This window comes from Lepidochelys kempii, chromosome 5 (genome assembly GCF_965140285.1).
Source record: "Lepidochelys kempii isolate rLepKem1 chromosome 5, rLepKem1.hap1, whole genome shotgun sequence".
NCBI lineage: Eukaryota > Metazoa > Chordata > Testudines > Cheloniidae > Lepidochelys > Lepidochelys kempii.
The window spans coordinates 80,533,610-80,677,788 of record NC_136384.1 but is presented as its reverse complement, the minus strand read 5'-3'; the positions used below and the strand labels follow the sequence as shown (position 1 = coordinate 80,677,788).

General features: G+C 45.1%; 1 protein-coding gene across 7 annotated transcripts; it reads right to left on the bottom strand.

Moving 5' to 3' along the window:
- Positions 1-42,563: 42,563 nt before the first annotated feature.
- On the bottom strand, positions 42,564-118,279 carry GRAMD2B (GRAM domain containing 2B). 7 transcript variants are annotated; one of them, XM_073344843.2, is made up of 14 exons: positions 118,082-118,279; positions 73,111-73,233; positions 71,204-71,291; positions 69,590-69,656; positions 67,978-68,081; positions 58,656-58,751; positions 57,515-57,586; positions 57,299-57,379; positions 56,521-56,632; positions 52,623-52,745; positions 52,347-52,434; positions 51,626-51,730; positions 47,602-47,695; positions 42,564-43,885 (listed from the first exon to the last, which is right to left on the bottom strand). In XM_073344843.2, the coding sequence occupies exons 1-14, from the start codon at positions 118,204-118,206 to the stop codon at positions 43,844-43,846; spliced, it is 1,320 nt and encodes a 439-aa protein (XP_073200944.1). In that variant the 5' UTR covers positions 118,207-118,279; the 3' UTR covers positions 42,564-43,843. The 7 variants fall into 7 exon arrangements, with proteins under 7 accessions (XP_073200944.1, XP_073200943.1, XP_073200949.1 ...); XM_073344842.2 differs by lacking the exon at positions 118,082-118,279 and adding an exon at positions 94,283-94,628; XM_073344848.2 differs by lacking the exon at positions 118,082-118,279 and adding an exon at positions 80,512-81,269.
- Between the last annotated feature and the right edge of the window lie 25,900 nt (positions 118,280-144,179).

The window sequence follows — 144,179 nt, the reverse complement described above, 5'->3', positions numbered from 1 at the left end:
AACAACCTTGCAAGTTTTCGTGGTCATCTAGTACTAATACAACAGCAAATTCAGAATTGCCTACCTCACATATTATTACACCACTCTGCTCTTTCTGTGATATCCTTCTTACAAATCTGTGTTTTGCTGCTGAACATCATAGGGATTCAAAACCTTGGGGTTACCAGAACTCTAATTTGATGCCACTGTCTCTACTGTATGAGAAACCAATCAACTTGTATTGAAATCAGTGGAAGTCTTTGCATTAGTTTCAATGGAAGCTGTCCCTGAATCGATGATCATGCTGAAAAGCTCTTTGCTCAGCTTGTCTTGTGAAACATATGTCACGTTTTGTTGGATCATATTAAAGAAGTTCTGTATTAAAATCACAAATGAGTTTGATTTCCCATAGTTTAAATTCCAGGGTATTACTAATTAAGAGGTCTCTTGGTCTTTGGTACTGTTTCTCTCCCTCTATGTGTGAAACTTGCAAGCTGCTAATTGCATTAGTACATTCTAAGACAGAGTCGGTTCTCAAAGCAATTCTTTGTAATAACAACTACTCACACAGAGAGAGACTCAAAGCAGTACTCTGTAACAACAGAAACAGCACCCAGAGACTCCCCGCCCTTTTGTTGTATTCATCTTGCTTTGTTAACAATTGTGACTAAAATAGAGATAGAGGATGTATGTGGATGGATGCTTGGTGTGGATAATAACTGAATGATCAGGGAGGTGCCAGCCTAAGAATCCAGTGTCCATCGGCTGAAGAAGGCGTCAAGTGGAAATAACCAGAGGACCCCCCGAAGGGCAGACTGGAATCCACCCAACAGCCTCAAGACTGGCAGAACCAAAGAACATGATAACATCTGGCAGCACGGAGCCGTCAGGAATGTGCTATCTGCTGATTGATTCAGCAACAGCACGATGAAGCAATTCCCATAGACTGGTATAGGAAGAAATTCCTATAAAAATGGACTCTAGAAAGTGAGAACTTTGGGGGTCTGATTCTGCAAACCAACTTCCAGGAGCATCAGATGAGCATCTGACAAGGCCCTGCTCCCGCCTCATGTCCAGGTCACCTGGCCAGTGGCTTGGCATGAGCAACTCTAAGGCTGGTAACTATGATAACAACCTTGCAGAACCTGTGTGTGTGTGTTTGTATGAATGAATGTGTGAATAAATATGAGATTGAATGGAATGTTATAGCTATAACTACCTGCTTACTATGATTCTGTTTGTATTTACAATAAATGTGGTATTTTGCCTTTTCCCCTTTAATAAGATCCTGCTGGTTTTTATTTTATTGGTATAGCAATTTCTCCTGCATAATGTAGTTCACTAGATACTGTGACAGGGTCGGGCCAGATGGCTACAGGAGAGTAATTTTTTTTTTAAGCAAAAAAAGGTATTTTTTTATTTGCATAACACACTTACAAAACAACAGCATATGCAATGTGTAACACAGCAACCAATCACCATTATTTTCTCATTAGCTTCAGGGGAGGGAAGTGTTCAAGCTTGCCTGGGCCTAGAGCGGGGGGCTTCCTCGACTCTCAAGGTCTGCCACCCCCTCAAGTTACCTGGCGCCACGCCCGAGTGTCACCAACAATTCCCTCCTCTGAAAGTACCCAACAAAAGGGGCAGGCTGTGGGGTGGACAACCCGGGGGGAGGGGGAGCATGTGCAATCACTTGTGAAAGGATCCCTGTAAGGTGGTGGTGTCTGCAGCAGCAATGGCTGGGGCTGGGGTCCCTTACTCTCTCCCCCAATCAAAGGGTCAAAACAAAGAAAGCCGGACGGGGACACCGAGCAGAGAGCCTTGGACGGCACCCACCGCTCCTCAAAAGCATCAAGGGAGTTGGTGGACGCCACCCAGAGGAATTCCGCCCAGATACGTGAATGGACCGAGGATCAGAAAATGGCCCCACGGTCAGAGGAAACTCCATTGGCCAACCTCCTCACTCTGGTTTTATAGATGGCCATTTTAGCTAGGGCTAGGAGAAGGTTAACTAGGAGATCCTGCGACTTTGTGAGGCCATGATGGGGAATGCATAAATAAAAAGGTGAGGGGAAAAATGCAACCAAAAACGTAATAAAAGATTTGTGAGATGCCGGAACAGGGGCTGCAGCCTGGCACACTCCAAATATACATGCACCAGGGTTTCCCTCACACCGCAAAAGGGACAAGTATCTGGGATCAGGGTGAACCGCGCCAAGTACGTGCCCATGCTCACAGCTCTGTGAAGGAGCCGCCAACTGATGTCCCTGATGGGCCTCGGAACCAAGGTGGAATATGGGCTGGCCCACTAGGGCTGCTCTCCCTCCAAAGGTGGCAGAAAGTCTCGCCGCTTTGTGTCAGGGCGGGGCACTAGGGTGAGGGCGTGAAAGGTGTGGAGCACGAGCGTGTATAGATGTTTCCTTGGCGCAGTTTGGAAGCATACCGGCTGCAGTTTATGCAGCCAACTCACTGTAAAGGGGTGAGGGGGTCGATTGGGTCTATGGGGCAGGGGTCCAATTGAAATGTCCGGCGGGCCTGGGGTAGAGGGTGGGCAGGGCATGCCCTCGAGCAGGACCCGATTGAGGTAAGCTCTAGCAGCAGGTGGCAAAGCGGCCTTCACCTCCTGAAGTACGTGCCGGGGGGGTACGAGGTCTGGGGAGCCCCATGTGCTGAGCGATCCAGCCAGTCTCCCCGGTCATAGTCCAGGAGGTCTCCGACTCTCGTGACTTCTGCCAGAATCAAGCTCTGGTGCACCGAGCGGGACTCTGCCACCTGCACATGGAGCTGGGGGTTGTGTAGCAGGGGCTCCGCGAGGAGATCTACCCCCTCAGTGGCGCCACAGACCTGGTCGTTAAAAACAGTTTCCAAGTCCGGAGAAGGTCCTGGTAGAAGACTGGCAGCCCAGAGAGGTCTCACGGAAGACCTCCCGGACAGAGATAAAAGAGCTGCCGGTCATATTGGAGCCCTCAGATGCAGCGCAGGATGGCGTGCGCCAGTATGCTCCACGCCGAACTGCCTGCACCATAAAGGAGCCTCTGTAGGGCCTGGAGGCGGAAGACGCAGACCTGAGTGTGCAGATACTTCAGTCTGAAGCCCGGGTGGGAGGGAGCTCGCCTGCTGCCAGTCTCCTACCGCCAAGCCAGAGCTCTTGACCCAGGCGGAGGAGGCTGCCGAATAGATGGCCTGGCAAGCCTCCACCCATGCCAAGGAAGGGCTTGATCGCCAGAGCATACAGCTGGCCCAAAAGGGGGCACCCCTGTCGTACTCCTCGCCCGAAGTTGACCTGTTCAGTCAGGGTCCAGTTGAGCTTAACCAGACACTCTGCAGAAGCGTACAGCACCTGGAGAAAACCCACAAACTGGGGTCCGAAGCCAAACGCCCGCAGAGTGCTCAGGAGGTACCTGTAGTCCACCCTATCAAAAGCCTTCTCCTGATTTAGAGACAGGAGGGCAAATGACAGAACGTCTCTACGCCCGAGTTCCAAAAGGTCCCGAACCAGAAATAGGTTATCAAAGATACTGCGGTCTGGGATGGTGTAAGTCTGGTCTGGGTGGATCACGTCTGCCAGCACAGATCCTAGCTGCAGCGAGATTGCTTTCACTACGATTTTGTAGTCCGTGCTGAGGAGCGAGACGGGATGCCAATTTCGTAAATCGCGGAGGTCCCCCTTCTTCGGCAGTAAGGCGAGCACACCTGCTCGCCTGCACGAAAGAGAGAGGACACCGCTCTGCAGAGACTTGGCCCAGATGGTGACTAGGTCTGGGCCAAGGACGTCCCAAAACACGTGGTAGACTCCACAGTCAGCCCGTCCATGCCCGGAGACTTATTAGTGGGCATTCGATGGAGGGCTTCCGAGAACTCGGCCAGAGTGAGAGGCAACTCTAGCCGGCCTCGGTCGCTCGTGCTGACCGTAGGGAGCTCCTCCCAGAGCACTCTGCAAGTGCCAGGGTCCGTCGGATCCTGGGAGAAAAGACTTGCGTAGAAGGCTCGGGCCCTCCCGCACATCTCCACCGGTTCCATGAGGGGGGTGCCATCTTCTGTCAGGAGGCAGGTGACGTGTTTCTTGGCCCCCCTTGTTTTCTCCAGGGCATAGAAGAAGCGGGAGCCGTGATCCATGTCCCAAAGGAGGCAGATGCGGGATCGAACAAAGGTGCCCCGGGCCTGATGGTCCTCGAGGGCCCGGAGCTTCTCCCGGCATGCTCCGCAGAGGAGCGGGTCCTCGGGGTTGGCGGCCAGACACCTCTCCAGCTCTAAGACCTCCCGTTCCAACTGCTCTATCGCCGCATTTCTCCGTCGGCTGGTGCCCCGGGTGTAGTCACGGCAGAAAAGCCTGGTGCGCACCTTCCCCACGTCCCACTATTGCTGCGCCGAGGGAAAGGCACGCCGCTACCCTCGCCAGGCCAGCCAGAATTCCTGGAAGGACGTCACGAAGCCCTCATCCTCCAACAGGCTGTTGTTAAAATGCCAGTAGGCTGGCCCCGGCCTCTCTGCACAGAGGAAGGCTGTCCTGGTGGCTAGATGATGGTCAGAAAATGGGGCCAGCCGAATGCTGGAGGAGTGGGCTCGTGAGAGATGGAAGCGTGATAAATAAATGCGGTCCAACCGGGAGTGGCTCGACCGATGGGCTTCCACCCGGACAAAGGTGAACATGGAAGTGTCATCCGGGTGGTGGTTGCGCCGGATGTCCACTAGGGAGTGATGTTCGACTATCTCCCGGAGGGTGTCTGTGGCGGCCGGGCTCTGCTCGGTCCCCGGGCGGTCCTGTTCCTCGAGTGTGGTATTAAAGTCCCCTCCCTGGACCAGGCACTCGTGAGAATCTAAGGTGCCAAGGAAGGTGGACGCCCGCTCGTGGAATTGCAGCCGCTCCGGGCCCGATGTCGGGGCATAGATGTTAACGAGGTTAACCACGAGCCCCTCTATACGTACCCGGAGATGCAGCAGGCGACCCGGCACAGCCTCGGTGACCCCTAGCACCTCGGGCCGTAGGTTGGAGGAGAACAGGGTTGCCACTCCAGCCTGTCAAACCATGGCATGGCTAAAGTAGACCCTGTCCCCCCACTCCTGCCGTCAACTGTCTTCGGCAGTCGGGTCTGTATGGCTCTCCTGCAGGAAATACACAGAGTACCCTCCCTCCCGAAGGAAGGAGAGCACCTGGGACCTGCGGAGAGCCATCCTACAACCCCGGGTGTTCAACGTTGCGATGGTGAGAGGTGTCATGGGGAGGGTCGGGGGGGTCCTCCCTGGCAGTGAAGCTTGCATGTCCCAGCAGGCCGCGCAGCAGTCAGTGACCCACCCCATAGGTGAGTAATTGTTCACAGAAGACGCGGACCCGCCAGTCGGCCACGGCATCCTGCTTCCCCGTCCCTTTACCTTCCCCCATGAGGGCCCTTGTGGCCCGGAGGATTTGAGATAAGTCCCCCCATTGCTGGAGAGCAAGTTGTACCTTGTTGAGGGAGCCACGGACATCCTCTAAAAACTTCCGCAGCTCTCCTCGCAGCTCATGGGGGGGTGGGGTTACTGTTTCCCAGTTGTTCCCCGGCAGGGCCCTTGCTGTAGCCCTGTGGTCCACTAAAAAGGACAAGCAGGGTGCGGACGCCCGATGGGGTGCCTGATGGGCTGGAGCTTCTAGGCCCGCCTCAAGCTCTGGGGCGATGGGGGCGGTGGAGGGAAAATAGCAGCTCCTAATGGGTGGGGGCAGGAGAACACAAAGGCCGCTCCCTGGGGGTCATCAGTTGGGAAAGGGAAGAAGACAGCCCCGGGGGCGGCAATGACATTGCAGGAGGTAAATTGGATAGGGGTAGGGGCAGGGTCAGAGGCGAGATTCTGGGTTTCGGGAGGCAAGCAGCTGGATGGTGGCGCCTCCCAATCAGGCTCAAGAGTTAAGGGGGTGGGGAGGGAGCTCTCAGTGACACTGGGCGCGCACTCTGTGGTGGATTTAGCGGCCACAGCATGAGGAGGTGGATTATCTTCTGTAGGGCCCCTGCCCAGGAAGGAAGTCGATTGCTCCACACCAACGGGGGGTGCCCCGGCGACTTGTGTCCCGGCTGCGTGGCGCCGGCTGTCACCTGAGCAGGCTCGGTGGTAGTCAGCGGGGTGCCATCAGCGACTGGGTTGGTGGAGGAGTCCGGGGCTCCTCGGAGGTGGGAGCGGAATCAGCAGTTAAGGGGAGGGAGCATGGGGAAAAGAGGGGTGGAGTGAGGTCCCCCAGATAGAGATTTGCTGGCAAAAGGTCGTCCTCCCCCTGGGCGACCGGGGTCAGATCTAAGGCCTTGATCTCCTCAAACATGGAGGAGAGGACACTTTCCGCTGCCCCGGGGTTCTCCCCGCTGGCACCCGCCACGATGGTTGCCTCGGGGTTCATGGGGGCTTCGGGTAGCGTCAGGACAGAAGGGGCTTCCTCGAGGGTCTTGGAGGGGAGGGTCTCCCGTGGAGGGGAGACACTACTCTCCGGTGCTGCCATGTCTTTCCCGGCTGACACTGGTGGATGGGACGTACTCGTGGGCAAAGCGGAAAGTTCGGCATCTGTGCCCCCTTTCCTGGTCTTCTGGGGGGCCTCCGCCTCAGGTAGATGAGGTGGAGCTCAAGCCTTCCGCTTGCCTCGCTTCCTCTGGACTATTGCTCAGCCCTCCATGGCATCATCTGGGGGCTGGTTAGCAGGGGTTGTGTCAGAGGGTAAAGGCGATGGCTCAGGGACTTGCGGGGGGGAACGGTGGGGCAGCATAAGGGAGGGAGTATTCTCCCTGGGGCAGGCTCTCTCCCATGCCTGGTGATATCTCTGCCACACCCTCTTCCATAGGCCCTGCTAGATTGTCAGCAGCGAGGGCGGGGCTCTCCACTCATCTGGGCATTGTAGGGGAGGTGCCCCTTGGGCCTGAGCGGGAGTAGCAGTGGTCTGAAGAGTAGGGGGGGGCGGGTTTGGGAACAGGGCAGCCAGGGGCGTCGGCAATGACGGGGCCAATGTCCTGCCGGGTCTCGGGGATCCCAGGTACCCCTCCTTGCCGGGCTAAGGGGCAGTCTCTCCGGACATGCCCCGACGCCCGGCAGAGGTAGCACCGGGCTTCCCCCGTGGAAAAGTACACTCGGTAACGGGCCCCCTGGTGGGGGACTAGGAAGGATCCTTCGAGTGCCACTCCATCATGCGCTGCCGATGGCAGTAAAAGTTGCACTTGCCGGCGGAAGGAAAAAATGTGACGGAGGGTGGGGTCCTTGCAGCCCAACAGGAGAGGGCTGATAACAGAAACAGGTTTCCCCAGGGTGGAAAGGGTGGGTAGCAGGGCAGCATTGGGGAGAAAAGGAGGGACAGAGGTCAGGACCAGGCGGACGCCCAGGTCCTCTAGCGGCTCTAGGGGGACAAACACCCCCCCGCAACCACCAGGCCCCTCTCCACTGCTTCCTGGGCGGCAGCCTCCAATGCTAAGAAGAAAATGACCTTTCTGTACATTTTGGAGGCCACCACAATGGCTGAGGGCCACACCACCCTCACCAACACCCGCACGTAGGTCTCCACGTGGGGCGAGGTGGGCACCAGGAGGCATCGGACACCGTGCTTTCTTGTCATCGTGGGAAAGGGGCTCCGGCTGCTATTGATGGTGGTGGAGGCGGTGGGCTGGAGAGATGACGAGGCGGCAGGTGGGGGGCTGCCGCCGCCTGGGCATACATCCTAGGGGCTGAGGGAGGGACATCCGCAGAGCTGGTGGAGGGGGCAGCGTGGGACCACAGCAGTGGGGGTGGCCCGTGCCATGGAGGGCCCAGTGGTTTTAGTGGGGCCCTTCCCCTTCTTCTTGCCCTGGCCTTTCCCGCCGGCTGGGGGGGCTTCCCTAGAGTCTGGGGAGGCGATGGGCATGGCAGCGGCGGAGGTCACCCCGGTGCCCTCCATTGCCGATGCCCCAGCAGGGGCGGTGGCAGGTGACTGACAGGAGTTGGGGTCAGGTAGAAAGGGACAAGCTATGGGGTGGACAATTCAGGGGGGAGGGGCACATGAACCACTGTACGCTTGTCCAGAGAGTCCTGTTTGGTTGGCTGGTGCTTCTGGCCCACGCGGTGGAATCAGGGCAAGCAGCTGAGTCCAGAGGCAGATGTTAGACAGACAGCAAAGATGGTGGAGTGGGGGGGGTGAAGATCGTAGTGTGGGGGTTGGGAGAACACAGATGGATTGGGGGGCAGCTCCGTGCCACACCCCCTGTGTCCCTACAAACACAGTTAAGACACAGTCAAGGCCTCCCCCCACACGAGAGCACAGTTTGAAAGTTACTCAGTCTTAGGCCCCCTCCAAGGCAACTTGTAGATTCCCCGGGTGGTGTTCCTCTGGTGGACGGCTTTTTCTCTCTCTGTTCTGAGCTTTCTTTTTTGCAGCAACAGCAGTCCAGAAATGCCGGAGCAAGTGATAAGAGTCCTCTCGACCGGAGACGGGTCCGCAGACAAACAGCAAGCGGCTGGGTCTGGGAGCTGGGTCCTTCCACTCCCCCGCACTGGTGAAGTGTGCTGGCAGGCCTCCCCTCTCTCGGGGGGGCGGTTTTCAGCTGGAGCAGCAGCAGCGTCCGAGGGCAGGCGGGTGGGCGGGGGGGGCTAACAGCCGGCCGGCAGCTGGCCAGCAGCTGGCCAGCACTCTAGCAATAGCAGAGAAAGAAAAAAAAACAACAAAAAGAAAGGAAAAGGGGGAGAGCCAGTCGGGGGGGGGGGAGCTGAAAGCAGGGGCAAAAAGCAAGGAAAGCTCAGGCCAGAGGGCAGCAGCAGGAAAGCAGGCTAAGTAGGTCCCTTTTCCCTGGGTAAGGTAACAGGGAAGGTTTTTTTTTAAAACAGAAAAGAAGTTTATTTGTAACACTTACAAAGAATTACCAAAGGAAACAAAACAAACTATGCAACAAAACAACGCAAACAGAAGGTATAACACAGCAGCTTTCAGGAGGGAGAAGTGTTCAGGTTAGTCTGGGCCCAGAGCAGGGGGGCTTCCTCGACACTCGTGGTCTTCCACCCTCCTGAGTTACCTGGTGGCCTAGAGCGGGGGGGCTTCCTCGACACTCGTGGTCTTCCACCCCCTCGAGTTACCTAGTGCTGCGCCCAGTGTCACCGATTATCCCTCTCCTGAGAGTGCCCGGCAAGATGGGCATGGCTGCGGGGTGGGCGGTTTAGGGGTGAGGGGGTAGACACCCATGTATTATAGGACCCCTCCTAAATGACAGTAATGATGGTATCCAAAGCGGCGACGGCTGGGGCTGGCGTCTCTCGCTCTTCCCCTCAATCAAAGGGTCAGACGGAGGGAACCGGATGGGGTCACCGAGCAGAGAACCCCGGACAGCGCCCACCGCCCCTCGAAGGCGTCAAGGGAGTTGGTGGATGCCGCCCAGAGGAACTCCGCCCAGATACGTGAATGTACTGAGGATCGGAAAAAGGCCCTACAATCGCAGGACGCTTCATGGGCCAACCTCCCCTCTCTGGTTTTATAAATGGCTGTTTTAGCCAAGGCTAGGAGGAGGTTAACCAGGAGGTCTCGCGATTTTGTGGGGCCATGGATGGGGAGTGTATAGATAAAAAGGTGATGGGAGAAATGAAGCCAAAAGTGCAATAAAATATTTGTGAGGAGCCAGAAAAGGGGCTGCAATCTGGCACACTCTAAATATACGTGCGCCAGGGTTTCCCTCACATTGCAAAAAGGGCAAGTATCCGGGATGGGGGTAAACTGTCAGAAACACGCCCGTGCTCACGGCTCCGTGAAGGAGCCACCAACTGATGTCCCCGACGGGCCTCGGGACCAAGGTGGAATACAGGCTGGCCCACCGAGGTTGCTCACCCTCCAAGGGTGGCAGGAGGTCCCGCCACTTTGTATCGGGGCGGGACACCAGGGTGTGGGTGTGAAGGGTGTGAAGCATGAGTGTGTATAAAGAATTCCATGGTGCGATTTGAAAACTGACCGGCTGCAGTTCATGCAGCCGGCTTGCAGTGAAAGGGTGAGGGGTTTGTTGGGATCGGCACGGTAGGGGCCCAATGGAAAGGTCCGGCGGGCCTGGGGTAGAGGATGGGTGGGGTGCACCCTCGCGCAAGGCTCGGTTGACATAAGCCCGAGCAGTGGGGGTCAAGGTGGCCTTCACCTCCTGAAGTACGCGCCGCGGGGTACGAGGGCTGGAGAGCCCCATGTGCCGAGCGAGCATCAGGGGATCCATCCAGTCTCTCCGGTCGTAGTCCAGGAGGTCTCCGACCCTCGTGACTTCCACCAGGACCAATCTCTGGTGCACCGAACGGGACTCCGCCACCTGCACACAGAGCTGGGGGTTGTGTAGCAGGGGCTCCGTGAGGAGATCTGCTCCCACGGTGGCCGCCACAGACCTGGTCGTTAGAAACAGTTTCCAGGTCCAGAGGAGGTCCTGGTAGAAGACCGGCAGCCCGGAGAGGTCTCGCGGAAAACCTCTCGGACAAAGGTAAAAGAGCTGCTGGTCTTATCGGAGCCCTTGGAAGCGGCGCAGGAAGGCGTGCGCCAGTATGCTCCACGCCGAACTACTTGCACTATAAAAGAGCCTCTGCAAGGCCTGGAGGCAGAAAACGCGGACCTGAGTGTACAGACACTTCAGGCCCTGTCCTCCTTCCTTCAGGGGTAGATGAAGAACTCCAACAGGGGCCCAGTGCATTCCTGACCAAAAGAACTCTAGAATCAATCTCCGGAGGTGGGTCAGGAAACCCGGGGCCGGGGCCAGGGTGTTGAGCCGGTACCAGAGCGTGGACAGGACTAGTTGGTTAAGCACCAGTGCTCTCCCTCGGAGGGAGAGACATGGGAGTAGCCTCGTCCATCTCCGGATCCGCTCTATCACCCCGCCCTCTAAATTTTGCCAGTTCTCTGGCGGGGAAGGGTGCGTGGCGGAAAGGTAAACACCGAGATAGAGCAGTGGACCCGCACTCCACCGGATGGTCTGAAGTGCGGGTGGGAGGGAGCCCACCTGCCGCCAGTCCCCTACCGCCAAGCCAGAGCTCTTGACCCAGTTGACTCGGGTGGAGGAGGCTGCTGAATAGATGGCTTGGCATGCCTCCACTCGCGCCAAGTCGCCCGGGTCCTGGACCACGAGGAGTACGTCATCGGCGTACGCCAACAGGACCAGCCGCAGCTCCGCCTCCCGCAGCACCAACCCCGTCATCCTCCTGCAGAGGAGACAGAGGAAAGGCTCGATCGCCAGAGCGTACAACTGGCCCGAGAGGGGGCACCCCGCCGCACTCCTCGCCCGAAGCTGACCGGTTCAGTCAGGGTCCAGTTGAGCCTAACCAAACACTCCGCGGAGGCATACAGTACCCGGAGAAAACTCACAAACTGAGGTCCGAATCCAAACGCCTGCAGAGTGCTCAGGAGGTACCCATGGTCTACTCTATCGAACGCCTTCTCCTGATCAAGAGACAGGAGGGCGAACGATAGACCATCTCTCCGCCCGAGTTCCAAAAGGTCTCGGACTAGAAATAGGTTGTCAAAAATGCTGTGACCTGGGACAGTATAGGTCTGGTCTGGGTGGATCACGTCCGCCATCACAGACCCTAGCCGCAGCGAGATTGCTTTTGCTATGATTTTGTAATCTGTGCTAAGGAGTGAGACGGGACGCCAGTTTCGTAAATCGCGGAGGTCCCCCTTCTTTGGCAACAAGGCAAGCACCGCTTGCCTGAACGACAGAGGGAGGACCCTGCTCTGCAAGGACTCAGCCCAGACAGTGACTAGGTCTGGGCCGAGGATGTCCCAGAACACGCGGTAAAACTCCACGGTCAGCCCGTCTATGCCCGGAGATTTATTGGTGGGCATGCGACGGAGGGCTTCCGAGAACTCGGCCAGGGTGAGAGGCAACTCTAGTTGGTCTCGGTCGCCCACGCTGACCGTGGGGAGTTCCTCCCAGAGCACCCCGCAAGCGCCAGGATCGGTCGGATTCGGGGAGAAAAGGCTTGTGTAGAAGTCACGGGCCCTCCCACACATCTCCTCCGGGTCCGTGAGGGGGGTGCCGTATTCCGCTAGAAGGCAGGTGACATGTTTCTTGGCCCCCCTTGTTTTCTCCAGGGCATAGAAGAAGCGGGAGCCGCGGTCCATCTCCCGAAGGAGGCAGATGCGGGACCGAACAAAGGCACCTCGGGTCCGGTGATCCTCGAGAGCCCGGAGCTCCTCCCGCTTCTCCCGGCACGCTCTGCAGAGGGACGGGTCCTCGGGGTTGGCAGCCAGACGCCTCTCCATCTCTAAGATCTCCCGTTCCAACTGCTCTATTGCCGCATTTCTCCGTTGGCTGGTGCCTCCAGTGTAGTCACGGCAGAAGAGCTTGGCGTGCACCTTCCCGAGATCCCACCATCGCCGCACCGAGGGAAAGGCACGCCACTGCTCTCACCAGGCCAGCCAAAACTCCCGGAAGAACGTCACGAAGCTCTTGTCCTCCAACAGGCTGTTGTTAAAATGCCAATAGGCCGGCCCCGGCGTCTCTGCAAGGAGGGAGACCGTTATGGTGACTAAATGATGGTCAGAGAATGGGGCCGGCCGAATGGCGGAGGAGTGGGCCCGTGAAAGATGGAAACGGGATAAGTAAATACGGTCCAACCGAGAGTGGTGTGACCGATGGGCCTCCACCCAGACAAAGGTGAACGTGGAAGTGTCATCTGGGTGATGGTCACGCCAGCCATCCACTAGGGAGTGATGCTCAACTATTCCTCGGAGAATATTTGCGGCGGCCGGGCTCAGCTCGGCCCCTGTGCGGTCCCGTTCCTCGAGGGTGGTGTTAAAGTCCCCTCCCAGAACCAGGCACTCATGCGAATCTAGGGTGCCGAGAAAGTCGGACACCCGCTGATAGAATTGTGGCCGCTTTGAGCTCATTTGTGGGGCATAGATGTTAACAAGATTGACCACAAGCCCCTCCATACGGACTCGAAGGTGCAGCAGGTGGCCCGGCACGGCCTCAGTGACCCCTCGCACCTTGGGCCGTAGGTTGGGGGAGAACAGGGTTACCACTCCAGCTTGCCAAGTCGTGAAGTGGCTAAAGTATACCCCGTCCCCCGACTCCAGCCGCCACCTGTCCTCGGCGGTCGGGTCCGTATGGGTCTCCTGCAGGAAAACTACAGAGTACCCCCCTTCCCGAAGGTAAGAGAGCACCTGGGACCTGCGGAGAGCCATCCTACAGCCCCTGGTATTCAGGGTCGCAATAGTAAGAGGCGTTATGCGGAGGGCTGGGGGGGGTGGGGGTTTCTTGTTGGTGGGGATGTTCAGGGCCCCCGGTGGGTTGCGCAGCAACCTGTGACCCATCCCGTGGATGAGTAGATCGTTTTGGAAGCCGCGGGCTCGCTTGTAGGCCGCAGCACAGCGTCTTCCTTGCCCCCTGCCCTCCTGTATAAGGGCCCTTGTGGCCTGGAGGATTTGGTCAAAGTCCCCCCATAGCTGAAGAGCCAGCTGTACCCTATTGCGGGCGCCACGGGTGTGTTCTAGGAACTTCCGTCGTGCACGCCGCAGCTCATGGGGGGGTGGGGTTACGATTTCCGGGGTATTCCCTGGTGGGGCTCTTAATGCAGCCTCGTGGTCCGCAAAGGCAGGTAGACAGGGTGCGGACCACTGACGGGGCGTCTGACAGGCTGGGGTTATTAAATCCATTTCACGCCTTGGGGTGGAAGGGGATGGCAGGGAAAAAATTGCAACTCCTAATGGGTCGCGACTAGAAAGTGCAAAGACGGCTCCCTGGGGGGGAATCTGTGAAAGGCGGGAAGGAAATAACCCCAGGGGCGGCATTAGCATTGCAGGAGGAGGGGAATTGGGCAGGGACAGGGGTGGGGGCAGGGGCAGGGGTAAGGCTCTGGGGTTCGGGAGGCAAGCAGCTAAAGGAAAGTGCCTCCTGAGCAGAGTCAAGCGTTAAGGGGTAAGGGAGGGGGCTCCCAGTAATGCTAGGCGCTGGCTCCATAGTGGTCTTGGCGGCCATGGCATCAGGTGGTGGACCACCTTCCGCAGGGTGCTCGCCCTGGAAGGCAATTGGGGGAGGGAGCATGGGGAAAGGGGGCCTGGGGTGAGGTTGCTCAGCTCGAGGCCAGCCGGCAGTAGATCATCCTCTCCCTGGGTGACTGGGGTCAAATCTAGGGCCTCAATCTCCGCATACACGGAGGAGAGGCCAGCTCCTGCTACCCTGGGGGCCTCTCCTCTAGGGCCTGCCTCAACGGTCGTCTCAGGGTTCGCGGGGGGTTCGGGTGGTATCCGGGCAGAAGGGGCGTCCTCAAGAGTCTCGGAGGGGAGGGTCTCCCGTGGAGGGGGGATCCTGCACTCCAATGCCAGTCCGTCTTCCCCTCCCGACACCAGCGGATGGATCTCACTCGTGGCCGTAGCGGGAGGCTCAACATCAGTGCCTCCTTTCCTGGTCTTCCGGGGGGCTTCCGCATCGGATGGATGCAGCGGAGCTCGAGCCTTCCGCTTGCCTCGCTTCCCCTGGACTAGGGTCCAGCCCTCCATAGCGTCGTCTGGGGGTTGGTTAGCAGGGGACGTGTCGGTGGGCGGAGGCGATGGTTCAGGAGTTCGGGGGGGTAGTGGTGAGGCAGCATGAGGGGCGGGGGGTTCTCCTTGGGGCGGGCCCTCTCCTGTACCTGGTAATATCCTTGCCACACCCTCCTCCATAGGCTCTGCTGGATTGGTAATAGCAAGGGTGGAACTCCCTTGCTCGCCCGGGCGTTGTAGGGAAGGTATCTCTTGGGCCCGGACGGGAGCAGCGGTGGGTCGAGTAGGAGGAGGGTTGGTTTCAGGTGCCGGGCAGCCAGGGGCGTCGGCAACGACGGGGCCGATGTCCTGCCGGGTCTCGGGGGTCTCGGGTGCCCCTCCCCCCCGGGCCAAACGGCAGTCTCTGCGGACATGCCCCGCTGAGCGGCAGATGTAGCACCGGGCCTCTCCGGTGGAGTAAAAGACCCGATAGCGGGCTCCCTGGTAGGGGACAAGGAAGGACCCCTCGAGCGCCTCTCCGTCATGTGCCCCCGCCGGCGGTAGAAGCTGCACTTGCTGGCGGAACGAAAGGACGTGACGGAGGGTGGGGTCCTTGCAGCCCAGCAGGAGAGGGCTGATGACAGAGACAAGTTTCCCCAGGGTGGAGAGAGCGGGTAACAGGGCAGCACTGGGTAAAAAGGGAGGAACGGAGGTGAGGACGAGGCGAATGCCCAGGTCTCCTAGCGGCTCCAGGGGGACAAACACCCCCCACACCGCCAGGCCCCTCTCCACTGCCTCCTGGGCGGCAGCCTCCGAAGCCAAGAAAAAAACGACCTTCCCATACATCTTGGAGGCCCCCACAATAGCCGTGGGTCCTACCACCTTTGCCAACGCCTGCACGTATGTCTCCACGTGGGGCGAGGCGGGCACCAGGAGGCAACGGACACCATGCCTCCTGGTCAAGGCGGGGAAAGGGCCCCGGCCTCTGGTGATGGTAGCGGAGGCTGGGGGGGGGGTGAGATGACGAGGTGGCAGGCAGGGGGCAGCCTGCCACCGCCCAGGCATACGTCCTGGGGAGGGACGTTCGCAGAGCTGGTGGAGTGAAACGCAGGGAGGGGTGCCACGGTTGATGACGAGGCCACAGCGGTGGGGGCAGCCCCTGCCATGGAGAGCTTAGTGGTTTTAGCGGGGCCCTTTCCTTTCTTCCCACCCTGGCCTTTTCGGCCAACTGGCAGGGGGGTTCCTAGAATCTGGGGGGGCGGTGGACGTAGCAGTGGCAGTAATCGCCCCGGTGCCTCCTGCTGCCAGTGCCCCAGCGGGGGCGGTGGCAGGTGTTTTGACAATAGTGGTGGTGGGGGACCTTGGGGGTCGGGCGGGGGGTGGTGGTGGGGGAGGGACAACTGATTTTGTTAAAGGGGCCTCGCCCCTCTCATTCCCCGCCATTGTGAGCAGGGAGAGACGGGGAGACACCGGAAGGAGGAGGGGGGAGGGGGAAGCAGAGTAACCGCTCCTCCCCGCTGGGCTGCAGGTGGGGTGGGGGGGAATGCCGAGGGGGTTGGACTGGGAGGGGGCGGGAAACAAAATCGGGGTCTGGTAATAGGGGCAAGCTGTGGGATAAGCAATCCGGGGGTGGGGGGTGCAGACCCACACACGTTTGTCCAAAGAGTCTCGGTTGGTCGGCTGTTATGTCCGGTCCGAAAGGCAAAGTTCAAAGTGAACAGCTGGATCCGAAGGGAGATGGCAGGTTGCCAGCAGGGACGGACGGCGGGGGGGGGCAGTGACAGTTGTAGTAATGGTGGGGGAGTTAGGGGCACCGATGGATCGGGGGGGGGGCTCCACGCCACACCCCCTGTGCCGCCACAAACGCAAGTAAACCACAGTCAAACTCCCCCCCACGAGAGTATAATTCAGAAGGTTACTCAGTCTTACGGCCCCCTTCACGATGATTTGCAGCTTCCCTGGATTATTTCTCCCGTCTTCTGAAATCTTCTTCTCCAGCTGTGTTGGCTGTGTTCCAAGGCTTCCGGCCGGCCGAGAAAAATTACAAAAATAAGCTGACAGCAAAACAGCTGGGTCTGGGGGCTTCCACTCCCCTCTCCGGATAGCAGGTCGGCAATCTTCCCCCCCTCCTCCGGGGATTTCAGCTGAGGCAAATAGCTGCGCCCGGGAACAGGTGTGTGTGGGGGGTGCTGGTGGCAATTTGGCAGCTGACCAGCACTCAGCAGCAACAAAAAACGGCAGAAAAACGAAACGAAACAAAAAGCATCTGGCCCAGTTGGGGGGGGGGGGGAATCCAGGCCAGGGGGCTTTAGGAAAGAATAGAAAGCAGATAGCTGGGGAGCAAGCGAGGGACGTTCCGTTTCCCAACAGGGAAGGTTTTTTTTTTTTTTTTTTTTTTTATTTGAAACAGAAAGAAAATTTATTGGTAATGCTTACAGAATTACCAAAGGAAACAAAACAACTATGCAACAAAACAACGCAATCAGAAGGTATAACACAGCAGCTTTCAGGAGGGAGAAGTGTTCAGGCTAGCCTGGGCCCAGAGCGGGGGGGCTTCCTCGACACTCGTGGTCTTCCACCCTCCTGAGTTACCTGGTGGCCTAGAGCGGGGGGGCTTCCTCGACACTCGTGGTCTTCCACCCCCTCGAGTTACCCAGTGCCGCGCCCAGTGTCACCGATCCTCCCCCTCCTGAGAGTGCCCGGTAAGATGGGCACGGCTGCGGGGTGGGCAGGTTAGGGAGGGGGGGGGTAGACACCCATGTATTATAAGACCCCTCCTAGATGACAGGAATGATGGTATCCACAGCGGCAACGGCTGGGGCTGGCGTCTCTCGCTCTTCCCCTCAGTCAAAGGGTCAGGCGGAGGGAACCGGACGGGGTCACCGAGCAGAGAACCCCAGACAGCGCCCACCGCTCCTCGAAGGCTTCAAGGGAGTCGGTGGACGCCGCCCAGAGGAACTCCGCCCGGATACGTGAGTGTACTGAGGATCGAAAAACGGCCCCACAATCGCAGGACGCTTCATGGGCCAACCTCCTCTCTCTGGTTTTATAAATGGCTGTTTTAGCCAAAGCTAGGAGGAGGTTGACCAGAAGATCCCGCGACTTTGTGGGGCCACGAATGGGAAGTGTATAAATAAAAAGGTGGGGGGAAAAATGAAGCCAGAAGCGTAATAAAATATTTGTGAGGAGCCGAAAAAGGGGCTGCAATCTGGCACACTCTAAATACACGTGCGCCAGGGTTTCCCTCACATTACAAAAAGGACAAGTGTCCGGAATGGGGGTAAACCGTGTCAAAAACACGCCCGTGCTCACAGCTCCGTGAAGGAGCCGCCAACTGATGTCCCCGACGGGCCTTGGGACCAGGGTGGAATACAGGCTGGCCCACCGAGGTTGCTCACCCTCCAAAGGTGGCAGGAGATCCCGCCACTTTGTATCGGGGCGGGACACCAGGGTGTGGGCGTGAAGGGTGTGAAGCGTAAGTGTATATAAGTATTTCCGTGGAGCAATTTGAAAGCTAACCGGCTGCAGTTCGTGCAGCCGGCTTGCAGTGAAAGGGTGAGGGGTTTGTTGGGATCTACGGGGTGGGGGCCCGATGGAAAGGTCCGGCGGGCCCGGGGTAAGGGATGGGCGGGGTGCGCCCTCGCACAAGGCTCGGCTAACATAAGCCCGAGCAGCGGGGGTCAAGGCGGCCTTCACCTCCTGAAGCACGCGCCGGGGGGTACGAAGGCTGGAGAGCCCCATGCGCCGAGCGAGCATCAGGGGATCCAGCCAGTCTCTCCGGCCGTAGTTCAGGAGGTCTCCGACCCTCGTGACTTCCGCCAGAACCAACCTCTGGCGCACCGAGCGGGACTCCGCCACCTGCACACGGAGCTGGGGGTTGTGTAGCAGGGGCTCCGTGAGGAGATCTGCCCCCACGGTGGCCGCCACGGACCTGGTTGTTAGAAACAATTTCCAGGTCCGGAGGAGGTCCTGGTAGAAGACCGGCAGCCCGGAGAGGTCTCGCGGAAAACCCCTCGGAGAAAGATAAAAGAGCTGCCGGTCATATCGAAACCCTTGGAAACGGCGCAGGAAGGCGTGCGCCAGTATGCTCCACGCCGAACTACTTGCACTATAAAAGAGCCTCTGCAGGGCCTGGAGGCGGAAGACGCGGACCTGAGTGTACAGACACTTCAGGCCCTGCCCTCCTTCCTTCAGGGGTAGATGAAGAACTCCAACAGGGGCCCAGTGCATTCCTGACCAAAAGAACTCTAGAATCAATCTCCGGAGATGGGTCAGGAAACCCGGGGCCGGGGCCAGGGTGTTGAGCCGGTACCAGAGCGTGGACAGGACTAGTTGGTTAAGCACCAGTGCTCTCCCTCGGAGGGAGAGACATGGGAGTAGCCTCGTCCATCTCCGGATCCGCTCTATCACCCCGCCCTCTAAATTTTGCCAGTTCTCCGGCGGGGAAGGATGCGTGGCGGAAAGGTAAACGCCGAGATAGAGCAGTGGACCCGCACTCCACCGGATGGTCTGAAGTGCGGGTGGGAGGGAGCTCACCTGCCGCCAGTCCCCCACCGCCAAGCCAGAGCTCTTGACCCAGTTGACTCGGGCGGAGGAGGCTGCCGAATAGATGGCTTGGCATGCCTCCACTCGCGCCAAGTCGCCCGGGTCCTGGACCACGAGAAGTACGTCATCGGCGTACGCCGACAGGACCAGCCGCAGCTCCGGCTCCCGCAGCACCAACCCTGTCATCCTCCTGCGGAGGAGACAGAGGAAAGGCTCGATCGCCAGAGCATACAACTGGCCCGAGAGGGGGCACCCCTGCCGCACTCCTCGCCCGAAGCTGACCGGTTCAGTCAGGGTCCAGTTGAGCCTAACCAAACACTCCGCGGAGGCATACAGCACCCGGAGAAAACTCACAAACTGAGGTCCAAATCCAAACGCCTGCAAAGTGCTCAGGAGGTACCCATGGTCTACTCTATCAAACGCCTTCTCCTGATCAAGAGACAGGAGGGCGAACGATAGACCATCTCTCCGCCCGAGTTCCAAAAGGTCTCGGACGAGAAAGAGGTTGTCAAAAATGCTGCGACCCGGGACAGTATAGGTCTGGTCTGGGTGGACCACGTCCGCCATCACGGACCCTAGCCGCAGCGAGATTGCTTTCGCTACGATTTTGTAATCCGTGCTAAGGAGTGAGACGGGACGCCAATTTCGTAAATCGCGGAGGTCCCCCTTCTTCGGCAGCAAAGCGAGCACCGCTCGCCTGCATGACAGAGGGAGGACCCCGCTCTGCAAGGACTCAGCCCAGACGGTGACTAGGTCTGGGCCGAGAATGTCCCAGAACGCGCGGTAAAACTCCACGGTCAGCCCGTCCATGCCTGGAGATTTATTGGTGGGCATGCGACGGAGGGCTTCCGAGAACTCGGCCAGGGTGAGAGGCAGCTCTAGTCGGTCTCGGTCGCCCACGCTGACCGTGGGGAGTTCCTCCCAGAGCACCTCGCAAGCGTCAGGATCGGTCGGGTCCGGGGAGAAAAGGCTTGTGTAGAAGTCACGGGCCCTCCCACACATCTCCTCCGGACCCGTGAGGGGGGTGCCGTCTTCCGCAAGAAGGCAGGTGACATGTTTCTTGGCCCCCCTCGTTTTCTCCAGGGCATAGAAGAAGCGGGAGCCGCGGTCCATCTCCCGAAGGAGGCGGATGCGGGATCGAACGAAGGCACCTCGGGCCCGGTGGTCCTCAAGGGCCCGGAGCTCCTCCCGCTTCTCCCGGCACGCTCCGCAGAGGGACGGGTCCTCGGGATCGGCGGCCAGGTGCCTCTCCATCTCTAAGACCTCCCGTTCCAGCTGCTCTATCGCCGCATTTCGCCGTCGGCTGGTGCCCCGAGTGTAGTCACGGCAGAAGAGCTTGGCGCGCACCTTCCCGAGATCCCACCATTGCCGCACCGAGGGAAAGGCACGCCACTGCTCTCGCCAGGCCAACCAAAACTCCCGGAAGGACATCACAAAGCTCTCGTCCTCCAACAGGCTGTTATTAAAGTGCCAATAGGCCGGCCCCGGTCTCTCTGCACGGAGGGAAACCGTTACAGCGACTAAATGATGATCGGAGAATGGGGCCGGCCGAATGGCGGAGGAGTGGGCCTGTGAAAGATGGAAACGGGATAAGTAAATACGGTCCAACCGAGAGTGGTGTGACCGATGGGCCTCCACCCGGACGAAGGTAAACGTGGAGGTGTCATCTGGGTGATGGTCACGCCAGATGTCCACTAGGGAATGATGGTCAACTATCCCTTGGAGAATATTCGCAGCGGCCGGACTCGGTTCGGCCCCTGAGCGGTCCCGTTCCTCGAGGGTGGTGTTAAAGTCCCGTCCCAGGACCAGGCACTCGTGCGAATCCAGGGTGCCGAGAAAGTCGGACACCTGCTGATAAAATTGTGGCCGCCTGGAGCTCATTTGCGGGGCATAGATGTTAACAAAATTAACCACGAGTCCCTCCATACGGACTCGAAGGTGCAGCACGTGGCCCGGCACGGCCTCATTGACCCCTAGCACCTCAGGCCGTAGGTTGGGGGAGAATAGGGTTGCCACTCCAGCCTGCCAGGTCGCAAAGTGGCTAAAGTATACCCCGTCCCCCCACTCCAGCCGCCACCTGTCCTCGGCGGCCGGGTCTGTATGGGTCTCCTGCAGGAAAACTACAGAGTACCTCCCCTCCCGAAGGTAAGAGAGCACCTGGGACCTGCGGAGAGCCATCCTACAGCCCCTGGTATTCAGGGTCGCAATAATAAGAGGCGTCATACGGAGGGCTGGGGGGGTGGGGGTCTCGTATTGGCGGGGGGGTTCAGGGCCCCCGGCGGGTTGCACAGCAACCCATGACCCATCCCGTAGGTGAGTAGATCGCTGCGGAAGCTGCGGGCTCGCTCGTAGGCCGCAGCACCGCGCTTTCCTTGCCCCCTGCCCTCCTTTATAAGGGCCTTTGTGGCCTGGAGGAGTTGATCAAAGTCCCCCCATAGCCGAAGAGCCAGCTGTGCCCTATCGCGGGCGCCACGGGAGTGCTCTAGGAACTTCCGTAGCGCATGCCGCAGCTCATGGGGGGGTGGGGTTACAATTCCCAAGGTATTCCCTGATGGGCCTCTTAATACAGCCTCGTGGTCCGCTAAGGCAGGTAGACAGGGTGCGGACCACCGACGGGGCGTCTGACAGGCTGGGGTTATTAAATTCACTTCACGCCTTGGGGTGGAGGGGGATGGCAGGGGAAAAATTGCCACTCCTAACGGGTCGCGACTAGAAAGTGCAAAAACTGCTCCCTGGGGGGAGTCTGCAAAAGGCGGAAAGGAAATAACCCCAGGGGCGGCATTAACATTGCAGGAGGAGGGACCTTGGGCAGGGGCAGGGGTGGGGGCAGGGGCAGGGGTAAGGCTCTGGGGTGCAGGAGGCGAGCAGCTAAAGGAAAGTGCCTCCTGAGCAGAGTCAAGGGTTAAGGGGGAAGGGGAGGGGCTCCCAAGAATGCTCGGTGCTGGCTCCATGGTGGTTTTAGCGGTCACGGCATCAGGTGGTGGACTGCCTTCTGCAGGGTGCTCACCCGGAAAGGCAAAAAGGGGGAGGGAGCATGGGGAAAGGGAGGCTGGGGTAAGGCTGCCCAGCTCGAGGCCAGCCGGCAGCAAATCATCCCCTCCCTGGGTGACCGGGGTCAAATCCAGGGCCTCAATCTCCGCATACACGGAGGAGAGGCCAGCTCCTGCCACCCCGGGGGCTTCTCCTCCAGGGCCCGCCTCAACGGCCGCCTCGGGGTCCGCGGGGGGTTCGGGTAGCATCCAGGCAGAAGGGGTGTCCTCAGGAGTCTCGGAGGGGAGGGTTTCCCGTGGAGGGGGGATTCTGCCCTCCAATGCCGGTCCATCTTCCCCTCCCGACACCGGCGGATGGATCTCGCTCGCGGCCGTGGCGGGAGGCTCGATAGCAGTGCCTCCTTTCCTGGTCTTCTGGGGGGCTTCCGCGTCGGGTGGATGCAGCGGAGCTCGAGCCTTCCGCTTGCCTCGCTTCCCCTGGACTAGGGTCCAGCCCTCCATAGCATCATCTGGGGGTTGGTTAGCAGGGGTCGTGTCGGGGGGCGGAGGCGATGGTTTAGGGGTTCGGGGAGGTAGCGGTGGGGCAACAGGAGGGGCGGGGGCCTCTCCTTGGGGAGGGCCCTCTCCTATACCCGCTAATATCCTTGCCACACCCTCCTCCATGGGCTCTATTGGGGTGGTACTAGCAAGGGTAGAAACCCCTCGCTCGCCCGGGCATTGTAGGGAAGGTATCTCTTGGGCCCGGACGGGAGCAGCGATGGGTCGAGTAGGAGGAGGGTTGGTTTCTGGTACTGGGCAGCCAGGGGCGTCGGCAGCGACGGGGCCGATGTCCTGCCGGGTCTCGGGGGTTTCGGGTGCCCCTCCCCCCCCAGCCAAAGGGCAGTCTCTGCGGACGTGCCCCGCTGAGCGGCAGAGGTAGCACCGGGCCTCTCCGGTAGAATAAAAGACCCGATAGCGGGCTCCCTCGTAGGGGACTAGAAAGGACCCCTCAAGCGCCTCTCCGTCACGCGCCCCTGCCGGTGGCAGAAGCTGCACTTGCCGGTGGAACGAAAAAATATGACGGAGGGTGGGGTCCTTGCAGCCCAACGGGAGAGGGCTGATGACAGAAACAAGTTTCCCCAGGGTGGAAAGAGCGGGTAACAGGGCAGCATTGGGTAAGAAGGGAGGAACGGAGGTAAGGACGAGGCGAACGCCCAGGTCTTCTAACGGTTCTAGGGGGATAAACACCCCCCCTACCGTCAGGCCCCTCTCCACCGCCTCCTGGGCGGCATCCTCCGAGGCTAAGAAGAAAACGACCTTCCCATACATCTTGGAGGCCGCCACAATAGCCGTGGGTCCTACCACCTTCACCAACTCCTGCACGTATGTCTCCACGCGGGGCGAGGCGGGCACCAGGAGGCAACGGACGCCGTGCTTCCTGGTCAAGGCGGGGAAAGGGCCTCGGCCGCTGGTGATGGTGGCGGAGGCGGGGGGGGGCGAGATGACGAGGCGGCAGGCAGCGGGAAGCCCGCTGCCGCCCGGGCATACGTCCTGGGGGCCGAGGGAGGGACAATCGCAGAGCTGGTGGAGGGAAACGCTGGGAGGGGCGCCACGGTTGATGACGAGGCTGCAGCGGTGGGGGCAGCCCCTGCCATGGAGGGCTCAGTGGTTTTCGCGGGGCCCTTTCCCTTCCACCCGCCCTGGCCCTTCTTGCGAACCGGGGGGGGTTTCCTAGAATCTGGGGGGGTGGTGGGTGCAGCAGCAGCAGCAGCAATCACCCTGGTGCCTCCTGCTACCGGTGCCCCAGCAGGGGGGGTGGCAAGTACCTTAACAATAGTAGTAGGGGGGGGACCTTGGGGGTTGGGCAGGGGTGGTGGTGGGGAAGGGACAACTAATTTTATTAAAGCAGTCTCGCCCCTCTCGTTCCCCGCCATTGTGAGCAGGGAGAGACAGGGAGACACCGGAAGGAGAAGGGGGGAGGGGAGAAGGCAGAATAGCCCCTCCCTCCGCTGGCTGCGGACGGGAAGGGAAAAAATGCCGAGGGAGGGGGGCTGGGAGGAAGGAGGGAACAAAATCGGGGTCCAGTAAAAGGGGCAAATTGTAGGATAAGCAATCCGGGGGGGGTGCAGACCCACACACGTTTGTCCAAAGAGTCTCGGTTGGTCGGTTGTTAGGTCCGGTCCGGAAGGCAAAGTGCAAAGCAAACAGCTGGATCCGAAGGGAGATGGCAGATTGCCAGCAGGGACAGACTGCGGGGGGGCCGTGACAGTTGTAATAACGATGGGGGGGTAGGGGCACCGATGGATCGGGGGTGGGGGTCTCCACGCCACACCCCCTGTGCTGCCACAAAGGCAAGTAATCACAGTCAAACTCCCCCCTACGAGAGTATAATTCAGAAAGTTACTCAGTCTTACGGCCTCCGTCACGATGATTTATATTATTTCTTCTGTCCGATGGAATCTCCGTCTCCGGCTGTGTTGGCTGTGTTCCAAGTCCTCCGGTATGTTAAGAATGCTATAAGGTCCGAGCTACTGGCGAAACGGCTGGGTCTGGGGGTTTCCACTCCCCCCTCCGGACAGCAAAATCGGCAATCTTCCCCCCCCTCCTCCGGGGGCTCAGCTGAGGCAAATAGCTGCGCCCGAAAGCAGGCGTGGGGGGGTGGCTGGCGAAGGACGTAGACGAAAAAAAACACAAAAAATGAAAAGAAAAAACAAAAAAGCGTCTGGCCCGGTCGGGGGGGGACTAAGGCAGGTGCAAAAAGTAAGAAAAATCCGGGCCAGGGGGCTTTAGGAAAGAATAGAAAGCAGATAGCTGAGGAGCAAGCAAAAGACGTTCCGTTTCCCAACAGGGAAGGTTCCAGAACAATCAGGAACCTTCTGGAGACAATTAAGACAGGTTGATTAGAACACCTGCAGCCAATCAAGAAGCTGCTAGAATCAATTAAGGCAGGCTAATCAGGGCACCTGGGTTTTAAAAAGGAGCTCACTTCAGTTTGTGGTATGCGTGTGAGGTGTTGGGAGCAAGAGGCACTAGGAGCTGAGAGTGAGAACATGGACGGTTGGAGGACTGAGATGTACAAGCATTATTAGACACCAGGAGGAAGGTCCTATGGTGAGGATAAAGAAGGTGTTGGGAGGAGGCCATGGGGAAGTAGCCCAGGGAGTTGTAGCTGTCACACAGCTGTTCCAGGAGGCACTCTAGACAGCTGCATACCACACGGCCCTGGGCTGAAACCTGGAGTAGAGGACAGGCCCAGGTTCCCCCCCAAATCCTCCAAACTCCTGGTCAGACACAGGAGGAGTTGACCTGGACTGTGGGTTCAGAAAAACAGCCAAGCTGAGGGCTGCCGTGAAGCTCCAAGGCGAGCAAATCTGCCAATAAGTGCAAGACCCACCAAGGTAGAGCAGGAACTTTGTCACAATACACACTACATAAATGTATACTGCTAATGACAAAAATAGACTGCAGGGTGCAGGGGAAGGGGTGGAAGGGAGGTATGAATGATTAAAGATGTATATATTGCAAAGGATGTTGTTCAAGAGGTTATTTCTACACGGGGCAGGTGGGTTGCAAGTACCTTTGCAGTATCCTTTACATAGTTCTCAATGTGTAGTGAGGTCTGGTTGGCTAGTGTTCATGTATCAATGAAATCTTGCATAACGAAGCTGTAAAAGTGCAAATTCCTTTTCAATGTGAAAAGGAGACTACATCTCTTTATTGACCAACAAAATTGTGCTGAACTTTGCATGCACCTGGAAGTCGAAAAACTATCTATGAATAAATGAGTTAGTTTGCCAATCCCAGCTGCTGCTAATATATTTTTTCCAGTGTTAGGCATCTGGCCTTAATTTGGAAGTGATCAGTAATGGATACCCTGTATAAACAATTTACACAGAGTTGTCCATAGCATCATTTTTACATTAAATATTTTGTGGGGGTAGTAGTGGGAGGAAGAGAGTGAACTCACCCACCATTATGTAACATGGACAATTTCCAATCTCCTGGAGTAAGGAAAAACACTTGTACAGTGAGCTGTGTGGACTTAATCTTCACTTTGTTGTCCTCTAGGTGGCACTGTTGGTCAGAACAAGACCTATTAAATAGAAGCAGAGTGCATTTGGTTTTTAAGTTCTCCTTCTGAGTCGTGAGGTCACACTGTGGAACAGCCTTTGCATTCATTAGGCAGATGGATAAAAACACCAGCCTCTACTTTTATGAGTGTCTTTTACATTCTGCACAGCTGGGAACATTACTTCTTTAGCTGATAATTACAGCTACTTCACTCTGCTTAAGCCTCAGTTGATTAATACCATTCTTATATAAAACATTAGCTCAAAAAAAGTCAAAGATGAAAATACTATTTCAGTTTAATTGCAGTCAAGCACCCATCCTCCATGGAAAAGGGCAAACCAAATTAAATACCTTATTCCATGCTTTACTTCTATTTGTTTTGGGGATTTTTGTCCCCTTTTCAGTGCAAGAATCCCCCAAACTGGGTTGAGCGCTCTTCTGTGTGGAATAGAAACTGAGAAAATTCCACTTGTGTACCATAGAGGAAGAAATACTTTTCCAGGAATGAAAGTTTTATACCACCTATGTAAATTGGTAATAATAATTTACACTCCCAGAATATCTTCTGTCCAGGGATCTCAAAGCCCTTTGCGAACTATAATGAATTTAGCTTTGCCATTTCATTGAGGTAGGGAAGCATTATTATCCCAGTTTTACAGATGGTGAAATGAAGGCAAAAAGGTTAAGTAACTTGCCAAGATCACACTCAGAGACAGAAAGCCACGAATAAAGCTCTCTTGCCTCTACGGCCTATGTTTAATTCCCAAACCATTCTTGAGTTTTCAAGGTTTTCACCTTGAGGTTTAAAAAACAACCCCCCCCCCCAACCCCCTAATAGGCCTATGGTCAGCATGTGATTTAGACTAGGCTATAATGATACAATGTTCTGAGCACAATAGGTGTCAAATGGAAATGGAAAGTGTCTGAGGATATTGCTACATATCACTGCATTGTCTTGAACTTTAGTCCTAATTTAGAGCTGGCTTCCTCCTTACTGATGCAACACTTATTTTTCATGGACCATTGATGAAATATTGCAATCTTGATTCCAAAGAGTGAACATTTCTAGGTTCCCAGCACTATCTTTTATTATTAAACGATATTTACATGTAGTGTCATAAGTGTGCATAGCACTTAACCTAGGCCCAGATTGTGAACCCCTTGCTTACTCAAGTAATCCCATTGGAGCCCATGGGACTACTCATGGAACTACTTGCTAGCATGAAAAAAAGGTTCACGATGCCAACTCCGAGTGAGTAAACGCATGATCCCTCCTCCGAAACTGATCACAACACGGGAGGGCTCTAAGGCAGATAACAGGCAGTAGGATGGAAGAAGAAATATGTAGATTAAGGTTATGTGTTTCTTGGGCGGTACATTATACATCCTGCTACAGTACCCAGCACTCTTTTTTTGCCTAAGGGGAGTTTTCGGGGGGGGGGGGGGGTTGGCTTAAAAAGAATTTAGCAGATCATTGTGAAGAAGGAAGATGCATGGCATACAGGATCAGGGAGGCCATCCTAAGCATAGGAGGCAGCTTAAAAGAAGGCAGGAGAGAATTACGGGAGAAGCAGAAAAGGTGACATGGAGAGAGGTGGATTGGTAAAGTTTGGGGTCCGAACACAAGAGTGAAGAGATACAGGCAAGGGCAGAACCTTGAAAGTGAGGATGAGGAAACTGAAACTGATAGGGAGAGAATGATAAAAGGGAGGATGTGGTCATAGTGGTATACAAGACAGATGAGTTTGGCAGCAGTATTTTAGATAAATCTAAGGTTATGTTAGGAAGCTACAGTGGAGAAGGTTACAGTAGGGCAAGTGAGAGATTATCAAAATTTGGACATGGCAGCAGGAATGAAAGGGATGGGACTGATTTTGAGTCTGTTAAAAAGGAAGAAATGACAAGATTTAGCAAATGCTTGAAAATGATGGTACAGGACACAGAGGAATCAAGCATGACACGTAGGTTACAACTCTGGGGAGTGGGCAAAATTGTGAAACTATCTACCATGATGGTGAAAGAATGGGAGGACTTGGGACAGAGTGAATCATTCTGTTTTTAAGATGTATTCTGACCTTTACAAGAAAAATGACTGCAATATCTCTTAGCCCAGGGCTTGTGTAAGTTTGCTCTGTGGTTTTTGTCAACTCTGATGTAACAATCCATGTATTTCAAACCTGGCTACAGCTGTACATTTGCTAACCTTATATTAGCCAATATTTGCCTAAAATACTCCAGTTTGCATGCTGATTATGTTGTTTGCTATTCCAGTTGATTATCACCAGCTCCTTAAAGAAAAACAAATAGATTAAACTGGGGGCTTAGCTCTGTCTATTCGATATGGACTGTTCCAACAAAAGGACTAGTGCATGGGTTAGGTGTATTTGTTTTGCAAAAGTCTCTTCTTTTTTAAATTGCACAATTATCTGTTACCTATGGTGAAAAATTCATACTTAAATCTGAACATTAACTTATTTCTCCATTTTTTTTTTGTAGCTGGGTTATGAAATTGGCAAGTGGAGCCCTATTAATTTTGCAAATCTTAAGCAACTTGCCCATAAAGTATGAGTTGAACAGGAAATAGAACATATATTTCCTGCCTTCAAGCTGTATGATTTAACCACTAGAGAAGCTGCTGCTTTGTCATAACGTCCGGTTAAACCACAAAGATGTCACAGTACTACTTTTTATCCCTGATGACAACGGGCCTGAGGCAGCTTCTACTAGAGTTAAGGGGAATTCAGGCCTTGTCTACACCATGCGTTAGTTAGTTTTCAACACACTGGCAGGCACTGGGTGATTTGCACCCAGCTGGCGCATATTAAAAGTTCCCTAGCACACATCGATGTAGTCTCATTACAAAACTGCATTATATCAGTGCTTACTGGAGAGCTTCTAGTGTGTGCCAGTGTAACCCATGTACCTCCTGGGTGCGGTGTTCTGTCCCATCTAGTGGCACCGAGACCACTTAGAGAGAGAGATAAAATGAGTCTGCTCTACTGCCTTAGCTAACCGCCAGTTGACTTTTACCTCATGCAGTAGAGGTTCATGCACTAAGCTCCAGAGGCGCCACGTTCGATCCCATCCACTGACAACTGGGGCCTGTCGGCATCACACCAGCAGGGTCCATGAGTACAGTTAGTGCACAATACGCTTGTGTACACTATAATTTGCGCCCCAACTAGTGCACACTAGCACATCCTGTAGACAAGTCCTCCAGTCCATCAGCTCATTTTTTCAGAAGTCCTATAGTCTGAAATACCTTGTCAACAGCAACTATTACATGCCTACTTTTGTTTTAAGCGCTCATAGATTCCAAGGCACCAGAAGGGACCATTTTGATCATCTAGTCTGACCTCCTGTATAATGCGGACCATGCAATTCCCCCAAAATAATTCTTCGAGCACCTCTTTTAGAAAATCATCCAATCTTGATTTAAAAATTGTCAATGATAGAGAATCCACCATGACCTTTGCTAAATTGTTCCAATGGTTAATTACGCTTTCTTTTAAAAGTTTACACCTTCTTTCCATGCTGACTTTGTCTAGCTTCTACTTCCAGTCATTAGACTGTGTTTATACCTTTTGCTGCTAGACTGAAGTGCCCATTATCAAATGTTTGTGATTAGAACAGAGTGTTTGTTCACTCCAGTAAAGTGGTAAGTTGCTTATGTACTGTTTCTTGAAAGGGAACAGCAAACTTAACTTCTTTAGGTGTACCAGGAGAGGGCAGGACACTTCCAGGCAGATGGGTTTTGGGGACATTAGGATGGGGAGTGTGTTTGAGGTCACCTTGCATAAAATAAGTGGGTGACAGAGAGTAGAGTGGGACTGTTTGTGTTGTAGGCAGGTTGCTGGGGGTCAGAGTGCTGAACCCAGGCTGCACAACCCACACACAGGGGCTTTCGTGCTTGTCTGCTGACTGTTGGTATCCAGACTGAGCCACAGCAGCAGAGCATTTAAGGCACCCAGGATTATAGGGCGCGTGGTGACACAATCTTTCACTAATCTGGATTGCACCCCAGAACATCACACCATTGTGTGCTTTATCTGGTAGAACACTGATCCATAAACTTTCAAGATCATTTTCTTCTGAGTTAGCAGTGACTTGGAAACAGGTAATGCCTTTCTTGACACACAGTACCACTTCCCCTCCCTTTTTGCCCACTCCAGCCTTCTTAAATAGGTTATATAGCCATTGATTTTAACATTTCAGTCATGGGACTCATCCCACCAGGTTTCAGAAATACCAACTAGAGCAAATTTATGCTCAAACAAGAAGAATTAGAATTGTTCATTTGTGTCCGATCGCTGGCCATCTTGAAATCACCCATACAGCTGAACCTAGGAGAGCCTCTCTCACTCCCTCGGAAACTCCCCTGTTAGCTGTCTCAGTTCACAGCTCTCTAGTTTGCCTAGCAAATAACTTTTATATCAAATCTCCCTGCTTAGCTCAGCTCAATACCAGAGGGTGACTAGCCATTCAGACACTTCAAAGAGTGGGGTTGATCAAAACTCCAAGGATTAGAGCCTCACGTCCTTTACCAAGGGACCAACAAATGGATCTGTCTCAGCTGCTTACTCAGGGGCCTATGGCCTGGCTACACAACCTATACACAGAGAGCAAACAAACACCAGAAGCCATGGACACTTAGGACAGTGTAGCATTAATAGATATGAACATGTCTGGCAGCAAGTTTCCAGGCAAGTATTGCTCAGTTTAGGTGGTGTTATAAGACACAGGCAAGTGGCTTTAGCCATCTGAAAAGTGCAATGATCTCCAATAAATGTACTACTTGGTATGTCTTATTCCTACTAAATTCCTGGATCAGTCACTCTGTTCTCATTTACTAGCCCTTGAATTGCCCAATGTTATTCAGACTGTTGTGCAAAATGAAATGCTCTTGTTCTTTTCCTCTGAAATCACCTACACAATCATGAACGCTGACAGCGTTAGGAACATTAGTGCCCAGCAGCATTTAACCTTTCAATCAATGACCCTTGTAGAATTTGGCTGCAAAAGTATTAATTTCATTTTCCCCAAGGAATCGCCACATGCAGTGGGCCTGATTTCCTCGCTATGCCTTATCATGTGCAGTCACTTACACCTCTGCAAAGGGTCTATGTTCCTGAGCCAGAATTCTCCACTCACACCAACTCATGAAAGCATTTTACACCCACTTTGACCAGGTGTATGTGATTTTGTGGCACAGCCAGAGCTGTAACTAAGCATTTTAATGCCTGAGGTGAGCTATTATATTTGCACTGCTAGAAGTGATGCGATTTCTGCCTTCCATTTAGCACAGAGGTTTTCAAAGCGTGGAGTGTGCCTTCCTAGCGGGATGCACCCCACAGTTTGAAAACAGTCATCTCCTGCCAGGAGCTGGCAGACTGGAAGCTGGTGGGAGCCACCTGGTCCACTGGGGCCCCTGGCTCTCCACGCTGTGGGAGCTAGGGTGCTGGCTGGCTGCCCAGCAGCCCTCCCTGCCCTGCTTCCCAAGCCAGGCCACCTCTGCACAGCTGAATGCTCCCCAGGCACAGCAGGTGCCATAGCTCCAAGCTGTGCCCCTGACATGCTCTTGCCTGTGCCCCGAAGGAGCTCGGTGCTGGCCAGTGAGACCCCCTGGGAGCCAGCCCCTATCCATGGAGCCTGGCTGCCATGGGATAGTCCCAGAGGTGCTCCATGCAGTACTCCTCCCACCTGCCTCTCAGCAGCCTGGTCACACCCCTTAGCCTCCTGGGGACCTGCTATTGCAGCTGAGTTGCTGTCTCCACACTTGCTGTGTGCAGAGAGGAACCGCCCTTGCCTGCCCTGCCCCACCCCATGGCTTCCAGGCTCACAGTCACACAGCCCAAGCTCTGAGCTCGGCGCCGTGCCCAGCCCAGGACTTGCTCCTGCCAGCTCTGGAAACCAAGGCCGAGAGAATGGAGCAATCCCTAGGGTTACCATATTTATATTCCCAAATAGAGGACACTGCCAGGGGGAGAGGGAGGTGGAGGTGTGTTTGTGTACTGGGAGGGACATTTGTGGGGTGTTGGAATGGGTTTTTGGAGGGCACTGGAGGGGGTACCTACTGGAGGTGGACTGCCAGTGCTGCGAGGGGGGGATGGGCTGGTTTAATGGTTGCTGCTGAGGGAAAACTGCATGCAGGGTCCCCACTTCCCCACATTCCCGTATCTCCTTCGCTTTCCCATCCCATCCTCCTTCCCCACTGCCCCCCCTCCCTCTACCCACTCCCTTTCCTCTCCTCACTGTTCTCTGCTCCCTCCACTCCCCCAACTCCCACATCCCCCTCTCCTTGCCCCATCCTCCTATCCCCTTCTCTTCCCTTGCCCTATCCCATCCTTGTTCCTTCCCCCTTGCCCTGTCCCCTGCCCTCCCAGGCACTCACCTTTGAACAGAAAGCAGGATGAAGGCCATATAGGGCACTTAGCACATGTAGAAGGGGGAGACGAGCGGCACTAGGACCCAGGAGGTGGCGTCCAGCTGCAGAGGCATTGAGAAGCAGCTCTGGACCAGCCCCTCCACTCCTGGCCAGGGTCTCTGTTTGGGGGGGCAACGCCCCCCAAACTACATCCATGGACTCCAGCCCACGCTGCTGGGCCCAATCCTGTTGGGGGAGGGGTTGATGCTGCTGGGCTGGATCCTGCACGGCCCCATTTTTGCACCCCTTGCCCCGGCTGGCTCTGTGCCCTGGGCAGCTGCCTCTCTCACCCTGCCCTAGTTATGGCCCTGGGCACAAGATAGTGGGGAATCAGGGTCTTTGCAGTTGGAGACCTTTGGCACAGTAGGGTCTCTTGTCCTGTTCTGTATTTTTAACAATACTTTTCAGACATTTTGTCCTATAGAAGGCATGAAGTGAAGAGGCTTTCTTCTCCTCCATCACAGTACAGGAAGTCTGGTCTAGCTGAGCATGTCCAGGTCATAGTTTGGTTAGTGAATCCAGCTGGCTATTGTAACCCACACACCCCCTGGGTGTGGTGTTCTGTCCCATGTAGTAGTGGCATCAAGAGAGAGGGAGAGAGAGGGGGGGAGATATATATAATTAAATGAGTTTGCTCTACAGTATTAGCTAACAGACCATTGGACTTTAGCTCATGCTGTAGAGGCTCATGCAGTAAGCTGCAAAGGTCCCCAGTTCGATTCTGATGACTGGGGTCTGTTGACATTACACTTGTTTTTTTTTCTCCCATAGTGAGCTTTCTAATTGTTTTGTTGATCAGATTGTTCATTTGGACTGAACTGATCACAGCTGTGGCTACAGTGGACAAACACCATGGTTTTACTAGTAATTCACAAAGTTCCATTTTCTTTTCCCTCTCCCTCCCCACCAAAAGCACATTTTAATAGTTTTTGAACATGCCTATGCTTTTGCCTCACGCTTTACTAAGCACAAAAGGGTTTGAATCGCAGTATGATTGATAACCATAGTTAAACAGAACATTAGCCTAATGACATGTAACTCCAGCATGGTTGTTAACTTGTGTACAAGTTTATTCCTTAAAAGGGAACGGAAGTTGCCAGGCTTTAAGTTCAAATGAGTAAAAGACAGACAGGTCCCTCTTGTTCTCATGTGGCTTGTGGCTGTGGCTGTGGAAGCCCAAAGAGAAACATGTAATAGTGAGCTAGTCCTGGGGCATAAGCAGTGCAATTGAATCTGCAGAATAACATGCACATTTCACACCCTCCATGTGTCTGTCCATATGGAGGGTCAAGCAGGCACACGTATGAACCAGAACAAAATCCATATAAAGTGAAAAGGGTGTAATGTATAATTAAGTTGTTTTATTATAGGGGGAACTGTACTTTATATTCTGTGTTTTAACCTTTTTACATACAAAAAAGTACATTTCTGGATTTGGGGGGGATGGAAGCAAAACTCCTCTACTGCTAACAAAAAGACAAAAAAATTATACCAAGGAACCCAGAAACAAATCTGTCCTCCTCAACAAAGAAAATTCAGGATATGCTAATAGCTAATTCAAAAAATAGGAACTGAGTGATTAAGAACTAAAGGGGAAGAAAAAAAAACAGGTAAATAGAGGCAGTGAAATGATTGATTGAAGTACTGTGCTTAGTGTTAAATGAACAAATTAATAACTAGTCACTCACAATGACCAAAGCCATCAACTGGGGAGTGTTGAGAATGTGATCATGGTTTCATACGGGAGAACGCTATACTGCTCTAAACCTCACATATTCATAAAACTATGTTAATATTATACTTGTTATGGCAGACATTCTTCAGATTTAGATATTAAAGGGCTGTGGTCAGTGTTTTAATCTGGTTTCTGATGGTGAGAGGCAATATAACACAAGGTCTTGCCTCTTGTGGAAAAAAAAATTATACATTATCCTCAGCTTCACATCTTATGAGGGCCTGATTCCTGGACTATAAACAATAGAAGAGTAATGAGCAGAGCTGTGTCGGCAGCATGATTTTAGAGCTCAGTACCACCAGAAATCAGTCTGAAATGATTACATATCTCCATTTCTACGTGGAATGAAGTTCTATAATTAAATAGGGAATAAAAAAAGAATAATAGCAGAGCAGTTTTTAAAAAAATTTGCTATGCCAAAACTTTCCAAATCATTTCCACTTACTAGAGGCTGTGGTTGAGTAGTTCCACAGTTAATACAAATAACAGAGGATAGGAGAGAATAGTCTAATACAGCAGTTACTATAAGAGCATTTACTGTTGGTCTCTAAAAAGTGGCTGGCCAAATTATGCTGAATATCTTGTTTTCATTTATTGCATGACATTAAAAGATTGGAATGCATTTAATGTGTTTTTAAGCTAACATAACCATCCTCTGGGTCCCAAAGAGATGTTATGAAGTTGCAAATGGGAAAAGTAGTTTGTGTAATTGTGAAAGGGAGGAGAGCTGGCATAGACATACTTTTTATGAAGATGTAGTTCACATTTGTGAGCCTCCCCTATTTAATAGTATCTGTGTTCTACCACTTGAATGCTTAGAAAAGCTGAACATCTACAAATAAACTATACATCATGATTAAAGACTACTGAGAATTGTTTCTGAAGGGAAAAAAACAACACCACCACCTCTGAGGCGACACCAAAAGATTTGGTGAAAGCGAATGTAGGCTTGGTTTTCAATAGAAGACATGAGAGCAGTTCTGGCAATTACTTTCCCATAAGACTAACTTCCATTGCTACCAACATAATAGAACAAGTTTTGAGGAAAAGTTTGAAGAGTAATGCTGGTAGAAATGGGGACTTGAGTGGAGCTGGATTTGCTTACACCAATAGTGCATTTGGTATCACTTTTCTGAACTTTTAGGGTGAAATCCTGAGTACTGTTGAAGTCAATGACAAAACTCCCATTGACTGTAATAGGGCCATGATTTCAATCTGAGGCCTTTTCTTCACTGGGAAAAAGGTAGCGTGTGTATATGTGTGGAGGCTAACACCTGTTAGCTAACACAAAATAAAATCCTAGTGAAGGCAAGGCCAATGTAGTGTTCGCATGTTATCTCTTTGAGGTAAATCTGGGCTCTCCCCTACTGTGTACCTCAACTGACTAACACTCATGAAAATGACAAACTATATTGTCTACATGAAGATGTTACCAAATATAAGCTAATGTGGTAAAAGTGCTGCCATCCTTTTGGAGCGCTCAGAGAATAAGGGCTTATCTGCATGGGGAAGTTGACTGACAGCTATTTTCCCCATGCAGACACGCCTTAAAAGAACCACAGGTGTAAAGCAGCATGGCTTTATAAAGACCAAACCTCAGCCAGCTAACTGGATAGCTTTTTTGGTAGAATTAGCAAATTAGTTAATGAAGGGGAGACAGTAGATTTAATATTTTGATGTCAGTAAAGCATTTGATGAAATCCCACTTAAAGTAATTCAAATTGGATGGCATGGAAACACTGGGATGTAGATCAGTAAACTGGCTAAAGGGTGAACACAAGGGGTAATGATAAATGGTAAAGTATCTGTTGGGAAAGGTGTCTAGTGGAGTATTACAAGGATCAGCGGTAGGTTTAGTCTTAAAATGTGGGTAACTTGTCAGTACCATGCTCTGTTTCAAGTTGGATACCATGTAGTAATTGTTTTAGACGTAGTTGTTCACATGAGAATCATGAGCCAGTGTCACAAACTGCATTCCATGAGAAAAAGTCAACAGTTCATCACATACGTGTTTGGAATTAAACATTGGTACAAAGTGACTTCCCTGTACGGCTTGCCTCAGCTCCAGCTTTTGTACAGAACAAGAACACACTGGAGGATTAGCATAGTCCTTCAAAGTCATGGGCACTACCATGCTGGTGGAACAGTTCCAGAGCCGTGTTTTGCACCATACACCAGGAACCAGGTACAGCATGTGAGGCTGTAATGAACTGGTTAAGCCACCTGTTAACTCTTTACTTTGGAAAGAGCACTTAGTGCTATCTGCAGATGTATAGATAAGAGCTAGTTTTTAATTTTGCACTTGGCAGCACATCCAAATGATTGCTCTCTAATCTGCTACTAAGTACTGGTAAAGTGCCTTCTCAATGGAAAATTACCTCATCAGTATCATTATGTATGAAATGCAGTTGAAGGGCCCCTTCAATCTACAGTCCTATTTCCATGCTACCTACGTTGCCAAAGACCAGGAAACTTGTTTATAAACAACTAATGGAGTTTAATATGGACACTTCCATTTCGTCATGACTTGAGTAACTGAGGGACAGCCTTTTACTGGGCTTCCTGTATGACCAACAAGGGTGGGTTTTTAACTTCTCTGAAATAAATGAGTATGTGACTAGTAACCAGATCAATTCAACACAGTGGAAGACAAAGTGTCATGTACATAGGAAAAAGATAACTGCCATTAAACACAATACACAAGATGATTATGCACACTATAGTTTTTGTTTTGCTATTGTTACTTAAATAGGTACCTGAATATTAAGTGAAAGTTGCTCTGGGAAGGAGAGAGAGAATAGAAAAAGTGAGATGTATAGGTGGGAGAGATGTGCATAGCTACACCTTGGGAGGAGATACCTATAGGCTATATGACGTCTTGTAGTAGATCCTTGTTCTTTCCATGATATATAGGAATGCACTCTCCATGGCAGGGCAACCTCAATGGAAGGTAGTGGTGTCACGTCTTTAAAACCTCTTCTCTGGTGGTCTTCCTAAGCTAGAATTTGGAGTGTTTCAGGGCGCACCATGTATGATCTAGTTATTTAGTAAAGCTTTTACCTGTTTTTTAGTAACAGGAGGTTTGCAGGGATGGGGAGGGAGGTTGTTAGTAAGCAACCTACTAATAGGCTACCATCTATTCCCACAATTTTGTGAAACCCTGATTTTACCAAAGTTCGTTCTTCCCTGCATTATAAAATTTCTGCTACAGGTATAGCAGCCAGCAGGAATTTGGGAGGAGCTCACTGATTTCAAGCCACAAATTTGAGAGGCAATAAGTAAGATTAGCCGTTCTATGTATGCTAGCAAATTAAGAGTGTTAAATAAGGGTTCTGCTATTTCTCACCTGGCAAACTGCAATTAATGTGTAGCTGGTGAAATCCTTCCAAATAAAGAAGTCATTGTTATGTTTATAAAAAGCATATGACAGAGTGATAAAAGGCCCAGTTTGTTTGCTTCAGTTTCACTTATAATTAGCCGTCCTTCTTTCATTATCTTTATTGCAGGCTATTCCTCCTTAATAACTTCAAACTCTCAATGCTCTTAAGTGCAGCAGGTCACCAGTAACTGCAGCTGACACGTCAGGTGATAAACTAATAACTGTGCCGAACTAAAGGTTCATCTAGAGATGATCAGATGACTACAAAATCTATAGCTATAAAGGTATGTCTACACAGCAGGTGGAAAGTGTAATTCCAGGTCAAGTAGCCATAGACATGCCTAAAAATAATAACATACACAGCAGTACTGGCAGTGGCTTGGGCTAGTGGCTTGAGTACGTATTCAAAACAGTTGTTCTACAACCTGTCCCCTCTCAGATGTAGAAGGAATGTGATGAATATTCTCTCTCTCTCTCTCACACAGAGAGTCATTTCATGAGCAACTCTGATAGAGATGTAAGGCCCAAGGCAGGGGCAGAAGGGTCCCAACAGGTGGACAAAACCCAGATGGAACAGACAGGTGAAACTCAAGTATTCTGCCTTAACATACCTGGCAATAATCTCACATGTTTTACTGCAGCAGGGGATGATCTGATCTTTATTGACTAGACCAGGTTCAGAGCTGTGAGATAGAGGGCCTACGTGTTCTTACTAAATGAACCTTGCAGAGATTTTATGGGCCCTTTCCCAGCAGCTCTCTATTTCCCAGTCTGGGGAGGGCATTGCACCGTAATTGGCACTTACACAACACCTTTTGGCTCTAATCCCATAGTGCTATTGAAACATTTATAACACACTTGTGAAGTAATCCACCATTATTCCAGATTTACCAGAAACTGAGACACAAATGATTTGCTGAAGGCAGTGTGCAAGTGACACTCCCAGGATCAGAAGACAAGTATGAGTTCTGACCTTCACCCACAGCAGAGCAGTGCAGCACAGCACTTACTTCTCCTGCATTAGAAAGAAATTAGATTACTTGGATTCACCTTACCTTGAATTGTGCCATCTGGGTTAAAGAGACAAGAGCTACACAGAGATCCTCTTCACCCACCTTGTATCTCTCTAATACAGCCACAACAACATGTAGGTTAAAGGGCAGCTGGCAGCCTAAAGACCTATTAAAATAAATTTGGATTACTCCTTTACTGCTGCAACTGTTTGTTCTGGTCACTGTTATCTCATATATGTGCTTAGAGAACAGTATGGTTAGTGATAAATCTTTAGCTTACCTGCTCTCCTTCCCAGGCTTCTGTAAGACTTCATTCAGCATATTATAAATATCCCCACAAAGCTTTTTCATAGCAAAAACATGACATACTTGCAGTTATCAGGGAGTAATAGATCTGCTGTGTTCAGTGAGTGGCAACAGTTGCTAGGAAGTTCTCTTGATTTTATAGTACCCAATCGTCAGTTCTTAAAGGCACAGTACTTCTATTAACTGATACCTAAAACACTATTACTACCACTTCCGAGTAAACAGATCTGTCTGGTGGGCATAAGGGAGGTGTTGGGGGATATAGAGCCCATTTTCATGTTATGTCAAAACAACAAAACAAAGCAGAAACTGTTCCAGGCTGTTGTGGAACTAGCACAGGGGAGGGGAAAGAGAATCAGTCTTGCCCAATTACCCCATCAGTTCTGGAGATGAAAGCTATGGAAATTCTTTCAGTCCTAATGTACCTGAGGAGGGGATAGACACAGACCCTAGGAAAGTCCAATAGGCCAGTTTGCATTTATAACTAGAACTCCAGGAGAAGTGAGGGCTTGTGTATGCATGAGTGAGAGTTCTGGGAAGCTGCTCTGTGTTAGGCTGGTATAATGTGAGAGCAAAGGGTTATGGCTAGCTAGGCACTTATGTAAAATTAATATTGACAGCCCTGTGCTATGGACCAACCTATTCTTTACTTAAATAATTGATGTCATCTTACTTCTTAGCTATTGTTATATTAGCTTTGACTTTTTGTGAGTTTCCTACCCCAAGTACTGTAAATCGTTTGCAATTGTTACTTGCTTTAGGGTTATGCATCCTTTTCAAGGGGCACCATTTCCCCCACCTGCATGGGTGTGAAGTTGACACCACATTGAATCCTTATGGACCATCCTCAATCCTCATGCTGTACATTATTTCATCCCCAGGGTGAGGATAACAAGTCCTTGCTAGAAGAGTACAGTAGGCAGTCAAAATTTTTAAAAGTGGCTGATGGTTTTGGGAATGCAGCTTGTGACATCTTTAGGGGTGTCTGATTTTCATAGGAAGTTCAACACTTTCTGGAAAGCCCCTTTTAAAGGTGCTTCAAATTGGACACCTAAAATCACTAGTCACTTCTGAAAACTTGGGCTTCTCCATTACATTTTCCCCATGAAATTTGTAGGAAACAAAATTACTCTGTAGAGAATTCCAGCAAGTGCATTTTGTATCCATTTGTTTGGTAAGTAGCGTAGTCCTTCTTCCCTGTCCAACTAGTTTGATTTTAAAATCTAAAAGACACCATAAAAACCTCCTGATTAGCAGTTCCTCATCACTAAGTTCAGTAAAGATCTCTTCCAAAGTGGGTGTAATCAGAGCTTGCCTAGCATAAAACCCCTCCCCACTGCACTTGCTGCTAATAGGTAGAACTATTTGGTATGGTCTTCAAAATAAAATCAGTTGACCCTGTTTCTGAGACAACTTTTCTGTGCTTTGTAATTTCAAGAATTGCTTTTAATTGATACCCTCTGCAAATTCAAAGTCAGCTTTTCAGTTGGATGGAGTTACATAGGCAGCTCTGTATAGTCTCCACAAGGTTTAAAAGACACCAGGTTTAGGAATATTGTTCAGATGTATTTGAACACAGACTGTGATAGTCTTTTCTCCATCCTGGGCTCTGCTTAGAGGGCTCTCTTTGAATTAAATAGGAGGCATGTGGGCACATCCAAAGGCAACATTTGGCCCTTAGATCTAGATAATGAATTTTTTTTTTGGACAAATAGTTAATTGCCAAAACATGACTTGAAACTTTATGTGAATTTGACCCAATTAGTTCTCCCTGGAAAAAACTTATTGCAGGCCAGCAAAATAAGACCAAATGTATTTTTCCCATTTTAACTTTTAGCCCAGGGGTTAGGGTATTTGCATGAGATGTGGGAAACCCCAGCTTAAATTCCCCCCACAGAGCAAGGATTTGAACTCAGCACTGCCCCCTCCCAGGTGAGTGTCTCAAAATCATCACTCGGCTATAGAGTCATTCTCTTGTGCTGCCTCTCTTTGGCTCACTGAATGTGTAGGTAGGTCCACAAAGTGGACCAGCTTCAACAGGAGAGATTGAGAGCAATGCCTCCTAAAACAGGCTATAGCCTGGTCATTACAGTGCTAACCTGGGAGACAGCAAATCTGAGTGCTAGGCACAGCTCCAGAGGGGGGGATTTAAACCTGGTCTCCCACATCTCAGACAAGTGCAATAACCATGGCCCTAAAGGTTATAAAACAAACATATGCTCACTGTTATTTTGCTTGCCTGAAACAGACTTTTCTGATCTGCAGACAAATCCCAAACGTTTTCAGCACTAAACCAAAACACTGATTTTTTTTTTTTTGCCCAACTCTACTTAAAGTTGCCTCAAGAGGCAAAAAAATTTAGTACAATCTCTGTTTTGACATCTCTCCAAGTAACGTCATGGAGAAATCTATTACCAGCATTGGCACACAATTCATACTGCAAACTCTGAGGCCCAGGTCTACTGCTGGCCTACAGCTCTTGTAGACCAGGTGTTTCCAGGGGCTGTTGTGGGATGGACCAGGCTGTGTTAGGGTGAGAGGAGATCAGACTGGGGAGATCCAGTGTTTTGGCCATTCCTCACTACCATAATCCTCAGCAGCGGAATCACATTAGGACAGCTATCGGCAGTGTCCTAGCTTGCACTAGGGGCTGAGCCAGCCCCTGGATAAGGGAGTTGCCTCTCCTGTCCCTTGCATTAAATTCTCTGGTGGAAGTCAGCTACTGCCCTCCATTGCACCCATGCAACTCCACTGACCTCACAAGTGAGGGCAGAATTTGGCTCATGTTTGAGAATGTGAGGTGAAAAGTTGTGTGTGGAAATATCTTAAGATGTTTATCAGTTTGCTCAACTAGTAATATTTATACATCTAAGTAAATATGAAAGACCTTCCCAGAAACTTTACAGCCACAAAGAGTACATTCAGTGGAACTTCTGCCATCTGTGTTTCGGGTGGGATGGAAAGTGGCCACTTGAGTGTGGAACTCTAACTTCCAGCATGCTGAAGAGCCAAGCCTTGTGGTGCTCTCTTCACTGTGGTGTGTATTTGTGGGGAAACCACATCAACCTGAAATAGATCCACTGAATGGGAGAGGTGCCCATGTGCACCATATACTACTGTCCCCTGGCTCAGCTGTGCAGATCGCTGCACCTTGCCTACAGGCTGAGGGCGACAGAGGCTTCTGTCCCACATTCTTCAGGCACAGGTTTACCCAAGGTTCACAGCAACATGTTACAAATATTGGCCAGATCCTCACTGGTGCTAGAACTAGGGGTGCTGGTGGGGCTCCAACACTCCTGTGCTTGAAGTAGTAAGAACCACCACATGCATGGTTTCCATCAGCAGCATCCCCACTATAAAAATTGTTCCTGCAAATCCTCAGCTGGTGTAAATTGGCCCTGGTGTTACATGGATTTACAGCAGCTGAGGATCTTCTCCAGTGGCCGGAGATGAGGAAAAATGCATCCACACTGAGAATCTGAACGAAAGCCTTCAATGGAAAGACTCTCATGGCCTGCATTAGGCTTTTGATCAGGCCCTAGCTGCCTTGTGTAGTATGATGTATTAGAAGAAGGTTTGAAAACAGATTCTGGAGGCACAAAACAGATTCAGAGTAAGAGCAACATTTCAGATTGCAAAAACCGGTATCAGCTTTGTTTATGGTATAAAACTAACTGCCACATGTGGAATGTACAAGCAAAATTGTAAGCACCAAACTTTTTAAAAGTTTATTTTTTATTAAACAAAATAAGGTACATTTCACAGAAATTATAAAAATACATATATAAAATCTGTTTACTTACAGGCTCTATCTTATGCTACTCTAAATATTGCCTCATGAAAAACCAACCAACCAACTTGGTAAACCAAAGAGTTAAAATCAACAGTTCATCATTTAAGGCTCTGTGAAAACAGAACAATGTAACAAGAGGGACACCTATTTTTCTTCTGTTCACTCCAGTAGAATAGCTTCTGTCTTTGTATTTTCATTAACTTGACAGTTCCCATTGTGTAAGGGTGATAGACTCTGTGGGATCTTCCGTGACCAAATTAGCTATGGGACTCCCAGTAACTGGAATGGGAACTGCACAGCTAAGACCTCATGCAACCCTTTGAAAAGCTGACAGTGTGTTAGCACTGGAGGGCATCATGAGCAAACTGTGTTACAGTGGTAGATTTAAAATATACTGGAGATTTTAAACTGTGCTTAGGTGGCACCCTGGGCTGCTATCCTTATAAACAGTTTGCAGAAGCTACAGTTCATAGTGGGTGGGGTATTCTGTAAAAATTGTGAGTGGTTGCATAGGGCTTGATCTTGTCATCTACTGGGCGCTTAATTTGCATTGAAGTCAATGGGCCAGATCCTCAGCTGGAATTAAGCTGGTATAGCTCCAATGAAGTGAATGGAGTTGTGCTGATTTACACCAGCTGAGAATCTGGCACATAAGGAGAAGAGTGCACTCAGCACCTCAGAGAATCAGGCCCAGAGAGACCAGACATGAAGTTGTTTGACACATGCATAGATTTTGGGGACCTGGGGCAGAAGAGAAGAAACCTAAAAATGGAGTGTTTATTCATAACTACAGTAATATTAGAGAGACAGGTGTCTCTCTCCAAAAGACAACAAGCATTTGCACATGATGGTTCTGTAGCTGTACATCCAGGACCAAATTCTGCTCTGTCACATCCATGTAAATGGAAAAACAAATAGAGATAAAGGGAGTTACTCCAGATTTACACTGGAGTAACCAAGAACAGAATTTGGCCCCAAACTATAAAAATCACATTGTGTCTACTGATGTGTGACTAGCAATGGAAAGACATTATTGTCAGAATACACAGATATATTTTATTGCACAAGAATAAACCACTCTCCAGATTCTTGAGATAGAGGAGCTACTGCAGGAGTCTAAGTGTGGCTTTAGATTAAAAAAAAACGGAACACGAACTCCAGCCTGCAGAGTTCACTGCAGTGTTTGATGCTGCTTATCAGACACAGGAGAATGAGGTATGAAGTAGTCCAGAACATGAAGATTTCAATCACCATCTTCAAGTAGTCTTTGTAAGTTGTTTTGTATCTTAAAGAAGAACAGAAGGTTCAGATAAACTTACTTCTTATTCACACAGTTAGAAGGCATTCTTCAGTGCAAGTCTGAATGCACCAGTTAATTCTGGCACTGCTATTTATACCCTTTTAAAATGGTTGCTATACTGAAGTCAACCCAACATCCATGTGTATCAGCCAGGTACAGAGCTGTCTCTTGGGTACGGCAAATCGGAGCGACTGCCCTGGGTCTCATGCTTTGTGGGGTCCCCGCACTGCGATAAAATTGTGAGTTGGCAGGCGGGGAGGTGAGGCGGGAGGGTGAGGAAGCGGATGGGGAGGTGAGCGGCAGGCAGCTGGACAAGGAGGAGCCCCCCTACCAGAACCTTCCCCTTCCCCCAGCGGGCCCCGCCAATCAGCGTCTCCCCCTCCCTCTCAGTGCCTACTGCCTGCCGGGAATCAGATGTTTCATGGTGTGAGGAGGCACTAGGGGGTGGGGGGTGGGAAGGGAGAGGAGTGAGGGCACAGCTTGCTTGGGGGAGGGGGCAGAACTGGGCAGGGAAGAGAGAGGGTGGAGGTGGGAAAAGGTGGGGTGGAGGCAGGTCCTGGACGGAGCCAGGGGGAAGCACTCTCCCTCCCCCCGGCAGATTAGAAACTCTGCACCTTTGTCCCGGGCCCGCACCCTCCTAGGGATGGCCCTGGCCAGGTACAAACTCAGTTGGAAAGCTGGAACTGAGGTGGCAGGACTTAGGAGCACTTTAGGTAAATTCCATAGCTGCCTAAGTTTGAGTTAGTGAAAGAGCAGGGCTACTCCATGAAGAACAGTAAAGTTGGTAAAAAACAAACACCCCCCCCCCAAAAAAAAACAGTAATTAATTTCATTAAAGTTTTGAAGTGATTTATCAATATGTTGTAATTTTTCAGAATTTCATAATTGATCTTTTTTGATAATTGAAACATGGTGACCATCTTTATAGGTGGCCAAAATCTCAAGAAAACATCTACAGAACTTTTATCAAAAGCCTTTGGGTTATTCAAAGTGGGAAATTCAAAGTGTTTTGGCAAGCTCAAACAGGACAGGCTTCCCCCTCATCCTATGGACAGTAGGACACAATCTACAGATCATGAGGTAAAACATTCTATGCTCCAGAAATTAGCTTCATCCTTTAAGTAGAAGCAAGGTGGCAGCCAGCACCAGGGAGAAAACACTGGGCTCTATTCTCTGCCCCAGCTGCTTTGTGTTGTTGAAGGCAGTGCAAAGCAGCCAAAATGCTATCCAAGGGAACCATTGGATGTTGCAAAGCTGGCTTAGCCAGCCCTGTGTCTCCTGTTTCTCTCCCCACTTAGCATAAGGCATGTCAAGGTGTTCTGCCAGCGCCTCAGCTGCCGTAGCCACTGGCTACAGATGGTGTAATATGGCGCTGCCTTAAGGCTGCTCTAAAATTATGCCATGTCCAGTCCAGCCCCCAGTTGACCCAGGATCGGGGAAAGTTACCTTAAAGCCACATCATCATACCTCACTCCCCTCCCCCACACTTTCCTGAGGCTCACCAAACAAACACTTTAAGAAAAAAAAGTGGGGATGGGTTCACTGAGGGAAGGGAAGAAAAGAAAAAAATGAAGTTGGCTTCCAGGTTAATATATACAAATTCATCTAGTGCTTGCATTTTAATTTTATTCCCTTTTCAGAAGAGGTGGAGGAGTCAACGGGGATCCTGGGGCTCCTTTATGTGAGGCACACCAGTCCTTTTGGTTTTTAATTTCAAGCATTTGTCTGGTGCATACATCTGGTACGTTTGGCAATCATACTGTATGAAGCCCATCAAAAATAGTCTAGAAGTGCTAGATATTGTGGTACTAAGCCAATGGGAATTCAGTGGCGGACAAGTGTGGAAATCAATAGAGCTGGGAGAACCACAAGATTGCATTCAAAAGAGGTCACTGCAACAGGGTCAAATTCAGAACAGGCTTTTTGAGAGTAGGTTTAAGGCCAGACTTCGGCAAGTCTATGGGGAAGATGTAATGAGGAGAGGAAAGCATACATTAAGTACAGGTACCAGAACTAACTACTTTCCTCACTTAAAAAAAAAAATTGTAACATCAGAGCACAATGTCAATCCAGCAGTAAAATTTTCACAAACCACAAATAGCTCATTATTTCATAATATTAACTTAGGTACTTGCTAAGGTTTAGCAACTCATTACTGAAGAGTGCCAGTGCTCCTTTAGGAGAGGTGTGTTGGTATGCAACAACCTCTGCTCAGAGGACACGAGGACCATTGTGTTGTAAATTGGCAGCAATCCAAGTGTGAAAACAAGCATAGTTAAGGTATCTTTAGGGGTTCAATTCTTTTGGCCCCAGTTGAGCAAAGCATTTAACTTTAAGCATAGGCTCAAGTCCCACTGAAATCCATGAGACTTCAGAACATGCTCATGTGCTTTGCTGAACTGAAGCATTAGTCTTTATATGAGAAATCCCATTGTAATGATTTGGCCTGTGTACTTGGGTCAAGACTGCAGGAGCAGTCTCTGAATATATCTTACCATATAGTGAGTAATCTCCTCTCACTCACTAGTTTTAAACTAGTAAACATTGACACTGAAGTCAATGGAATGACTTCAGATTTACACTGAGGAAAGAATCAAGCCCCATTTCCTTGGTAGCAAAGTTGTTCTGAAACCTTTGACATATAGCTAGCACGGATATTAAGAAAAGTGGAAAATTAGTGGAAAATGTGAATGCATCCGATGAAGTGAGCTGTAGCTCACGAAAGCTTATGCTCAAATAAATCTGTTAGTCTGTAAGGTGCCACAAGTACTCCTTTTCTTTTTGTGGATACAGACTAACACGGCTACTACTCTGAAACCAGTGATATTAAATAATCTCAGTGACATGCAACCTGAAAAGTTTGCTCTTGAAAAACAAACTGTATTAAAGACCTTGGCAAGCTATCAACATTTTAGAAACAAACACTCATGTGATTTTAGTATGTAGGAATTCAAATAAAGGGTTATTACAGTAGAAATACAACTTACATGCTGTGTCAGTGGAAAAAAATGAAACACCTTAGTTTTAATTATCAGTTTACTGCACTTGAAATACAAATGTAACCAATTGAAAATATACCTTCCTGCCTACCCTTCTTTTGTTTGATTTTCCAGCTGGGGAAAGCAAATACATTTAGTTCTGCAATTAGTAAATGGAAGAGAGAAGAGGTCATCTGCAGGGAACAAATGGCTGGTGCATTCATGTTACCAAGCAGTAACAGGCTATTACTAAATACCCACTTTGTAGGTGAACACTGGCATTCCAGCAGCTTTTATTGTTTGGACAAAACAGGCTGAAGAAACAGATCACCTAAGAAAGGTAATATCAAAAATCTGTTGCCTTACCAGCCAAAAATGAAGGTCATTAACTGATCATAAACACAACAAATCACTGGAGGTTTCAGAGTAATTAAATGGCAATTGATCTCTCAACCTCTCATAAGGGAGCACTCACGTATACTGACACAGGTGCTCGGGCTTAACTATTAATTTATGCCATTGTCCAAGAACCATCTCACCTCAGGAAGGTGGTGCACACTCTTCCAGAGATGCTGTTCTGAGATCTACAAAAGCAAATCTTTCCCAAAAACTTTTGGGAAAGACAAACATCAGTGGTTTGACAAGGACCTGCTGTCCTCATCATGTATGCTGAGTATTGGGCATTTAAGTACTTGCCTTATTTTATTCATCTCAATAAATTACCTTTTCCAATTTTATGAGGTTAGCTGTTAGTTCACCACAGAGGGCATCAGCATTAATTTGCAGATGGGATCCCAGGCCTTGTTGCACTGGCTGGCTGTTAAACAAAAGAATGAGATGTGAAGGAGAAAAGCAAAGATGAGGACATGTAATAGAAATTTTATATAGAGAGCAATGAATGATTTGAATGGGAACATTGTTAGTGTGATACTTATTTAGCACAGTATTTCTGTAATGTAATTTGTGCCCCCAGACTACATTCTTTACCAGACTAATTCTACAGAAACCAAGATGGAAATTAAGCATTTTTATTAGTAAAACCCCTCTAAGTATGCTTGTGTCTTATGACATGGATCCAAACAAAGTGGGGAAAAAAAACTGTGGAAAGTGCACATTAGGATCACTCTATATCCTTTAAAAGTTTGGACCACATTGGAATGACTCTCCCTCCATTATCAAAGTGGTTTGAAGGGGCCATAACAGTCTCACACACTCTAAATAAGGGAAAAACCAGTGGATGAACAGCTTTCCAGGCATTCCAGTTAAGGATAAGGCATTTTTCCCTTCTTACTCCTTTAAATTAATAATCAAGAGCCTAACTCTGCCCTCTACTAGATACACACTACCCCCACTGTCAGTGGAACCTGCAGAAGTAACTGAGAGCAGAATTAGACCCTAAATGGTGCAATAGTTTCTCTAAATGGCCTGGAGTGTTTTTGTCATGGAATGTTTTATTCATGGAGGACTGCCTCAGGAAAATGGAGTTAGAAGTGTAACATAACTTGACCCAAGAGATTGGGCCCTTTCAATACTTTGCAGACAGGCCCACCCATTCTGGGTACGGCACTGCCTTGTGTTAAGTTTAGCTTTAGCTTTTTGTTGCTTTCTTTGGCTGCTTGCTTTTCAGGGCGTGCTTCGCCAGCGGGCAGACTGTGTCAACATTTCCGGGTACAACACCTGCTGCTGCAGTTTTGCATGCTGGTTTACTATTTGATTTTTAACTGTTTTTTGCATGCTAGATTAGGAAGGTTCACAGTCACATGGGGGAGAGAATATAGTCCACTCTTGAAAGTAATGCTAAATAAACTAGTCAGTTTCCCCTACTATATCCACCTGTGAACCCCACTAGCTATGGTTTTGGTGCAGCGACTAGGCGTTGCTATGTCTGGGTAGGATCTTAAGTTTCTGGGGCTTAGACCAGTGCTGGGTCAGGAGCCCTAGCTGAAGCAAGTTGTGCTCTGCCCTGCTGTGGAATAACTATTTCTTCTCTAATTGGCTCTCTTAAGGACAGCTATCTCCCTCCTGCTGGGTCCCATTCCTTCCCTGTGCTCGGGAATCATGTGCTTCCAGCAGACAGAATGTAGGAGGAGCCTGGGGAAAAATCTGTATTGTCAGACTTTCATAGAGCCCCCAGCTGCTCTGTGCTGAAGACTAGGTTGCCTCCCGACAACAGGTAGGTGCAGAATGAGGTTGGCAAAGGAAACGTTATTTGTTTTTTTGTTTATAAAAACAGCAAAGAAATGGGGCCTGGAGAGGGAACTATGATGTAACGAGGAGCAGGCCCTGTGTTTGCTTAGGTACCTCAGGAGGGTCAGTGAATTGCTTATAAATATACTATGTACCTCACTGCCTTTTACCCAGGATGATGAATGTTTATTTGGAGGGTCCGAAGGGTTAATCCAAAGTCTCCACACACTACTTACTTTTTATTGCCTTTTCCATTAACTGAGGCCATTGTTTTGGTGCATGGAAATCTATTTTAAACCACCTGAAAGTGCAGATGAGAGTTTATTGGTGTGGTATTGGGGATTGTGCCTTCAATGGCTGAGATTACCAGACAGAGTCTGGATGGGGCAGCGTGAAGCTCTTGTTAAGCACAGCCAACTGGAAGCAAACACAGAATAAACTTGATCTCCTGCAAGCACCTTAAGCACTGAATGATCCCTGAATACCACAATGGCTGTACTAGAAATAAATGCTTATTAGATCTGACGTCTTCTATGTTTTTAGTGCAATATAGTCCTATTCAGAGTACATAGTAGTCAGTAAGAATAAATATTCATGAGTTAGTGGATTAGGTTATTGATATTGACATTAACATTAACTGAATTACTTGTATTTTCCTAAAAAGAAAAGGCGTACTTGTGGCACCTTAGAGACTAACAAATTTATTTGAGCATAAGCTTTCGTGAACTACAGCTCACTTCATCGGATGCTGTAGCTCATGAAAGCTTATGCTCAAATAAATTTGTTAGTCTCTAAAGTGCCACCAGTACTCCTTTTCTTTTTGCGAATACAGACTAATATAGCTGCTACTCTGAAACCTTGTATTTTCCTAGCTGCTTCTCCCCTTTCCCCATTAATATATTTTACAGTTTAAGGCTAGGTCTGCACTTAAAAGTTTTGCTTGGAGAGCTATGTCAGTTAGGAGTATGGGGAAAAAAATCAAGCCCCCTACCAACATAGCTATGCTGACAAAGCCTTAGTGTAGGCACAGTTATAATGACAAATGTCCTTGAGCTGGTATAGCTTATTTTATTTGAAAAACTGGTATAAGGTATACCTGCAAAAAGACCCAAAAAACAACCCTGCCCCCCCATCTATATAAACTATGTCCCCAGTGGGGGGTTGCCAATATAATTATACCAGTATAGCTATACCAGCAAACCCCTTCTAGTGTAGATCAGACCTAAATCTATGAAGCAAGAAAACAGCCACTGGGGACAAATTTTTCCCCTGACCTGAGCTCTGCATGCTGCTGCAACACTGAGGGAATGGAACTGGGCCACAAGGGTCATGGGAAAATTCCCCTAGCGAACGCACAGCAGACATAAGTGGCCTTAACAATTTCTGGTGGAGGGGGCAGGCCCATAGTGCACAGCACTATGGGGGGTTCCAGCCTGCTCTGAACTGTGTAGCAGTCTATAGGTGCCCTTCAGGAGGCTGCTGTAAATTAAAAGACTTTTTGCCTGCTCTAATTTATGCTGATGATGGCCACACTGGCACTCAGAGCAGTCCAAATTCTTGAGGGAGTAAACCTTTTCCTTTCCTTTGTGCTGCATCACAAAATGGAGTACTGGTGCAGTAGGAGGGGTGTAGCCTGAAGATGAAGGTAGCCCAAACCTTCAGGAACCCTTTTCCCCACAGTGCACACAATCAGACGAACCTGCCTGCAGGTTCTGACCTGTCTAAAGCAGGGATCTCAAACTCAAATCACCACGAGGGCCACATGAAGACTAGTACATTGGCCCGAGGGCTGCATTGCTGAACCTTTTCATACAAAGATACAAAAGCGCCCCCCTCTGCCCCTGGTCCCACCCCCACTCCATGAGGGCCTGCCCCTTCCCTGCCCCCATTCCAACCCCTTCCCCAAAGTCCCCACCCCCTCGCTGCCCCTATTCCAACCCCTTCACCAAATCTCCACCCTAGCCCTGCCTCTTCTCCACCTCCAGCTCTGAGCGCGCTGTGTCCCCGCTCCTCTCCCCTCCCTCCTGGAAAGTCTTAAGTGGGGCCAAAGAACTGTCTAGAGGACATGGTGTGCTGGGGTGTGGGGGGGTGGAAGGAGGAGGAGGTGGAGCAGGGGGTGAGAGGAGCTATGCTGAGCCACAGGAAATAACTCGTGGCCTGTGTGTTTTAGACCCCTGGTCTAAAGCTAGCCAGATAGCACCTGGAGAATACAGGTTTCCTTTGCAGAACAGCCAGTTTCAGGAACTCTGAAATATGCCTCTTTGAAGGGAGGGTACAGTCCAACTCTAGATTGTCCCATAACACCCTGTGTCACCTTTAGTCCCAATTAACTGAAATTTGCTTAAATCCAGGTTATACCTAAATTCTCTTGAAGTACTTTTACCCCAATGCTCCTGAGAAACAGAAGAAGTTATGAGATGAGACTAATGCAGGCTCAAGAACTGCATAGCACTAAATTGTTGTCAATTATCATGAGGTTTTGAAGAAGACAGGTGTCCAGCAGGGCTTAGCGTGTAAAACAGAAGATTATTATTCTCCTTTAAAAATGATGTCTTCTTACTCATTAATATGGGAGGCAACAAAGGAAGCCATGGAGACTAGCTGTTCCTCCAGAACATTGATTTTATATCTCATGTAGAAGGTAGATAGGACTAGGACACAGACACTGCAGGGGAAAAATAAAGGACAAGACAACTGCGTTAGTTGGAACATAGTACCCTCAGACAGATGTATCCAAAAAGAAGTTTGATAATACTTGTCATTTTAAAAATCAGTGAATAAAGTTATTTGTGCACTGTACAATTCCAAGCGTGGGATTTTCAAAGCTGCCTTAGAGCACTGAACTCTCAATTCATCTGGTGCCCACATGTTTCAGGTAACTTTGAAAAATCTCATCCTTAGAGTCTACAGCAGGGCTAAGTGTTATTTGGGTGGACATTTATGTAGTGTTCTTAAACTTAGCTGTCACAATCACCACAGAGGTTTCTCTAGGGTATAGGCTAGAAAATCCACACCTACCCTGGAGCACTTCTTTGAGCAATTTAGAAAGTTTACAAGAAATGGTATTCTTCTGCTGGCTTTTATGCAGCAGAACACATTTTACTGTAAAATCCTATTACTGGTACACAAACAAGGAGGAATGAAGAAACCCGCTTTTAAACATGCTTCTAGTTTTACACTGGGTGGGGGTGCAAGTCCATTGAAATCAGCCCTGTTGTAAGACTGGTGTAATAAAGGTATGAGGAGACTCTGATGGTCTTGGTAAAGAACTGTTCACTTACAGAACTGCATAGATAACAAGTATGTGGTTCAGAGACAAAAATCTGTGGGACTTCACTCTGTGGAAGAATCCAAAGGCTCCAGTCTGGCCTGTTGTGAGAAGAACAGAATTATTTTGATTAAACTGGACTGACGTAGCACAACAAAAGAGACTTTGCAAATATGTGGCAAAGGATGTAAACAGTAAGAGACAGATACCCTACCGATGTAAATTGGCCTGTACTTATGTGGAGCTACACCAATTTATACCAGCTAAAGATCTAGCTTTGGTTCTTTACCATTTCTGGGAATGTTCCTGCCTGTTCCTTCAGGCATATGTTTACTGCATAGGTCTGTATGGATAGACTTTGCTTCTGCCTTGGCAACTTTCAGATGAGTCTGGGTCTCAATGACATGGTAATCTGTCAAAAACAAGATTGGATTTTAAATTAAATGAAGCACAAAGGAAAATGTTTAAGGTCAGCTAAGACAGTTTCTCCCAATATGAAGATCTGAAGGGAAGCCCTTCTGGGATCTGGATACAGGTGGCTTAATTAAAAGATTCATCTTAAGATTTTAGTACAATCTGCATAGTAGTTCAACATTTTACAAGCTTAAAAAAAAAGCAGTGGTGAAATGCTTTGCTATAATGTATTCAAGTTTCAAGTTCCTTTGGCAAGTTTAAAGTTAGATGGCAATGCTCATGAGCATTGCCAGTTATCAGTGAAGAACATGTACAAATACTAGACACAAATATTCTATAGTAGTGATCCAAACCAGTGCAGTAGCAATATCATGAACTTTAGGGCATTGGATCACTACTACTTTTAAAAAGGGTAGCTCCAATAAACACACTTGCTTCCTAATATTCTAAAGGGTGGCTCTCTCTTTTTTATTTAATTAAAATTAAAGTTTTGTTCTTGCAATTGAGTTCTCACAAAATCTGCGTACTTGGAATTTTAAGAACTTGGATGCAGGCATGTGTTGGGCAGAGGCACAAGTGTGTCCACTATTCATTTTTTGTTGGAGGAAAGCAAAAAGGAAATGTTTTTTTTGAAAATTACTCTATCTCCTCTTCAAGAAGGTACAAACAAATATTTAGTCCTAAAAGAAGGTTTCCTATATTATGAGTGGAAGTGACATGTTGATGACATGGTTACTAATCCTAGAACCTCCCCTTTTGAAACCAAGAGCACTGAAAATAATAGCTTGCTATTTTGGTAAAAACCACTATCAGGTCAATGTGACTAAAGCACAGGTTCTGCCATTAGCCACGCACTGACCAGCCATTCTCTATGACTGCCAATTTATTTTGCTGGAAATTGGATGGTAGTTATATTTAGGAATCCAATTAAACTAATTCTATTCAGTTCAGGTTCTTATAGCATACCTGTAACTGTGGTATCTGAGTATGTCGCAATGATGCATTAAGCTAGTTTTTTTAAAACTAAAATGGGATGCTGGGCTTTTACTTGTGAAAGCAGGTTAGAGAAGTGCACTTTGAATAGAGTGGTACAAGGAAGTTCTTAGTTCCTGCAGGACAGAATTCTACACTCTTGAAGCAGCCTAGAGAATGCAAGTATTAGAAAAGCTGGCCATATAACTGGGGAGATAGCCATACTGCCATGTAAATGTGAGCTGAAACTGAAATGTGTTCAGCGGGTGGTAGCAACACAGCAGTTTAGTTGTTGCTCCCTAACACCACCAAATAGTCATTTCAGAAACCCACGTGGTAAACATGGGGGGAAATAAAACTTTGTGGCAAGTAAAAAGCCCTGCTAAATTAAACCTAACCCAGTTAATAGATTCATAGATTCTAAGGCCAGAGGGGATGATTGTGATCATCTAGTCTGACCTCCTGACTAGCACAGAACAGTTTCCCAAAAATAATTTAGGCTATTCTAAACAAAAGAGGATTGATACACTGCCTCATTTGAAGTTACTGTTATTAAAATGGCTTTTCATATGATACAGATAATGATTTGGAATTGCAAGGTAGAACACAGAATGGCCCAAGAGGTGTAAAATAAACTTAAGTACTAGACACTCAGGGCACATTGGCACTACTTACACTAGTGTAACATAGCAGATTTTTGCCTTATTTCTTTAGATTGCAAAGATTGACACTCCACTATTCCCATTATAATTAAAGGATGCAACAAAATCCTCTCTGCCTCCCGCCTTCCTCATGCAATGTTTTGGGATGACTGGTTACAGAAAGCAATTACATCAAGCAAACACAGAGCTAAGGAAGGATAACTTTGTATATATTGAGGCATTTGCAGATACTGTTCAAAGAACCTTGAGTGAATAAGCTCATATGGCCAAAGCCAGCCTCTTCTAATAAAATGGTGGAAAAACTGAAACATCTGCGATACTTCCCAAGGCTTCAAGGATACATAGTTTTTGTTTTGTCTATCTAGCACCATGACACAAAAGCACATATTTACTTAAACTTATATGGGATAAGGCAGGAATTCAGCTGTTCATATTAGGAATGGATCAGCAGAGAAGGAGAAAGTTACATTGCTACTTGACATATAAAACTGAAAATTAATGCAGTAGACAATACTTCATGAACTTAATCTGGTTTCCTGTACAAACGCATATACAAATCACCCCAGTCACTCGAAGTGAAAAGTAAATTAGGTTCTTGATCCTAGGAACAGAGTTTAATGCCCTTAACTCTGCAAAGACAGACCGAGCCTCAGGGCAGGAGACCAGGATGGCTGCCCTGAGTGCCAACATTGCAGGGTGGCAAGTTACCATGCTTGGGGGCACAAAAAATATTTTGTGCCCTGTGCGACAAAAAACATAGGGCTGGCCCTGTACAAAAAGACTTACAATGTAAGTGCAAGTGCTTCACTTTGCTTCCCAGTGTGAGTAGATAGACACATGCTAGCTCTGCTTGAGCGAATGTGTTAGAAATAGCTGTATAGCTGGGGGTGGCAGCTTGGACTAGGTGCCCAAATACATACCGAAGGGGTCCAGGTGAGTTTGTACTCGGGTGGCTAGCCTGAGCCACTGCCCGTGCTATCAGGGCTACATGGCTATTTTTAGCATGCTCGATTGAGTAGAGCTAATGCATGTCTTGTCTACTCGCCCTGGGAAGCATGCTCTCAGCTGGAGCGTAGACATACTCTGAGAAGCCTAGCAAATGGGAATACCAAGTAGAAATAGGGAAGTGGTCTTATCTCTATATACGGTATTGCTGAGACCATTACTATCTATCTAAGGTGGTTATATAGGTCCCATTACCATAGTAACTGAGTGCCTCATTCTTTAATGTATTTATTTTCACTCCATCCCTGTTAGAAATGCTACTACCCTATTTTGCAGATAGGGAACTGGGAAACGAACTCTAAGGTCCCACAGGAAGTCTGAGGCAGAGCAGGCAACTGAATCCAAATTCCAGTCTAGCACCTTAAACTGGATCATCCTTCCTCTTGCTAGACTACTGGATTCAGTTCGGGCGTTCAAACTTCTAAAAGGAGGTTGAAAGATTGGAATGGATTCAGAAAAGAGCTACAAGAATGATTCAAAGTGTGGAAAATATGCCTGAAGCAAGAGTAAAGCAGCTTGATCTATTAGCGTATTTAAAAGAAGGTTAAGAGGTATCTATAAGTACCTACATGCAAAGAAAGTTTTTGATAGTAGAGAGTGCTCTAATCAGCAGACAAAGGGATAACACCGCCCAATGGCTGGAAGCTGGATGTAATGTTAAAGGCCTACTTATCTTAATTTATCCATCTTCTGTCCTTTCCTCTCCTCCACCCAAACCACACTTTGGGAAAACATAGTGTAGATCTTCATAGTATGATACTTCCTCTCCATTCCTAAATGATTTGATGGGGAATGTGGATATCTAAAGCATGGTCATTAGCATTTGATTTAGCACCCACTGAAATGAATGGTGCAATTCACACCTCAGAACCATTGCTTCAGGCTGCCAGCAGACTTCGGCAGATGTCGTTGCCTTGGTTACACTTGGATTATGTTCTGAAGGTTTTCTTCACAACCCAGGACAGCTAGACACAATTTTTTTAAATCAAAGCTGAGACTCTGGAGAAATTGAGACTCCATCTGTACTCTCAAGGCTAAACTTTCATGTCACCTGACCTTTGGAGGATGTACGCCACATTTTGGAAAACACTGCTCTAAATACTTTCAGTCTTAAAATATTGAGATTATGCTGACCTTGGAAGTGTTCTGATTCAGGGGTCTGAGAGCCAGTACTACTAGACTCTTCCAACTCTTGTCTCCGACGGTGCACTATACCTTCCAGATCTGAGTAGTCTTCATTGAAATCCTGAAGGGACAAAAAAGTCATGGAAAAGAACAGGCAAGGCCTAAAATTATGAAGATTATTTGTTTTTACTCCATTACTTTGGGTTACCTGTATCTGAAATCTGTACCAAGAGCAGCAGAAATTAAAAAGGTGTCACTCTATAGATGAAGAATTTAGTATAGCTATAGCTTGAACTTTTTGGTTATTGACGTCAGTTCCTGAACAGCAGCTTTTCTTCAGACCAACGAACTGACCCAGCATGTAGGGGAAAGTTTGCAAGTGGAAGCTTTGAGAAGCCTGTTATTCTGCCTTCAGTGGCAAGGGAAGCCACTTACTGCAACTCTAAATTAGCAAAGATGATAGTGAAAGACTGACTGCTGGAAATATAGGCATGTGGAAAGGAAGAAAAATGCAAGTCAGCACACAGCCCACATACAGACCTTAATAACGGGCACTGTTATATACACAGAGCACATATACAGACATCACATCTATTCATGCATCATTCTTGTGGAGAGAAGATTACATCTGTGCTGGTATCACCGACCATTTGCAGTTTATTCAGAGATTTCTGAGGTGACAGAACATGTGTGTGTCAAGCTCCTTCAGTTTGAGACATGAGAAGAGTTTGGACAATTTGGACTTTAATAAATGGAACTTTATCAAAAGCAAAATAAACCATCTTACCAAAGACAGGGTCATAGGGCGATTGGCCCTGAAGCTGTTTTCGGCGGAAGAAGGATTGGGACTGTTGCCAACACTTATATCCTGAAAGGCAATTTTTAAATAAATAATATAATATTTATATATATAATTATAGTTATCTAATTGCTATTCTTTAAAATAAAAAGCAGTCATAAGGAACATAACTGAGCTTCACAACTTCACTCTGTCAATACTTACCTCTAAGTGTCTACAGACAGATTTTAATAGCTTGTAGGTTGTGTCTCTGGAGAGTAAGGAGACAAATATGTACTGAAAGACAAAAGTAATAATTTACATAATTATTGTTTGAAAAAATATTTTGCACTAGTTTCGTCTTATCAATTATTAACAGGGTGCACTTGCTGGTTCAGCAATTACTTTCAAAGGCCTGCAGATAGTAAAGCATGGCCTAGAAGATATGAAGTAAAGAACACAGTTTAAGAGTTTTACAAAGAAATGTGGACAAGGCTTATCATAATTTGCCAAAGCCTGCAGTCCACACCCAGGTAAGATTCAGAAATTTTGCTTGGTAAGGACTATAAGAATAGGTGCAGTATAGTTTCCCCATCCCACTCAAATTGGGGGGTGGGGGGGCGAATCAACTTGCCTTACCCTTCCCTCCCTGGTCAAATTATATTGAAAATCAGACTCCTTCCATTGATATTGTAGGAATTCTCAGATATTTTTAAAAAGACAACAAAAAAGAAGAAACAATCCTGAATACTAACATGGGCTGCTATTATGTTGGAATTGAACTAAATTAGATTGTTACTGGTTAGACAGGAGATCACCAAGCAGAGTCGGAGGTGCTGTAGGAGGTGGGGCTGCTGATCCAGTAGATGATACTTTTCCCTCCAAGCCCTGCTGCCACTGGACAGGCCTCCCTGCAGCTTCATAAAGGGCCCCCAAAATAGGTTCATTTCCTCAGCTGTTTTAGCTCCATCCTGGATTGCCATGTAGTAATCTAGGAGGTTTGCAGGTCCATGGAGAGCTGCTGGTGCCCTGCTTCTCTATACCCCTCTCCTCTCTCAGTACCCTGAAAAGCTGCATCTCCTGTGGGTCCCAGGGGAAATATGATACTCTGGAAGATTGAAGCACCCCTTTCCCACAGGACAGGCAAAGAGAAGGTCCCCTCAGAGGGGTGCTTCAGGCTGTAGAGTTGGTCAAATCCTGCAGGGCTAAGTTTTGTGTAACACTAAAATGGCCACATGGGACTGGTCTGTGCCTCTATATTCTAAAACAGCCACCTGGCAACTGCTCCCTCAAGATTCCACCATGACAAATTCTAGGAATAAGTAGAGAAGAAAGCAAGAGAGGTCAAAGATAACCCCACACTTACCCGGTCACTGACTGTTGCTATGACCAGAGCATTTGGCACCAGAAGGGCAGTTTTGGTTTTCTTTATTAGTGTTATGGAGAGCACAGGAATACTAATCTGAAATGAAATGATCACATTGTTAGAATGCCAAAATAATATAATACTTCAGTCACCTTATTGGTTATATACAAGTAGCAGTTCGTGTGAAAACCAATCCACTAACATAGATCAAGAATGTTGAAACACTAGCTCATCTTTTCCAGGGCCTCGTTTTGATTGTTACACACAATAGGTGTGGGTTGAGGTAAGGAACTCTATTTTTTTTTATCTCGCTCAAGTGTAAATGTTAATTCATCAGCTATGTTTTACTCTAACAAGAGTTTGTGAAGCATGTAAGAAACAAAAGCAATTCCCCTCCCCCTTTCTGGGGTCTAGAGTTTTCAGAAGAGGTCTGCATTTATTCTAATTTTGCAGAACATGCGGGTCAGCAAATGGTGTAAAAGAAGCAAGGTCCCGTAGCAGACTATTTAGGAAAAGAAACATTCCAGAACATAGATTGCAGGAGATACAGGTCAAAGAATCAACATATTTCAAACTCTGCCCCACTACTTATACAGTGCCTAGTTTGTGACAAGCAGCTGAGTAAACGGTTCAGATCTTTCAGCATAACTAAAAGGATTTAGCCAATCCATGCTAAATATAAACACATCTCCATGTATGCTGTTCATCCTTTTTGCAAATACACCTGCAAATTATACTTTACATAGGTCAGTACTTTCAATACTTTTCCTTCCTATAGTTCCATACAGCTTCATTAGCAAGATCATATGCTTGATCACAAAGTTTGGTTTCTAATGAGGACTTCTCTTAAGTTTCAGGGTGTTTTAGTTCAGGGGTTTGGTATGGGCCACTTCAAAATCCCATATTACTAGAGGAGCATGAAGGGCAGGCTCTATTTCCAATAAAAGACTGGCTGGTAGCAAGACAGGCAGATGTGATACTTTAGGCTATACAGAGGATGGAATGGTCACCCTGTTAGAATTCCTGTTATTTACACTTCTCTCTGGACTCTGCATCAGTCAGACTAAGGGTATGTCTACACTACAAAATTAGGTCGATTTTATAGAAGTAGATTTTATACAGTCAATTATGTACGTCCCCACTAAGCGCATTAAGTCGGCAGAGTGCGTCCTCAATACTGTGGCTAGCATCGACTTACGGAGTGGTGCACTGTGGGTAGCTATCCCACAGTTCTCGCAGTCTCCGCTGCCCATTGGAATTCTGGGTTAAGCTCCCAATGCCTGATGGGGCAAAAACATTATTGCAGGTGGTTTTGGGTACACGTTGTCAGTCGCCCCTCCCTCCCTCCCTCCCTCCCTCCGTGAAAGCAACGGCAGACAATCATTTCACGCCTTTTTTCCTGGGTTATCCATGCAGACGCCATACCATGGCAAGCATGGAGCCCGCTCAGTTCACCGCTGCTGCTGTGAGCATTGTAAACACCTTGCGCATGATCCTGGAGTATGTGCAGAACTGGGCTAAGAGACGCCAGCACGAGGATGATTGTGATGAGGACATGGACACTGACTTCCTGAAAGCATGGGCTGTGGCAATTGGGACATCATGGTGGCAGCGGGGCTGGTTGATACAGTGGAACACTGATTCTGGGCCCGGCAAACAAGCACAGTCTGGTGCGACCGCATAGTGTTGCGAGTATGGGATGATTCATAGTGGCTGCGAAACTTTTGCAGGCATAAGGCCACTCTCCTTGGACTTTGTGAGTTGCTTTCCCCTGCCCTGAAGTGCAGGAATACCAAGATGAGAGCTGTCCTGACAGTTGAGAAACGAGTGGCAATAGCCTTGTGGAAACTTGCAAGGCCTGACTACTACTGGTCAGTCGGGAATCAATTTGGAGTGGGCAAGTCTACTTGTGTGGACTGCTGTGATCCAAGTAGCCAATGCAATCATTGACATTCTGTTCTCAAGGTTAGTGACTATGAGAAATGTGCAGGTCATATTGGATGGCTTTGCTGCAATGGGGTTCCCTAACTGTGGTGGGGTGATAGACGGAATGCATATCCCTATTTTGGCACTGGACCACATTGCCAACCAGTATGTAAACCGCAAGGGGTACTTCTCAATGGTTCTGCAAGCACTGGTGGATCACAAGGGACATTTCACCAACATCAAGGTGGGATGGCTGGGAAAGGTGCATGATGCTTGCATCTTTACGAACTCCGGGCTGTTCGAGCAGCTGCAAGAAGGGACTTACTTCCCAGACCAGAAAATTACTGTTGGGGATGTTGAAATGCTTATAGTTATCCTTGGGGACCCAGCCTACCCCTTACTCCCATGGCTCATGAAGCCATACACAGGCAGCCTGGACAGTACTAAGGAGCAGTTCAACTATAGGCTGAGCAAGTGCAGAATGGTGGTAGAATCTGCCTTTGGATGTTTCAAAGCTTGCTGACACTGTTTGCTGACTAGGTTAGATCTCAGCGCAACCAACATTCCCATTGTTATTGCTGCTTGCTGTGTGCTCCATAATTTCTGAGAAAGTAAGGGGGAGACGTTTATGGTGGGGTGGAAGGTTGAGGCAAATTGCCTGGTGCCAGATAGCAGGATGATTAGAAGAGCACAGCTAGGCGCACTGCGCATCAGAGAGGCTTTGAAAACCAGTTTCATGATTGCCAGCCTACAGTGTGACAGTTGTGTGTGTTTCTCCTTGCTGCAAACCTACCCCCTTTGTTGATTTTAATTTCCTGTAAGCCAACCACCCTCCCCCCTTCGATCACAGCTGGCAAAGGAAATAAAGTAACTATTGTTTTGAAACCATGCATTCTTTCTTTATTAATTAAAAAAAAAAAAGTGAGATAACTGACAAGGTAGCCCGGGTGAGAGAGGAGGGAAGGACAAGGTCACATTGCTTATTGTAGCCACACTACAAATCAAAACTGTTTGAATGGCAGCCTTCTGTTGCTTGGGCCATCCTCTGGAGTGGAGTGGTTGGGTGCCTGGAGCCTCCCCTCCACGTTCTTGGGCATCTGGGTGAGGAGGATATGGAACTTGGGGAGGAGGGCAGGCGGTTGTACAATGGATGTAGCGGGGATCTGTGCTCTTGTTGGCTTTCCTTCAGCTCCAACAGATGCTTCATCATGTCCACTTGCTCCCCCATTAGCCTCAGCATCGCCTCCTGCCTCCGCTCTTCGCGCTCACTTAATTCTTTCTTGGCCTCTGCCACTGAGTGCCTCCATGCATTAAGCTGTGCCCTATCAGTGTGGGAGCACTGCATAAGCTTCAAAAATATTTTTTTTGCCTTCTAATCTGTGATAACCTCAGGGACGGAGATGATAGAGGGAGCATAGAAACATTTGCATCTGGGGGGAGATAAAAAGGGAGAGTAAAATTTAAGATGATACATTTCTGAGAACAAAAGGGAGACACTGTCATAGTGAATCAAGCAATTCACAGCAGACAGCACATGTGCTTTAGGTACAAGATCGCATTTTGCCTTTTATATTGAGCGCCTGCCGGTATGGTGACATATCACAAATGGCTGGGCAACAGAATTCGGTTTTCAGGCAGCCATGGTAAGCCAAAGGGTAAATGGGGTTGGCTTCTTACAGCTTCATAACCATAGGCGCCGACTCCATGGGAAAAATTGGTGGGTGCGGAGCACCCACCGGCAGCTCCCCGCCCCGCCAGCTCACTTTCACGCTCCGCTCCACCTCCACCCCCACCCCTGAGCGGGCCGATGCATCCTGCTTCTCCTCTCTCCCTCCCAGCACTTGTGCCGTGAAACACCTGTTTCGCGTGGCAAGCCTGGAAGGGACGGGGGAGGAAGGGGATGCAGTGTGCTTTGGGAAGAGGTGGGGCCAGGGCAGGGATTTGGGGAGGGATCCAACAGGGGCAGGGAGGTGCGGAGTCGGGGTGGGGCCAGGGTGCAAGCACCCACTGACACCAACAAAAGTTGGCACTTGTGTTCATAACAGATGGGAATGGTTTCAAACTGCAGTGCCATCCTTTCCCATAGCAAGGAATGCCGGTTGGTTTCACATTTAAAAGGAGGGGCCGCGGTTTTCGGATGAATGTGCAGCACACACCTTCTGCCACCCCACTGCATGGCTATTCTCCGGGATGGTCCTTTTTAGCCAAACACAAACAACCTAGCATGAACGGGGTCCTTTTACTGTTCCCTTACAAAAATTCCCCTATTTCAACCAGGTGACCATGAATGATATCCCTCTCCTGAGGCTAACACAGAAAGATATAGACCGAATGTTGCTTGAATACGACCAAAACCCAGGACCATTTGCTGCCATGCTTTGCACTGCAATGATTCCAGACTTCTTGCTACTGGCAAGCCTACCGTGGAGGACGAAATAAGGCCGCCCTCCCCAGAAACCTTCTGCAAAGGCTTTCAGAGTTCCTCCAGGAGAGCTTCATGGAGATGTCCCTAGAGGATTCCCGCTCCATCCCCAGACACGTTAACAGACTTTTCCAGTAGCTGTACTGGCCACGAATGCATCCTAATTCTTCAGGGCAAATCAAACATTAAACACTATTGCTTTTAAACCCTGTACCGTAGTTACAAATGTGCACTCACCAGAGCCGCCTTTTCCGGCTTCAGGGTCGGGGATCCCGCCTTGGGAGGATATTGGCTCCTGGCTGCTGGGGAGAACGGATTCACCGCTTGCCTGCTGCGCATTCTCCTCCTCCTCTTCCTCATCCACAAAATTCTCCTTCCTGTTGTGTGAGACTCCCCACTTTCAGGTGTCCATGGACAGTGGTGGGGTAGTGGTAGGGTCCCCCCCCAGAATGCCATACAGCTGATCATAGAAGCGGCATGTATGTGGCTCTGACTTGGAGCGACCATTTGCCTCCTTTGTCTTTTGGTAGGCTTGCCTGAGCTCCTTGACTTTCATGCGGCACTGCTCTGTGTCCTTGTTGTAGTCTCTCTCAACCATGCCCTGTGAGATTTTGGCATATATACTAGCATTTCTTCTTTTTGATTGGAGTTCGGCGTGCACAGATTCTTCTCCCCATACAGCAATCAGATCCAGTGTCTCCCTTTTGATCCATGTTGGAGCTTGTTTGCAATTCTGGGGGGACTGCATGGTCAACTGTGCTGCTGAGCTTGCCACGCTGACCAAACAGGAAATAAAATTCAAAATTTCCTGGGGCTTTTCCTGTGTACCTGGCTAGTGCATCGGAGTTCAAAGTGCTGTCCAGAGCCGTCACATTGGAGCTCTCTGGGATAGCTCCCGGAGGCCAATACCATCAAATTGTGTCTGCACTACCCCAAATTCGACCCAGCAAGGTCCATTTTAGCACTACTCCCCTCACCAGGGAGAAGTACAGAAGTCAATTTTAAGAGCCCTTTAGGTCGATGGAACGGGGTTGGTTGTTTAGACGCATTCATTTTAAAATCGACCTAACTCGGCTAAATTCGACCTAGCCCCGTAGTGTAGACCAGGGCTAAGACATGCGAGAGATTAGGAGAGAGGGGAATGTGTCTAAAATTTGGCTAATAAATGACCTTTCATAGCACTGAATTGAAAGTATAGTACTGCAAACGAAGAATTATAATAAATTGAAATAGACTTTATTTATGGAATAATCTATCATCTTTTAGTTGTTAGCTTCTGTTTATGAAGGGCCTCTAAGGAAAGCAGTACTGAGACATGAAATGGTCTCTCATTATGTTTTGGCTAACCTGCCTATCATCACCAATGCTTTTGCTTATATTTAGCCTGGGTATGACATTTTGTCATTCACCATTTTAGGGATGGCTAACCAAATGGATACTCTACCCTTGCCCTAAAGGCTAGAGAAGAGGTCAAGGCCACTTTGATCAAAAGCCATTGATAATAAGTTTATTGATAAAAGAGATGGACCTGAATCAAAGCTTCATGTTCAAAACCCTTGAGGGTTTGGGAGGCTTGGATCCAAAATTTGCAACTCTGGCCCACCTCCAGTTCTCAATTTTGTGTGTGTGTGTGTGTGTGTGTGTGTGTGTGTGTGTGTGTGTATACATGAACTTCTACTTTGCCTGCTTACTATGCTGTTTTCACATCAAGACCAGAATGCCTCTAACCCACTTCTTTAAAACTCTACTGAAAATTGCCTGTCTACCTCAACCTGCTTTCTTTACCTTTCCCCAGGGATGCTAGAACAATTTGTCTGGTGTGTGTGCGCTGAGAGCCATTGAACCAAACTGTAAACCCTGTATATGATGTAAACCACTTCAAGCCAGGGGGTGAAGAAGCACCCCCAGAACTTCTAATTCCAGTACCTATGCCTTTACCGCTTGTTTGTATCATATGTTGTGTAGTTAGATGGTAAGAATTTCTGAACAGGGCTTTGTTTGTAAATTTTTTCTGGAAAATGACTCCATTTCAGCATTATCAAATAAATATATTTAAATAGAAATAGGTCAATTAAAAAGATATTCTGCAAACTTCATCAAATAGAGTAATTCCTACTGTGCTAAAGTTTAATGAAGTTTCTGCTTCATACTATTTTGGTGGCCGATATTAGCTGTGATATCCTAGTTCAAAAAGAGGAAAAAAAAAATCTAAGTGGGATGGAATACCCATTTCCTACACTCTTATGCCAGCAATTGTTTACCAGGGAGAATCACTGAGAGACCATTTCACTTCTACCCATCTGTGCTATCCATCTGCAATACTCACTGTCCAGAGGACTGAAACTGTGGACAACTTGGAAAAAAACAAGTAGAGAACTACGCAGGACAACCTGATATTGTGATTCAGAAGTGTGATTCACTCTTGGGAACCACACTTGTAGTTGTTGCACAGCCCAGAAGAGGGCCTGCTAGGCTCCAGTACCAAGATGTGGCTACCTGGAGAGGCACCAGGAGGAAACCTGCTAAATCATCTTTTGAGGTTTAAACAGCATTGCAATAAAAACCTCTTACTTATTCAACAAATAGGGCTTTGCTACTCAGAACAAATCAGTCATACCAGAACTCGCCACTTATACTTCATACTCTGAGAACTGATTAGTTGAAATAGCTACCTTTCTCAGGGCTTAAAACAATACTACCTTATAGAAACAGAAGTTAGAGATAGAAAACATCCATTAGATTGTGTAGTCCAGCTCCTTTTCAGTAAGGAATTGTTTCTTATGACAACTTTTCCTGTTTTTGGTCAGACTAGTTTTAAGAGTTCCAAGCAATGGAACATTATTATATTATTCCTAATTACATTTCCTATTCTCTTCCCCTTTTTGTTGTTGGCACCTGTGAAATATTTGTAGGCTTATCATGCACGCATACAGGTTCATTAGCTGCTACTTAGCAAAGTTATGAATGTTTATTTTAAGTCTTTTCTTGTAGGTCAGTCCTTCCTGATTGCTAATCATCGTTACTAGTCTCTGAATTCCTTCAATTTCTCAAAAAGAAAAGGAGTACTTGTGGCACCTTAGAGACTAACCAATTTATTAGAGCATAAGCTTTCGTGAGCTACAGCTCACTTCATCTGTGAGCTGTAGCTCACGAAAGCTTATGCTCTAATAAATTGGTTAGTCTCTAAGGTGCCACAAGTACTCCTTTTCTTTTTGCGAATACAGACTAACACGGCTGTTACTCTGAAACCTGTCATTATTCAATTTCTCAGTATCTTTCCAACAGGTAACTTTGGTGCAGTTGCATCACAATCATATACAGAGACACTGTATAGCCCCATGCACTATGATGGGATGTTTCTGTGTCCCATATGTCACCCCCAAACTATAATGTATTTTGAAATCATAACACATTGCTAAATGTCTAATTCTTAACTCTCTTTCCGCATTACTGACTTCCCAGGTTTATCCCTCCCATTGAGTGCGTGTCAGATTACATTTCCTCACGTATGTTAGCTTGCATACTTTAAAGCTGAACTTCAGTTTGGTCCAAAATCTGCCACTGATACTTGTGCTGAGCATCAGCTTACTCTACAAATAGTCTCATTAATTTCAGTGGAACTACATGCCAAGGAAGTTTGTACTCAATGAGCAAGGGTGGCACAACATGACCCTTTTGTTAATTTCAGCTTCCTTATTTGCTCTCTATGGCTGTTATTAAACACTTGTGCCATTTCCCCATTCATGTCAAAAAATTAACTATGACTAAAGCAATCTATTAATTCACAACAAACAGTACCTCAGTTACCTGAGTCATGTAATAGCACACCTTGCAAATGCAATAAGCTACTATTATGAACCACAATTTATCATTCTTTAAATCTATTTTACATTCTGAAAAAAAATTCCTCCAAATATCAGGTGTGTCCTATTAAGGCCTTTGACCTGATTTCCTTCCTGGGCTGATAACTTTTTAATCCATTTCTCTAACTAAGTCAAAAGGTATGGCATCAGCATCCTAGTAATTATAGGACGAGGAAAGGGTGTGCATCTAAATCTGATTCTCATTCAAGGAAATGTACAAGTATTTTAAACGTTCAGAGCACAGTATTCCCACTAAAAAGAACCACCCCCCAAAACTCAGCTACACTGATTTGTTTCAGTGAGAACCCAAGGACAAGAAGTAAGGGCAAAATTCATGTTGAAAACAGAAATCTCTTCAGGCAGGGACCTTCTCTTATTATCCATATGTACAGTGCCTAGTGTAACAGGGCCCAAGACGTACTTGGAGCCTTCATACCTTGATATACAACAACTAGATTAACTTCAAACATGAAAATCTCTTTCCCAAAACAGCCAGTACTGACTACAGGGATAAGTCTGAAACCTCCACAACCCACCTCTCCCCTTCCCAGCATACCCACAGGCAAGAATACAGAGCACTGGGTCCAGTGGCCTCCCTCAGTCACTCCACAGAGGGAGTAACAACAGCGGTTGGGAGAATGTGTTTCCCCTACCTTCCCACGCCTCCTCAACTCCCAAACCACACCCTGTCAATTGTGCTTCTCCTCTTTGTCTCCTCCATCCCCTTTTTATTTCTCTCTTCTCTTCCACTTCTACCCAGACCGTCCCCCCAACACCTCTAGATTTGTAGTACAAGTAATTATAAACAAACATTAAAAAAATTCAGACATGGAACAAACAAGATGTGGGCTTGTCAGTACTGTGATCACTGCATATTGAATGCCTTTTCTTGCTCTCCTCCCCAACTTTGACTTTGGGCTTTTGGGACTGCAAAATGGCTGACTGGTGCTTTTGGATATTACTGCAATATAGTTGTTAGTGTTCAGTAATGCTCAGGCAAGAAGATAAAAGGCTTAACACCACTCGTGCATATTAGAAGAGTGTCAATTTCTAGAAATCACCAAGATCCCAGAGAATTTCATTGCTTTTTGTACACAGAGATGCTACTAACCTTGGTGTCTTTACCAAAGACTTTGGAATGAAAACAAATCCAGTTTTCAGATATAAATAACTTTCCTTGGTACAGAATTTCTTTCTGTAGAGCACAGGTAAAACCTATAAACATTAAAAAGAATAATAAAAAAAGGGAAATAAGGACAATCCAGGGAATTACAGACCAGTCAGCTTAACTTTGGTACCCGGAAAGAGAATGGAGCAAATAATTAACCAATCAATTTGCAAACATCTAGAAGATAATAAGGTGATAAGTAACAATCGGCATGGATTTGTCAAGAACAAATTGTGTCAAACCAATCCGATAGCTTTCTTTGACAGTGTAAAAAGCCTTGTGGAGGTGGGGGGGGGGGCAAAGAGGGGGAGAAGCGGTAGATGTGGTATATCTTGACTTTAGTAAAGCTTTTGATACGGTCTTGCATAGCCTTCTCATAAACAAACTAGGGAAATGCAACCTAGATGGAGCTACTATAAGGTGGGTGCAAAACTGGTTGGAAAACCATTCTCAGAGAGTCTCCGCGCTGATTAGGCCTCAACTGGAGTATTGTGTCTAGTTCTGGGTGCCACATTTCAGGAAAGATGTGGACAAATTGGAGAGAGTCTAAAGGAGACCAACAAAAAGGATTAAAGGTCTAGAAAACATGACCTATGAGGGAAGATTGAAAAAAAATTGGGTTTGTTTAGTCTGGAAAAGAGAAGACAGAGGGGGGACATGATAACAGTTTTCAAGTACGTAAAAGGTTGTTACAAGGAGGAGGGAGAAAATTTTTTTTCTTCCCCTCTGAGGATAGGACAAGAAGCAATGTGCTTAAATTGCAGCAAGGGAGGTTTAGGTTGGACATTAGGAAAAACTTCCTGACTGTCAGGGTGATTCAGCAATGGAATAATTGCCTAGGGACGTTGTGGAATCGCCATCATTGGAGATTTTTAAGAGCAGGTTAGACAAACACCTGTCAGGAATGGTCTAGATAATACCTAGTCCTGCCATGAGTGCAGGGGACTGGACTAGATGACCTCTCAAGGTCCCTTCCAGTTCTATGATTATTCAGCACCTTTAATACCTGCAGTCCAGCTAGGGTTGCCAATTTTGGTTGGGATGTATTCCTGGAGGTTTCATCACAGGACATAATTTTAATTAAAGATTATTTTTTAATTCCTGGAGGCTCCAGGATGATCCTGCAGGATTGGCAACCACAAGATGAGCAGAGGTGCTTTAAAAATATCCTGTGCTATTCATAAAAATAAATTGATACATCTCTTTAAAGCACATGAAAGAGTTAGTTATGCACAGAAAAATCTTTAGCGCTCAAACCTTCATGAGTCGGAACTCTGATAAACCTTCAAGGTATTAAAAATGCATTGTAAATAGGGATGAGACAAATGAGTTAAGAAGAATTCAGGAAGTTTCTTACACATGCTGTACTCCTCAATGGAAGGTTTTACATTTAAGTTCGGAAAGATACACACTGTGAAAAAATCCATTCAGCTAAACTGCTCTTATAACAGATGTTCTAGATCCACTACGTAAATGAACAACTGACAGCTTCCATTGTCCTGTCATGGATTCACTTTGCATTCTGGGACAGATAAAACAAGGGTGTGGTACTTACTTTGCTTCAGTGGCTCTGTAGTTGGAACATCCAGAAATAGCTTGTGATAGTGAGCATTTGCCTTGAACTAAAATTAAACAAACACAGAGCACATTTTGGTTATTCCTTCATTAAAATATATTTACCCCCCCTTAATCTGCACACTTGCTTTCTCCTTTAGCATCCTCTATACCACGGTGGGCAAACTTTTTGGCTTGAGGGCCACATCGTGTGCAAAACTGTATGGAGGGCCGGGTAGGGAAGGCTGTGCCTCTCCGAACAGCCTGGGCCCTGCCCTCTATTTGCCCCTCCCACTTCCCGCCCCCTGTCTGCCCCCCTCAAAACCCCAACCCATCCAACCCCCCCGCCCCGCTCCTTGTCCCCTGACCCCCCCCTTCCAGGACCCCTGCCCTTAACTGCCCCCCTAGGACCCCTCCCCCTATTTAATCTCCCCCCATTCCCTGACTGCCCCCCTGAACCTCTGCCCCATCCAACCACCCCTGTCCTCCAACTGCCCCCTGGGACCTCCTGCCTCTGGCCCCAGCCCTCTTACCATGCCATGCTGCCCAGCCAGAGCCAGCCCCGCTGCCGAGCTGCCCAGCATGAGCAGGCAGCCCCGCTGCCCAGAGTGCTGCCTGCGTGGCGGCGGGGGAGGGGCCGGGGGCTAGGCCTCCAGGCCAGGGGCTCAGGGGCCCAGCAGGACGGTCCCCCGCGGGCCGTAGTTTTCCCACCTTTGCTCTATATCTCAGGTACTATGGTGATTAGTGCTACAGAAATGCAGTTAAATGAATAAATACCCCCTTATTCTCAAATTCACCAGTTCTGGAAGTAAAAAATTGCCTTATAGCTCTTCTTTTAAACACCTTAAGAGAAGAGAGCTCAATGCATATTTTATCTGTGTTTGTACAACCTTTATACAACAGAAAGATAGCACTAGTTTTAGTGGTGTGAGAGTGGTACATCCATACTGAGCTTTTCACTAACTTTACAGAGAGAGTCCTCCAGCTCTGCTGTCTGAATAAAGCACTATCTTCTGCAGAGATGATAGAGAAGGAGACACTAGTAACTCCATAGTTAGAGCTGAATTTTCTTCTACAGCTGTACCATCTGTATGTGATGTGAAGAAATTTACAAAGGCAGGGCAGGAGGGGAAATAACACTACTCAACTCTGGGGGCAAAACTACATCCAAACTCCAGCTTAATCAGAGGACAGCAAACAAAAAAACCTCAAAGAACATTTCAAAGTGAGAAATATAGGTTCTAGATGTTGCCACATGAGAGTATCTGCACCAGTAAGTAGATGTGTTATATTTAGAATATATATGCAAAGGGCAAGGGAGACGAGAGAGAGAATATCCCACGGGTGAACTTTTCCAAAAGAATGACATTCTAAAATCTTTTGAACTAAACTGGAAAAGTCATCTTCTGCTCCTGTTAAAGATTGTTCCTTTGTCTCAAATCCTCAGTGGCTGTACTTGGTAGTAAGGCTTCACCTTTTGCACTTACCATGTTTCACTCAATCTCAAAGGCACTGTAAATATCATTACAGTACAATGAACAGTGCTGTTACTGGGCCAGACAATGATAGTATAGTCATTTACTCTAACTAAAAACACATGTTATCTCTATATTACCTGATTTGAGGCATGTTTTTTCCTTTCAGGCTTGGAGTCACTCTTGATATCTGTTGTCAGGAGGGGGCTGTCCACACTGATCTTTGTCCTGAGGGTAAGAAAACATTCCTAATACCATGCTTAGTGTCATTTCATTAGTTTTATTACCATCTGGATGTATATTTCTGTCTATGCACATATTCATCCTTTGTTAACTGTCATTCTTATTCTCCTGTCTCTTGATGACAGCAAAGTGGATAAGGATAGCTAACATCAATTTCAGAACATGGCAAGTCTCACAGATCGATGAAAAGCCTTTTAACGTTAGAGGGAATGTTCATTTGTGGTTTGGAATAAATTAACTACTGTTCATTTCTTTTGTATACTTTGTTCACCTTATAGGCAAAGACTATGACTTTTCTTTGGAATAGAAGAACATGAGGATGCCCTTACTGGGTCAGAACAGTCTGTCTTCTGACAGTGGCCAATGCTAGATGTTTCAGAAGGAATCAACAGAACGGGGAAATTATCGCGTGATTCGTCCTCTGTCGTCTAGTCCCAGCATCTGGCAGACAGAGTCTTAGGGACACCCAGAGCAAGGAGTTGCATCCATGATCATCTTGGCTAATAGCCACTGATGGACCTATCCTCCATGAATTTATCTAATTTTATTTTAGCCCAGTTATAGTGAAAGCCTTCATGACATGCCCTGGCAATTAGTTTCACAGATTGAAGTACTTCTTCACAAAATGCACAGTCCTTATATATGTTTTTAACCTGCTGCTTATTAATTCCATTGGGTGATCCCTAGTCCTTGTTTTAAGGGAAGTCATCATGTGTGTCATTTGATATATTCACTATTGGATTCAAATCTTGAATGATGGTAAGAATATTGACCCTATCAAAAAAAAAAAACCGAACAAAAAAAACCCAAAACACTGTACAGGGACCGTCTGGTAAATTTTTCCTGGGACAGAAATGTCTGACTGGAGAGGTGCAGTTTACCGTGGATATTCTTGTACTTCCTCAAGAGTTTTACATGAAGAAGCTGGGAACACATAGTATGTGCAAGAAGATGCAATAGGCTCATGTGTGTTTGCCTCCTAAGCAAATTTGTGATCCTAGGTTGGTTGTTGCATTTGGTCATCTAAGGAACAGGCAAGAAGACAAGGCATTAGGACTTACATCCCATGGTTGTGAGCAAGTCATCTAGCTGTTTGACTAGGATTTTAAAGCCATCACAGCCTTTGTTTTGTAGGAGTTATTGTATTCCCTGCCACCCAAACTCTTTGATTTATCTTTTTTATAAGACCTAGTACATCCTGCTACAGATATTTCTATCATTGAACTCTGTTTCCCTGTAAGAATGGTGTGACTGAAGAGCTGAAGAGACAGAAGATTCTTACCACAGGGATCCCATATTAGGGCTCAGTTATACCTTTGTCATGAGTAAAGGACTCTACAACATTGTGCTGCACCAGGAGTAGCCCTGGAGCCAGACACAGCCTGGCTCCCAGTCTCTCCCTGTTCTGCAATGGAAGTAACCTGCACCAGGTCTAGATCTGTGCAGTGTACTTCCCCTGGCATGCCAGTATAACTGTGCTAGCTGGTGCACAGAAGGGCTTTGAAGCCATGGTTCTGCCCACTACCTACCTCATTCTGTCCTCTCCTACCTACTTGTATAGGAGGTTGGATGTAGGCGCCCCAAAGAGGTTGCTCTTCCCCTGAAATGCTCCTTTCTGTGTTCCAATAGCTGGCACAAGTGAGCATCAGATATCCCATTTATTCCCTTGTGCAGCTGCACAAGCAGGGCCACAGTCAGGACCTTATGTGTACTAAATATTTATCTTGTTTCTCACCAGTTTTCTGGGATGGGTCTCAGCATTTTTTATTGCTGCTGTTTCTGTTAGTCAGTTTTCTGACATTACCTAGTGGCGCCAGCTTTTTTCCGGTCATCAAAACATTCAGCCTCACTAGTAGGGGTCTGTGGCAACAGGCTGGGTGATTTTCCACCCTTCTTTTTTTCCTCTGCACCATATTCTCCATCTGAACTGGAGTGAGAGAGAGAGAGAGAGAAGTTCTCTTTATCTGAGGGTCAAAAAACAAAAGCCACTACAAGCTGACCTAAAAAAGAAAATTGTCTGCTATGTACTTCAATCATTAATTTTAGATTTTAACATATAAACACTTTAACAATAGGTATTCTTGTATCTTTGACCATACTTGGGAAAACTAAAAGCAAAGCCTCCACTCTTGTTTACTTAGAACTTTAATCTAGTCAGTCTTTTCCTTTCTGTCATACTAACATAGAAACTTAAAATAACCTTCTAGATCAGCTAATGTCTACATAGCACCAGTCACTGTTGTATCCAAGTTCTCTTTTGAAGATTTTTACTGTTTTGAAATTGACAAAAGTCCTTCCCCCCCCCCATTTTTCTGATCAGTTCTATAAATAGCTAACATAAATAGATAGTTTTTTCTGTTAAACCCTTTCCATGATATGCATTTCAAAAAGTTGTCTTGTTTCCTAGGATGCAGCAAAATGCACAGAGTGTCGCTATAAAGTCTTATCAGGGCATATGGTAGAACCCACCAATAAGCCCCAAGTTAAAGACAACAGTAAAAGAACACAGAGCATTCTCACTAACATGCAGGAAAGTTTAAAAACAAAACAAAAACCAACCAACCAAACAAAACCCAACCCAACCCCGCTATCATTTTGAGAAAAGCACCAATCTAGCCGAGGGATAACTTCAAACCCTACCTATGAATGTGGGACTGCTTTGTTTTCTCAAGCCATGTTCAAATGTCGTACTTTATAACGCTTTCAAAAAAAGCAAACAAGTAGCCTATCTTGTTCCTTGTACTCAAGTGTACAGCAACAGCTCTTAAAATCTATTTATTTGGGAAATTTAATGCCAGCAGAGCTATCAAAATATGAGTATTCAATGTAGAGTACACTTAATGCAAAAATATAACTATTTAGTACACACTGTTGTTTAGTGTCCTGGAAAGAATCTTCAACCACAGACCTGATATCATCTGAGCAACATGAGCTGTAGTATTGAAATTCTAGCACGGGGAAAAATTACCAGAAATTAAAGTGCTACTATCACACAATCAGTCATGTTTGTTTGTGGTTCCAAGTAGTAAAGGAATAAATCTAAACTAAATGAGTTTAGTGCTTCATTGAGTCAAGTAATACAGGGAGTTAGAATTTTTTAAATTTTCTAATCAACCTACAAGCTATATGTTGTGCTTAACACATTCTTTATAGCCAATTATAATAAAAGGAAAATCAAGTTAAGGCAGAGTTCCTCTTAATTGGAACCAACAGGTCCCATTTGACCCTTCAGTCACTACTTACTACAGAGTTTCCATGAAAGCCTTTTTATTGCATTTTATTTGAATGCGAAGAAGCATCTGTCAGGTTTATGAAGGTGACCTAGGTCACAATATAGGATCTGTGTTTAACAGCCTGCATATCAGACTGAAATCCATCTTTCCCATGGCAAACACATATACTACCATACTAATTAAGTTATATAGTAGCCAAATTTAAACAAAAACACAACCCTTTGCAAAATTTGCCCTGATGCTTAATACTATCCTAGAATTTTATATATATATATATATGCTCATGGGTTCAAGTCTAAAGGCAAAGGAGGAGGCTGTCCAACCATCTGTATTTTTAAGCCTCTTTCCTCTGTCCCCATCCATTGTTTAAAACTGTACTATTCCACCTTGGAAGTTGATATTGATTTTTTTTTTAAATGAAAAAGGTATCAGTTGAGGGTAGAATCCCCTGGTATGCATGGATTTTAGTTATAAAGTTGCTTAGATTTTTTTTTAGTAAGCTACCACATACATCTCTTATTTTGGGGATAAAATCCTAGAAAGATTAGACATTTTTCAACAAACATCAAGGAAAATAAGAAGGTATGGTAAATGTTGAATCTGTCAACATTAACTGTGTTCCTTAAAAGTGGTCCTGGATGACTTCAATTTTCCAGGGACCTCTCAGTGTAGTATTTATAGATCTGTATGCAATTTTACAATGGTTATACAGATGGCAAGGCAAACACAGTCCAGACCATCAAATGTCATTGGATAATGACATTACACAATGTAACTTCAATTAAAAGTTTTGGCAGATATTTTAAATTACTATACCAAGACCAAGGCCATGTCATTCATATTAGCACTGGCCTTCTCAGACTGACTACAATCTCATATTTTCACTTGGAACTGCACAAAGAAATCAAGAGAGCGTCTATGTGATGTTGGCTGAGTGAGGTCAGGAGAGAAACATTGCAAAATGCTTGTGCAAATCTCAGCCAACAACTGATTACTAATGTTTATTTTCTAGGACACAAATAATCAGAGTCTTATACCTTATTTACATAGGGATTTATAAATTTGAAAGCTTGAGAGAACACCCACCTGTTGAGCAACCAGTCCCACACACAGTGAATTTAATGCCTGTGAAAGAGATACCAAATTGACATTTGCTAAGGAAAATTCCATTTACCCACAGAACAGCCAAAGCACAGGAATCAACACAGCAAGTTTCCACACAGTTCCATCAATGGGTGCCAGTTTTACCAGAGGTAACAGCTTTCAGTGACTCTGATCTAACCTGAACCAGCAATCTAGAGGTGTTGGGTAGCACAAACCTTTTACATCAAGAACCCAAACCAGCAGTTTTATTTAGTTTGAGGTTCCAATAGGCATGAACCTCAAAGAGGACTTTGGTCAGGCCCTGGGCTGGCCAGGGATGCTCCCTCCCACTACAGACCAGGTTGTGGCTATCTTACGGGCATAGAAGGGCCTATGGTCCTTTAGCCACTTCTTATGATGGCTTCAGGAGGTAGTCAGCTGTCTCTCTCTCCCTCCATCTCAATGCTTAAGCTTCCCAAGAGAAGTAACTTGCTAGAGAGGGAAGTAGGCAGTGTTGGGATTGGGGAGCGTGGGTGTGCACACACCTTGAATTTAAGTAACCCTTTACTGGATGTAGGATTGTTATTTATATTACTGCCATGTTGAGAGGCTCCTGTGGGAATCAGGTTCACACCAGACTGGGCACTGTAAAAACTATGTAAAGAGGTTACAGTGCTGCTTAAAGAGCAAGTTGACAGGACTTAAGTAGTGACACAAAAACAATAGGGAAGGAAGGATGAGGAACAATGAAGCATCATGCAGTTATTCAGGATTTCTCATGGGACTCAACAAGATAAAGAGAAGTGGTTAAATCTCTGTATAATATACAAATACCCTTTTCACCTCTTCCTTTCTCCTGTAACAACTCATAATAGTGAAATTCCTGCCCTAATCCTTTACAATCTTCAAATCCTTTGCAACCTATGATCCACTGAGTAGTTTTGGTTCCATCTTGTTTTATTTTTTTCTTTCAATTAATCCCTCCTCCCTATTTACTTTAACTGCAGAACGGTGGCATAAATGACTTCACACCTAAAATTCCCTTCCCCTGAAATCGGTCCATCATTCAATCCCTTGCCTTCTCTCCCGACAGCAACTCCACCGTACTACGTTATTCCTGTTACTTGTTCTGAGGGATTTGGGGGGGGGGGGGGGCTGGGCTCAGCCCAACCTGTTCGCCTTCTCTCTTCACTGCATCTCTAAAAGCAACCAAAGTCCTTTTTCCCCCTCAGGCCTTGCCTCCAGGAAGAAGAGGGAGAGTCCTGCCCATGTATGGATGCACCTGATTAAAGTAAAGAAGTTTAAGGAGACTCCATTCCGGCAAATGTGTGTTCATGGGTCACAGCTACAAATGCCTTCCTACGTATGCTTCATATATACGCTCCACCAACACACTGCCACATTCACCTAGCTCCTGCAATCAGAAATTCCGTACAAAAGGAGTAAATCTTCATTTCCTCTCATATGAATCTACAGATACCAGTTCGCTAAAGCTGAAATCTCTGGAAACTAACTCATCACAGCTGTAAAATATCAGCAATCGCGTGTAATTTCTCTGCCATTTCAGGCGCCTTAGACATTGGTGGCACCTTAATCCGTCCAGTTCTCTGCCTGTGGCACATAGCCTAGTTTCCTGAGAGTCTCCTTTCAGTTGTTGGATTGAGTGTGGTGGCCTGTTATATACAGGAGATTAGACTTAGATGATCTAGTGTTCCAAAGTTTTGCAATTTGAAGACAAAAAAAAAAAAGTTACGGTAGGTGTTCTTTTGCTTAACAGGATTTTCATGCAAGTGGACCATTCTTTAAATATCAAGGTGAAATGTCAAGATTTTGAGTTTGTTGTGAATATATACATTTAAACGCACAACTCTAACGCTAATAGAATATCTGCTTCAAGATGAACATGCAAAAAAAAAATCTACCTACTTTTCAGACATGCCACCCCCTTAAAAAAAATCGCTTTCAGGTTTATTATTGCACAAAGGAACTATATTTTAATGTTGGATAGATTCATCTTCACTGATGAGTCACACAATTAAAATGACATCATAAAATTAGGGACATTAAAAGGATATGAACTCTGTGTATTAGAAAAACAGTTGGTTACACTACAGAGAATAATATACACCAAGAATGGAACTGAGGAATGCAAGATTAACTCACAGCAAAGGAAAAAAAGAGCAGAGAAATATATTAACAAAAAGCAGTGTACTGAATGTCTCTCTAATGAAGTGTACCGAGACACATCATTAGTCAGCACATTTAAAAAGTCATGGGAACTAGATCTTGTCTCTTTTATACACTGTATCTAAACACAGAAAACTAGTGACAGACCTGGGAGCCCAAGTTCTTTATGCTACAGAAAGAAAGTTCCTTTTGAACTCAAAAGAATGTCTTCTGGATTAGAACATCAGCCACTCAGACTTGTAGCTAACCTATGCTGCAAAAATTGTATTAAGTTGATTACAATAGAATTTTTCAAAGGAAAACAAATTCAAAGAAAGCTACTATTATGAAGTATAATTGCTACTAAAAACCTCTGGTACATCCTGTTCCCTTTGCACTCACCAAAGGCCACTTTCTGTTTTTTTTTTGGCAGATGTTGAATGAAAGTTGCTTACAAATATTCAGTGTTATTTGACCAACAGGTACGTTAAAAGTTTAATAATAAGCGGCGTTAATGCATTAATTAAGTGTTCTGAGAAAGGTCCAATAAATTTGTTTTTTAGTTCTCAACACATAATTCAGCAAAAATGAAATAATCCCTAAAACACACAAAAGCGTATTATGTAGATTCTTAATATTCTGTAGGTTTGCTCATATTTCCTAGAGTGGCTATTCTCGCCTTCCAAGTGCACCCTCTCTTGGAGATCAAAAGCTATCTTAAGTACTGTCCCACTAACTGCTTGTTTAGTAAGCTGTCTCATCCATTTAGAGCAGAAACATGCTGCTTGGATGACCAGTTCTGAAACTCCACCATCACAAAGGCTGCCATTTGTTCACGTGCAGTGTTTGTTCAGAATTAGAAAATATTCAACAGATTAGAAAGCAACTTCTCCGGTTTGCAATGCCATAACCCCCTGTCTGTATACTGTGCTACAAAATCCCTCCTGGCCAGAGGCAAAGTCCTTTTACCTGTAAAGGGTTAAGCAGCTCAGGTAACCTGGCTGGCACCTGACCCAAAATGACCAACGAGGGGACAAGATAATTTCAAATCTGGAGGGGTGGGTGGGGAAAAAGGCTTTTGTCTGTCTGTATGATATCTTTGCCGGGAACAGATCAAGGATGCAAGCCCTCCAACTCCTGTAAAGTCAGTAAGTAATCTAGCTAGAAAATGCGTTAGGTTCTCTTTGTTTTGTCTTGTGAAATTCGCTGTGCTGGAGGAAATGTGTATTCCTGTTTCTGTGTCTTTGTAACTCAAGGTTTTGCCTAGAGGGATTCTCTATGTTTTGAATCTGACTGCCTGTAAGATTACCTTCCATTCTGATCTTACAGAGTTGTTCTCTTATCTTTTTTTTGTTCTTCTAATAAAGTTCTGTTTAAGAATCTGTCTGGGTTTTTTGGGTCTTAAAAATCCAAGGCTGTCTGTGCTCATCTTGTTTATTCTCAAGCCTCCCTAGGAAAGGTGGTGCAAGGGCTTGGGGGGATATTTTGGGGGAATAGAAACTCCATGTGGCCCTTTCCCTGATTCTTTGTTAAATCACTTAGTGGCGGCAGCATTTTACCTAATCCAAGGGCAAAGACTTTGTGCCTTGGGGAAGGTTTAATTTAAGCTGGTAGAAATAAGCTTAGGGGGTCTTTCATGTGGGTCCCCACATCTGTACCCTAGAGTTCAGAGTGGGGAAGGAACCCTGACAAACCCCAATATTTTGACTAGTTTTGAATCCAATCAGTTCTGTCTTGAATGCTGAAAACATTGCCTCTAAAGATAGACTGTCAGGGACTGTCTGTCACTGTCTACCTGTTACCCAGATTACTCTTACTGTCCTGGATATTTAAGGACTTCCTTTGCAACAGCCTAAAGAGATGCTGTTAAATTTAATCTGCCAAGCGAGTAACGTGTGGTACATCGTCCCTGGCCCATGTCTTTATTGGTTGGTGTATGATGAACTGGGAAATATCTGTATTATTTTTATGAATATGGTGCATGCAACTGTGGGTATGTCTGCACTGCAATTAAACACATGTGAGTGGCTGGTGTCCGCTGACTTGGGCTTATGAGGCTCGGGCAGTAAAACTTTGGTGTAGACTTTTGGGCTCAGGCTGGAGCCCAAGCTCTGGGACCCTTCCCCCTCACAGGGTCACAGAGCTGGCCCAACAGTCTACACTGCAATTTTACAGCCCCACAGCTCAAGCCCAAGTCATCTGACATGGGCCAGCTGCAGGTGTTTAATTACAGTACAGATGTACCCTGTGTGTTTAGTTATGAGGGGTTACTTGATGTGGTGTTGTTAAAGAGACCAAGCAGGGAAAGCAAAACGACGACACAGGTAAGAGCCCTTGAGGAAACCATGGGAAGCTGTTTATTGGGGAATACCTCCTTCTGAGCTCCAGCCAAACTAAGAATGATTTACTCTTCCCAAGCCTAGGCCTAGGATCAAACAAAGTTACTAAATCATTACAACACACAGGGCCTAGAAAAGAGGGGGTTTGGGTGAGCCAAGGGGGGCTGCCCAGCAAGAGCTACTGGCATACAAGGAGAGACAGAGAGCATGCTGCAAGCAGGAGAGTGTGCTATTCCCAGCCAGAAATGGAGGTAAGTAGGCTAGATGAAATGTAGCAAAGCTTTCAAGGAAAGGTAAATATAGGGAAAATATATGCATACAGCTTTACTGTTTTTATCCTTCACTTTGTATGCTGTGTACTTGGATAAGAGAATAAATAAATACTTTCTTTTGAAGATGCTGGCTCTATGTCCCTGTGAACTTGTATCGTCACAGGCTGATAGAGAAAGAAGGTTTACAGGTGCCAGCCCCGGTTGGACTTGTTGTGTTACCATGTTTGGTACTGCTGTTTAGAGATCCGGACTAGAGCAATTGAACAATATAGTTCTGGCCAGATACGGGTGAAAAGAGCAAGCCAAAGGGGTATATGTCAGAAGGACTAAAAGAGAAACTGCATTTTGACCTGTAACCATGACAGCTGGCATCCTATCTTTACTAGATAAGGATGTGGTGAGTCACAATGAAGCAGACATGCCACTAACACCATATAAAATCCATAACCATGCTCAGCATTTAAAAGGAATAGAATCTGTTTATTCTGAACTGTCCTGTTGTCTGGAGTTAAACATCTAAGCTCTGTAGCATACACCTATCCTGCTTCTGGGGTATAATATACACACAGGTATTGTGATTTTGACAGTGATTCAGAGAGCAAATACTATTGAAACATGTTCACAACTCCAAGCAGAATACATCTAGACTAAGAGTGAAGAAATGAAGAGCTGCTTAATGGGCCAAACAAGAAGCTAAGTAGACCAACGGTGTACTCAAGTGGATGGAGTAAATTTATCTCTGTCAAATTTAGAACACAGTACTCTGGCCAGTACATACAAAAGCCCAAAACTGAGCATCTGATTTTGGAAGGATACCATTTCAGTTGTATGTTGGAGGGGTAAAGTTGTCAGACATATCTTTATACATGTGAGGAGAGAGTGTGTTCAAAGCTTAAGGAATTCAAGAACACTACAACCGGGGGTCAGCTTGTTATTACAAGTGGATACAAAGCTAAAGATAGTGGATGCTCTATTCCAGGGGTTGGCAACCTGCGGCACACGTGCCAAAGGTGGCACGTGAGCTGATTTTTAGTGGCACTCTGCTGCCAGCCAGGGTCCCGGCCGCCGGCCCTGCTCAGCCCTGTGCTGGCTTGGATGGACGGAATCCTGGGCTAGCAGCATGCTGAGCCAGGCTGGCGGCCGGGACCCCAGATCTGGGGTTCTGGCCACCGGCCCCTGCCAGCCGGTATCGCGGCCACTGGCCTCGTTCAGCCTGCTGCTGGCCTGGGATTCTGTCCATCCAGGCTGGCAGCCAGATGAGTGGGGCCGGCAGCCGTCTGAGGTTCCATCTGCCGCCTGCGCTGCCATTCTGGGATTTCGGCTGCCGGCACCGCTCAGCCCGCTGCCAATCTCGGGTTCTGTTGGGGGGCCCTGTAAAATTTATTACTGGCATGCAAAACCTTAAATTAATGAAGACTTGGCACGCCACTTCTGAAAGGTTGCCGACCCCTGCTCTATTCTTTTCTAGCAGACATTAATGGTCTGCATATCTTCAGTCCTTTTGAGAGCAATGCTAGGAGGCTAATTCTCTCATTATACAAAAAACTCACTGAGCCAAATATAAACACAACAGAGTGAACCTGCTATAGTTGATGTGACTATATTTGAGTTATACCCTCTGCCCTCCCTCCAGCTATCCCTCTCTCTTTTACCAGATCTTCTGAACACCATTGTTTTGCTCAGTGTCAGCCCTTCTCAGCAGTCTGAGAATGCACTGGGCCTATGATTGACTGCATTTCCATGTGTGCCGTAGGTATATTTTGCCTATGAAATGGCTCTTAGGATAACACAGAAAGGATTTGGGGACATTAGCACTGCAGAGTTTGCTTTTGCTCACTGCTGGTGGTTATTTTTTGCTACAGGTTATATTTGTGAGGGTGAGGAAGTAGAGTTATTTGAATATTTATTGATGTATTCTCACTTTGCAGCAGTACCTTTAAACATAGCAATATACAAATTTGGTTTGAAATTTTGGTATCCTTATATAGTATTAGAAAATTTGAATACATTTTAATTTTAAACAAGTAATGAATTTTGTCTAATAAAACAATAAAATTCTCTAGTCATTAAGCATGGACTTATACCTTTTAAAACAGCAAAATAAAACAAAAAGGAAAGGTATCTTATTTTATTGAACTTTTTTAGCCCAGTGGATAAACACTTCACATAATAACCAGATCAAGTCTCACACCATAGTACCTCAGCAGACAGCAGTAAGGTCATTGTGACATTGTGGACATCATTAGCATGTAAATTCTCAGTTCTTAAATACCATCCATTATTAACAGGCAGTATTCCCTGTCTAATCAAAGACAGACTGCTATCAAGTTCTATAGAAAAATAGAAACAAATTCCTTGTGCCATTAAGTGAGAGGCTAATATTTTATAAAAATAAAGAACAGAACAAACCAGGAATGTAAGCCATTCTGGTTGTTCTATCTTTCTTCAGAATGTCCCCAGTCCATCTGTCCACTTCAAAAGTAAATAAATAAATAAACAAATAAATAAATAATAAAATCACTCCAAAACCTCACCACTGCAACTAGCCTCAGCAGAAAGTCCAAGGACAGAGCACTATTCTCGAAATCAAAGCAAGGCCAGATCCTGTGGGGCAGCCAGGCTCCTGGTGGAGCTGAGAGCCTGCACTCTCAGCTCCCCACACTGCCCCCTAAGGTCAGTGGAAATGCTCCTGGTGAGGATAAGTGCCACCAACTGAAGGCGGGTAGTGTGGACATGAACCACCGCCGTAATTACTGTGGTGGCTGTAAATTGACCTAATATAGGTCAACTTAAGGTTTTAGTGTAGACATGCCCTAAGTTTTATTCAAGATCAAGAAAGGGAGAGATGAGGCACCTGGAGGTCTGCGATTCCAATTCTCTTCTGCCAAATTAAATAAGGGAAAAATGCAGTTGCCTGCAGAACCTGCTAACAGTCATACTTACAATAGGGCCTGACAAATATTCATGGTTTATGAAAATCCATGGCTGCCACCTAACAGTGCAGTCATTTGTGGGCATCGTCACAGGAGCAAACAAGTGAGGAAACGAAAGCTTGACTTCACCACTGGAAAGTCTTCTTCACATGAGTGTGAGCCAAGTTTTCAGATTTAGCTGTGCTTATGCAAGAGATCTGTGGCACAAATATGGTAGGTTCTTCTGTATCCTTTTAGCAATGGTTAGTTGTACCAGGTGCTTTTAAAAATACAGATACAAGGAATTCTTTTTTTTTTTTTAAACTTAACATATTCAAAGAATTTTAGTGAAAAAGTCCTACTGGCTCCCTTTTTAAAAATGGTATAGTTCAGCACTCACAGTGAGAGATTAGGCTGCTAGATGCAGTGTAATCAGGATCTCTTCTCTTTTACAGCACTTTTTAGAAGGATTCTGTTTTGATATCAGAAAAGGAGTACTTGTGGCACCTTAGAGACTAACCAATTTATTGGAGCATAAGCTTTCATGAGCTACAGCTCACTTCATCGGATGCATAAAGTGGAAAGTACAGTGAGGAGATTTATATACACACAAAAAGAAAAGGAGTACTTGTGGCACCTTAGAGACTAACCAATTTATTTGAGCATAAGCTTTTGTGAGCTACAGCTCATTTCATCGGATGCATACGGTGGAAAGTTTAGAAGATCTTATTATATACACACACAGCATGAAAAAATACCTCCTCCCACCCCACTCTCCTGCTGGTAATAGCTTATCTAAAGTGATCACTCTCCTTACAATGTGTATGATAATCAAGGTGGGCCATTTCCAGCACAAATCCAGGGTTTAACAAGAATGTCTGGGGGGTAAGAAAAAACAAGGGGATATAGGCTACCTTGCATAATGACTAAGCCACTCCCAGTCTCTATTCAAGCCTAAGTTAATTGTATCCAATTTGCAAATGAATTCCAATTCAGAAGTTTCTCGCTGGAGTCTGGATTTGAAGTTTTTTTGTTGTAAAATAGCGACTCATGTCTGTAATTGCGTGACCAGAGAGATTGAAGTGTTCTCCGACTGGTTTATGAATGTTATAATTCTTGACATCTGATTTGTGTCCATTTACTCTTTTACGTAGAGACTGTCCAGTTTGACCAATGTACATGGCAGAGGGGCATTGCTGGCACATGATGGCATATATCACATTGGTGGATGTGCAGGTGAACGAGCCTCTGATAGCGTGGCTGATGTTATTAGGCTCTGTGATGGTGTCCCCTGAATAGATTATCATACACATTGTAAGGAGAGTGGTCACTTTAGATAAGCTATTACCAGCAGGAGAGTGAGTTTGTGTGTGTGGGGGGGGGGGGGAAGGGAAGAAACCTGGATTTGTGCTGGAAATGGCCCAACTTGATTATCATACACATTGTAAGGAGAGTGATAACTTTAGATAAGCTATTACCAGCAGGAGAGTGGGGTGGGAGGAGGTATTTTTTCATGCTGTGTGTGTATATAATAAGATCTTCTAAACTTTCCACAGTATGCATCTGATGAAGTGAGCTGTAGCTCACGAAAGCTTATGCTCAAATAAATTGGTTAGTCTCTAAGGTGCCACAAGTCCTCCTTTTCTTTTTTCAGAGTAGCAGCCGTGTTAGTCTGTATCCGCAAAAAGAACATGGCTGCTACTCTGAAACCTGTCATTATGTAAAGTTCTATAGGTTGGACTCGCTGGAAGTAAGCAATTGTCTACTAGGCAATTGTCACCTGTGTATCTTCTTCCCTCAGGTGAGAATCTCTTGCTGTTTTGTCAATGGAAAAAGGACAACGTGTCTGTAAAGGCCTCTGGCTTTTTACCTTGTTTGTGAGAAAGCATTGAGTATTTCTCTCCATTTGATTCAGCTATTGCTCCCTGAAGAGCTTTCTTTCTATGGAAAATACAGAGGCCGACAGAAGCTGCTGTACTTGGCTATCTGCCTTCTACGTCCTGAGCCAGAGCTTCTTGTGCAATATAGCATTTGAGGAAATAGCTCTGGCAGAGAACTTAATTGTATCTGGAAGTTGTCAAAGAATACTGGTTAAGACAGTTTTTTTCTTATTGATTTTATCTTTGAAGGTTGCTAGACCAAGCAACAGCTCTTCTAGCATAAGGGCTGGCAGTAACACATGCCTGCATGGTAAATTAAATTTACACTTTCTTCCTCAAGGGCCTGTCAACTCATCTCTCTGGTCATGGGTGTGCAGAGTGGGAAGAGTCAGCTGAGTGGCAGTATTAGATCCCACTGCAACATCTGCTTTGGGAAGCTGTACAGAGTTCATATAATTTATTCTTCAAAGAGATATAGAGCAGCTTCCAAATGAGAGCAGTTTTGTATAGCTTCTCTGATTAAGCACAGTAGGGTGGGTTTGGTTCTCTTGGTAACTGCCTGTTGACAATGAGGATCTGTTCTAGCTTCAGGAAGGAAATGTACCATTATTCCAACTACAGGATAGAAGCGTTTGTGTGGCTGGGGTGGGGAAGAGAAAAGATATTGGTATTATATTTGGACATCAACTGGCAGATATGACACTCAGAGGTCCTGTGGCCACTATTGAACATTAGAAGAGAGCCCCAATTATAAAGCTGCTGTCGGGGCTGTAGGCAGCTAAGTCTAGTGGTTGGAGCAGGAGTTGGAGTCAGGAAGTCGAGCCAAGGGTCAGAGGTGAATTCGGAGACTGGGGAAAGGATCAAGAACAAAAGCAGGAATCAGGAGCAAGGAAAGCAAGTAGGATTCAGGAGTCACACAAGAAGGCAGGGTCCAACGTAACAGCCAGGTAGAGCCCAGTTGTGGGGACAACTTCCTGTGGGTTTAAATAGGAAGCCCAGTCAAATCAGAATTCATGGTGTTTCTCCAATCAAGCCTGGGAAGTCCTCCCCGAGGTCACTTCAGGTTTCATTGTCTCTCCTGCTCAGTGGCAGCAGAGAGGCAAAAGTCAACTGGGGACCCTGTGGACACATCTTGAAGACCTGTAGGGTCATGACAGTTGCCAGAAAAAATTCTTCATAGACAATCTGTGTGTGTAAGAGTAACAGTGGTACAAAAAGGGTTGGAATCTTGTTATTTTAGGAGTTTAGTCAACGGGACTAGCTGGTGTAAAGCAAAAGCCTACATAAACTCATGCTCCTGTATGTGACATACACAGTAAGAGAGATAAGATGGATGATGTAATAACTTATTGGACCTGCTTCTGTTAGTGAAAGACAAGCTCCTGAGCTACACAGAGCTCTTTTTCAGGTATCACATAGTAAGACACAGACAGGCAGCTTTGTACTTTTGTGTGTTGACAGTATACATGACCTGCAGGGCAACCAGGGTAAATTTACATGGCCTAATTTTCAGGAGTACTCAAGAGCCACAACTGCAAATGAAGTCAGACAAGTGCAGGTGCTCAGCACTTCTGAAAATCAGGTCCAGAGCATGCATTATAGGCAAGGCTGGGAGCACTGCCTATTAGTAATATTGCCTAACACTTCCCATTGTAAAACCATGGTATCAGTCCCTTTTAGCTTTGGCAAACTGTTTCAGCTGAAATTTTCTATGCCAGGTATCTGCCTAAGGTGGATTCATTTCTGGGAAAATTTCAGACAAAAATAGTTCAGCCATTTCCAAGACTAAGGCTAGGAAAACACGCATTGTTTTCTCCCTATAAAAATAAATCAGACCAGCTTAATTCTAGTATTTCCTAAGTTGAGGGCTTGCAACCTTAAGTAATGTTCTTTTAAATGTAGTTTTTGCATGTAGTATAAGAGAGGATTATGAACATGGTACTATTGATCAGAGGACACTAAACCCTTCCATTGCAAAGTTCCAAGCATGTAAGTGTAGCATAGATGCACACTTAAAAAACAGAAAAGTGAAGAGCAGACATTTAACGGCTACCGAGCCTAGCTGAAGATTGACCAGGTTAACTCTTCATAACTAGAAACACTAAATTGCAGTCAGCTGCCAAAACCCTTCACAACAAAAGACACCACACACCAACAACCCCACGTATACAGAAAGAGATGGGAGGAGGGTCTTTACCACAGTTTCAAACTCTCTACCCCTTGCATGGCCCTATGTCACACAGCTCAAAGTACCGTGTACTGCCACATGAACGTCAGCAGACGAGGGCCCCCCCATTTTTTCCTTCTCCCAACCCGTGATTATTTATCAAACAGAAATTGAAGTGAGCTGTAGCTCACGCTCAAATAAATTTGTTCATCTCTAAGGTGCCACAAGTCCTCCTGTTCTTTTTTGCGAATACAGATTAACACGGCTGCTACTCTGAAACCTAGAAATATTTACGTTTCCAATTATTATCTACAGTATACATATAATTTTATCTGATATGCATTATGACACTCTCTCTCTACTCCTAGCAGCACACAGTTTTTATGTAATTATTTTCTACTGCTCTTGGAAGCACTTGTTTTTATATTTTCTCTCAGTATTAAGGAATATTTTTGCTTACCCTACCTGTAATGCCCTAACAAGACCTGCACTCATTTTTAAGTTAAAACCCTTCATTTCTTAAAAAGTCTGGCGCACCACGATTAGCAAGACAAAATTTGTCCCTGTGTTGTTGTCATTAGCGCACGGAAGGGACCATCTAATACTACTAGAACCTACTACTCCAGTGCGCTAGGTCACAAATACACACCACATACTGTGTTCAGCAGAAACCAATTATGTCCTGTTTTAACTGGCGTATTGTCTGGAGTTTTCTATCCCAGACAGATTTAGAGAGCATGGACCTGATTCTCTCTTCAGTATAAATCAGAGTGGCTCCATTGAAGTCAAAGGAATTAAGTGTATGTGACAGGAGAATAAGGCTCCATACATTACATACAACGTGAGATCCAGATACTTATGACCACAAGGAATTTGCATCATGACATCAGTGACAGGAATGCCAGTTTGGAAGCAATTTAAGGAATCTTGATGCGTTTAGGAAGAGCTTCAGAGAACAACTTGTCTGAGGACTATAGAGAAGAAAAAAGAGTTTAACGTATGAAATGATGGCACAAGATACTTTAGCTCAGCATTTCTGGGGAAAACCCCATCCCAGAACCATGGACTGTGAGCTTGGCACAGAGGCACAGTGAGAAGAGAGGGATGCTTTTCAAACACCAGAGGAGCGTACACATTGGTTATTTCAATGTGGACACATTTAATGACACTCGTTTAAGTACCGTAGGGTTCTAGACAGATAGTTACAATTACATTTCATAGAAACAGCAACAAGCCAATCCCCAAACAAAGCTTCCATATCTCAGATCCCACAAAACCCTCACACTCCTCAGCCATCCCCAAGTGCTGTTTTACAGACACTGGCTCTGACAAATGCCCCAAGATTAGCGAAGGTAGATTATTGTGGACCAACAGGCATGGGGTAGGACCAATTTCCTGTTCAAGGGGCCCCCAAGGAGTCCAACCAGCAGTCCTCTCTTACAAACCAAAGTACCTCCAGTTGGAGTGCCTCTGCTGATTGTCAACTGCACTGCTTGGGCACATGGAGTGTGGGGGTGGTCTCTCTTACAGACAGCTCCCAAGCCACTGGGGACACAGGCCATGGTGAGCACACTGCCTCAGAGAGATAGGAGCAGCCTGATGGAGGGTTTTGAATATCAGTTGGATTGCATATTCAGTGGGAAGCCAGCACAGATATTTGAGCACAGAGACAGTATTACATAATTACTCCTTTTTTAATAATTGAGCTCTTCTTTCACCATATGGAAATTTGTAAGATTAATTATTATTTAGCAAAGCATCAGAATGGTCCAGTGATTTGGGCACTACCCTGGGACTTGAGAGACATGGGTTCAGATTTATGTCCTGCCACAGACTTCCTGTGTGATCACTTAGCGTTTCTGTGCTTTGGTTTGTTCTCTGTAAAATGGGGATAAATAGCACTTCCCTACCTCATAGGTTTGTTGTGAGGAAAAATACATTAAAGATTGTGAGGTACTCAGATACTATGGTAATGAGGACTATATAGAGTCAGAGTGTTATCCCACCTGTGTATCAGGAAACCCAGGTTCTCTTAAAATTGAAGCTTTGCCAGAAAAGCTTATGGGAAGGGGAGAGAGAGAGAAAAAACAGGTCTGATAGCGTTTTAAAAACATGATCTAATGTCATAAGGATTGTATTACTTGCTTCTGCAAAAACACAACATTACAGAGTTTCAAGTGACATGAAACCCTTTGATGGCAGGGTTTGTTTACATCCTTTGCACTCACAAAGTCACACACTTCCACAATTAATGTGACACTGATCTTTTTTTTTTTTTTAAATATGTTGTCTAGTGCTCTGAGAGTTTTCAGAAATCAGATAAACAAGGCTCCCAACTCCTGCTTTACAAAAATAAAAAGATTGCTGTAGTAAAAATCAAACAAAACACCCTTAAAAGGAGTGTCATTTAAACTACAAATGTGCACTTGATTTTATGTGCTACTGTAACTAGAAGAGGATCTCATAGGTATCTTCTATTTAGACTCACACAGCCTGGGGCAGTCCAAGTGTATGTATTTAGTCTAAAATTCATGTATTATTCTATGCAAAAAATTGCTATATGATTAACAAACATAGGTCCCGATTCCACAAGTAGATCCACGTGACCAGACCTTCGCACCATAAAAGCACCATTGAAATTAATAGGGATCCACCAAAATGGATCTGCATGCACAGTCAGGGCCATCAATTGTAAGAAGTCAGTAAGCTCAAGAGTGATTCAGGGAACTTCCCCTCATTTGTATGGGATATAGTTGCTCCCTGCCTCACATGGGAACAGTATTGGGTTTACAATGGCTCCATGGAGCCAGGCCCATGCTCAGAAAAGCCTGGCCTGCTCTGCTTGCACTGCGCCCCGAGACCCCACTGGCTCCCCCTGCTCCTCTCTGCCCCCTGGCTGGACCCCAAGCATCTCTGACTCTGGGCAGTCTCTGCTTCCCACCACCTGTGGGGCCCCACCTGTCTCCTCAGAGCTGAGCCACCTGGGACTGGTGCAGAAGCCTGGCCAGTCTCAGCCAGGTGTGTGTGTGGGGGACTTGACTGGGCCCCTCTAGGAAAGTGTGTCTTGAGGGACCCTGGCTGATCGTGCCACACCAGAGGGGACGGACCGATTCCTGGTCCTGGGACCAGCCCTGGTGGCTCAGCCTGGCAGACACAGTCACCTCCCAGCAGGGCCAGTGAGTGCAGCCAGGAGGCAGAGCATGGGGGAGTGGGGAGTCTGGGGGCGGGGGGGGGGTGCTGGGCTGTGACAGGACAGGGCAGATGTGTGTGTTGGGGCACTAGAGGTTCTGTGGGGGGGTGCTCGGCAGTTGTGGTGGGGCTGTGGGCTGGGGTGGTGTTGTGCAGGGCGCTGTGCATTTGTGGGGGGGTCTGGGGGGATGCTGGGCATAGTGGGTCCAGGGTGCCTCTGGCCATAGGGAGTTGGCGAGTGTTGGGCGTGGGGTGCTGTGTGGTGTGACATAGGCCCACCTCTGAGAGGAAGAGGCACGCTGGCAGCACAGGGCCAGGTGGGCCACTGTGCATCTGGCAACTGCCAGTTTGTAAATAGTGCCCCTCCATTGGGCGAAGCAGGGCCGCCCCTCCATGTCCCTTTGCCCCTGGCTGGCCCCTCGCTCCGGGGACTAACCTCCCCCTGCCATGCTCCATTGCCTCCATGGGGAGCCCACAAACATGTTTGGCCCTGGGCCCACAAAAGATTAATCCAGCCCTGCATGGAAAGGGGGAAAATGTTGAACATGCCTCTTTCATTTCTGAAGCATTGCCTAAGGAACAAGTTATTTCTACCAATGCATTTCACTGTGGGGGGTATTTTGGGAGTGCACCTGTTTGGATCAGAGATACAAATGTTGGAAGCGTATACACCTTTCCAAAAAATGAGATTGCTGCCTTTCGTGTTCTCCATCCTCCTCAAAGTGTTTACAGGACTGAGACTAGAGTTGGCTGGAAAAAGGAATGATCCTCTTGTGAGAGATTTCAGTGGGTTAGACAAATAATTTAGTTCCAACTCCAGATGAAAAGTCAAAGAGTTAAAATTTTTCACAGGTGGGAACATTCTGAAAAATTCCATTTTAAAGAGAACTGAAACTGAATTTTTCAACTTTCTCCCAGCTCCATAGACAGCTGCTTTTCCACGGTGCCCAACTCCCCAGGAAGTTGGAGTCATGCCCAGGCAGGATGACCCGCTTTCTTGCCTATGTGGTTTCCATCAAAAGTGTCAGCACACTGTTTAGATTCCATCAAAACAGCATTTTCTGACAGGTAAGTGTTGTGTTGGAAAATTTTTAGACCAGCTCTAATCATGATCTGTGATGGGTAACTGGGAACTGTAATTTCCAACAAGGATGAGGCCATAAGGTGCAAAATTCAAACTCTTCCAAATTCATGTTTCTTTGTATCTGGCTATTTGGTTTGAGTAGATCTCTAATCTCTGGGTGGCATGTGAGTAACACTGTTCATAACTTTCTTCAATATTTTAGTGCAAAATAGGGCATCACGTATTTTCAACTTCTCAAGAATATTTTATGTTTGAAGGATCTCAGACTGCTTCACAAGCTACATACATACAGCACACACAGGAAATGCAGCCACCTGTCAGGCAGTAAGCAGAAGCTAAACAGTATACAGCACACTGTACAACTTTTTGGTAGGGAAGGACAACAATGGAAATTTTGACCAAGAAAACCAGAGCAAACCACTCCCTCTATAAGTACCACCATGAGGTCTAGCATATTCAGGCAAAACAGACAGGAGTTCATTTTTAACTGATAGTGCTCCATGTGGTTTGCATCATCAGTTATACATGGAATTATGTATATGTCACAAATTACTTATCTATAAAAAGCCATACAAGGATCTTATCTTGAACTAAACAGAGTGGGGGTAAGACTAAATAGGGAGGGGATAAAGAGCATATTTTGAAATAGTGAAAGATCAGTGTGTTGTGTATGTATTATTAGTTCTTTGGATTCAAAAACATGTAATTACATAAATATATTGAGGAGGTAGAGGGGATGTTCAAACAGCACCCAAAATGATGGTTGAGGTGGGTTGTTCTTCTTTATGAAGGAATGCTGTCGTAAGTGTTAAGAAATTTTAAGGAGGAACTCCCTAATGCAAAGTTAATAAAAACACTGAACTTTTATATGAACTCAAGTTCTAGTCCTTCTGGCCATCACTGCGTATACACACACACACAGTCTTCCTTTGCTTTTTTTTTATATTATTATTATTATTATTATTATTAAAGGTTTCAGATAACATTTTCAAAAGCGCTCAAGGAACTTAGAAAACTAAGTCCCAAGTGACTTTGGATTCTAGTGCCATTGACTTTCACTGATGCGTAAGAAAGGCTTTTGAAAATGGGACTTAGCTTCCTATGTTACTTAAGCACTTTTGAAAATTTTACCAACATCTTTCTCCACCTTCTGCTCCTACCTGTATCACAGACATTTTAACACAGCATTTTTTCCATAGTGAAGAAATAATTATGTGAAAAAACATCATGAAGACATGATTTAAAACAAACACCAACCCTTTCAGGAGGAACACATTTCTAGCCAATCTCACTTATTAATGTTGTATTTGTAATGGCCTTTTTATCTTTAAAGCTTTCCCCCCTTTCTCAAGTAAGCTCAATATGAAAAGGTCACACACTATACAGAGTGCAAGAGCCTTCAAAGATTAAAAAGAACAAGAAATTTAAGTTTGAATGAGTTCCTGGGTATCACTGCCACTAAAGGATATAGTTAACACAGATTACAGAGCTGGAGATACTTATCTTTAGAGCCCTGCGCGGTTTCTATCCGCATCCGATCTGCAAACATGGTCCGCGGACATGCACATCCGCAGATATATGCAGATTTGCAAGGCTCTCCTATACGATTTTTCTGTCCATTTTCCATTAGTCAATTGTTATTACACCTCCCCCACCCCAACTTTGGGATAAAAAGCAACATTTAACCCTTCCCTCTCCTTAAATACTGAGTACCACTAAATTAGGGGAACCGGGGAAAAGGAAAGCAGCATTTTGGTTACCCCAAATGAAACTCTGACCTTTCACTTCAGCTCCACTTACTGATAAGGAGCCTCATTCTAGTATGATTTACACCTGTGTAACTGTACCGAAAAATCAATGGAATTATACCAGTACAAAACTGTTCTCAGGGGAATCAGAATCAGGACTATGATATGCTGCCTGCAAACCAGCATTAGACCCCATAAAGTGACCTGTGCTTTCAAGGAAACTCACAACAAGATGATTAGAGGTTTTTCAGTCTGGATCTAATCATCGTTCCATTACTCTGAATGAAGGTGAACTTAACCTTCCCCAATTTCCTGTTCTGAAGCTGGGGGAGGGGAGGGATTCAAATCACTTTTAGAAAACAAAAGTGAAATAATCTAAGATAGTACATCATTATTACTTTAATGACTAGACTTTGTACAATACAAGCTTTGTTGAAGGCTCCCACTGGATACAAACTTGAAGATAAATTCTGGCAGGCAGAACTCGGCTGACAACATATACATATATTTACAATGTTCCTCAGATAGCATTCTAGTCTCCTAGCTTTAAAGAAAGCCAGACTCAAGTTCTGTTTAGCTCTAGTCGTGGTCTTTGAGTTCCAAAACTGGTCACGTGTAGTTGTACTATAAACAGTTCGCAATTGGCGTTCAAATACTTTCTTAATTTCACATGATCAGACCGAGCCTGCATTCCTGAAACTTTGTAGTCTCTCTACTACGTTCCAGCGCTAACAGCTGTAAAAGGAAACAGCAGAATCATGAGCCAGCCAGTATCAAAAGTTAAGAAACAATGTAAAATTTGTACAGGAATTTTTCCTTTTGATACTGTATAGATAGTTCAGCTCAGCCCACAGCACAGCCAACAGGCGCAGAGACTTTTCACGCAATACATCGGATACTTACAGGAGTAGGACACCTTTGTTTTCCCTTTTATTGACAGCCCTTACAGGTTTTAGTTCTTCCACATCAGACTGTTGTTCAGTCATTAGCACCGTCTGCAGAAAGCTCTCTGTGAGTTTCCGCGGGTCTCCTCCTCTACTCCTTACTACCAACAATTGAAATCGACTCACTCCAGCTTTTACCTCTCTCCCTATCATACAACTCTCTTTTGAAACTCCAGAGAGCAAATTAAGCCCAGCTCTTTGTCTTTGGCTAACCTGAGCAAGCTGAAACTGGTCCTATCAGCGGGACCCAATGGTAAAGGGAAGGCAGAAGAGGGAAAGGGAGGAGGAGGAAAAAAGAAAGAAAGAGCAGAGACCTCCTTTTCTCCACCCCACCACTAGTTGGGGGCGGGCAGAAGGGAAGGCGGGGAGAAAGCCTGTTCAACAAGTCTTTCTGGGAGAGGAAACTAATGAGCCAAGCAGCTGAAAACACGGTGATAACAATTCACAGCTGCTTTACTTTTTAAACCAGATATTTATTGGAATGAAGCTATAAAATACGATTTAATGATGTTAAACATAATTACAAGCACTGACTTTATATAACTCAAGATGTGAGTTACATAAATTGACACAGCACTGAGGCAACACACGCGTCTTTCTAGATTACACCAGGCAGCTAGTCTTTTACACAACTTAAATTATTCAAACAGGATGTTGCCTCATCGGGTACTGCCTCCTGATTACGTTAAACAAAAGGTCCCTTTAATGTTTTATATGGGAATGACAACGACGACAAGAGACGCAAGTGGCCCTGCCATTAGCCCTTTGCTGCCCCAAAGAGCCAATTTTTGTTTATTTTCAGAGCAGACAATAGGCATGAAGCAGTGGTCCCAACCTGGATGACTAATAAGCTGGCCATGATGATTTATAACAGCAGCAATAATGTACTGCATTTTTATAGTGTTTTTCATCCTGCAGGATCTCAAAGTGCATCACAAAGGACACCACTGGTCTTGCAAATTGTTGTATCTGTCTGCATGGAGCTCTTTTGAAATCAATAGTGTTATGTATAGGTACAACAGTTTTCCCATATGTAACAAGTTGCAGAATCAGGCTTCTGTACTTATACATCATGAAGGGTGGCAGTCAGCCAGCAGGCAGTAAACTAAATAATAATTGGGAGTGGGAGGAAGGGGTAAGGAGTGGGAATATTGTTGAAGAACACTGGGACAAACTTCAATCTTCATTTACAAAAAGAGACTTGGGTTCTTTACAGGTGGAAAAAAAAAGAGCACATTTTGGTGTCTAAACAAGGCCTGAGAGGGGATAGGGTTTTATTTTCCTGCTTGTACATTAGAAACTCAGGTATCTCTAGACTGAAAATTTTTATGGTGTCTGGAGAATGAGTGCAATGGTGATATCACAAAAGCTAGGGGCTTGATCCTGCTCCCATTAAGTCAATGGCAAATCTCCCATTGATGACAATGGAGGATGATCAAGAGAGTGAAAGTTGAGCAAGGGAAAGCAAACTGTTTAAAATTAATTGTTTTGTGTGTGTTTTTTAATTTGAACATATTTCACTTCAATGACTAATTCACATTTTGGATAAATGAAGTCTCTGTTGAAGTTCATCACCTTTGCTCCTTCAATTAGCATTTTAGATCTCACAATATACATATCTGAGAGCTCCTAAGGTTCTCCTGCAAACCCAGGGAAGATCAAACTCTACATTCCTGATATTTCTAACATAAGCAAACATGGACATTTTGGGTACTTCTCATGAGACACTCAGCACTTCCCAGGTTTATGTTCCAAGATTTACCTGTGATTGTTAATATAGGGAGTACCCTGAAGAAGTCTGCCTATGTGCCAGTGGTATGAACCCTCTATATTAGGATAACTCACTAGAGCTGATGTTTTCATCTATACTGTCTCAGATAAATCTGTTTTCTGCTTCAGTCTAGCAACACTCTAGGTTGGCATGGCAGCCCCAAGAAACCATCTAATATCATGCAACAAATATACAGTAGGATCAAATGTCAGACCCCCCACTTGTACTCAGCAGGATGCTATTGAATTTGCAGGCAGAGAGAAACATTAAATGGCAGCATCTCACACAGGGGCTTCTGCATGCTACCAATGAAATATAAATGAAAGTATCAAAAATATTCCAGATCTCTGATTGTATTTCATAATAGGTAACAGGCCCAGGTAGAAAATATGGTATTTTATGTAAAGAAAGGTTTCAGAGGAACAGCCGTGTTAGTCTGTATTCGCAAAAAGAAAAGGAGTACTTGTGGCACCTTAGAGACTAACCAATTTATTTGATCACTTTAGATAAGCTATTACCAGCAGGACAGTGGGGTGGGAGGAGGTATTGTTTCATGATTTCTGTGTGTATATAAAGTCTGCTGCAGTTTCCACGGTAAACATCTGATGAAGTGAGCTGTAGCTCACGAAAGCTCATGCTCAAATAAATTGGTTAGTCTCTAAGGTGCCACAAGTACTCCTTTTCTTTTTATGTAAAGAAACTATATATAAGTTTAAAAGTGTGGATTGTATATCTATTTACATGTATATTATAAGGACTAAAATAAAATAAAAATCCCCAACAAAACTGGCCCAATTTCATTACATTTAAAATGTATGGTATAAATACATGTTTAAGCCTGTATCAGAATCACCACCCCTGATCCTGTAGAGTCATGGAGACTCCACACAGAAGAAGAGGTCTTTGCTAGTGGATCCCAGAGTAGGATCTGGACATTTGTATGTATTTCAGATTTTCTTCTTTATGTAGTACCAATACAATTCTCAGCTGAATATTGTCTGATGATGGGTGAAGCCTACTGCAGGGTTTCTTATAGCTTCCTCTGAAGCATCTGGTACTGTCCACTCTTGGAGAAAAGATTCTGGATTAGATGGACCACAGGTTGCCTATATAAAACCTTGGTCCTCCATATAATTTTAAGTGTCTGTGTGTTAAGGACTGGGGCCTAAATTTCTAGCCATTACATATAGCTATTATAGATTTTGCCCCATATCTCCAGGAGTAACAGACAGTGTAAATATGTATATTCTTCTGCGACTTGGCACCCTTTCCTGAAGCTCATCCTCATCTGAGTATTCTTACTGATTTCAACAATTGTTGTATACCGTGTAGTTGTAACTCTGTTGGTCCCAGGATATTAGAGACACAAGGTAGGTGAGGTGATATCTTTATTGGACCAAATTCTGTCCAACAAAAGATATTACCTCATGTGAAGGTTCCTTCCCCACTCTGAACTCTAGGGTACAGATGTGGGGACCTGAATGAAAAACCCCCTAAGCTTATTTTTACTAGCTTTAGGTTAAAACTTCCCCAAGGTACAAATTATTTTACCTTTTGCCCCCAGACTTTATTGCTGCCACCACCAAGCATCTATATATACAAACAAATATATAACAGGGAAAGAGCCCCCTTGGAAACGTCTTTCTCCCCCAAATTCTCCCAAACCCTACACCCCCTTTCCTGGGGAAGGTTTGATTAAAAATCCTCACCAATTTGCATAGGTGAACACAGACCCAAACCCTTGGATCTTAAGAACAATGAAAAAGAATCAGGTTCTTAAAAGAAGAATTTTAATTGAAGAAAAAGTAAAAGAATCTCCTCTGTAAAATCAGGATGGTAAATACCTTACAGGGTAATCAGATTCAAAACATAGAGAATCCCTCTACACAAAAGCTTAAGTTACAAAAACAGGAATATACATTCCATTCAGCACAACTTATTTTATCATCCATTTAAGCAATCTAGTTAGATATGCATTGGTTTCTGTTTTGTTTATTAGCCCTTTACAGGAGTTCTGACCTGCATTCCTGCTCTGATCCTGGCAAAAGCGACAGACAGAGAGAACCCTTTGTTTCTCCCCCCTTCCAGCTTTAAAAGTATCTTGTCTCCTCATTGGTCATTTTGGTCAGGTGCCAGCGAGGTTATCCTAGCTTCTTAACCCTTTACAGGTGAAAGGGTTTTTTCCTCTGGCCAAGAGGGATTTAAAGGTGGTTAGCCTTCCCTTTATATTTATGACATCTCATCTACTTTGTCTCTCTGATTTCAACAAGACAGCTCAAGTGAGCTGCAAGATCAGACCCCTTGCTGACTAGCCTTGAAAAAGTCTCTTAACCTCAGTTAGTGCCTTATTTTTCTTGTTTTAAAAATGTGGATAATAATGCTAACCAATCATCAAGGTTGTGGTGAAGATCCATTCATTAGTTAGTATTTATACAACAGTTAGAAATGTAAAGTACTATGAAAGTACTGAGTATTGTTATTAAATATTTATTAATCTAGTAAAAGAAAAGTTTCTGTAATAGAATCATAGGACTGAAAGAGGTTATCTAATCCAGTCCCCTGCACTCATGGCAGGACTAAGTATTAGTCTATGAAGTATACTATGTGTAAGAATAACTATGCATACTATGAAGCTGTTACAGAATTCAGACTTGCTGGGACAGAATGAGCTCTAGGATTCTGCAGGGAGATGCAAGGCTTCTGTTGCAATCTCATGCTGCTAGCCTGACCAGGTGAGGCTCATTAGCTCTAATCCAGGGGAATTGAAACGGCAGGTGCCTCTCTGAGTAGAGAGGAAACAGAGAAGCTTGGGGGAGGAAAATCAATTTATGAATATACTTGTGGAGAAAGCATAGGATGAAGTTTAGGGTACATTTTGTAGCTGATTTGTTGTTTAATTTAATTTAAAAATAAAGGCAAATATATGAAGTGGTAACCTTTAGCCTATAGCTAGTGTGTTTATATTGTTCAGAGTAAGATGGGAATTTTACCTGCTTATATGTGGTAATTGGAGTAGGATTCTGGGCACACCCTACACTAGAGGAAAAATGGAACATGGCCTACAGTGGGAAGAGGAACTCAGCAGTGGTAGTCCAAGCCTACTGCTGCCCTACAGCAATGGCTACAAGCCCAGGCTGCAGCCCAACAGGCTTTCTGCATGTGTGCAGTTTAGATTGTTACATTCATGGCATACACAAAGAGAAGTTACATAAAATACTCTTTCTGGAAGGTTGCAACTTAACATGACTTTATTTTAGGCACCCAAGTCTGAAAATTGGTGGCCTTAGTTAATACACTGCCTCTGGAATTATTTTAAATGTCTGTATGGATCAGCACATCTGAAAACAGAAGTGAAAGTGCCAACGTTAAGAATAGTTTCTCTCTAGGAGAGTATGTTGAGGCCAAATGGAAGAAGGAAGTTCCAGAAATCTAGTGAGAGAACCTGCTGTTTTGTTGAAATTTCAAAGCTAATTCTGGAGACTCTAAAGACCAGATTAAAAATCCAGGGCAAGATTCCTGGTTTGTATATATTGGTGTATCTTCACCGATGTCAATGGAGCTATGCTGATTTTCATCAGCTGTGAACTTGGCCCCTGACCTTCCAATACTTAGACAAATGTAACCTTTATTTTTTTGGAGGGTTTGTTTACACGTTGAGCTGGGGGTGTGATTTCCTGCTCAAGAAGACATACCTGCTCTAGTTCTGGTCAACCTAGAGTGCTAAAAATAGAGTATAGCCACCGGAGTGAGTGGCTGCTTGCCCTAACTATGTGTCTTTGCTCTCAGATGGATACTACTCAGGGCAGCTTGCCTCTCCTGTTTCTTATGCTGCCACAGCTACACTCTACGTTTAGCACACTAGCTCAATCAGAGCTACCGTGGGTATGTAGTGTAGATGTACCCTAAGAGATGTCCATGTTGTAGGTAGCTACATAGCTTTCTATATACAGAATCTTTAAACGTGAGATGTTTGTCTACCAGAACCAGGACTGTGAAACTGTTTAAGGAGCGGGGACTTAGAATGAGGGATGTACTCTGCTTTCTCTCTGGTGGAAAATTTACACTTCTTCTTTTCTAGAAAGGATGGTCCAGTGGTTAGGGCATTAACTTTTAATTGAGGAGACCTAGACCCTGCTCTGCCACAGATTTGCTGTGTGACCTTGGGCAAGTCACTTTTAAAAATCTGCCCCTTATTCTCTGAGCTTCAAATCCCCATCTCTAAAATGGGGATAACAATACTTCCCTAACTTACAGGGGCATGTGAGTATAGATAAGCTGAAGACTGAAGTGCTCAAATATCATAGTGATAGGTGCCCATATACGTACATTAGATTTTTCTTAACCTAAAATAAACCATCTAGCCTGAATGTATATGTGGTGCTCTTTGCATAATGCCTATATGTTGTGATTTTGTATGTGTGGTGGGGGAAAGGGAATAGCTTGTGTCAAGGTCCTTCCCCACTCTGAACTCTAGGGTACAGATATGGGGACCTGCATGAAAGACCCCCTAAGCTTATTCTTACCAGCTTAGGTTAAAAACTTCCCCAGGGTACAAACTTTGCCTTGTCCTTGAACTCTATGCTGCCACCACTAAGCGTGTTAAACAAAGAACAGGGAAAGGGCCCACTTGGAGACGTCTTCCCTCAAAATATCCCCCCAAGCCCTACACCCCCTTTCCTGGGGAAGGCTTGATAAAAATCCTCACCAATTTGCATAGGTGAACACAGACCCAAACCCTTGGATGTTAAGAACAATGAAAAATCAATCAGGTTCTTAAAAGAAGAATTTTAATTAAAGAAAAAGTAAAAGAATCACTTCTGTAAAATCAGGATGGTAAATACCTTACAAGGTAATCAAATTCAAAACATAGAGAATCTCTCTAGGCAAAACCTTAAGTTACAAAAAGACACAAAAACAGGAATATACATTCCATCCAGCACAGCTTATTTTACCAGCCATTAAACAAAAGGAAATCTAACGCATTTCTAGCTAGATTACTTACTAACTAACAGAAGTTCTGAGACTGCATTCCTGATCTGTTCCCGGCAAAAGCATCACACAGACAGACGAACCCTTTGTTTCTCCCCTCTCCTGCTTTGAGAGTATCGTGTCTCCTCATTGGTCATTTTGGTCAGGTGCCAGTGAGGTTATCTTAACTTCTTAACCCTTTACAGGTGAAAGGGTTTTGCCTCTGGTCAGGAGGGATTTTATAGCACTGTATACAGAAAGGTGGTTATCCTTCCCTTTATTTTTATGACAGCTTGGAAATGACTTAGTGGAGAGGATAATAATTACAATGCTTTCATATTTTAAAAATCTGCTTCTGTTTCCTTGGAGGTTAGTTTGTAGCTGCTTGAAACTAACTTAGTTCTCATGTCTAAATTAATTAGAGGTGACTCTCTAGCAAAACATAATTTTTCAGGAAACCCAAGCCTCTGCGGGCTACAGCTTCAAAATTAGGCACAAGCTGAACAAGATGCTTGTACTCAGATAAACTGGTGTCTGCAAACTAGACATTGGAAAATGTATCCCCAATCTCCGCTCACAAATAGGTGGTAGCACTTTGTTCCATGGCACATCATCTTACTCAGGAAACGGCTCTTGGCAAATTCTCAGTGCACGCCATTTCATTGACAAAATGCTATGTGACAGCCTTCACACAATGCCTTTTCATTACAATGAAAATGTAAAATCTAGAATTGAAAATAATCCAGGCACTAGACTATATATATATAAATCTGTAACCAGGTCTTGTCAGGGAATGGTTGGTGCAACAAATACATTCTACAGTAACAGGTTTCAGAGTAGCAGCCATGTTAGTCTGTATCAGCAAAAACAACGAGGAGTCTTTGTGGCACCTTAGAGACTAACAAATTTATTTGGGCATAAGCTTTCATGGGCTAGAACCTTCTTCATCAGATGCATGGAGTGGAAAATACAGGAATAGGTATAAATACATGAAAAGATGGGAGTTGCCTTACCAAGTGTGAGGTCAGTCTAATGAGACAATACAATTAATGGTAGGTCTGTTATTGAGTGACCAGGGAGATTGAAGTGTTCTCCTACTGGTTTTTGAATGTTATAATTTCTGATGTCAGATTTGTGTCCATTTATTCTTTTGTGTAGAGACTGTCCGGTTTGACCAATGTACATGGCAGAGGGGCATTGCTGGCACATGATGGCATATATCACATTGGTAGATGTGCAGGTGAACGAGCCCCTGATGGTGTGGCTGATGTGGTTAGGTCCTATGATGGTGTCCCTTACCTTAGAATCATAGAATCATAGAATCATAGAATATCAGGGTTGGAAGGGACCCCAGAAGGTCATCTAGTCCAACCCCCTGCTCAAAGCAGGACCAATTCCCAGTTAAATCATCCCAGCCAGGGCTTTGTCAAGCCTGACCTTAAAAACCTCTAAGGAAGGAGATTCTACCACCTCCCTAGGTAACGCATTCCAGTGTTTCACCACCCTCTTAGTGAAAAAGTTTTTCCTAATATCCAATCTAAACCTCCCCCACTGCAACTTGAGACCATTACTCCTCGTTCTGTCATCTGCTACCATTGAGAACAGTCTAGAGCCATCCTCTTTGGAACCCCCTTTCAGGTAGTTGAAAGCAGCTATCAAATCCCCCCTCATTCTTCTCTTCTGCAGGCTAAACAATCCCCGTTCCCTCAGCCTCTCCTCATAACTCATGTGTTCCAGTCCCCTAATCATTTTTGTTGCCCTTCGCTGGACTCTCTCCAATTTATCCACATCCTTCTTGAAGTGTGGGGCCCAAAACTGGACACAGTACTCCAGATGAGGCCTCACCAATGTCGAATAGAGGGGAACGATCACGTCCCTCGATCTGCTCGCTATGCCCCTACTTATACATCCCAAAATGCCATTGGCCTTCTTGGCAACAAGGGCACACTGCTGACTCATATCCAGCTTCTCGTCCACTGTCACCCCTAGGTCCTTTTCTGCAGAACTGCTGCCTAGCCATTCGGTCCCTAGTCTGTAGCTGTGCATTGGGTTCTTCCGTCCTAAGTGCAGGACCCTGCACTTATCCTTATTGAACCTCATCAGGTTCCTTTTGGCCCAATCTTCCAATTGGTCTAGGTCCTTCTGTATCCTATCCCTCCCCTCCAGCGTATCTACCACTCCTCCCAGTTTAGTATCATCCGCAAATTTGCTGAGAGTGCAATCCACACCATCCTCCAGATCATTTATGAAGATATTGAATAAAACCGGCCCCAGGACCGACCCTTGGGGCACTCCACTTGATACCGGCTGCCAACTAGACATGGAGCCATTGATCACTACCCGTTGAGCCCGACAATTTAGCCAGCTTTCTACCCACCTTATAGTGCATTCATCCAGCCCATACTTCCTTAACTTGCTGACAAGAATACTATGGGAGACCGTGTCAAAAGCTTTGCTAAAGTCAAGAAACAATACATCCACTGCTTTCCCTTCATCCACAGAACCAGTAATCTCATCATAAAAGGCGATTAGATTAGTCAGGCATGACCTTCCCTTGGTGAATCCATGCTGGCTGTTCCTGATCACTTTCCTCTCATGCAAGTGCTTCAGGATTGATTCTTTGAGGACCTGCTCCATGATTTTTCCAGGGACTGAGGTGAGGCTGACTGGCCTGTAGTTCCCAGGATCTTCCTTCTTCCCTTTTTTAAAGATTGGCACTACATTAGCCTTTTTCCAGTCATCCGGGACTTCCCCGGTTCGCCACGAGTTTTCAAAGATAATGGCCAGTGGCTCTGCAATCACAGCCGCCAATTCCTTCAGCACTCTCGGATGCAACTCGTCCGGCCCCATGGACTTGTGCACGTCCAGCTTTTCTAAATAGTCCCTAACCGCCTCTATCTCCACAGAGGGCTGGCCATCTCTTCCGCATTTTGTGATGCCCAGCGCAGCAGTCTGGGAGCTGACCTTGTTAGTGAAAACAGAGGCAAAAAAAGCATTGAGTACATTAGCTTTTTCCACATCCTCTGTCACTAGGTTGCCTCCCTCATTCAGTAAGGGGCCCACACATTCCTTGGCTTTCTTCTTGTTGCCAACATACCTGAAGAAACCCTTCTTGTTACTCTTGACATCTCTGGCTAGCTGCAGCTCCAGGTGCGATTTGGCCCTCCTGATAACATTCCTACATGCCCGAGCAATATTTTTATACTCTTCCCTGGTCATATGTCCAACCTTCCACTTCTTGTAAGCTTCTTTTTTATGTTTAAGATCCGCTAGGATTTCACCATTAAGCCAAGTTGGTCGCCTGCCATATTTACTATTCTTTCGACTCATCGGGATGGTTTGTCCCTGTAACCTCAACAGGGATTCCTTGAAATACAGCCAGCTCTCCTGGACTCCTTTCCCCTTCAAGTTAGTCCCCCAGGGGATCCTGGCCATCCGTTCCCTGAGGGAGTCGAAGTCTGCTTTCCTGAAGTCCAGGGTCCGTATCCTGCTGCTTACCTTTGTTCCCTGCGTCAGGATCCTGAACTCAACCAACTCATGGTCACTGCCTCCCAGATTCCCATCCACTTTTGCTTCCCCCACTAATTCTACCTGGTTTGTGAGCAGCAGGTCAAGAAAAGCACCCCCCCTAGTTGGCTCCTCTAGCACTTGCGCCAGGAAATTGTCCCCTACGCTTTCCAAAAACTTCCTGGATTGTCTATGCACCGCTGTATTGCTCTCCCAGCAGATATCAGGAAAATTAAAGTCACCCATGAGTCACCTTCTTGTTAACTGTTTGAAATGGGCCACTCTCATTACCACTACAAAAGTTATTTTTCTCCCTTGGTATCCTACTGTTAATTGAACTGTTTCTTTAGACTGACCTCACACTTGGTAAGGCAACTCCCATCTTTTCATGTATTTATACCTGCTCCTGTATTTTCCACTCCATGCTCCTGGTGAAGTGGGTTCTAGCCCACGAAAGCTTATGCCCAGATAAATTTGTTAGTCTGTAAGGTGCCACAAGTACTCCTCATTGTTTATTTTATAGTAAGGTATTTAGTATGGCCTCTGATCACAATGACACAGTTATATAAGAATGAGTTCCCTTTCTACGTTAAGCTATTGGATGTGCAGATGCTAATGTGGCTTTTATTTTGATATTGTGGCAAATCTTCTGACATAAAGGAGAAGGCACAGTGGAGCTTGCGTTGTTATGCAGTTATAATAGGTGCAGTAAGGAAACTATGTGAAGATCAACTGCTGTCAGCAACAGACACCTGCTGTTATTATATAAAAGTCCATATCCTAGTGTGTCTAATAGTAATTACATAGCTTTTAAAAAGTGCTCTTGGTAAACATAGATATCATTGTATTATAAAGCATAGTTCATGGCTATTTCACGTATGCTGTGCCAAGAAGCCTTACAGGCAAATAATAAAGATGTGTACCTGCTCCAAGGAGTCTACAGTCTAAGGTCTTGATCCTGACACTGGGTCTACTAGACCAGGGATTGGCAACCTTTGGCACGTGGCCCGCCAATTCTTCTGGATTAGAGCTAATGAGCCTCACGGTTTGTTTACCTGCAGTGTCAGCAGGTAAACACAACTGCAGTTTCCATTGGCTGCGGTTTGCCGTGCGAGGCCAATGGGAGCTGTGGGAAGCGGCGTGCGCAGAGGGACGTGCTGGCCGTCCCTTCCCCAGCCCCCATTGGCCTTGCACGGCAGTGGGAGCTGCGATCGGCCGAACCTGCAGATGCTGAAGGTAAACAAACCGTCTCAGCGCGGCCAGCGGATTTCCCTGGTGGGCCACATGCCAAAGGTTGCCGATCCCTGTACTAGACCAACTTACATGATCAGGACCTAATCTGGATAAAACACAGCGAAGGATGGCAAACTAGAGTGGGATATAGGAAGGATGTGAGATGCAAGAATAAAAGATAATGACAGGCATAAGGTCCTTTGTCTGACACCCTTGCTAACCCTGGCTTCTCCCCTCCTTTCTTCCCAGAGGGTTGGTGTAGTGCTGCTAGATCAGTGGGCTCTCAACCTTTCCAGTCTACTGTATCCCTTTCAGGGTCAGATTTGTCTTGTGTACCCCCAAATTTCATCTCACTTAAAAACTACTTGCTTACAAAATCAGACAAAAATACAGAAGTGTCATAGCACACTATTACTGAAAAATTGCTGACTTTCTCATTTTTACCATATAACTATAAAATAAAACAATTGGAATGTAAATATTGTACTTATATTTCACTGTATAGTATATAGAGCACTGTAAACAAGTCATGGTATGAAATTTTAGTTAGTACTGACTTCACTAGTGCTTTTTATGTAGCCTGTTGTAAAACTAGGCAAAAATCTAGAATAGTGGATGTATCCCTTGGAAGATCTCTGCATACCCCTAGGGGTATGCATACCTCTGGTGGAGAACCACTGTGCTAAATGAAAGCCACATTGAACAGCTCTCCCTAATGGTGCAGTTTGTTTCCATTTAAACAAAACTGAATTAATATTGGTTTAAACATAGGATATAAATATTAATATACTATAAATAAGCACCTAGGCCCAAAATGTGGCCTCATATTTCCTCAGCCCTACATGTACTTAAAAGACAGTGAGCTATAAGATATTCTGAATGCTTCCGATAGACTTGCTGTGAACAGTGCTGCAAAGATTAATCTGTATTTATTATACTTTAATTTTGCATCTGAAATATTAGATCCATACTGGTCTTTTTTTTTTCTTTACATTGAAAAAATTCTGATTTCTGAAAAAGAATCCTACCATGATAGGTGGTGACTAGAATAATGTTATTGACCATCCCAGGAGAGCTCATCTTCTTTCTAGTATCATTCAGATACCACAGTCACTATTACACAATCTAGATTGTAAAAGCTGGAGAATTCATAACTAGAGTTGGTCAAAACACTTTCAAAGGAACAGTTTTCTGCTGGAAAATTCAGTTTTGTCAAAATCAAACATGTTACATGAATGTTTATTTTGACAAAAAAAAATTATAGGAAAGTGTCATAAATATAAAGGGAAGGGTAAACCACTTTGAAATCCCTCCTGGCCAGGGGAAAGCTCCTCTCACCTGTAAAGGGTTAAGAAGCTAAAGGTAACCTCGCTGGCACCTGACCAAAATGACCAATGAGGAGACAAGATATTTTCAAAAGCTGGGAGAGGGAGAGAAACAAAGGGTCTGTGTCTGTCTGTAGTCGTCTTGGCCAGGGACAGAACAGGAATGGAGTCTTAGAACTTTTAGTAAGTAATCTAGCTTGGTATGTGTTAGATTATGATTTCTTTAAATGGCTGAGAAAAGAATTTTGCTGAATAGAATAACTATTTCTGTCTGTGTATCTTTTTTGTAACTTAAGGTTTTGCCTAGAGGGGTTCTCTATGTTTTTGAATCTAATTACCCTGTAAGATATCTACCACCCTGATTTTACAGGGGGGATTTCTTTATTTCTATTTACTTCTATTTTTTATTAAAAGTCTTCTTGTAAAAAACTGAATGCTTTTTCATTGTTCTCAGATCCAAGGGTTTGGGTCTGTGGTCACCTATGCAAATTGGTGAGGCTTTTTATCCAACATTTCCCAGGAAAGGGGGGGTGCAAGTATTGGGAGGATTGTTCATTGTTCTTAAGATCCAAGGGTCTGGGTCTGTAGTCACCTAGGCAAATTGGTGAGGCTTTTTACCAAACCTTGTCCAGGAAGTGGGGTGCAAGGTTTTGGGAAGTATTTTGGGGGGAATGACGCGTCCAAACAGCTCTTCCCCAGTAACCAGTATTAGTTTGGTGGTGGTAGCGGCCAGTCCAAGGATAACGGGTGTAATATTTTGTACCTTGGGGAAGTTTTGACCTAAGCTGGTAAAGATAAGCTTAGGAGGTTTTTCATGCAGGTCCCCACATCTGTACCCTAGAGTTCAGAGTGGGGGAGGAACCTTGACAGAAAGTAAAAATGATTCCTGTTGTTTTGTTTTGATAATGTTGAAATATCTTGGTTCCAATATCCATTAGATTCATTTTGTTTATACTTTTACATTAAAATAATACTGAAATATAAAAGTCAAAATGAGATATTTTGATATTATTGAAATGAAAAGCTTTGATGGTTTCAAAATGAAACTTTCCAGAATTTTTGTTCTGAAGAAACAAAAAATTCTGCTTTTTTGTTTCAAGTTGGAACAATTTTTTTGGTTGAACAAAAAAACAGCTGTAGTCAGAACCCTGCTCACCAATGCTACTCTTACTGCTCAATAGTACATCAGGTATATATGAGAACCCCTTGAGTACTGCTTGCCAGTCTTCAGTCATTCATATAGTTACTATCTGAGATGCTGCTCCTGTCACAGGTGACACAGTTTTTGCCCATCCTAAATCTCATAATTAGAAACTCCATTACTACTTCTCTGGTACCTTTTAGAGTGCATCAGCAGGACCTACCCAATTAGTGGTCTAGATATCAGGCCCTGGAGAGCTGTTTGCTGTGTTGGGTAGACAAGCCCTAAGCTTTTACCTCAAGTTAGTTAAGAATATCTTTTCTGTGTGTACGTGCATTTTTTTTTTTTTGTAGTGAAGATATGGCTTGAATTTCAAAATTTTGGCCACTCTAGCAAGCTAGCCTAGGCTTCCAGAAACTGAGTTCAAGGCCCCGCTCTACCACAAACTTCCTGTCTGACTTTGGGTAAGTCACTTAGACCTGGATCCACAAAGGGACTTAGGTGTGCAACACTGAGAGGTGGAAGATCCCTGTTCAAATGCCTTCTTTTCATCAGGCAGAGGGGGGAAATTGAACTGGGGTCTCTCACAGCATGGATGAGTACCCAAACTGCAGGCCTAAAGTTTATAAGGAAGGCCTCCTCAGAGCACCCCTAATGGACTATAGGTTAGATAGGCAGGACAATCAATGCCTATCTTCATCTGGTTTGAGGATTGCACTGGGGCTTAGGTGTGAGATTGGTCTTGGGCGTCACTGCCTCAGGCAGGTGCCTGATGCCTGAGGCAGAAATTAGGCACCTTAGAAGACTTTTACAGCAAAAATTTAATTTTTTGGCACTGAGTGAGTCTAGGAGGCAGAAGAGTGGGGTTTTTGTGGATCTCAATGGCATCTAAATCTCTTTGTGGATCTGGGCCTCAGTTCCTCACCTGTACAATGGGCACGTCCCGACCTCACAGGAGTGATACGAGTCTTCCATGCATTTATTCTGTGCAGCATTTGGATACTACGGTAATGGGGACCATGTGAGTAGCTGATGTATCTTCTTTTCCTCTTTTAAAAGAAGGTTTATGTTTAAGTGGGAAATACACATTATCATTCTGCACCTTCATATATAGAGTTGAAATACAGTAGTTACATCAGAAAATAGAAAGATGCCACATTATAGTCAATACTGTAGCAGCTTTTGGAGCTCCCTCCACACCCAAGACAATTTAAACCAGGATTTCTTGTCTACACTGGCAGCTACTAATGAGATTATTGCAATAAGGATGGTACTATTTTAAATGCTCATATTTTTGCAGCTGTGAGGGCTCACTGCATGCTTTCATATGTGGTTTTCTTGATATCTCTGACTATTAGTTTTGAGAAACCAAAACCAGGCTGATGATGTTTTGCAAAACCGAAACAATGAGGTCTTACAAAACCAAAACCATCCTGGCTTCTGCTCATCCCTGTTAAATTGTTACGTACAATATAAGAATATTTAGTATTCGGATTACGTAAAGGAGAAACTGATAATAGTTTGCAAAGTATGTGTGTCATTCCCTTCTGGATTCCAAGGGAGGAAAATAGTGGACCCTGCGCAGACAACTATTAATGCTGTGTTACTAGTTGTTTGCACAGGTCCACTGTTGTGTGTGCCACTGCCATCCATAGCGTAGGTGAAACATGATATACAGTACACAGACACAGCCAAGAGTTGTGCAAAGCTTAATAGAAGTGTTTGAGTCAGGAAAATTTTGGGAAATGCAACAAATAGGTTAGAAAATGCTAAAACGGACTAGTGGAGAACCACAGTGAATGCAGTGCATAAAGATAGGGGTGTGTGTGTGTGTCCAACTGCCTATGTTACAATACAGCAGTGGCCAGAGTCCTCCATAACACTGCCATGAAACTTTACAGAAGAATTTGTCTAGCACTAAACACCAAGTGCCAAGGTAAAATCGTGATGCCTGGAAAGTGTAAGGCAAACACAGACCAATAATTAAGAAAAGAGCCATATTTTCTGGTTGTCTTGCACACACCAACATCCACTTAGAAGAGTCCATGGATAAACAAGCAGTGACCTGAAGTACCCTCAAAATAAGATGCTTAAAGCCAGCCAGAGAAGCAATATGATCACCAAATTATGCTTGGGGAAGGACCTGAACCCAAGAACTCCTGGGTCACAAGGCCACATGTACAGTCATGTGCTGTGCTCTCTTCCATGTAGGAATTCTCTGTAACTTGAAGTCTTTAAATCAGGATTTGAGGACTCCAGTAACTCAGCCAGAATTTATGGGTCTATTGCAGGAGGGGAGGGTATGTGTGAGGTTTTATGGCCAGCAATGTGCAAGAGGTCAGAATCTATAGGATATTTCACAGTATCCTACTATCAGGGTCATTTCAAGGACAAAGAGAAGATTAGATAAAGACTTTTCACTAAGCTTTACACATGTGAGACATGGGCAGGCTCTAACCACAACCACACAGATATAAAAATTGTGCTGGCAAGACATGTGGAAAGATGTTGAAACAGCAGCACGACTTCTAATTCTACCACACATGCTAAAGCGTCACGCCTATTAGGCATACAAGCAAGTCAGTGAAGGGTTGTGAAACATCTGCAAGTCATTTAGCATACAAAATATGTACAAAAGACACAAAGTAAGTCAACTATGCACACACTCATAGTCAGTATATGTGCTGTTCCCTGTGGATTGCCATAAGAAGTCAGCAGGTACGACTATGAGACATAAACACTATTATCCACAAGTGGAAATGTGCATAAAATTAATCCCACAGGCCATCACACAAGTGCCTTCTCACAGTGATAACACATAATCAAAACCTTACACCCATATCATCAGCACTTCTCTACAAAGGACCCACAGGCATATCATACGCCAAATCCATCCTCTGGTAAGGGTCAGTACAGCATTGTTATCCATTATATAAACACTCAAACTACTTGTATAGTATGCGTTGCCCATTAAATGTCATCAACACTGCAACAGGTTGGCTGGGTTCTTCTTTTGACCCACCTTATTACCTACCAGACAGGGGAATCCTGCAGAGAGATTTTAATTGACCCCTATTGATTTACTGTAGCAAGTGCAGCATGTTAATACCCTGGACGTAATAGAGGTGTGAGTGGCCTCTGAGTAATCCTAAGGGAGGAACGACTGCATTTAGTAAGAAAGATTGGACTGATGTTCATATTATTTGTTTGAACCTCCACAGTATGTTGGGACAGCTTTGTGGCAGGATGCTCACAAACTCATCTGATGCAAGTGGCTGAATAGCAGTTTAATAACATTCACCCAGTATGGAGTGATAGAGAGACCTTTATCCTGAAAGTGGGGTAAATCACAGCACAGTTTTCGCTACAGGCTCAGCCAAGTTCACATAGCTTATATAGTTTTATTGAATTCCTTTCTTCACAGTCATGCTTAACAAGCATGAACTGCATGTCTTCTTTTTTCCACAGCTCCTCCACTTCAGCTTATTAAAATATATTGCTCCAGTTCATATGATGATCCCACACTACAAAAATATGGATTCCCTCCGTCTCGCTGATGTCCTCCTGGATGTTATGACTCCTATCATCATCATTACCTGTGGGCTGATCCTTCCTTCTTTTATGAGGCATGTCAGCAGAGGTGCTCTCCTCAAACTGTCTGCTGTTTCTCTTGGTGGATACCAACATCAATGCAGTATCCATTCTTCCTTCTGGGTAAAGTTCCTTCTTGTGAATAAAGCAGTGTCTGGATTTCAGGCCCAAATACAATATGATACCTGAGGTCTTCTTGGAGATAATTACCAAAACGACAGGTTGGGGACAGCTTTATAATAATAATAATAATACCCAACTCTTACAGACAATAAGTTTTTCTTCTGCTAATAAGTTTTTGTACCAGGTGAAATCCTGGCCCCATTGAAATCAATAGCAAAGCTCTCACTGACTTTAGTAGGGCCAGGATTTCTCCCATAGTGCTTTCTAGTCATGTCAGTTAAGTCCTTGCAGATCATGTCACCCAGTGTTTGAGGGAAACTTAGTCTGTGAGGACTACAAATATCAAATAAAAAATTAGGAAAGTAGATTATGAAAAAAATATGTCTTCAGTGTATATTGTTGTAGCCTTTATACCTAAAGTTCAAAAATCTCATCTTTTAATCACAGTGGAACCCAGCCATTTTAACCTCTCTTTCTTTTATCCAAAGACCTTTTCCTTTCTGCTATTACTACTACTTATTTTTGTTTGTATTAGAGTAGTGCCTAGAGGTTCCAATCCAGGTCAGAGCCTCATTGTGCTCGGCTGTGTATATATTTATAGTCAGAGACAATCCCTGACCCAAGGAGCTTAGAATTTCTAAATAAAATAAATAAAAAAGACATACAAAGGCTGCGAGAGGAAACAGAAACTGAAAGTAAGGTGACCTATCCAAGTTCACACAGCAGATCAGTGGCAGAAGCAGGAGTAGAACCTAGTACAGAGGTGGGCAAACTATGCCCACAGAACCATCCTGCCTGGCCCTTGAGCTCCCGGCTGGGGAGACTAGCCCCCGGCCCTTCTCCTGCTGTGCCCCCGCAGCCTCAGCTTGCCATGCCGCCAGTGCTCTGGGCGGTGGGGCTGTGAGCTCTTGCCGGGCAGTGTGGTGGCGTGGCTGGCTCCGGACAGGCGGCGCGGCTGCCAGTCCTGCTGCTCTGAGCGGCATGGTAAGGGGGCGGGAGGGTTGGATAAGAGGCAGGGGGTCCCAGAGGGCAGTCAGGGGACAGGGAGCGGTGGGATGGGGCGGAAGTTCCAGGGGGTGGGGTAGGCGGTCAGGGGACAGGGTGGTTGGATAGGGGTGGGAGTCCCGGGGTGCCTGTCAGGGAGCAGGGGTGTGGATAGGGGTCGGGGCAGTCAGGAGACAGGGAGCGGGGGGAGGGAGGGAGGGTTGGATAGGGGGTGGGGTTCTCCACATCCAACCAAGCCAGTCATGCCTGTTTAATGACCTACAATGACTTTAATTGGATGAGGCTATTATTATTCATTTATTTGTTTTTGGTAGCTCCCAGATTTTTCTAGATGTCTAGGAAAGGAGGTTCCTACCATGAGTTGCTCAAAGTGTAAGGAAAATCTCAGAATGAGGAAATAATATAACAATGAAAATGAATTATTGAGTCAGCTCCTCCCTGTTTTTACAGCAGAGAAGACTGTGGATAATAAACTTTTCTACTGAACTATTTATTTCATCTGAGGCAGAATTGGTCTCAAACTTTTTTTTTTTTTTTTTTGCTTTTGGAACCTGTAAGAAATGTGTCTCAGATATAACAGGCCACATCAGACCAATGCTTCTCCTGGAGAAGTTTGGTGTGTTAAAACACTGTGAACTGTTTCACTGCTCAATAAGTTGTCATAACTGGGCTGCAAAGATAGCATATGTTTAAGATGAAAGGTGGCCCCTCTCTTTACTGCTTCAGTTTGTCTGAATGATGCCTTGGCAACACAACGGAGTGGGTTGGGCTGGTCTCTGAAGGATACTGTTATCACCATGAGAACTTCATTTGTGTTAAGTGAGAGTTTACATTCTGAACAAATATAGGTTTCAGAGTAGCGGCCGTGTTAGTCTGCATCCGCAAAAAGAACAGGAGTACTTGTGGCACCTTAGAGACTAACAAATGTATTAGAGCATAAGCTTTCATGGGCTACAGCCCACTTCATCGGATGCATAGAATGGAACATATAGTAAGAAGATATATATATATATATACATACAGAGAAGGTGGAAGTTGCCATACAAACTGTAAGAGGTTAATTAATTAAGATGAGCTATTATAAGCAGGAGAAAAAAACTTTTGTAGTGATAATCAAGATGGCCCATTTAGACAATTGACAAGAAGGTGTGAGGATACTTAACATGGGGAAATAGATTCAATATGTGTAATGACCCAACCACTCCCAGTCTCTATTCAAACCCAAGTTAATGGTTTCTAGTTTGCATATTAATTCAAGCTCAGCAGTTTCTCACTGGAGTCTGTTTTTGAAGATTTTCTGTTGCAAAATTGTCACCCTTAAATCTTTTATTGAGTGGCCAGAGAGGTTGAAGTGTTCTCCTACCGGTTTTTGAATGTTATGATTCCTGATGTTAGATTTGTGTCCATTTATTCTTTTGCGTAGAGACTGTCTGGTTTGGCCAATGTACATGGCAGAGAGGCATTGCTGGCACATGATGGCACATATCACATTGGTAGGGTTAGGGTTTAGGGTTAGGGTTAGGGTTAGGGTGAACGAGCCCCTGATGGCGTGGCTAATGTGATTAGGTCCTATGATGGTGTCACTTGAATAAATATGTGGACAGAGTTGGCATCAGGCTTTGTTGCAAGGATAGGTTCCTGGGTTAGTGTTTTTGTTGTGTGGTTGCTGGTGAGAATTTGCTTCAGGTGAGACAGCCAACATTCTGTTCACTTTTTTGACCGCCGCTGCACATTGAGTGGATGATTTCAGAGAACTATCCACAATGACTCCAAGATCTCTTTCTTGTGTGGTAACCGGTAATTTAGACCCCATCATTGTATATGTATAGTTAGGATTATGTTTTCCAATGTGTATTACTTTGCATTTATCAACATTAAATTTTATCTGCCATTTTGTTGCCCAGCCACCCAGTTTTGTGAGATCCCTTTGTAGCTCTTTGCAGTCTGCCTGGGACTTAACATCTTGAGTAGTTTTGTATCATCCGCAAATTTTGCCACCTCACTGTTTACCCCCTTTTTCCAGATTGTTTAGGAATATATTAAATAGGACTGGGGCCAGTACAGATCCCTGGGGGACACCGCTATTTACCCCTCTCCATTCTGAAATCTGAACATTTATTCCGACCCTTTGTTTCCTATCTTTTAACCAGTTACCAATCTATGAGAGAACCTTCCCTCTTATCCCATGACTGCTTATTTTGCTTAAGAGCCTCTGGTGAGGGACCTTGTCAAAGGCTTTCTGAAAATCTAAATACACTATATCCACTGGATCTCCTTTGTCTGGATGCTTGTTGACCCCCTCAAAGAATTCTAGTAGATTGGTGAGGCATGATTTCCCTTTACAAAAACCAAGTTGACTATTTCCCAACAAATTATGTTCATCTATGTGTGTGACAATTTTGTTCTTTACGATAGTTTCAACCAATTTGCTTGGTACTGTAGTTGCCAGGGTCACCTCTGGAGCCCTTTTTAAAAATTGGTGTCACATTAGCTATCCTCCAGTCATTTGGTACAGAAGCTGATTTAAATGATAGGTTACAGTTAGTCGTCCTGCAATTTCACATTTGAGTTCCTTCAGAAGATGAAGGTGAAGATGAAGGTGAAGGTGAAGATGAAGGTGAAGATCATCAGGTCCTGGAGACTTATTAGTGTTTAGTTTATCAATTTGTTCCAAAACCTCCTCTAATGACACCCAATTTGGGACAGTTCCTCAGATCTGTCACACAAAAAGAATGGCTCAGATTTGGGAATCTCCCTCACATCTTCAACAGTGAAGACTGATGCAAAGAATTCATTTAGTTTCTCCGCAATGGCCTTATCATCCTTGAATGCTCCTTTAGCATCTCGATCGTCCAGTGGCCCTACTGGTTGTTTAGCAGGCTTTCTGCTTCTGGTGTATTTAAAAAATGTTTTGCTATTACTTTCGGAGTCTTTGGCTAGCTGTTCTTCAAATTCTTTTTTGGTCTTTCTAATTATATTTTTATACTCATTTGCCAGAGTTTATGCTCTTTTCTATTTTCCTCATTAGGATGTATCTTCCACTTTTTAAAGGGTGCCTTTTTGCCTCTCACTGCTCGTTTTACTTTGTTGTTTAACCACAGTGACTCTTTTTTTGGTTCTTTTACTATGTTTTTTAAATTGGAGTATACATTTAAGTTGAGCCTCTATTATGGTGTCTTTTAAAAGAGTTTCCACGCAGCTTACAGGGATTTGACTTTGGGCGCTGTACCTTTTTAATTTCTGTTTCACTAACTTCCTCATTTTTTGTAGTTCCCCTTTCTGAAATTAAATGCTACAGTGTTGGGCCGCTGTGGAGTTTTCCCTGCCAGAGGGATGTTAAATTTAATTATATTCTGGTCACTATTACCAAGCGGTCCAGCTATATTCACCTCTTGGACGTGATCCTGTGCTTCACTTAGGACTAAATCAAGAATTGCCTCTCCTCTTGTGGGTTCCAGACTAGCTGCTCCAAGAAGCAGTCATTTAAGGTGCCAAGAAACTTTATCTCTTCATCCCATCCTGAGGTGACATGTACCCAGTCAATATGGGGATAGTTGAAATCCCCCATTATTATAATTATTGAGTTTTTTATTTTAAGAGCCTCTCTAATCTCCCTGAGCATTTCAGAGTTACTAACACCATCCTGGGCAGGTGGTCTGTAATATAGCCCTACTGCTATATTCTTATTTTTCAGGCATGGAATTACTATCCATAGAGAGTCTATAGTACAATTTGGTTCATTTAAGATTTTTACTTCATTTGATTCTATACTTTCTTTCACATATAGTGCCACTCCCCACTAGCGCGAGCTGTTCTGTCCTTCCGATGTATTTTGTACCCTGGTATCACTGTGTCCCATTGATTATCCTCATTCCATCAGTTTTCTGTGATGCCTATTGTATCAATATCCTCATTTAATACGAGGCACTCTAGTTCACCCAACTTATTATTTAGACTTCTAGCATTGGTTTCAAAGCATTTTAAAAACTTGTCATTTTTTGGCTGTCCCCTATTGCATGACGTAATTGAAGGGGACTTTTTTTCTTTTGACTGTTTGTCATGAGACTTTTCTAAAGTTTGGGGGATTTGAATGTAGAGATTTTAGAGATAAAGGTCAGCTGTGAAGTTCAGATCTTCATTGCTGTTGCCTATACAAATTGTTCCAGCACCCCTGCCCACAGAAGGGGCGGATGAGAGGATCCACATAGCAGTGGACCCTCTGGCCTTCCCCTTTCTGTTTCCTTCACTTGTGTAAGCTCCTCCCACTCCACCCCTGCTCAGAGAAGAGTGCATGCCATGTCATGCCATGCAGGAAGCTGTACACCCACTGTACAGTCCGCCCGGCATCCAGAACCTTCACTGGCCAATGGAACCACACTGATAGTGTGGTGATTGATAGTAGTGCTGCTTGGGAGACCTCTGTGACTGCCGAGGAGGAGCTGGATTTGGCACTTAGAATATGAGCTTTTCCAGTAGAACATTTTACTAGAGAGTCTTTATGAAATGTCACATCACACAAGCACTTTTTGCTATTATGCAAATTTAAGAATTTCTCTTAAAACTCAATTTAACAAGCACTATAAAGTTGCCCACAGGCCATAATGCTTGAGAAAATATTTGACCTACTTCCCTGTTTTAGTACACTTTAAATCCACTTTGTATTCAAATCCACTTTTACTTTCTAAATAATACTTGCACCCTCACTGGGCTGGCATGAGGCTTAATGACTGCAAAGAGCTTTGAAATCCTCAGATGGACAATGCTATATAAATTCAAAGTCCTACTTATTATTTTTTAATTAGTCTTATTATTGCTATACAAAAATAAGGAATTGTAATCTCATAAATGTTGTGCTCCCCCATAAATTCCCCCGCATGGCTCCCTTCAGACTAACTCCCGCATACCAAGTGCAGTCTCTAATCCAACTGTAATCATTATCACTGTGTGCTTTGCCTTTACAAATTAAACGTCTTTATTAGGGTTTCCAGCAGTGTAGGTGTTATGGTGCCATCCCACTCTTTTGCTGCTACTCTCGCTCCAGATATAAAATAGGTTCAGAATGCTCAATCAGAGTCTGAAACATACTGAGCTTACCTCATAAACACTGATCCGATGCTATCTGTAAGGCTGAGTGGAGAGCCATCACCGGGCTTTGGGAAGCTGTTCTGATTCGCATAATGAAAAACCGACTTATCCTGGGAATGCCTTTTTCTCACCATTTTAAGGGAGTTGACTGCAGAATTCAACAAATTCAGCCGATCTCCAAAGTGATCCTTTAAAAGCTCAGCCTTTCACTGCGGAAGGAAGTGCATTCTTGGTGTGAATCCAGCTCAAGCTAGTTTTTTTTTTTTTTAAAGATCTGTTAATAAGTAACATATTAGCATGACATCACAAGGTGGTTTTCCGTTTGTCCACAGTGATATGTCCATACTGTGTGGTGTGATATGACTTTAGAACTTATTACTACTAGTCCTATTCCCTACCTTGTATATACTACTTTTCATATGTAGCTCTAATGCTAATAGTAATAATATTCTGCCATTTAAATAAAGAAAATGAGGGTATATAAAAGAATTGCACTTTTTCAAATAGTATTTCTTTGACAAGGTTAGCATCAGAAACAAACAGAAATACACTCTAGCATATGGACTATTTTAATGGATTATCAGCCTGACTCTAATTACCCAGAAGGAACAAGAAAGTATACTTTATATACTATATAAGCTATTATATTTAAATCATTTTGCATATCAAAACAATTTTATTGCACATCCACATTAACATATGTATATATGTGAGTATAATTATCAATATATATAAATGTTTTAAAGTGAAGACGTTGCAGCTCATTTAAATGTGGATAAGCCTTTAACATTCAAATCACCAGATAACAATGAAGTATGAGCAAAAACAATGAGGAGTACTTGTGGCACCTTAGAGACTAATACATTTATTTGGGCATAAGCTTTAGGGAAGCTAAAACCCACTTCATAAGATGCATGGAGTGGAAAATACAGTAGGCAAAATATATATACACAGTACATGAAAAGATGGGAGTTGCCTTATCAATTCTAATGAAACAATTCAATTAAAGTGGGCTATTAACAACAGGAGGAAAAATCACTTTTGTAGTGGTAATCAGGGTGGCCCATTTCAAACAGTTGGCAAGAAGGTGTGAGTAACAGTAGGGGGAAAATTAGCATGGGGAAATTAGTTTTTAGTTCTTGTAGTGACCCATCCACTCCCAGTCTTTATTCAGGCCTAGTTTGATTGTGTCCAGTTTGCAAATTAATTCCAGTTCTGCAGTTTCTCGTTGCAGTCTCTTTTTGAAGTTTTTTTTGTTGAAGAATGTACGAGCAGTTTGCTTACCCTTTCTTTCCAGAGGCAGCTGACAGCCATTAACTGCAAGTTGTACAGTTTCCTGTTTGCTGAAGATGGTGGTAATGATTGTATATAAGAAAACTATGTACACGGTGAAAAAGTTTGTTTTAAATATAACTTCTATAATCATCCTGGACGAAGGCCTCAGCCCATGCAGACAGACCCTTATGCCTGTACCGAGTCCCTTTACCTTCAATCTGGATAGAAGGGTCTAGCTATGAGGATTCCATTGCCTGATGGATTCTAAATCTATGCACCTGACTTCTTATTCTAAAGTTCCATAGACAGATTCTTTAACAATGCAAATGGTAATGAATTTGGACTATTCAATCAAAATAAATGTTGTTTAAATTATGATGATTTTCTGTACAATTTACTTTTGTTTCTTTGTGTAACTAATACCCTCCCCCCCAGCCTCTTAGTTTTAGAAAACAAAAATCTGTTTTGTGATCAATGTGAAGCAAACTGTAATTACATCTACTAGAAATGACAGAAAAAACAGAGGGCAAAACAAGCTATGACAACACCATGATTTTCACCACAAGGGAGGAAGCAAAGATCAATACAAACCAGAATATCCCTTTGGAGGTAAAAACTCAAAATCATTAAAAAAATATTAAAGAAAAGATAAGGAAGCTAGGTTCACTGTGATACAAGAAAAAAAATATGAGAAACAGAAATACATATCAAACACAAAATTGGCATGTAAAAAGATTGTAGACAGAATTTTATGAAATGAAGTTTTAAAAAATGAGTGAAATCTATACTGTTGATCTCCTTAAATATTATCTGTGCAATAACAGACAATGATCGCCCCCCAAAAAAGAAGTTATTTTAAATTTTCTGCTCCCCTGAGTTAAACTTTCTGGAATTCCAATGAGTTAGATCTTTTCAGAACTATATTTTACATCTTTGAATTCCAGCCATCCAGATCTTTTAGTTGCCCAGGGTTCTGCTGGATGGAATTGATTTACAATCACCGGCTGATTAGCCATACTGTATCTCTGCATTTTATTCCTCTTCTTGGAAAACAAACAGATAAAAAGGTACCCTTCAACAAACAGAGCAAAACCATGACAATGCCATTAGTTCTTTAAAGGAGACTAAAGTTTTCTTAAAAGAATAGGGTGGAAGTGACCAAAAGAACAAAGCCATGGCCAATTCACGCCTTGTCATGGTTTAGCCACCTCTGTTTCCTACTCCTCCGAGTTCATTCAGAGGCTGGGTGACTGCTGCTGCTGCAGCTTGACAACCCAAGCACAGATGTCTAGCCTTGCCAAGCCCCAGAATTAAAAAATTGTGCATCAGGCAAGGTAAGCTCCTGACTGTTCTTCAGAACTGCTTTCTTGGCCAACCATCTTACTAGAACTGAGCCTGAGCCAGCTGCCTTTCAGCCAGAGTCCTGCTTCACTCAGACATTTCATGCTTGCTATAGATCCATAGTATTTGAAACAGTGAAATGAAGTCAACTCCAGTGTGGAATGGCAGTATTATGTTTTAGGTAACAGAGGTAGGTGACAGGTTTCAGAGCGGTAGCCATGTTAGTCTGTATCAGCAAAACCAATGAGGAGTACTTGTGGCACCTTAGAGACGAACACATTTATTTGGGCATAAACTTTCATGGGCTAAAACTCACTTCATCAGATGCATGGAGTGGAGAATACAGTAGGAAGATATATATACGCAATACATGAAAAGATGGGAGTTGCCTTACCAATTCTAATGAGACAATTCAATTAAAGTGGGCTATTAGCAGCAGGAGGAAAAAATCACTTTTGTAGTGGTAATCAGGGTGGCCCATTTCGAACAGTTGACAAGAAGGTGTGAGAAACAGTAGGGGAAAAAATTAGCATGGGGAAATAGTTTTTGGTTTGTGTAATGACCCATCCACTTCCAGTCTTTATTCAGGCCTAATGTGATGGTGTCTAGTTTGCAAATTAATTCCAGTTCTGCAGTTCTCATTGGAGTCTGTTTTTGAAGTTTTTTTGTTGAAGAATTGCTACTTTTAAGTCTGTAATTGAGTGTCCAGGGAGGTTGAAATGTTCTGACTGGTTTTTGAATGTTATAATTCTTGACGTCTGATTTGTGTCCCTTTATTCTTTTGCATAGAGACCGTCCCGTTTGGCCAGTGTACATGGCAGAGGAGCATTGCTAGCACATGATGGCGTATATCACATTGGTAGATGTGCAGGTGAATGAGCCCCGAATGGTGTGGCTGATGTGATTAGATCCTATGATGGTGTCCCTTCAATAGATATGTGGACAGAGTTGGCAATGGGATTTGTTGCAAGGATAAATTCCTGGGTCAGTGTTTTTGTTGTGTGGTGTGTAGTTGCTGGTGAGTATTTGCTTCAGGTTGGGGGGCTGTCTGTAAGCGAGGACTGGCCTGTCTCCCAAGGTCTGTGAGAGTGAGGGATCGTCCTTCAGGATAGGTAGTAGATCCTTAATGATGAGCTGGAGAGGTTTTAGTTGGTGGCTGAAGGTGATGGCTAGTGGCGTTCTGTTAATTTCTTTGTTGCGCCTGTCCTGTAGTAGGTGACGTCTGGGTACCCTTCTGGCTCTGTCAATCTCTTTCTTCACTTCAGCAGGTGGGTATTGCAGTTTTAAGAATGCTTGATAGCATGCTTTAGGTGTTTGTCTCTGTCTGAGGGATTGGAGCAAACGCGGTTGTATCTTAGAGCTTGGCTGTAGACAATGGATTGTGTGATGTGGTCTGGATGAAAGCTGGAGGCATGTAGGTAAGTATAGCTGTCAGTAGGTTTCAGGTATAGGGTGGTGTTTATGTGACCACTGCTTATTTGCACTGTAGTGTCCAGGAAGTGGCTCTCTTGTGTGGACTGGTCCAGGCTGAAGTTGATGGTGGGATGGAAATTGTTGAAATCCTGGTGGAATTCCTCAAGGGCTTTTTTTTCCATGGGTCCAAATGATGAAGATGTCATCAATGTAGCGCAAGTAGAGTAAGAGCGTTAGGGGACGAGAGCTGAGGCAGCGTTGTTCTAAGTCATCACATGAAACATGGAAAGCCAGTGGTGTACACAAAGCACAATGACACTGGCATAGACATGTGAACCAAGTGTAATGCGTGGGATAAACACCATGAGGTACTAGATCAGGGGTGAGCAAACTTTTGGCCCGAGGGCCACATTGGGGTTGCAAAACTGTATGGAGGGATGGGTAGGGAAGGCTGTGCCTCCCAAACAGCCTGGCCCCTGCCCCCTATCTGCCCCCTCCCACTTTCCGCCCCCTGACTGCCCCCCTCAGAACCTCCAACCCATCCAACCACCCCTACTCTTTGTCCCCTAACTGCCCCCTCCCGGGGCCCCCCATCCCTAACCATCCCCGGGACCCAACCCCCACATCCAACCCCCCTGCTCCCAGTCCATTGACTGCCCTGACCCGTATCCACACCCCCGCCTCCTGAAAGGCCCCCTCCCAGGCCCCCTTGCTTATCCAACCCCCCTGTTCCCTGACCCCTATCCACACCCCCGCCCCCTGACAGGCCCCCCAGGACTCCCATGCTTATCCAACTCCCTCTATTCCCCATCCCCTGATTGCCCCCTCCCCCAGAATGTCCACCCCATCCAACTGCCCCCTGCTCCCTGTCCCCTGACTGCCCTCCGGGACCCCCTGCCCCTTATCCAACCCCCCAGCCCCAGCCCCCTTACCATGCCAATCAGAGCAACATGTCTGGCAGCCACACTGCCCAGCCGGAGCCAGACATGCTGCCGCTTTACCTGGCAGGAGCTCACAGCTCTGCTGCCAAGAGCGCTGCCTGCGTGGTGGCGTGGCTGCTGGGGAGGGTGAACAGCAGGGGAGGGGCCAGAGGTAGTCTCCCCAGCCGGGAGCTCAAGGGCCAGGCAGGATGGTCCTGCAGGCCAGATGTGGCCCATGGGCTGTAGTTTGCCCACCTCTGTACTAGATGATGATTTGTACCATGGGTATCAGTAAAACACCAGCCAAAACTACATCCAAGAACAGTAACAGGAGCAGGCCAGCTGCAATATAATTAGGCTTGGAAGGATTAAGTTTTCATCGATAAATGTTGATAAATGATGATTTCACCGTGCACATACAAAGTGATGAAAAAATATTTCCACCAATAATAATCAAAATTCACAGATAGGCAAAGTAAGAGTTGGATTTGAGGATATTTACTTCATATATTTTGACATGTGCTGTTGACAATTTGTGTTTCTATGGTTAAAAAGCTTTAACTTTTTGAATCACGTTTGACCCGCCCACCTAATTTCCTGCAACTGTGAAAATTTAAATAGAAACAAATAGAAAAAATGCTTAAAAATAAAACATTATTAATCAAAATTATATTAAAAAAATCAAATTCTGCCAAGCCTAAATGTGACAATACAGCAAAGAGGTAGCAAGGAGACCTGAATTTAATTCTTGATTCAAAGAAAAATTCTCATTAACTTCAATGAGTTTTGATCAGGGCCTTAATCAGAGCAGCACAACCATGACTCAGACAGTCCTGTACAGTGACAATGAGCCCAGCCTGTAGAGAAGAAGCACAGGAAAAAAACAATTAACAGAAAAACTGAGGCACCTACACCAATCAATAAACACAGCTGGAACAAATCATGGGTTTGATTGCTTTGATTCTCTCAGGAAGTGGATAGAGGAGCATTTATAGAGACAAAGAAAGAGAAGGAGCTAAGCAGGCCTAGGAAATTCTAGAATGCTTAAAACCTTTCCTTTCTTCTCTTCCACAAGAAATATTAAAATTTTTCATTTTTCTTCCTTTGGTGCCTACAAGCCCAGTCAGAATCATGGCATCATTGTGCTAAGCACTGTATAAACATATTGTACTACACAGTCCTTGGCTAAAAGATTTTATCATCTAATTTTAAAACAAGACATAACTAAGTGAGTTTAACAAACAATAAGAGGGAGGACAGGGGAGACAATGAAAAGATCACTTTGCTACATAATAGCACATACCTTGATAAATCAGACTGAATTAAATGGGTGGGGAATAACTTTATTTTAATAATTATTTTGTTGTTTCCCATTGCTTATCTTTTTAAAATTTCTGTTTTTACTAGAAGAATCCCCTTCCTCCAAATCTCTGCTCTTGCCTGTTTCTATTTTTTTAAAATGTATCTTAAAAACTCCTTCTCTATTCTATCATTAAGAAAATAAACAGACAATGCAGACAAAATATCACATGGAGTTCCCTGGCTATCACCTTTTCTTCTTGACCACAGCCCTCCCAAAATGCAGTCACTGCTATTTCCTCTCAGAAATAACATCATATGTGTCTACAGACATGTACCAGACTTAAATTCAGTATACTTGGGTTTCTTCCTGCTTCAGGGAGAAAGAACTTATAAACCCTATACATTATTGTTTGTTTAGTAGACTGCACCTTCAAAGCAATTGTCTTTTGATATGTACTGTTTGGAAAGGGTGTGCTTACCTATATTTTGTCTCCTTTGTTTGATTAATTTCCTAACTGCTAAGGCTCTCTCTTGGGGGATGCAGGAACTGTTGTATATCTCCCTTCCTACATACAGCACTAATTGCTATATCTACCAAGTGCATCGATTGAATCCAACTATCTCCCATCTTTCTGTCACTTACCACTTACCACAATTTACCACAGTCTCTTCCACTTCAGTATTTAGTAATTGTGCATAGTGCTTGGCCTTTGATATGAAGGGTGAGGTGGCCTAGCCTCCTTGCTGGTCTCATTTGATTTAACGGTGTTAGTACCAGTCTTCTGGCCAGGGCACTTTCGAAGAAGTGTGACTATGTCTACACAGCAAAGAAAGATCTGCAGGCTGGCCTGTCCCAGCTGCCTCAGGCGTGCAGGATTTGGGCCTGTGGGACTGTTCCGCTGTGTAGGGTTCTCAGCTCGGGCTGGACCCCGGGCTTGAGGACCCTACAGGGTGGTCCAACCGCATTTTTTTCTTTGCTGCGTAGACATATCCTGTGTGTTCAGAGTCTCCTAATTCCCATATACCACACTATTTCTTATACCTACTGAACACATTTATTGGTCTCTGAGGCTCTGTCCCCACCTATCGCTGTTCACAACAGCCATGTTGTGAACATGTTTTTATCATATTAATTTTATAGTAGTAATTTTATGTGTAAGTACACGCATAGTCCTAACTGGGAAGGGCATGACAAAGCATAGAAAACCAGGCAATCCCTCTTTTCCTCTTTGAGGCCCCTTTGGAGTTGGTTTAACTATTTGAGGATGAGCCTGAAAAGTGGAAAACCATTTGAGGGAATGAATGGGTTATGGGATTTGTAGAGATGTAGAACATTTCATTTCTAGGTCACTGGTTTAATTCTAACCAAGTGATTGGTGACAAGAAGTTGTCTTTGCTTCCTGCTTGTTCGGTGGCAAGTGTGAGATGTGTTAGTGTTCTCAACCCCGTCATTGGCTAAACCACCACCCTGATTGTCTCTGATTGCCACCTCTGTAAGCACTCCCAGGAAAGAGGCTTAAATGGATTGAATTACATAAAGACTGATTCCCTGTCACCTTTATTAGAACTCCTTCATCCAGAACATGATTGAGGCACATTGGTGGGGCAATGTATGGAAGCATGTACTCGTGCTGCTGTGTATTTTTGGGGGAGGATAAACATGGAACTTTAAACTCCACTCTGTTAATTGGCAACTAATGATAGCATTACATTCACTTGAAAGATTGATCCATTGGTTTTCATGCCACTCATCCTCTTCCTTTGCAAGTTATTTATTTATTTATTTATTTGTATTACAGTAGTACAGAGAGGTCCATCAGGGCCACATTCTCCTAGGTACTGCATAGACTTAAGAAAGACAGCTTCTACCTCCACAGAATTTACTGTCTAGGTTTAAAACACTGAATGAACAAATACGTGAGGGACAGCGTGTAGCAAGAGAATATTATTTTTTTCATAGACCTGCTCTGTGCACAATTTGTAATAAAATCAGAAGGATTCTTGAGATATAGACAGTTTCAATAAAAGCAGATTAGTGTACAATACTTTGTAATTTAAAAGAGAATTGTCAACTCTATTGTTTAAATTAGAAATCCATGATACACAAGTTATAGATAATCACAGAAAAGGCCCCTTTAAGGTAATAATATTTAGCATTTCATCTGAGGAAATCAAAGTACATTACAAATATTAGTTAAAGAAATACATGCCACCGATGGGAGGTAGGTGAAAAATATGTTGTTTTATCTCCATTTTACAGTTGTGTAAATTGAAGGACAGAGATTTAAGGGTGGATTTTTTCAGAGTGCTCAGCAAAGATCTAATGACAATTCATTGACTTCAGTGGGAATTGAGTTGCTGAGTGCTTTTGAAAATCTTACCCTCCTACTGACTTGCTGAAAGTCACAAAGCAAAGTCAATGATACAAGTGGGAATAGAACTCAAAATTCCCACTGCTCTGCTGTGACCACAATACAGCACGCCTTCCCTTGAGTGACTACTTTGTGTCATGAATTACTGTAAAAAAAAGAGCTAAAGAGAAAGCAGAGCTCTTTTTCGCTCTGCTTTCAGTTGACAGCATTACTAGCAGGAGCAGAAGCATAGTTCTGGTCTATTCATTTCTGTACAAATCCCTAAGGTGGTGGTGACAGGGGTTAGATTTTTAACGAACTGCTTTACACAGCTCCACTTTAATCTCCTAATGGCATTTTCCCCCCTAATCCCTTGCAATGAGAATGAAGAAAGATATAAAATAAATGAAATTAATGCTATAGAATTGGGAACTTGCAAGATAACGTTTGTAAAATAAAATAAAACACATTAATCATTAATATAGATTCCCAAACATTTTTACATAAGAAAGCATATTTAATCTTTGCATAAAAATCTGCTTTTGTGTTGCAAACATCATTTCATACTTTCTGGTGATTACACAGCTAATGGTTTAGAATCAGACAATATTTTCTTCAGTATAGGGTATTACTCGCTATGGAGTTACCATTTTCTATAGCAAAAATAGACTGGCTGGTAAGCTGGTATCTAACTCACCGGCAAATGGAATGGCAATATCCATCTTTTAAATTTTAAACTTCAGCAAGGGGTGTGCAGAGGAATGGGAATTTTGAGTTCTATTCCCATTTGTATAATTTACTTTGCTTTGTGACTGTGGGCAAATTCATGATGATATGCAGAAGACCTCAACTGGTTTATTTATACCTTATTGTCCAGGATAAAACAGTGAACTAAGAGTAATCAGTAAACAAAGTCTACAGTGTGTTTGTGTCAAATAGTGCAATAATGACAGGTAGTGTATATGTAAAATGGGACACAATATTGCCATGCTTGCAAATATTGTTTTGAACTACAGGCTGTTCTTTAGAATAATAAAATTAGCATTAAACTTTAAACTGTCTTCAGGGTAATCAAAACCAGCAGAAAATATTGAGACCTGTATTAAGAAGTGAGAGAAAAATCTTTTCCCCACACTTAATGAATGAGTCGACTAGATTTCCATTAAAACAATTAGTTTTGCATTCACTGTTTCGCCCCTCCCTAGGTAACAAACAGTCTGTTAGTGACTTTCTATATAGTTAAAACTAATTGACAACTCTGTAAATAGGTATATTGGAAGAAATTAAGTTATAATTAGCAAAATTATTGATTTTTGTTAATGTGTTATAATTACAGCCAGAACCAGTTCTACAGCTTATGTCATTTTTAAGTAGTATCATTCTAACATTAGAGGTGACTCAACCAATCATTACCATTCCTCTTTAGGTAATTTATTATTTGTGTTACTGTAGCACCTAGGAGCCCTAGTCATGGACCATGGACCATTGTACTAGGAACTGTACAAACAGAACAAAAAGATGGTCCCTGCTCCAAGGAGCTTACATTTTAAGTATAAGACAAGAGACGACAGATGAATACAGACAGGCTGATATCAATGAGACAGTATTTGTCAGCATGATGGGCCACTGCCTCTGCACACCAGCACCCTAGTTATTGTCAAGTTTTCTATAGGCATCAAGGAGAGTTTGGAGGAAGAATTTGAAGATGGACAATGAGATAACTTTGTGGATGTTTACTGGAAGTGCCTCCCAAGCATGTGGGGGAGCATGGGAGAAAGCATGAAGGTGCTTGTTTGTAAATGTAACTGTGATGGGTTGGATCACAGAAACCCCCTTGGGACTGCCATCTGATGTGCCAAGACTACTTCTGCTCCAGCTTTTCTGCCCTGTCAGCTTAAGACTTCAGTGCCCTGCCTGGTTTGAGCCAGACCTGCTAGCCTGCTGCAAACCCAGACCCAGGTCTGAACCACATCCCCTAACAGCTGTAGGCTTAATTGAAAGCAACTTAGGAAGTGTTCCTGCCTTTAACACTCAGATGCTCAACTCCCAATGGGGTCCAAACCCTAAATAAATCTGTTTTACCCTGTATAAAGCTTATACAGGGTAAACTCATAAATTGTTCATAAATTGTTCACCCTCTATAACACTGATAGAGAGATATGCACAGCTGTTTACCCCCCAACCCCAAGTATTAATACATACTCTGGGTTAATTAATAAGTAAAAAGTGATTTTATTAAATATAGAAAGTAGGATTTAAGTGGTTCCAAGTAGTAACAGACAGAACAAAGTGAATTACTAAGCAAAATAAAATAAAACACGCAAGTCTATGTCTAGTACGGTAAGAAAACTGAATACAGATAAAAACCTCACCAGTTCCAGTAAGCTTTCTTTTACAGACTAATCTCCTTCTAGTCTGGGTCCAGCAATCACGCACACCCTCTGTAGTTACTGTCCTTTGTTCCAGTTTCTTTCAGGTATCTTTGGGGGTGGAGAGGCTCTCTTTTTAGCCAGCTGAAGACAAAATGGAGGGGTCTCCCATGGGGTTTAAATAGACTTTCTCTTGTGGGTGGAGATCCCCCTCCTCTCTCCTATGCAAAGCCCAGCTACAAAATGGAGTTTTGGAGTCACCTGGGCAAGTCACATGTCCATGCATGACTGAGTTCCTTACCAGCCAAGCCACATTCCTGGGAAAGCCCAGATGTGGATTGGCGTCTCCAAGTTGGCTTAAGGGCTTCTTTATTGGGCACTTACTGAGAATAGTCTTTTCTCAGGAAGCTGATAAACTGCTTCACTAAAGCCTACTTAGAATCAGACAAGTATACAGCCAATATTCATAACTTTGAATAAAAAAATGATACATGCATACAAATAGGATTAACAGATTCAGTAGATCATAACCTCCACAGAGATATGTTACATGGCATATGTAGCATAAAACATATTCCAGTTATGTCATATATATATATATATATATATATATTCATAAGCATATTTCCATAAAGCCTTATGGGGGACACCGTCACAGTAACATGTAACACCGTCACAGTAACATGTGGGCAACAGAGGCTGGAATCAAGGGCCAACTGGAGGCAAGCATTGACAGCTCAATAGCAAAGAAGAACTGATAGATAGGATGGGGATTGACTGTGAAGGGCCTTGAAAATGAACATCAGCAACTTATGTCTGATGCAATAGAGAAGAGGGAGCCACTGGAGGGATGCAAAAGGAGAGGTGATGCAAAGGTTGTTTTAGCCATGTTGATCTTGAACTGATGGCTAGTCATCCACAAGGAGATGTCAGAAGGAGAGGCTGAGATTTTAGTTCCATGCTGTAACTTTTTGTTTGAAATGAGGTGTTGAGGCTGACTATATGCATACGTCAAGAGTTCTCATTACTAGGTTACCTGAGTATTTGTACACAAACAGAAAGAACACTGGATTAGCTCCATGTCACTGGGTCTGACACATCTGGTTTATCTCTCCTCCCAGCTGCATCCTTGATTCAAAGCACAGATGCGGCTGTACTTTTCCAGGGACAGAGTCTACAGCTGCCATCTTGAGTTCCTCTTTTTCAATTCTATCCTACATGCTCACCAATCTGGCTTCCGCCCTCTACACTTCCTGGGAACCACTCTTGCCAAAGTCTCTAATCACCTTTTCCTATTAAAATCTTGGGACCTGTACTCTGTCTGTATCCGCCTCAAACTCTCAGCTGTCGTTTCCCATTTTAGCTTTTGTGATTCCATTCTTTCCCAGCTTGCCTCCTACCTGTTGGACCCTCCTTCCGCATTTCATTCAGTGGGTCCCCTCCTCACCTCTTCCTCTTTCAGTGTGGATTTTACAGGACTCCATCCTTGGTCCCCTCCTTTTCACATTCTATGCCTTATTGATGGGCAAAGTTATCACTTTAACCTGGCTTCAACCATCATCTCTACACCAATGACTACACAAATCTATCCTTTCATTCTGTCTCCCTCTGTCCAGTCCACGCTGTCCACGTAGGGATGCCAGTGCGTCCTTGTTGAGTTTCATCACTATAACTGTAAGGAGAATTTGGACCATTGCTTTGTTGCCTTAAAATTTCAAAGTCTGCAGCATATTCTTGAAAGAAAATTGTCCTCCTTTCGTGCAGTAGATCTGTGTCTTATCTAGCCACATATATAAACTGGAAACATTTAGAAAACGGGTCAGAATGAAGGATAAGAATATGATAGCAAGATATTCTGTGTGAACAATTCAGTGTTTTTTTTTTCCCCTAAGACTGCACAGCCAGGAAGTTAGTGAGAGACTGAATTCTGTAGTTAAGTAAAACTGAATTCTACCATCTGTCAAATCCTAAATAAGTGGCAGACTAGCACCACCTAGTGGATTATAACTTTAACTTTGTTGGACTGGATGATTTTTGTCCCTCTTGCACCCTTAGGAGAATTACTATGGTAGTTTCATTTTCAAAGGTCTGGAAAGAGATTTATCTGAGTGAAGCCCATGATAATAGGAGTCACATGACTAAAATCTGCAGAGGCCTGGAACTTGATATTTTGGTTCAGGAAGGTTTTGATTCACATGAGCTTCCCAGGTGCCAGGGGCCCATCCTCGGTATGCCTTGCTTGTCCACCTGTGAGGAGCAGCAGCCCTAGAAACTGGGTTTGTGGATTTCTGCTTCCATCCTGCCACCTAACAGCAGAAACACTTAACCGGTCATGAGTCTCAGGATGTGGCCCACAGAGGGCCTAACTGACAGGACATTCCCAATCAGTCTGGACATACTATTTAAGCCTGGGGAAGATACAGGAAATTTGACTGTTCAGCTAGGCAGAACCTCAGCTAGCTGTTGCTACAGACCCTGCTTCCTCATGCTGCTCCTGATTCCTGACCTTAGCTTTTACTTCCTGGCTCTAATACCTGACTCGGCTTTGTCTCTTGCTTCTTACTTCTGATCTCGGCCTTACCTCCTGACACTGACTCCTGGCTCCTGATTTGGTTTTGACTCTGGCCCCTAGTTCCTGACCCTGGACTCTACTTCCTGATGTCTGACTCTGGCTCTGTCCTGTAGGCTAGATGTCAACAAGCCAGCCTTGACACCACCCCAATGTGATCAGTAGTTTAAAGCCACAATCTGCCCATGGTGTGTAATTAGCTTGATTTACACAAAAATACAGTACCTGGTTATGAGCATGTCTCTATCCCAGCCTGCTCTAAAACAAGCTCTGCACAATGAGTGGAGTCAAAAACTCACCCCTTTCTGAAGTCTGGCTTATTAACAAATAAATTAACAATAAGATAATGTAAAATTTAGCTAAAGACGTCTTCTGAAATTTGGGCTCCTCCCAGGGTTTCTCCCTCAGGACTGCTCAGCCTACATTCTATGTCCTCTTTCTCATTAATGAACCATCTTACCACTCAAGTTAACAGAATCCCCTTTCCCAGCAGGATCAATACCCGCTGACCAGTTGTTTCTGCAAACACTGCAGTCTGTTACACTGATGAAGAGATCTTATTTTACATCTATCCCTTCTCCTGCATTGTAATACATAAGAAAAGTCACTGTTAAGTAACAGAACAGTTCCAATGTTAAGATGTATGAATGTCTACCTCTGTATAATTTGGCTATATGTTACAGGGTTTATATAGGTGTGAGATATCTACATTAATCTTTCTATTAAGTAGACAAATAAATGGAGAAAATGAGTGTAGATTGTCAATACATGTGAAAGTTGAACAGCTGGTGTGCAAAATGAGCAATCAGCTTATATGTCCTGAGATTGGGGGTTCCACGACCACCACTCCCAAGAGAAGGAGGCAGGTGGTGGTGGTCAGGGACTCTCTCCTCCGGGGGACTGAGTCATCTATCTGCTGCCCTTACCGGGAAAACCGAGAAGTCTGCTGTTTGCCAGGTGCTAAGATTCGCGATGTGACAGAGAGAATGCCGAGACTCATCAAGCCCTTGGATCGCTACCCCTTCCTGCTTCTCCACGTGGGCACCAATGATACTGCCAAGAATGACCTTGAGCGGATCACTGTGGACTACGTGGCTCTGGGAAGAAGGATAAAGGAGTTTGAGGCGCAAGTGGTGTTCTCGTCCATCCTCCCCGTGGAAGGAAACGGCCTGGGTAGGGACCGTCGAATCGTGGAAGTCAACGAATGGCTACGCAGGTGGTGTCAGAGAGAAGGCTTTGGTTTCTTTGACCACGGGATGGTGTTCCATGAAGGAGGAGTGCTGGGCAGAAACGGGCTCCATCTTACGAAGAGAGGGAAGAGCATCTTTGCGAGCAGGCTGGCTAACCTAGTGAGGAGGGCTTTAAACTAGGTTCACCGGGGGAAGGAGACCAAAGCCCTGAGGTAAGTGGGAAAGCGGGATACGGGGAGGAAGCACAGGTAGGAACGTCTGTGAGGGGAGGGCTCCTGCCTCATACTGAGAATGAGGGGCGATCAGCAGGTTATCTCAAGTGCTTATATACGAATGCACAAAGCCTTGGAAACAAGCAGGGAGAACTGGAGGTCCTGGTGATGTCAAGGATTTATGACGTGATTGGAATAACAGAGACTTGGTGGGATAACTCACACGACTGGAGTACTGTCATGGATGGTTATAAACTGTTCAGGAAGGACAGGCAGGGCAGAAAAGGTGGGGGAGCAGCACTGTATGTAAGGGAGCAGTATGACTGCTCAGAGCTCCGGTATGAAACTGCAGAAAAACCTGAGTGTCTCTGGATTAAGTTTAGAAGTGTGAGCAACAAGAGTGATGTAGTGGTGGGAGTCTGCTATAGACCACCGGACCAGGGGGATGAGGTGGATGAGGCTTTCTTCCAGCAACTTGCAGAAGCTACTAGATCGCACGCCCTGGTTCTCATGGGTGACTTTAATTTTCCTGATATCTGCTGGGAGAGCAATAGAGCGGTGCATAGACAATCCAGGAAGTTTTTGGAAAGCATAGGGGACAATTTCTTGGTGCAAGTGCTAGAGGAGCCAACTAGGGGGGGAGCTTTTCTTGACCTGCTGCTCACAAACCGGGAAGAATTAGTGGGGGAAGCAAAAGTGGATGGGAATCTGGGAGGCAGTGACCATGAGTTGGTTGAGTTCAGGATCCTGACACAGGGAAGAAAGGTAAGCAGCAGGATACGGACCCTGGACTTCAGGAAAGCAGACTTCGACTCCCTCAGGGAACGGATGGGTAGGATCCCCTGGGGGACTAACATGAAGGGGAAAGGAGTCCAGAAGAGCTGGCTGTATTTCAAGGAATCCCTGTTGAGATTACAGGGACAAACCATCCCGATGAGTCGAAAGAATAGTAAATATGGCAGGCGACCAGCTTGGCTTAATGGTGAAATCCTAGCGGATCTTAAACATAAAAAAGACGCTTACAAGAAGTGGAAGGTTGGACTTATGACCAGGGAAGAGTATAAAAATATTGCTCGGGCATGTAGGAATGAAATCAGGAGGGCCAAATCGCACCTGGAGCTACAGCTAGGAAGAGATGTCAAGAGTAACAAGAAGGGTTTCTTCAGGTATGATGGCAACAAGAAGAAAGCCAAGGAAAGTGTGGGCCCCTTACTGAATGAGGGAGGCAACCTAGTGACAGAGGATGTGGAAAAAGCTAATGTACTCAATGCTTTTTTTGCCTCTGTCTTCACGAACAAGGTCAGCTCCCAGACTGCTGCGCTGGGCATCACAACATGGGTAGTAGATGGCCAGCCCTCTGTGGAGAAAGAGGTGGTTAGGGACTATTTAGAAAAGCTGGACGTGCACAAGTCCATGGGGCCGGACGAGTTGCATCCGAGAGTGCTAAAGGAATTGGCGGCTGTGATTGCAGAGCCATTGGCCATTATCTTTGAAAACTCGTGGCGAACGGGGGAAGTCCCAGATGACTGGAAAAAGGCTAATGTAGTGCCAATCTTTAAAAAAGGGAAGAAGGAGGATCCTGGGAACTACAGGCCAGTGAGCCTCACTTCAGTCCCCGGAAAAATCATGGAGCAGGTCCTCAAAGAATCAATCCTGAAGCACTTACATGAGAGGAAAGTGATCAGGAACAGTCAGCATGGATTCACCAAGGGAAGGTCATGCCTGACTAATCTAATCGCCTTCTATGATGAGATTAAGATCGAGGGACGTGATCGTTCCCCTCTATTCGACATTGGTGAGGCCTCATCTGGAGTACTGTGTCCAGTTTTGGGCCCCACACTACAAGAAGGAAGTGGATAAATTGGAGAGAGTCCAGCGAAGGGCAACAAAAATGATTAGGGGTCTGGAACACAGGATTTATGAGGAGAGGCTGAGGGAACGGGGATTGTTTAGTCTGCAGAAGAGAAGAATGAGGGGGGATTTGATAGCTGCTTTCAACTACCTGAGAGGTGGTTCCAGAGAGGATGGTTCTAGACTATTCTCAGTGGTAGAAGAGGACAGGACAAGGAGTAATGGTCTCAAGTTGCAGTGGGGGAGGTTTAGGTTGGATATTAGGAAAAACTTTTTCACTAGGAGGGTGGTGAAACACTGGAATGTGTTACCTAGGGAGGTGGTAGAATCTCCTTCCTTAGAAGTTTTTAAGGTCAGGCTTGACAAAGCCCTGGCTGGGATGGTTTAATTGGGGATTGGTCCTGCTTTGAGCAGGGGGTTGGACTAGATGACCTCCTGAGGTCCCTTCCAACCCTGATATTCTATGATTCTATGTAAGTGAGGAAATCATTCCTTAGTCCAGTAGCAACGAAATTAGAGAAGTAAATGATTGAGTCTATATATGCCTTGGGAAGCATCAATAAATAATAGAGATAAGCCCAAATTACAAAATTCAGATCTAGACTGGAGGTAAAATTGGTATCAGTGAGGTTAGAATCTGGCCCAGTATGTTTGTAATTTACTGGTGAAAAATGCTTGAAGGCTTCTCGGGTCTACAACAAAAGCGTAACTAAAAAAACAAAAGGGCAACGTGCCTCATAGAAAGTACAAAGGGGGATCAAGGGAACATATAAGCCTCTAGTATAAATACACACAAACAATCTAGAAAACATTAAAAAGGAAATAACACCTGAGCTTTCACCCAGGGGACTTTACTTATAATTTACTTATAGGCTATATAGTAGAGAATTCTAGAATTACGAGGCCTCAATTGAGCACTACATCAGCACTACTCATCCTGCTAATTTAAGTGGCCTCATGGGGGAAAAGTGAGAAGTAGAACAGGGCTAATATCACAAAACATCTTCTGTAGGTATCCACTTAGAATTAAATAATAACAACACCTAGCTCTTCTCTAATGTTTTAAATCAGTAGATTTCAAAAGTGCTTTACAAAGGAGGTAAATCTCACTTTTCCCATTTTACAGATAGGGAAACGGAGGTACCAAGAGGCAAAGGGATTTCTCCAAGGTCACCACGCAGAACAGTGGTAGATCTGAGACTAGAAACCAGGGCTTCTGATCCTCAAACCAACATACTTTTAAGTAGGATATACTGCCTCTCTGAGTTTACTTCAGCTTGATCTGCTTTGGTTTTCTGTGACTGTTAAAGCGACTGAGTTTTAATGGCAAAAGTGTTCATGGAAAGCAAATTTTAAACTTGCATGCTCCAGTATTCACATTAGAAGTGGTGTAGTTTATAAGGAATGAGGCATTCATGACACAGCAGGGTAAAAGATTTAATAAAATCCTTCCTCAGAGCCCAGGCGCAGAGGCAATTAAATGAGATAGATAAGGATCTGACCCTAGCCTTTGTAGCTACGATCACACATGCAATTATTTTGCGTCAATAACTGTGGTGATAAAAGGAAATTACAAACTAGTAAACATAGGCAGTTAATATAGTTTGTATGGGAGGTAGTACACTGCTTAACACAGCAGGATGAGGTATTTCCAAAAACCTCACCAGAGCTTTGGCAAAGAGACAATTAAACAAGCTGTATAAGGATCTCAGAGCACCCTTTGCAACTAGGACTACATGTATCATTATCATGTGTGAATGCAATGAGGAATTAAATGTAACCTCTACGCTGAGCACCCTACAATAGCCTCATTTTTCTAGGAACAATGCCAGGTTTGTGTGGAGAAAGGAAAAGGATTTAACATTTTCTAAAATTCTGCAATTGTAGTTCTGTCCTACTCGCTTTCCCTGTAGAATTAAAGCTCTCGTGGTTTCTTCAAGTCCTCCTCCCGATAATGATCCAGTCGAGGGAACTGCAACAAAACTATGAGACTTACATGGCCACTCTATGCAGCTGAAATTTCATATACTGAGTACTGAATGTTTGCAACAAAATGTTGGCGATTCATCCATAAAGTAAAGAAACTCTCAAAAAATTCATCAATTAAATCTGAAAGTAAATAATCGGCAGGCATTCTGGTAACAGAACATTGCCCAATAAATTATTCACTTGGCTCTGATGAATAGTGATGGCAATAAAAAAGTTCAGAAGTTATAAGCATTTTTTTTTGCTTATACCCAAAATATCCTTTACTGTGCTATATTTATTCTGAACAACAACTTTCTGAGACAATGCTGAATAAACTCAAACCTAGTAATTGCCATATTGGAGCAGAATATTTGTCCACCGAGTCTGAGGATTAAGGTGTCCCCTGCCTCTCCTGTGGCTAATTGTGCAATGTTCATACCTGGAGGCTTGTCAAGGTAAATCACGAGTGAAGTTATAAAAGTTTCATGGTGAATCTGTCACTGTGTAGCAAGCAAAATGCTTGTGTAAAACTCAGCTTGAGCCTACATAGGAAATAACACTTATTTTGTTTACTTGGGGAGTAGGAAACTCAGAAATGGCTCATCAGGTGCTTTTTGTTGCTGCAGAATGGTTATTGAGTTTTTGCCCTCCATTAGCTTCATGTGCCTCCCAGGGTTTAACCTTTCAGGCTCTGCAGGAGGTTTTTTGAGCATTTGCCTCCCCATATGCTACCGACTCAAGTGCAAAAGCCTCAAAATGTCAAGAGTTCTGAATATTAAATAACACACCTAATAACGATGGTATGAGTTACCCCTATGATAATTGTGACAAATATCCAGTCTTGATTTTGAAACACAAGACTTGAGTAGGTCCTGAGAATTCCATTGCATTTCCTTGCAATAGAAAAAAGATTGTGTTCAGTCAGAGAAGGAATTCTAGATCTAATATTTGAATTCAGAAAGAAAAATCACTTTTATGTGTATGCAAGGAAGTTGATGCTCGGATCACAAGCCCTTGGTGACATTAGCTGCACAGCCAGTAAGTCTGCCTATACTTTGGAATAAATTTGTTACAATAATGAGCAACAATAGAGGATGCCTATTGTACAACATAAATTTCAGAATATGGTATAAGCTGAATGCAGGTCAGTGATAGTTCAGAAAATGCTGCCAAACTGCAGTCACAGGGGCCCCACTAATGCTAGTGTGAGGTTTACTTCCTACATAACACCACACTGCAGTGGAGTGTGAGAACTGCTATCTGTAGCTGAGAGCTCTGCAGGGATAAAAACTGGAGCCCCTGAAGAATTAGGCCATGACCTTGCTGGTGTACACTGCCTCTTCCTGTTTAACATGAAATCTCCATCCACTATTTCCCTAACTCTCTCCACAGACACCAATTCTGGACCAGTTACTTACTCTCTTGCTAAATTAGCTCTGTGTAGCTTTCAAAATATAGGAGTGTGAGTCAGGTGGTGAAAGGAGTTCACACATTGAATTTTGGACCCTCCAAACTGTGAAGTAGCTCAGATTGTTGTGTAAGGATGTGGGCATGGCTGAAGAGGCACAAATTATCCTCAGTAAGCTGCAGGCTGCAGTTAACTCCAGGCTATGGTTGCTATTGTGTTACGGTTATGTAATGTTTAAATAAAAATAACTTTGCTAAATACACTCATCATGCCTGAAAAAGAACATAACCAGACTGTAATAAGAGTTTGACACCCAGGGGTGCTGTCACATGGCAAGTGTCCACATACACTGAAAGCACTGGCTATAGTTAAACAGATATAGGCCCAAATCAAAGGACTTTGTAGCGGGCCCAGATTTGTTTGACCAGTCCTGATGCAGACGCATTGGCTTGATAGCCACTCAAGATTTTCCAGGTTTAGGGGGTGAAATGGATCTGCGGGTTAGTACACTAATTTTATTTCTGAAGATTTAGGTTCAGATCTGACCTATTTTTGTGATGGATAAAAGTGCAATAGCTTTGCTGATTTCATCATTGTCCCAATTTAAGCACTCAGAACAGATTATTCTCTATGATGGGACATCTTTGTGCCATTCTGCTGGTGCAAAGCTGCCCTAAAGCTGACTTAGTCAGACACAAAAGATTCACCCCAGTGTACGTTGCTTGAGCCAACTGAAGTCATGCACATGAACAGCATCAATATTTTTCTAGAGAGGGATACCCTCGAGCTCTTTGCACGAGGCAGTCTGTGTTTGAAGAGTAAAACGTTTTCTTCTGATTAAGTAATTTAAAAACAATTAAGAAAAACATAAAAAATTTTGTGGGGCAAGGAGGGAATATTGTGACTGCCTTTTCCTGGACCATGTCCAGAGGTTTTCAGAGAGCTTGTTATCAATATAGTCTTTTCTTGAACAGGTTACCCAACATACAAGTATCTGACCTCATTGCAGACTACAACAGAATCTAGCTATGAGGGGAATAGACAGGAGCTGGGTTCAGCTTCTGATGTAAAAACCTGAGAGAGAAGCTTTGGGAGAAGAATTGTCTTTGAGGATTCCTTACTGTGATCTCCCCACATCATCCTTTTGGGGCAGGATGAAGGAGTTGTGGGTTTTCCTTCCTTGCCAAAATAGCTGTGGGGCTCTCCCCAAATGAGGCGGACCTCTGGGGATCTACAGAAGGCCATGACTATCTATGCCTTCTATATCAACTCATTGGGACTCTTGGCTCCCTGGTGCCAGCATCTATTGGCAGCCCAATTGGGGCCTGCATGGAAAAGATAATATAGGCTGATTTCCAAGGAGATCAAGGAGAGATGATATGCCATGGCTCTAGCTTTCCCACTTCTCTTCACCAAGTCTCCATCCTGTCCCTGGACTGCACAGAAAGGCCTCTACAGGGTTCAGACAGGTAGAGGGGGTGGTATGTGGAGGTGCGTAAGCACTTCTGCACAGAAGGTGAGGATTCAAGTGCAAAAGTTCCTCTTCAGGAGCAGATCTAGGGTACATGATCTGGTCTTATGGTCTCAGTATGGTTACAGTGATCAGGAGTAACTCCTGTGGAGTCGATGGAGTGACATCATTGTAAAACTGATGTAAGAATAGAATTAGGTTTTCTGTGTGAAATCTTAGCCCACTGAAGTCAATGGCAAAATAACAATTGACCTTAATGGGGTTAGGGTTTCATTCTCTGTGTTTTCTCTTTCCTGTCTTTCTGCTTCTCTCCCTCCACTGCTACAGTTTTTTCCTCTCTTCCCCTTTTCCTGCCCTTTGCCGCAAAGCAGTCCACTTTGGGATATTGCGAGTATCTGCCTTTAAAGTCCTTTTTTTTTTTTTTTTTTTTTTTGTAATTTGGCCTTTTGCCTTCATTAAAGAGAACCTCAGTCCTCTGGGTTTTTTCCTCTATCACCAAACACTTGGCTCATCTGAGTATTCACAAATCCAATTAAGGAGAATAGAAGAAGAGTATTTGTAAATTGTTACCCAAATGTACAAATTATTTGCATAAACTGCAAGTTCTGTACTGGCCAAGAAAACCAAAAGCTTGTGTCTGTAAGTGGATAACAGCAACTTGTAACATTACTGTGGAACACCTTGCAGCACTGAACACACCTGAAGGCTATATGTATCTGTGCTGATTAAATATGTGTGCAAAGGTCACTAACTGTACATCTCTTGTTTTGGAAACAAATTCACATAAATTACTATCAGCTATTTTTTTCCAGAACAAAATTCTTAATTGATAACACAGACTTCCATGACACGCTTCTGGTTTATTTTGTAATTTAGTCTGACATTAAGCAATGTATATTTGCTGTATAAATAATGTATTGTATTTGTCACATGCTTAAAGGCCTATCTGAAATTCCTGGCTTGTACACTGGTTAAGCATTAATAGAAAATTAATTTTCTGGCTGGATTATACTGTAACAAATGTATATTTAAGGCTTTTCCTCCTGAAAGCACAGAATGACACTTGCTCTCCCAGTTCTTTGTTACAAGTGCCTGAGGATGAAACTGTTCAGGTGTCAAAGCAAGTGAACTTTTACACTTTTAATTAAAAAGTAACTAAGAAATAAATTTTCAGTCTGATCTAGCCAGAACTACACCAGTAAACTTCTAAAGGAGCCTATTAATTTATAAGGATCCATAATGCTTTCACAGTTTAACAAGGAGGTATTTAACATCTTCTTCTTTCATTCTGTTCCTGAGGAAAGTAGTTCTTCAGATATTTCTGTGCTGAAAATGACTTTTCACCTGTTGCCTCTTCCAGAGGCAATGTGTTAACAGACTGAACAAAGAAATGCATGTTAGGAAAGACTTCAGGGTGCAATGATCTCATTATGGGCTTAATATCAAGAATGTAGCCTCCATGTGAAAAAAAGCAGAAGCATGTCAGAAAACTGTATGCCATAGTCAACTCCATTTTCAAGAGAGAACTATGGATTTGACAATGCTTGCCATATTACTCACAGAATGAACTTCATTCCTCTAAGCAGAAAGCATTTCCCCCTGCTTGCTGTCAGTCAAACTGCAGCAGAACACACAACAGCAAGAATGCTGTGAGGAAACTGGTCTTTTATCTCATGCTGAAGTGTGGGAAATAAATCCAAAGTACATTGGTGCTGATATGTAATTTCCATGGCCTATTGTAAAGTCAGAGAAATCTGCTAGTTGAACATGTTTACGTTTGGTCCTTCTGCTCTAGAGAACCTGAACTGGTGTTTTAAATTCACTGTGCCTTGCTTTCATTTTAGATTTCAGGCCATTCAATATCTGGAAGGTTAGACAGGCTGATGATGAAGATGGCAATGAGAACAGTCAACTGAACAAAGTCAGACAGTTTGGACTGCAGTGCTTGCCAGGGGGTTCAGGACCAATGCTTGTTCCCCATAATCTTTTACCACATATTGAGATGCATGAGAGTAATTCATTTCTAATGTTGAACTGAGTACCTTTATAGTCACATCAGTTCTTCCGAGGAAAAAGTTGCCATCGTCTTTTACTTAGCAGAGCTGATGCCTCTGCATTTTCTTAGTGATAGTTTCATGAAGTATTCCACTCAATTAAACACCCATGAACCATTTACACAGGGCCAAATCAGTTTTTGGCTCAAACACACTAAAAAGTCATCACTGGTTGGGTAAAGGTGTAAGTTGAGGCTGGTTTTATCAGAGCCAGTTTATCCATCCTGATTTCTAATAGTGTCATGCTGGCTCATCCTAAACTGGATCTGGAAAATCAACACTGTAACTGTGATCGTGATCTGGCCACGGTAACACAAGGAAAGCAAAAGCTCACAACTGTTTCCACTGTCAGGTCTGCAAGGGCGTGGAACCAGACTGGGATGGAGGGGTTAGGTGGTTGGGGAGTGAATACAGCTGTGGCTGATTATACTACAGGGCCCAGCTGATATGCATAAAATGAGGAATAGGAACAAGAGTAGGGGAAAGGCTGGACTCAGAAAGTGGTTTAGCTGTCTTGCCTTACATATCAGTGACTGAGAATGGTGAGAACCTTTTTATTTTTGGATCCTGTGCATCCTGAAGGGTACTGAATACTCTCACCTCCCCCTGCCTTCAGTAGACTAGAGGGTGCCGAGCAACTTGCAGGATCAGACCCTAAGTGATTGTGCTTATCAGTTGAAACCTACATATTCTGATTACCTATTAAATATCGATGATTGGCTACATTCTATACTCAGAACATTCAGACATGAAAGAGTACCGACTTAAAAAATAAATGTTGCTGTATGTCAGGAATCCTGGTAATGACTTGAATTAAAAGAGAAGTGAAAAATACATATTTCATAACTACAAGTATATGTCGTAGTTCCTAATTATGTAGCACAATCCAGTATACACTTGTACAAATATTTATATTTTATATGGGTTAGATTGAGCCTTTAGGCTCAGACCTGAACAAGGGATACCTTGTTATTCTTCAGCCCTGGGAAGGAATTGTGACTCAGAGTGGTAGGGAGGAGGGATGTTACTGCAGTTCTTGAAAGGGTGCACCTAACTTGCCCCCAGGCTTGGTCAGCTACTCTGGTAGTGAGTGGCGGGTTGGAATGAGGGTTGGGGAGTTCACTCCTACTCACTGCCTGGTTGCTTGCAGGGAGAAGTATCCAGACAGCAGGTGCAAAATCTGGATAAATTGAACAAGGTTTGAAGGGCCTTCCTCCCCTGCTTGGTGGAGTAAGATAAGGGCATAATATGGCTGTTATGTAGGGTAGCACATTTACGTTATGCAACAGTGAAATGTAATGCCTGTTGAACCTATAAGGGTCATAGGAATTGCCATACTATATCAGACCCGGGGTCAGTCTAGTTCACTGTACTGTCTCTGACTGGGACAGGGCCAGAGCCTTTAAAAGAATGAGCAAGAAACTGTATGATAGATAGTTATGGAATAACTTACTTATAGAGAAATCGCAAAAAGAAAAGGAGTACTTGTGGCACCTTAGAGACTAACCAATTTATTTGAGCATGAGCTTTTGTGAGCTACAGCTCACTTCATCGGATGACCAAGTGGTCAGCCCCTGGGCCAACAGCAGCAGTTTGGGTGTGGGAAGGGACTCAGGGCTGGGGCAGGGGGTTAGGGTGCGGGTGGCACTTACCTGCAGGATGGGGGTCCCTGGCTCCCACCGGCATGTCCCTGCAGTTCTTAGGTGGACAGGTCTGGGCGGCTGTGCGTGCTGTCCGCACCTGCAGGCACCTCCCCCGAAGCTCCCATTGGTTGTGGTTCCAGGCCAATGGGAGCTGCGCCTTCAAAGCCGGTGCGTGTGGAGCCCTCCTGGCCAGAGCTGTGTGGACAGTATGGAGTCCAGTAGGGAGCCTGCGAGCCCCACCAATCCCCATCCCCAGCAGGGGTCACCATGGCCTGCCCCCTCCCCCCAGCACCAGCGGAGGTCCCAGGCCACTCCCTCCAGCAACCACAGTGCCTCCGGACTGCGCCCTCCTCCCCCCCGCATAAGCACCCAAGTTTTAGTTAGGGGTATATAGTAGAAGTCATGGATGGTCATGGGCCGTGAATTTTTGTTTACTGTCTGCGACCTGTCCATGACTTTTACTAAAAATACCCATGACTAAAATGTAACCTTAATCATGAGATATGGGGACACGGTATTCCAGTTGAGAGCATGCCATTGATTTACATAAGCTTCAGTGTTCATTTCTAACGCATTCTTTTTGCATCCCAACTTTTTTTTTTTTTTTTTTTTTGGATCAGTGGTAGGCTTTAAAGAGATATTTTACTGGGTTGCCCACAAACAACACCTGGGCTTTTTGAAACTCTAAATATATATCAGTTGCTTCTTTATTTGCTATCTTGCTGATATGCTCAAATAATTCTTTTTGATTAGAGAGGCATGATTTCCCC

Excerpts from the sequence above, each read along its gene's own strand:
- GRAMD2B (XM_073344842.2), bottom strand. The coding sequence starts at position 94,476 with ATGATAGGGAGAGAGGTAAAAGCTGGAGTGAGTCGATTTCAATTGTTG. Across the intron at positions 73,234-94,282 it reads AACAAAGGTGTCCTACTCCT|TTCAGATGGAGAATATGGTG; the intron begins GTAAGTATCCGA and ends CTCTCACTCCAG. Across the intron at positions 68,082-69,589 it reads TACAGAGCCACTGAAGCAAA|GTTTTACCTGTGCTCTACAG; the intron begins GTAAGTACCACA and ends TAATGTTTATAG.